Source organism: Perca fluviatilis, chromosome 3 (genome assembly GCF_010015445.1).
Source record: "Perca fluviatilis chromosome 3, GENO_Pfluv_1.0, whole genome shotgun sequence".
NCBI lineage: Eukaryota > Metazoa > Chordata > Actinopteri > Perciformes > Percidae > Perca > Perca fluviatilis.
The window spans coordinates 3611656-3755834 of record NC_053114.1 but is presented as its reverse complement, the minus strand read 5'-3'; the positions used below and the strand labels follow the sequence as shown (position 1 = coordinate 3755834).

The 144179-nt window shown below is 41.1% G+C and overlaps 1 protein-coding gene across 6 annotated transcripts; it reads right to left on the bottom strand.

The window, feature by feature from the left end:
• Positions 1 to 31691: 31691 nt before the first annotated feature.
• mtss1lb (MTSS I-BAR domain containing 2b) lies at positions 31692 to 132201 on the bottom strand. Of its 6 annotated transcripts, none has more exons than XM_039794595.1 (16): positions 131541 to 132201; positions 103523 to 103584; positions 103020 to 103093; positions 65966 to 66050; positions 64748 to 64839; positions 63043 to 63117; positions 61325 to 61333; positions 57100 to 57257; positions 54152 to 54259; positions 53602 to 53699; positions 52047 to 52332; positions 51118 to 51192; positions 44971 to 45120; positions 44283 to 44465; positions 43361 to 43526; positions 31692 to 40729 (listed from the first exon to the last, which is right to left on the bottom strand). In XM_039794595.1, the coding sequence occupies exons 1-16, from the start codon at positions 131625 to 131627 to the stop codon at positions 39852 to 39854; spliced, it is 2586 nt and encodes an 861-aa protein (XP_039650529.1). In that variant the 5' UTR covers positions 131628 to 132201; the 3' UTR covers positions 31692 to 39851. The 6 variants fall into 6 exon arrangements, with proteins under 6 accessions (XP_039650529.1, XP_039650531.1, XP_039650533.1 ...); XM_039794597.1 differs by having other exon boundaries at positions 52047 to 52194; XM_039794599.1 differs by lacking the exon at positions 44971 to 45120.
• Between the last annotated feature and the right edge of the window lie 11978 nt (positions 132202 to 144179).

Sequence of the window (144179 nt, the reverse complement as noted above, 5' to 3'; positions counted from 1 at the left end):
TAGAACTGGCCCACAAAATGGAACACTATAGGGGCGTCGATCATGCTAATGATCAATTCTCATGACACGCACCTATCCAGGAACAGATGGCATTCATCAAGCTGAAACGAGCAATTTACAACAGGCTTGTGCAGTTAAAGGAGAACTTTCATGAAAACCTAACGTTGTCAGTGCTTGCACACATACATTTGGGTATCTGGAGTACCTACCAACACACACACTGTGAAATAACACAACCCAGTGAGTTTTTTGTGGGCTGCCATGAGAAAATATGGGATTCAACAAGCAATTCAGATTTGGCTTCCCTTCCTATATCACATTCAGGTGCGCCATACTTTACTTTTTAAGGATTAGGATGAGTTTGTAATGCATTTAGACATGTTTTTTTTTTTAATCATACCAGCATGATAAAAATATTGACAAAAACTTTATAATTTACACTTCCCAATGTGTCCACTGCAATCATTTTAAATAGTGTGTATTTCATATATGCTAATTTATTTTGTTTATTAATTATTTCATTTTTGTTTTTCATTTTCTCCCTTTTTTTCTTATTATTCTAACTTGGGCTGTCTTTAAAGTTTCAAAGTGAGTGGAGCGTTTAGGTCTTTCTTTGATTGTGTCCACTGCCAAATACTGTAGTATGTGATTTCTAAAATAGCGCATATGAAAAAACCCTCCTTTAGGGGAAGCACGGTGAGAACGGCCACAGTAAACAAGATATTGCTTTTGAGGTAAACCTCTTTTGAAAGAGGCCACGCCGGTACAAGGAGGTGCTTCAGATGATTCTAATCAGCGACGACAATTTCAGCAGCTCATCAGAACCTGAGGACTTGTGAGGTTGCATTGAGCCGATCATTTTGAACGACTCAATCCTGCTGAAGATCAACTTGACTAAGTGTAAATATTTCTTAAAACCATATCGGAAGAAATAAGTGGTGTGCAAATTCTTCGTCTTCTTCTTAAGGAAATAAAACTGTAGTGTGTGTGTGCTCTGCAGCCAGACCGGCACTGCAGCGATGATATAACTGCTGTTTGTGATTGTGTTTTTTCAAAGTACCCTATGTTACCTTGTCCACATATTGGTCAGTTGTGTCCAAGAGAGAGAGCGAAAGAGATGAGCCTTTTGATTTTTTGTAAGTGTAAATGTTTCTTATTTCTTCATAGAAATGCAAGCTGTAGTGTCAATTCTTTGCATGCTTCTTGAGTATGCGTGTTTGTGTGTGTGTGTTGTGGTTGTATGTGTGCTTGGTTGTGTGTGTGTGTGTGTGTGTGTGTGTGTGTGTGTGTGTGTGTGTGTGTGTGTGTGTTGCGTGGAAAAGGGCCTTTCACTTGTTTGCTTTGTTTGCTTTCTTTCTTTTACTGAATATGCTACATTTCCTCAATAATTTGTGTCATATTTACAGAAATATAATACCACCAGTAAAAAGATAAGGCAAGGGTCACAGTGTTCAGGCAGCCCAGCCAGCCCAGCCAGCTCTGTCTTGGACTACAGAGAGATACAGATGTATAACCCCACCAGAGATGCAATTTCCTCATGCACGACTACCTGGAATCCAACTGAGGTCAGCAGACACCCATCGTTCTCTGTACTTGTCCACATTGATTTTCAATGGGATGCACCGGGCAGAGCCGTAGCTCGACCAGGGCGCTGTAAGATAATAATAATAATAATAATAATAACATAAATAATAATAATTCATACTTTATTGATCCCCAGGGCCCAGTTTTTCAAAAGTAATCCAGTGGGATTTCAGATCACGGATTGGACCAAATCTTGGAAATGGGTTTTTCAAAAGCAAAAGAGGGATTCTGAACTAAGATCAGACCATGTAATCCAATCTTACATTTGATCTGGATCAATCCTGTCTTTTGGGTTTATTCAAACCTTTGAACTTGGTTTGGGAGTTTGATCCAAAAAAACAGGATTATCCTGATCCCATCAGAAGGGTGGATTCAGTTGTGATTTTACAAACCAAATAAAATCAGAGTGTTTTTTTTTAAGTGAATGATCACAAAATCAATGTTTACTGATGATATATACATTTCTTCATATGTTAAGCATGTCACTTCTTATGAGATATGGTAAACAAGAAAAACAAAAAACATTATAAGAAAATAATGAATGTAAAATTGCTGTTCATTACAGTTTTTCTGTTTCTTAAAATTAAGACAAACAATGGCTATTTGTGGCCACCGGTATTTTGCCTACCTGTTCTTTGCTGAGCCAGTAGGCTACACTGTTGGTTCCACTTAAGGCTCTGGTAAACAGGATTTGGTAATCCTGAAATTTGGTATTTGGATCACAGTGATCCAATCCAATGTTCCTTTAAAAACTGGCATAAAAGTAAGATGGATCAGGTGATCCTGGACAGCAAAACATGAGATTTCCAAATCCGTATCAATTTGATTCAGATAAAAATTTTGAAAACCTGCGACTGCTGGACAGGATGCCCCGAGCAGTTGAGGGTTCAGTGCCTTGCACTCTGGCAGTGCCCAGGAGCTGAACTGGCACCTCTTCAGCTACCAGTCCATACTCTGTACTTTGGTCCATACGGGAACTTGATCCAGCGACCCTCTGGTTCCCAACCACTGAGCTACTGCCAACCCTAGATGATGTAGTATCAAGAGCGACAACGGAAGCGAGTAGTATGAAAGACCTATAATCAACACAGGACTGTAATCCAGGAGACGGGGTTCGTGTCCCTTTCTTATCACTTGTGTCACTGAAACGTACATTTTGTAACCCCACCCACGGGATTTTCCTAAACCTGTCCTGTTCTTATGCTGCATGTCATTTAAACGTACATCCCGACCCAGAGCGTCAAAAGGTGACGCCAAGAGCCCCGACTATGCACGTCTAAATATGACACTAAAGGAGACTTTTTGCGTCTGTAACAAATGCCAAAGGCACCTGACCAAGCGTCGCTTTTTGACGCACTGAGAATGAGAATGTGTTGTCAGAACACAAACAAACAGGTACTTACTTATACCTCATTTATCTGTAAATAGTCCTGACTGACAGTGTAGAATATAATCTAACATTATTATTGTTATGCCTTATGTGCACTACCTCTTGCTCAACAGATGTGCAATTTAAATAAATTTAAATACATTAAACTGCTATATACTGGGAATAATTTATTCAGCCATAGCAACATGCTGTATAGTTGCAACATACCTTAATTGTGCATACACACTTACCTACAGTATTCTAATTATTATTTCTGTGTATTTATTTCTGCATATTCAGTGGAAAGAGCCATGACCCCTGCCCACTGATTCCAAATTAGTTGTATAAAACAATGGAGCAGAACCAAATGAGAGTTTGTAACAATGGGTAAGGTAATGTAAACAAATTTTTACAACTTGTTTATTTACCAGTTATTTAAAAAAAAGGAAAATCAATAAATACATTATATCTACATATTATTGTAGATGAAGTTGTGCTGAATACAAAACAGTCATAGTACTTTATACAGTCATGGTACTTTTTATTGAATGCGTCACATGGGTTTGTTTTCTCCGGAAATTCAGAGCCAGACTGTCATGGCGGCTCGTTCAGAATACGATCTCATATTGTACTAAAATAGTTCACCGAAACATGTTTCTGAAAACATTTTAAACGAGAAATAGGCCGTGCAGTTGGTGAATCTGTCTTCATTTCAGATCAACAAAGGTCAGTTTAAAAGATTTTCATCAGATTTTGAGAGACTGTAGTCACCTCATTCCGCTCCCCATTTCCAGGTGAGTCCCGACTGCCCTGCCTCCGACCGAACAGGTCAGGTCGGCCAAAATGAACACCGACAGCCCCCCAGTCTGACGACGGCACGGGACACACCGAACAGACTCGAGTCACTGACCTCACCAGACTGTCCAACGGCCGATAATCGGCCCCGTGTGTCCCGGGCTTAAGAAGCAACTCTCCGTTGGCTTGCGAGCTGGTAAAACCAAACTCTAGCTGGGCCAATCACATCGTGTATACAGTTGGTGGGCGGGGCTTAACATAATGACGGCAGAGTTGCGACGGTTCCGCGTGAATTCCCCGCTACTTGAACACAAACGATGGCTGCTGCTGGCGAACAGCGGTCTTTGGAATCGGCTTTGGCTGCGACTCTGGAAGACTTGGAGTTCAGCTTTTCTTTGAGAAAAGAACAAAGAACGGCACTGAAGACATTCTTAAAAAAGGAAGATGTGTTCGGAGTTTTGCCGACCGGACATCGCAAAAGTTGAATCTATCAACTAGCGTTGCTCTGGTTGGTTGTAACGCTATCCTATTGTGTGCAGAGGGAATTTGAAAGACAACCGTTTATCCCGCCCCTCGGATTGAGCCCTGTCAATGGTGAGTTCCCAGACCCAACATCTTGATGTGGGTCTGGCTTGTCAAGCTAATGTTCTAGTAGAGTAGAACCTACACTTGAGCATAATGTGTCTCCTTAAGGAGAGTTTGGTGTGAATAACCTGAAATAAAAAACCAAAAGATGCAGGGACGAGAATAGGAAAATGTTCTTGCATGAGGCCCAGTAAAACTCTAGCGGGAATGTCAGCTCAGGCATTAATGGCGATGAGCCTGCTGCGAAAAAGGTTGGTCCCGGAGTTACTCTTGTTGTTCACCCTAATGCCTCAAATTGTGCATTTGTCTGTCTTAGCGCACGTGTGTGTGCGTACGCGTGCACTTTTTGGGGTGTTTGTGCATGTGTGCAGAACTTTAAGGATCTCAATGTTTCAGAATGCTGGGGATGTAAATTATAATCTCAAAAAGCTTCTTTTGAGGGCAATTGTCATGTTTGCATCAAAGCTTCTAATAGGACCTCTTACTTCAATTTGTGAATTTCCAACAAAGCTCCTGAAATGACGGTATTGGCTGTGGAGAGACATGGAGCTGGAATCAAAGGCAGTGATGAATTATCCACAGTTACTACAAGAACACAGCTTCAAAGGATACATATCAGATCACAATCTGTGAGGGTTATGCTTTCTCCACCTCCTCTCAGATTACACAAACGCACATACAGAGAGAGAGAGAGGGAGATGTAATTTTTACATTCTCGCATTTGCTATCACTGATGTCATCAGAGAAGGGGTACTTATTTGATTGATTAATCACGCTGATGAATATTGTCATTCATAACTGCAGACGAAGTATTAAAAGTGGTTCATTAGTTTATGAATTCTGACCCACTTACGGAGGAAGAGACAGAAGGAAACCGAAACAGAGAGGATGCTTCTATGCTGAAGCATCCTGGAAAACCCAAGCTAATGAACCTTGTGGAAGTGAAGACAAAACCATGGAAGACAGGAATGCGTACTTCTGTCTGTGATGGAAATGTGAACTTATTCAAAAAAGACAAGAAAAAAACAAAAAAATAAAATAAAAGAAGAGACATGAATTGGGCCTGAGCACTGAGGCGTCGCACTCTGGCTCTCGCTGTGATGCTCCGGTTTCAGAGGAGAATAAACGAGGCTGCGAAAAAGTGGGCCTCCAGATGTGACTCCTTGTTCTTACGCCCCCCTTGGCATCATCTTCTGACGGCTGGAATGTGTTCAATTATATTCATAAATATAGGATAGTCTCACAGCTGACAAATATAGACTGGATTTGTATTATTTAAATGCAACCTGGGAGGAAAATCACAGCGTGAATATGCAAATGGGTTAAGAAGATTAAAAAGATCAGCAAAAAGTGGGAGTGTATATGTGGCATGGCAAGGCTTTACAATAATGCGGAGAGGAGAGGAGAAGAAGAGAAAGTGGGATGAAAAAGGGAAATGAGAGCTGAAAACATGAGAGGTGGAGGGAGGAAAAAAGTAGAGAAAAGGAGAAGAGATAGAAGACAAGATTATGAGAGATCAGGAGAGATGGGAGGAGAGGTGGGGTCAGAGGAAAGGTGTCAGTAGGAGTGTTTGAGAACGGATCGGGATGGGACAAGAGAGGTTGAATGGAGTTGAAACAGGACGAAAGGAGGAGATAAAAAAAGAGCAGAGGTGTTATCTGTAAAGACGAGTAGGAGCATTATGTTCAAGGAATGATACATACAATGGGTCTGCAAAGCTCTTTTCTTGAAGAGCAGAGTGGGCCAGGGCATAAAGACCGATGCTGATCTTTATTGTCCCTCCCTTGGAAGTTGTCAGACTTTAACCACATTTCCTCCTCTGCACACACACTGGTTCACTCTGCTATCCCAGTTAAGTACAATTAATGTCACACTGTCTTTCTGAGAATAAAAATGAGGAATAAAAGGAAAAGGCTATTTGAAAAGTCCACTAAATAAATCATAGTATACGAGCAGGGCGCCGTCCCCTCTTCCATTGTTTTATGTTTTTGAAATGAATTTCCTAAAAAAACTATTTCTATCTCATACAGCTAATAGATATGTTGCCAAGGCAACGCTGCATCTACTTCTTCTCTAAGTGCGGCCCCTCATTATAATGGTGATAAACATTGCCGTGTCTTCTGGTCTTCATCACGAATACAGATCTTTTCCCAAAAAAATTGCGTGCGCTGATGGTGGCGGGTGGGGCGGGGTGGCAGCATAGCGTCGACTGAAGAACTGAGGGCAGACGGCGAGACAAAGGCTGTGGGGAGATGAAGCACACAATATGTAAGGCAAAGAGAGAAGCTATGATGTTCAAACTGGGGCGTTCAAAGCTTTAAACAGTTGCTATCGCTATCCAGATGTCATTCCATCAAGTCGTTTCATCTCAAATATGTTCAGCAGAATCTTCAATCTGCACTGTGGTTATTTTTTGGAAAATAAAGTTTGTGATATTTAATTAAAAATTGAAATTGCATTAAATATTAAACATTCTCCAGAGGACTAGATCAATGTTTAAAGTGAAAGAATTACTGTTTCACTGTGTTGCATGAGTTGATAACACAGAGATGCATCTTCCAAGCACGCTTGGTTCAATTGACCTTTTTCTCTACTTTATAGTATATTTATTTTTGCACTTGCAGTACTTTTAAAAATAACTTCCAAGCATTTGAAAAGAATTATAATAAGTAGTTTTTCTGTCTGAAATCTTGAATGAATCAGAAAATCTGACCATATGAAAGCAAAGATTAATTAAACAGAAACATATTCTTCAGGAGGAAGCCTTGTCATTTTCCTAAAAGTCCACTCAACCATACAAAAATATAGGTTATTTATTCCTACCATCTAACGTGACCCACGGGAGCGTTTCATAAATGCCCCCCAGTGGAGGCAGGAAATATGTACAAGCTGTCCTCATATCTAAGTCAGAGAATGTAATGTTTCTGGATTCAAACAGGTCATTGGCGTAGTGAAACAGTTGCAATTTGGTAATGTATAGACACCAAAACTACTGACTTAAAGCTACTGTGTGTAGTTCTGTTGGCGCATCCACATGATACAAGCCTTTCGTGATTGCGAACTGCCCCCCACCCCTCCTCTACAGAGTTGCTAGTAGCCAAGGAGGACACGGAGGATTAAAAAAACACAATGGACTCTTCAGAAGAGGTAACTATCTTCTGTATCTAATTATTCTTCTACTCGCAAAAGTCGCCGGGTGACACCAATTTCTAAACATAGTCATACTGAGAAATCCAGAGAGAGTTTTGTGGCGCTGATAGTCTTAATTAGCTTTGTAGCAACTCATTTGGCAATGGCTTGAATGTAACGGACGTTCATTAATATCAAAAAGTTACGCACTTAAAAGGTTAATATGGAGGATTTTCTTTTTCCGGGTGGATCATCAAGACTATTGGTCCTCCTAGTTGTCAATCATTCTGGTGATATGTTTACGTAAGGCCGTCGTACGTGCTCGTCCCTAGGTAGTTTTAAGCTTTCTCGCATCGCGCTTACAGGTGTATATGTGTTGCGAGCATAGGTAGTGAGCTACGGTTTCAGCCATTCATTGAAGCTCGCCGTTCTCACCGTGTTTTTTCAAAATGTCTGAGGGTCGCAAGAGAAAAAGTGTCTAGGAATTGTATGACAAGAAGAGAAAGGCCTCTGAAGAAAGAAACGAGACCAGAGTGTTTTTGGGAGAATATTTCACACGCTGGCATGCGCTAAAAGCACAGGTTGGGCTCTCCACTGATGCCTCAGTCGCGAAGTTTCTACTCGACAGGTGTGTGTACCGCGCACACACGGTAAACATCTCAATTTGTAAAAAAGTGCAAATCTTCTTTGGGAAAGTAGCTTGTATGAGCCATGCCGACAGCAACTTGTAAACAGTGCACTCTCATGCACACGTTTAATAGGCGTTCCCTCTCGGGAGCAGGTAGAGTGTTGCGCATGTGCATTTTTTCAAAAAGTGGAGAGGGCGGTTCTTTTCTAAAATTCATCATAATCCTCCACTATACCTTTAAGCTTTAAGTTTAGAATACATTGTAGTTTGGGGTTAAATCAGAGGTTATTTCACTTCCAGCTATGCACGCGACGCTTAACGTGACGTAGCTCCGTTTGTTCCATAAAGCTAAAAAAACCTTGCTGTTTAGATTTATTTCCAACGGGACACGAACCCCGGTCGTCCTGTGTTTCTTTGGCCCATCCACCATTCCAACCTGCCTCCTTACTTTGTAACATAACTTTCTGCTTTGCTCCTGTCATAATTACTATGGCCACTAGAGGGTGCGACCACTATAAATGTACATTTGAGACGTAATTGCTGCTTGAACAAACAACCAAGGGAGCCTGGGAGCGTTTTTTGTGGAATGACAGTCTCTTTTGTCAATACATTACAGGCTGAACTCCGGAGCTTTTTCTTTCTTTCAATGGTCATAATAAATCAAATTTTTTGCTTCTTTTAATAATGTCTCAGAAGACTATGTTAACCATAGAGTATGTACATCAACACAAAATACATCTATCCAGCAAATTAGAACGGTCACCTAACTCTCACAGATGTATGAAACAGAGCACTACTCTTAAAGCCTGTCTTCGTGCTGTGAAGATTGTTTTGAACACAATAAACTCTTTGGGGGGTTGCTGAAAGCATTCTTTTATAAATATCAAAAGGCTCAATCACTTTGCAGGCGGGTACTGAGGTTTCTAGCTTTCAGAAATCCAACCACACGACCGGTAATTAGTTTTGAAGAAAATCTCCCTGTGCATGGGAACGTCTACTTCTAATTCCCCCTCTCCAGCTGATTGTATTTTTTAGTGATTGAAGATGGCGAGACGGGCCATCAAGCCGGAGTCTAAACACATTTTAGCAACAAAAGTTAAAAACTGTTTTCATGGCAAAAACAGCAAATGACAAAAGCATTTAGTGTTTTGACAAATTATCTCTTCAGCATATATTTCTGTGGGATTTGAGCTCTAATTAGTTGGCTTATCGTTTCTTTCGTGAAGCTGTGACTGTATTATTTGTGTCAATTGCCGCTTCAGCTCGAGGTGAAAAGAGCAGTGTGTGTGATAGTGTGTGTGGGGAGTGTGTGGTGAAAGTTGTTGCCACAACTAAAAGTGAATAGAGGTCAATTGAGGTAATGTAAAGACAGCGGAAGGAGAAATAAATTAAAGTTTTAATCTTGTGTCCCTGAGTTAATAAGTAAGTTATCTCTGGGTTCATGCCAAATAACATTGTTCAGTGTTTTAATAACAAAAAGACCCTTTCTCGTCCTGTGAAATATTAAAATATGTGTGATGACTCCTTCTAAAATCAATGTAAACATTAATGTATCCAATCAATCATCATTTGGGTTGACTAACCCTACCCATCCAACTGTGCTATTCTCCTCTATAGAGAGCCAAAGATACACTGGAAATGCCAGGTTCTCATTCAAAATCACATTAACATTTGTAATAACGGAAATTACATAAGAAACCCGACCCGGAACAGTATCTTCTGTTGTTCACTCCGTATGTCGAAACAAATACCTGGTCACAACAGCATTTAAAAATTAATAAAACAGAAATTATATGGCAAAATCTACTTATTCCAGTGAAAATGACTGAATTTGGGGCAAGGCAAAGCCATGCAGATTTATTGTGATATATTGGCTTTGACTTTTGAGCTCTGCTGACCCTTAATGAAATAAAGTTTAAATGGAGGAAGGTATCAGAGCCTATTATTGGCAGTGTTCCACCGATCCGTCTCGCCAGAGGGTTTGTTACACAGAATCATCTGAGAAGCCGTCATTGGAAACTGTTTGGAAAAGGGCAGGAAATTTCCAGAAAATACCTGGCAGATGATTGGCTGAAGCAACTGTCCATCAACCTTTTGCCAAAGCCAGTCGGGAGAAGAGCGAGGAAGAGAGAGGAAGTAAGCCATTTGGCTAGATATTTCCTACCTGACAGAATGAGCTACCCTACATTTAAGTACATTCATAAAGGAAAAAGGCCATTCTTATAGATATTTCCTATCAACAGAATTGACTATCAATGTACCTTTTATTGATTATGGTTATTATAAAGTGGTAGCGAACAGTGCTTTGAAAGATGTGGATTCCATGGATATAGAGGATAACAAGATACCTTGGTGTAAGTTCCATCCTGCAACGCTTGAATAATTCATAATTGTTTCATTTGTTGAGATCATGAGGGATTGACCTTCTAATACATGGTGTAAATATTTCTTTATCATAGAATATGGGTAGTAAATGTCAGAAAGCTTCTTAGAACAACTAATTTGCTTTCGTTTCACTCAGGAATCGGTTACACTGTAGATTCTAACTGCTGTTTCCCTGTGACTTTAATGCCCTTTCTGTCTAGTATGTCCCACAGTATGCTCCTTTTCTTTCTTCCATATATAAATCCTCTCCTTTGATTTTCAGCGTAAACCAAAAAAACATGTCACAGACCCAAAATGACTCAATGTATTTAATAAACTGTAGTGGCAATACATCTTAATCTGTAATTTCAGGAAAATAGAACGAAGGAAAGTAAAAAGTTGATGTTCTATTATCTGCAAAAAACAGAAGCCAAGGTGTCACACTGGGCTTAAATAATCACAGTGTGGCTAAGGTTTAGCACAGCAGAATGTCTGAGAAATAAAACTGCCTCGCAGTGTTCAGGGCTTAATCTGTTAATGAAGGGTATAATTATGCAACATCATCAGGTAGAAAATTAACCAGTTTTTAATCCCACCCACCCATGCTTCCTCATTGAAAGAATCAGTGGAACTGATTGGGGGAGTACATTGTGGGTGAAAGAGCCAATTGAATTTTTCACCCCCTCCCTCCTCCCAAGAGACCACGCAACCCCCCCCCCCCTTTTAAATGTTATTGCATTTACAAATCCATTAAAATATGTCCTCATTTTTATCCTTTAAATCAGTAATTGGATATGCCAGCACTACACAGTGGCTTCTGCAGTAGCAGCTAGTTGATATAATTGCAATGTACGTGTGACTTGAGTATAATACCAATTAGCTGTGTTACCTCCTTGAAGAGCAAACTGTGTCCAAATAAACACATCTTAATTATGCCCTCAGGGAATAGGAGTTGGAGAACACACAATTAAAGTGGCTAATTAATTCAGTGTTTTATCTTTTTTCTTTTCTTTTTACCCTTCTTGCTATATGGCAAGAATTGTGCAACTAAAAGATTAATAAACCGTTCATCGCTCCACAGGACGTTGGGTCAGCCTTTGTAGCTCATTGTCCTGGCCATTAGCCATTAGCCTCTACGGGCAGAAGAAAAGGGGACCAGTGAAAAAGAAATAAACAAAGTGCCACTCTCACTGAATGTATCTGTTCTCACCAGACCAATCACACCACTCGGCTTCAATCCTCCCCCGGGCTTGAGGGACTCTATTCCCAAAAATCCTCTCAAACTTGAAAGAGTTTCATTTTGTTTGAGTTAAATCTATATGTCTTATCAATATATTTAATTATATTTAATATTTTACTCTATTCCTTTATTGCCTTCTGTTCTGCCTTCATACCACTACCAACTGAGTTTGAGGAGCCTTAAAAAACTAGTAGGGACATCTTTTCTTTAGCATTGAGCTTCTCCACAGCCGTTTGCTTACCCTCTACTGAATTATCAACAGATAACCTTGGCTCGTAACACAAAGGAACACGGCTACTAAAGGCCAGCCTAGCCGGTAACATGAATCCCCCATCTCGATTTCCCTGCACATTGCATTCAACTTGAGAATGAGACTGGTAAAGTGCATATATTTTCTACTTCAGAGGGGTTGCGCTGTGTTAAACTGACTCACCCAGCTGTTGTTTCATTTTGCGTCCTGAATCCAGTCCTGCGAACTCTGGTCTCTTTCGCCGTGACGACTTTTGCTCTGGGTTGGCTTTTCAGCGTCCCTCGTTGAGTTTTCTCCGCAGCTTGGTGTGTTGTAGTTCAGGTTTTAAAAGGTGTATTTACAAAAGGTGTGTTGTGGGAAAACATAATAGTCTCTCAGCGTCTTTGTCTTCAGTAGTGTTCTCCGTGTAGAAATGTGTGGATTACAGCCGTCAGCATGCAGCCTCTGTGACTCTCTCCCTCAGGACACAATCTCAATCTGAATATCATTTCCACACCTACCATTTGGCTAAATCAGATCAACCAACACGCCCCCCCCCCCCCTCATGTGACATGTCAGTCCATCCTTGTCAAGCAGCTAACCATGCCCACTTCTCTAAAGACACTAAAGTGATATCTTAAAAGGGGGGAATTACTTTTATCCTACAAGAGTCACTTGAGGTGTTACCTTAGAGTCACAGTGGTGACCTGTCCAGGTTGTACCCTGCCTCTCGCCAATGTCAGCTGGGATCAGCTCAAGCGCCCCTGGACCCTCAGGGATAAGTGGGTATAGTTAATCTGATGGATGGAGTCACTTTAGAGAAACCAATTTCAAACCAGCTAACCCTCTCTATTCTGCAATGTAACAACAACTCTGACTGGTTAATACAATATTAAGCACGACCTAATTTGATTGGATCAGTGAGATACATTGTACAGTAACTGAAACGAGAATATGTGAGATAATAACCTGAGCAGCAAATGTCTCTGCTACTACAGAAGTCTGTGAATAGGCTTACATCAGATCAGATACTCAATTCACAGTAGGCCGAGAGTCAACCGACGCAGTACAAACGCAGGTTCAAAGTGTCGGTCCCCAGGGTGTCAGCTGCGCTCTTGACATTAGGTTGTAAAGAGATGTGGATCACAGAGTGAGTCAATGAGTCTCCCTGGCTTTGTGAAATAGCGTAGTAAAAACGCTTGCATCAGAGTGACTGTATACTCACGCTGTGAAGCAACAATGGATGGAAGGAAGCAGACAAACGAAGGCTTTCTTTTTTTCTTTTTTCTTCTTGTTCTTACTGCTGTAATACTTAACGTAATACTGGTTTCTGTAAGTAATCTTCGATTGATAATGCTCATAATCAATCACTATAAATGCTTATATGTCGGTATTGTGTATTTAAGTTCTGAATAATGTAATCATTTTGACTGTGAAAACAGAGTGGGCAATGTGTTCAAACTAAATGTCAATTTTGAGTTTTTTAAGCTACATTCTTATGTAACGGTCCTTACGTAACGTTCTTAAATAACTAAAACACAGGACTTTCAACCAGAGGAGCGGTGTTTGCATCCCGTGTGAAACCAAATTTTAAGTTTAAGTTGCGTAGTCTACGTATTGTTCATAACTTACGCCACAAACATTAGTATTTTAACCCAAACTGTGATCTTAAGTTGTTTTATGGCATGAACCATAGTCTCGCATTTCCAGACCTTCCTCAACAGCGCTGCGGAGGAAGGTCTGGCGAGTCCACACAGTATTCGGGGATGGGAAAAGAATTTGCTCTGGTTTATTGGCATTTCTTTAAACCAATCACAAACATCTTGCACGGCATTTGGTCGAAATGAGCTGGAATTAATATTGGCTTTGTTATAAAGGCTACTGTAAAGTAGCCTTGCATGTCATAGTGATCTCCTGAAAGTATCCAACATCTCTTCCCTTGACCTGAGATGCTGGTTGATAAGTCTGTCAAGTCCACCTAATTTACATATATTAAGATTAGATTAAAAAAAAAATGGGCAGAATTAAGATATTGAGAAGGCTTATTAATGCCAGGTGTAGATGCAAATGTTTAGATGTCATTATCCATATCACCTAACTAAGCCTATGGCACTGCCCAAAAGATATACAATATCTCTATGAAACTAAAGACTTCATTATTGAATTACCATAGCGACAAGACAGGGATATAAGATAAGATATTCAGAGTATTTAAATATGGCTCAAAATGCATCAAGCTGCAATATGTAAGACAGAGATTAGAGAAGGTCATGGCATACATCACGTAACCTCACACTAACAGTAATCACAGTACCTAAAGGAATTTCACAGTAGGCTATTTGACTATGTTCAGGTGATTCTTTTAGCGATTTTAGAGATCACTGTTTGATACTTGATTATGTAACAGATTATTTTCTAATCAGTGTTCTGAGTGATCTGCATAATACAACCGATATGTTTGCCATTAAGTCTGCAACCCTTTTATAATGCTCCCCCCCTTGGAAATCAAAAATGAACTGAGAATTTCCAGACTAATTTACAATTTGGTCCGGCAATGTTGGGCTAAAGGACTCCTATGCTATACCCTGCTACATCCTGTGACACCCTGCAGTGCCCTGGTATGCCATGAACTACTACTATTACTATTTCTAGTCACTGATCAATTATCTTTATTGTGACTATTATTGCCACTGTTCATCACACCCCCAACCAGCACCGTCAGTGTAAAGTGTAAAGTGTCTTGAGATAACTCTTATGACTTGATACTATAAATAAAGAGAAAAACAAAAATAGAGGTTATTACAAAATGAAAAATAATGTTGAATGGCTATTGGTAATACCAATAGAAATAGTCCATCATTAGACCATAAATACTATGAAAACATTGGTTCCATTTCAAGATAATCTTAACGATTATAACTTTCATAGGAAAATATAGTTCATTGCCATTTTGTTTGCTCTGATCATCATTTTCAATTTCAATTTATGCCAACATGGTCCATTAGTCTGCATTTCCCTTTTCCTCCTCTGAGCAGACTGGCTCTGTGTGGGCGGCAATGGACACAGCATCACGGACAACTCAGCACACAGGCTGCAGACATAGTCGGGGCCTTTATGGATATGCTAATGCTATCGTTCATTAGCCGTCTTTAATTAGAGAGTGTGCTGCTGTGGGCTACTGGCTAACTGCAGTCCCCAACACCAGACCACGTAACAACAAGAGACACACAGCCGCTAAAACAGCCGAGAGAGAGAGAGAGAGAGAGAGAGAGAGAGATTGATGAATATGTTGATGAAAAGCCAAGGTGGAAGAGGAGGGCAAGGATCTGGGGGAAAAGATGACAGGAATATTGAAAAATTGGAAAGAATGAGGAGGGAATAAGAAAAACAGTGAATCATTTTATGAGGGAACGACAGGCTGAAACAATTCTCTTCAGTTAAAAGAAAACCCAACCACACAGCTTGATTGGTTGCAGAGCAAATTTATTTATTTTGAGCATATTAACCAGGGCCATGTTAGTTGATTTCCGAAACCTGTGGCTCTCGACCACACTCTGAAACATGGTTAGTATTTTGTACTGATTTATAACCTTTCCTTGCACTCATTAGGATTATTGACTGCCTGTCTAGTCTTATCAACCACATTTTGTAAATGTAAATAAGTGCAAAGGAATGGAAATGTTTTCCAGGTGCAGACAGGTGATTTGTAAGTTTTTGCTCTGACTTTGATCACAACCAGATTGACACAAGGGTGGAAAATCTGGGCACAGCCCAGCGGTGCACATTAGTGAATGCGAGTCAAGAAAGACAAATTGCCTCCACAAATGTTGACTACTGCAAAAACTCTAATAAGCTATAGTTGTAGCCACCACACCTTCGAACACCAAGGCTACAATAGATTCTTACCCAGAGTAAAAGTATACAGATAGTGATGCATAACCCAAACATGAGTTTCAAGAGTTTGGTGGTGATTTTAGGCGTGGCTGATATTATCATCAGGGGTCCCCAAGGCAAAAATTACTACTGGGGCCCCACTACAACCCAGTTTCCCCCCCTCTCTGTGTGTTGTATGTTGGTATGCAGGCTGCCCAACAACCTTCAAGGGCCCATTACACATAGCAAACAAAGCATGACCAGCTTCATTATATTTTGCATTGAGCAATGCCCGAATACCAAGCCCAGGTTTGCTGTGTGTTAAATTAGCAATTAATAATAATTTGATTAAACATACATTTAATGAGGTCTAGTCCCAGTAGATTTCCCTGCTTTGCCTGGTTGGCAATCCAGACTGGATTTTATGAAAGTTATACTATAGTTTAAAACTACAGCAAACACTCCTTAAGCAGCGTCTTTTTCTGTATTCCTTTACAGCAAAACAAACTCACATTGTTCTAATGAAGAAGTTTTTTTTTGCCTTTTTCTATCATGCCATAAGCAACAGTGATCTGATTTCAAGCTGCACATGTCACTAGTTTTTTTTCTCCATACAGTGGGAAGGCAGTAAAGTGGTTTATCTTTGTGGGGAGTTGGAAGTTTCATAACAGTGTGCAATTAATTCTGATCGCTGACAAAAATGGACTATGTCTTTGAAGACAAATTTTTGATGAACAGTTGCTGTCAACGTCAGTGACTGTGACAGCTTCACAATAAAAGCCTGTGTTTCAGCAGTTGAATGCTAGCAAAAGTAGGAAATGTTCGCTGTAGGAGAGTAAACAGTAAACAGTGAGGCTGTTAATGAAATATAATTTCAAACAGTAACGCTGGATTACATTATGCACAGTTTCGTGTGAACAAATCAAGGCAATTTGTATCTTGTGGTAAAATGGTGAACTCCTTGCCTGGCAACCAGACAAATCTGCAAGCTCATGTTTTATTTGCTCTGGCAGATGGGTCTGGTCCCCCTCTGTTTTGAACAGATTTCCAGCAGCCTGAGACGTGCCGGGCCACTCACAACTGTTTATCAAATATGGGACCTGTTTGAGCCGAAGACCGTAGAGGAGTGTCATTGAGGCATTATCGAAAAACAACCAAGATGGCTGCAGCTGATGTGGAACTTTCTGTTGGATCCGCTATTGTGTCAGTATTGAACAAACGGACGGTATATTCTCATAAAAGAAGAACAATCAACTACAATTAAAGGGGTGATAGAATGATTATATAGGGTATTTCAAACTAGGTCTCCTAATGGGGTATGTAACATTGGTTGGGCTGAAAATTGCCCAAATGCTATTTTATTGGGCCCTTAACTACCCTGTGAAATATGGCCCTGCTTGTAACAACAGCTTTGATGAGCTGGCGCATGATTGGTTTGAGCGAACCACATAGAAACACATTGGAGACGAGAAAGCAGGTCTCATATTTTAGACACTGCAAAGTTATACATTGTCTACTATTTCGTTATTAAATTCACTTCTGAGACTTTTTTATGTGAGAAATCAACTATATAAAGCTCAAATATGGGCCGTTTTACGAAAATTGATGGCTAATTGCAAATTTGGTAAGACTGTCGGACTTTAGGGGCTCCACACATTTTGACGAGAAAGCGGCAACCTCCATACCCAGTGAAAGTCACCCTTTCTCGGTTACTTACTACCGTGTGTATATCACAGCTCCTTAAGGTATTAACAAAGCTAATCTGTCCGATTTCAATTTAATGCATTTTTGTGAATTTTAGGTCTTCTTAGGAGGAGGCAAGCTAGCTAGCTCTCAATGATAGAGCTCCATCCAGCACACTCGCGGACAAGAGGCGTTTATTTCCCCGATCGTTGGTTTAAATAACTCAATACAGATATCCATTACAAGATTAACTGGAACCTGCGGTAAGAGATTGCAGGCATAACAAGCTCACTGACCGCACCCTCACTTACACAGAATGGCCATTTAGCAGGAAGAGGGGAGCTGCAGGCCCTGAAGCTCTGTCAGGGCAGCGGCGTTTGGTAGTCCACTAACCCAGAAATGGTGACTTTACGCAGGTATCGAGCACCGTGGGCTGCCAGCCGTGACAGAGCTCCATCTACCTCACAGCAGGCCGGTTTAGCCATAAATTTTCATAAAACTCTCATAAACTTATTTCTCGCATAAAAAAGTCTCAGAAGTGAATTTAGTGGATGAACAATTTCTGACATCTGCCCGACCTATTCAGAAGACTAACTGACCTCAGATCAGTTAGTGGCCTAGTATGTAAATTTTGGGGCGTTACAAAGATAGAAGGTAGAGCCAAATGAGGAGGATTTGAGAAGTTGACGTCAACTTTTAGCATTGTTCAGTTTTCAGAGGCAGTTTCAAATTGTGGGATTTGCAGAGGAAAGAGGTGTCAATGGGATTTTGAGGTTCTATGTATGTCCTATTTACCCTCCAAACTGTCGTTATTCAACTATGACAGTTGAATGAGAAGGTGTATGAGAAGAAAGATGTGTTTGTCATATGACAAAAGTTTGATATACCAACTCATGAAATACCAGCTCATCTCTACACGCTGTAGTCTGTGTACATTTTCCGTCACTCAGGTGTTATTTTTTCCCCACACACTTTGCACCAAGTCCCATCCTAATATGCTGTGATTGGTACTGTGCTTTGATTGGCCATCTACACCGGACGAACCTGGCCACTGGTGGTCGTTCAGCGCCACATTGCATGTTGATAACCCTTTGATAACACCCCTTGGAAATCGAATATGAACTGAGAGGTTCTAGACTAATTTGCATTTGTCATATGGTCTGGCTATGTAAGGCTAGGGGACTCTACCACTATCAATGAAAACTACCATAGAGAGGTGATTACAAAATGTAAATTCATTGAATGGCTATTGGTGAAAAAATTTGTAAATAGTATCCAACATGTGGTTCATTGGTAACATTGCTATATACAGTACAGTCAATCAATCAATCAAAATGTATTTATATAGCACTTTACAAAAACCAGCAGGTATCCAAAGTGCTTAACATCAGAAACACATGTCATACAATAGAAAGAATAAACATAGAAATCAGTAAAATCAGAAAAGGTTACACAGAAACAAAAGAATGAAATTGTCACACCACTGCTACGTATTAAAGGCCAGACGGAACAGATACGTTTTGAGTTTGGACCTAAAAAGACCTACATCTGTGATAGTGTGAATATCCGGGGGTAACTTGTTCCAGAGTCTCGGGGCAGCAACTGCAAAAGCCTGATCACCACAACGTTTATACCTTGACCTAGTACAGGCCAAAAGTTTGGACACACCTTCTTATTCAATGAGTTTCCTTTATTTTCATGACTATTTACATTGTAGATTCTCACTGAAGGCATCACAACTATGAATGAACACATATGGAATTATGTACTTAACAAAAAAGCATGAAAACATGTCTTATATTTTAGATTCCTCAAAGTAGCCACCCTTTGCTCTGATTACTGCTTTGCACACACTTGGCATTCTCTTGATGAGCTTCAAGAGGTAGTCACCTGAAATGGTTTTTGTCTTGGTCTTGAAGGAGTTCCCAGAGATGCTTAGCACTTGTTGGCCCTTTTGCCTTCACTCTGCGGTCCAGCGCACCCCAAACCATCTCGATTGGGTTCAGGTCCGGTGACTCTGGAGGCCAGGTCTTCTGGCGCAGCACTCCATCACTCTCCTTCTTGGTCAAATAGCCCTTACACAGCCTGGAGGTGTGTTTGGGTTCATTGTCCTGTTGAAAATTAAATGATGGTCCAACTAAACACAAACCGGATGGGATGGCATGTTGCTGCAGGATGCTGTGGTAGCCATGCTGGTTCAGTATGCCTTCAATTTTGAATAAATCCCCAACAGTGTCACCAGCAAAGCACCCCCACATCATCACACCTCCTCCTCCATGCTTCACGGTGGGAACCAGGAATCCATCCGTTCACCTTTTCTGCGTCGCACAAAGACTTTGCTTTGGACTCAACAGACCAAAGCACAGATTTGCACTGGTCTAATTTCCATTCCTTGTGTTTCTTGGCCCAAACAAATCTCTTCTGCTTGTTGCCTCTCCTTAGCAGTGGTTTCCTAGCAGCTATTTGACCATGAAGGCCTGATTCGCAGATCTCCTCTTAACAGTTGTTCTAGAGATGTGTCTGCTGCTAGAACTCTTTGTGGCATTCATCTGGTCTCTAATCTGAGCTGCTGTTAACTTACGATTTCTGAGGCTGGTGACTCGGATGAACTTATCCTCAGCAGCAGAGGTGACTCTTCGTCTTCCATCTGGGGCGGTCCTCATGGCGAGCCAGTTTCGTTGTAGCGCTTGATGGTTTTTGCGACTGCACTTGGGGACACATTCAAAGTTTACGCAATTTTCCGGACTGACTGACCTTCATTTGTTAAAGTAATGATGGCCACTCGTTTCTCTTTACTTAGCTAATTGGTTCTTGCCATAATATGAATTCTAACAGTTGTCCAATAGGGCTGTCGGCTGTGCATCAACCTGACTTCTGCACAACACAACTGATGGTCCCAACCCCATTAATAAGGGAAAAGATTCCACTAATTAACCCTGACAAGGCACACCTGTGAAGGGAAAACCATTTCAGGTGACTACCTCATGAAGCTCATTGAGAGAACACCAAGGGTTTGCAGCGCTATCAAAAAAGCAAAGGGTGGCTACTTTGAGGAATCTAAAACATAAGACAGGTTTTCAGTTATTTCACACTTTTTTGTTAAGCACATAATTCCATATGTGTTCATTCATAGTTTTGATGCCTTCAGTGATAATCTACAATGTAAATAGTCATGAAAATAAAGGAAACGCATTGAATGAGAAGGTGTGTCCAAACTTTTGGCCTGTACTGTAGGTCCTACAGGGTAAGAAACATTAGGGGTCATGTGATCAGACAGATTGTGAACAAACCCCTCCAAGAGATTCAAACTTATCTGGACGAGAAAACAAAGCAGGCTGTTCTCATGAACCATACGTACATATAGCTACGAAAAGTTAAGCACTGGAATTCGTAAGCATTCCATGTTTTTTTTGCTGTAGGCACTACAGTGACTGCTGCTGTATAAGAACGCTGTAGACCGTATAAGGAGGAGGTCGGGTGCATGGGGTGGGTCATAAAACACAGGGCTTTCAAGCCGGGGAGCGGAGTTTGCATCCCTGGGGAAAACAAAGGACTTTCACACGTGAAATGTGTGTTCCTTGGGATTGCTTTAATACCAAACTCCAATCTTTTTCCTAAACTTAGATAGTCGTTTTGGTGCCTAAACTCAACTATCGTTGCATCATAAGGCTTACTTTTTGTCGCCTAAACTTAAGCGTAATGTAGCTCAAGGTGCTCTGTACCCGGCTCAAAGCCTCCTAATCTTGGGTAACTCAACTACCAACTGCTGCTGATGCAACAAAGCTCTGGAGCCAGCATCCAGAGCTCTATGGCAGCTAAACACAGCTAGCAACTACCGCTAGGCTAGCATCTGCCGCTCGGCATCACGGAGCCTTGGTGCTGCCCTCTGTAGCCGGCGTCACGTGACCGGCCGGCGGCCTAGTTTTTGTACGATATCATGAACAAAGACATACATAAAACCTAAGTTTTAAATAAATCTTAAAAGGAAAACTAGAGTTTAAGTGCAACTGAACTAGACAAAGATATGTTGCTCTGACAGTTAAGGCTGATGAAAGTGGATGAAAGCTGACACTGAGATGTCCTTTCAGGGCCACTGTACATGGGACTCATAATTTGAAAGATTGTCAAATCTCCAAAATATTCAAGTTCTATGTGTATCAGTGAGCACTAGACCGTTTACATTCTGTAATAATTGATGCATGTTTCTGTTTGTTGTCATCTCTCAGTGTTACTTTTCACAGACGTACTTTCTCGTATTGTTTTTTGATTTGTCATTCACTCTGTTGTGGACATGCTGTGAGAGCATACAGCACATCATTTACAGAGACAGGTTTTCCTCCATCAAACTTCTCTTCTTTGTTCCTCCTCTCCTGTCCCCACTCTTCCTCAAGGCCACTCGGTATGCAGACGAGAGGCTCTTGATGGTTTTTGCGGTGAGCTGAGGTATTCTGTGATTCCTGATTTGGCTTTTAGCAGCTTCAGACAGAGGAGCTGCCATTCTCCCTGAAGCCTGACAGCCATGTTAGGATTTGATGGGAGCCACAAAATGCAGAGAAGTCCGAAATATTTCTGTCATCATCTAAGACGCCAAAACTCCAGACATCCTTTTCATCTCCAGCAACCTTGCTTTTTTTTTCTCTCCACTGATTCTTCCCTTTCTCTTCCTCCCACACACTCCCTCTATTCTCGATAATATATACATTTAAACATGAGATCTGCCTGATTCATTGTGAGGTCTCACAGTAGGCCACATATCAGCGTGAACATCAAAACATGTCACTCAGTAGCCTTGTCGCTCCATGATTAGAATTTCATGTATTTCACAAGCAGAACTATCACTCTTTATTTTCCACCTTTCTCTCCTTATATTAGCTTTACTCTCTTTGTCTGTCATCAATTCATCCTTATGGTGTGTCCACGTTTTTTAATAAAAGGTCTTGCATGGATGTATTAACAGTTGATATGCATCAAAGCATCTGCCAGTAAAATTAACATTATTATGATGATTGACACAGGACGGCAAGAAAGAATGGAAGGAAAAGGGGAAGAAAAAAGAAAACAACAGTTTCTGAAACCTGTGTAGATGGTATTGGATAAAGAGAAGTGTCTAGAAGCCAGATTCATACCCAGATCTATCAGATCACACAGTTGATAAAATATACATCTGCATGATCTCTTTTGTTACTATCTCATTTAAGGGCAATAATAAAGTTTATTTATACAGCACTGCAAACAGTGTTGCAAAAAAATTAAAAATAAATAAGAAAAGCTGCAGAATCTATTAGAATACAGGACTTAGACAGAAAATAGTGATACAAAGTTTAATTTAAGACCAGTAATGAACACATTAAAGGGCCAGTTGCTTATGTTCAGCCTGAAAACGGTTAAGGGTACTGTACTGGAGGTACTGTATTGTGTGTCGTGGTGATATGGCTAAAAGGTGCACTGACAAAATTTAATCTCTGCATCTGCACTGTCCTTCCAAGCTTCCCCAGTGCTGCCTCAGCCCCCAGCAGCACCAGGTAACATCACATTTTTGCTGTGAAAGCCCCATACCCCTTCCACACAGGTGTTTTCACTTATCTTTTCTGATTAGACTGCTTCCCACACAATTCCCAGCAAAGCTCCACCTAGCTTCCACCTGACTAGAGGTCTAATCAGCGGGTTAATGGAAAGCACCTGCGTGGGTGTGCAGGGCCTTTTACTTAATTACTTCACCTGGCATTGTTTAATACTGCTAATGAGCTACAAGTGTGTTCCCACTTTGATGTGGTTATTAGCAGTGGTGTAAACTAAGTAGCTTAATTCAAGTAATGTCCTTAAATGCAATTTTAAAGTAAGCCAACTTGTACTTTATTTGGGTATTTTGACTTGCTACTGCGTCTACTTGAGAAATGTTGACTTTTTACTCCTACATTTACTATGTATGTATTATGTACAATTAACATGGTTACTAGTTACTTTGCATGTTATGATTTTACATACACAATATTTAATTAGTTTTTAAAATACACATTGTTTTAGATCAAATTCCCTGGCAGTATATGAAGTGCTTATTACTCAGTATGACACGATGTGCCCTGCTTTGACATGAACTTCCACAGTGACCTTCGAAGTCACTGTTCCATTATCTTTAATTTGACTATTATTGCCACTGTTCATCACACCCCCAACCGGCCCCGTCAGACACCGCCTACCAAGAGTCTGGGTCTGCCGAGGTTTCTTCCTAAAATGGAGTTTTTCCTTGCCACTGTCGCAATAGCCACTGCTAATGCTTGCTCTTGAGGGAATTACTGTAATTGTTGGGGTTTTGGAATTTATAGAGTGTGGTCTAGACCTACTCTATCTGTAAAGTGTCTCAAGATAACTCTTGTTATGATTTGATACTATAAATAAAATTGAATTGAATAAAAAAATCTCCACCTTGACCAACTACAACATTAAAGTATGGTAACGCAGCAATACATCTGATCCAATAATATATTTAAATAATATTCACAGGGGCCATTCTGCTGTATAATGCGTACTTTATTTGACACTTTAAGTCCATTTTGTTAATAATACCCTGTACTTTTTTAAGTACAATTTTGAAGGCAATGCTTTTAGTTGTAATGAATTATTTTTTTATAGCATATAGTATATATTTTATAGTTTATACGTAAAAGTAGTATATATATTGCATATACAGTGTAAAGTAGTGAAGGTGTCCCAGGGGGGATGGGGGCGTGGGCTTTACCCCACTCTGGTCTATATATCCCGGCTTCTGCTGGATTAGTTTCCTCCCCAGTGTGGAACTCATTTATCCACTCCCTCATAGTTATTAATGCCACTTCACCAATAGACTATAGACCTTTTGAATTTGATAAATAAGTGTTTTGACAGAGCTGGCTGAGTAGCGCTATCCATGGTACTGAAAGCGGGATTCATACCTGGCATGTTAAACAGGATGACATTATAGTCATGGCCAAGACAACTTCTGGTAATGTCACTTTGATTAATGTCAAGTTGTCATAATCAAGAAAATCCAAACAATGTCAACTTGTCATGACAAAAACCGAATGACACTTAATGACAGAAGTCATGAAAGTTTATGACTTGTTTGTTTATGACACGTTCATGACAGTGTCATGTCATAGTTATGACAGTGTCATGTCACGATTATGTCGATACCTTCAAGTAAAGTGTTACACAAGCAGTGTTAAAGTTCCAACATTTTTCATTAAAATTTGCATTATTCCATCAACGCTACTTCAACAGCTGTAAGAAATAGCCCAACAGGCTTCTTAGTCTACACTGTGCTTTATGATTTATTTTCCTAAATGGTGTTCTGTAAATTGTGTCCACCTGTTGTACCTGTTGTGATTTTTACCTTGGTGTGCAATATGTCTTACAATTCCCATTCTCAAATCTACCAGTTTTGATGCTTTTACTTTAAGGGTGAGATTTCTAAGCCAGGAAAAAAAGTTAATTTGTTTCATGTCACATGTTCATTTTAAAAGACAGTAACCCCTATAGCATTATTCATGTGTCTTTTCTTTCAGTTTCTTCCTTGCTGTGTGTTGTGACAAACAAAGGGAACCCTTGAAACCATTTCTGATCTTCAAAGAGACTAAACGGACATCAAACGCCTACTGAACTGTTCTTGCCATTTATAGAACAATCAGGTGTGTGCGGAAGAAGCACGAGGCGTTTATTTACAGTATATTCATATTTGACAGACGGTGCCCTTCAAAGTGCAACATTAAAAACAGACGAAAATAATGTGAATAACTAAATGCCGAATAGAAGGAAAAGATAAAGAAATACAACCTACAGTACATTTACATACATTTGGTCTACATACTATGTACACGGTCTTTGGTACATATGGTCTATGTCCACGGTCATACACGGTTGGTCTGAATGAAATAAACCCAGAATTTTAACCATGACCTTGCTTCGTGCTTACTACTGGAAAATAAAATAAGTAAATAAATAGAATTCAGACTGTGGACTGAATATTTACACTGTATTTAAAGCCGTTTAAAAGGGTTTGTTCATAGACTGTATTACCATTTGTACAGTCTATGGTTTTGTTGCATGTCCTCAGTCTTACCCTACAAATGAAGCCGACACACACACACACACACACACACACACACACACACACTTTCCTTCGTAGCCTAAATGGCAGAGTATACATATATGAAAATACAAAGCTTTTTAACAACGTTGCTTATTTGTGACAATCACGTAGCGACAGTAATCATTTAATAATAATAATAATAATAATAATAATAATAATAATAATAATAATAATAGCAAGGAACCATGTTTCACTTACTTCTCAAACATACAAGACCTTTCCTCCTCTGGCTCCGTTTGTCAACAACCCGCTCACTTCCGTTGTCGCTTATGTATTTGTGTTGTCGCTTTTGTATTTGTGCTTAAGCTTTTGTGTTTGTGTTGAAGCGTCTCGGCCACCGTAGATAACAGAGGAAGTTCCCATTGTAAAAGCAACTGTGAGATGTATTTTTGCCCTAAACCAGAGGGTAAAGGAGCGGCACTATTTTTAAAATCAGTTCAGTGACGCACAGAGAGCACGACTGGAGGGTTGTGTTCAGCTTTCACGAGCTGTCGCTTTCTAACAGGCTTTTTTTTTGGAGGGGAGAAGAACTGAGAAGCAGAACAAGAAACTTTTTGGAGATAAAGGCATGAATATCTTTTGAAGGACTTATTTAAATGTTCATCCTTATCTCTATCAATCAAGTCGAGCCGTGCCTTTGCTTGATACGCTGCCAGTCTCTAGATATTGAAACTATAATTGTTTTAGAATGAGATATGTAATGTAGAAATTAATAGTATGGCTCTTTTATTTTTCTTTTGTTTGTTTTAGTTTTTGGACGATGAAAACTACTCATGTATCTCTACTCCCCCCCCATGTAAAACTACTCCCCCCGCCCCCCCCCTAGCACCCACGTTGACAGGTTGGAGGAGCCACACAGCTCACCTGAGCATCGTAGCTCGGCTGTGTGTCGGCTGCCGAACATCTTGACATTAGAGGTTTTTTCTCACAGCAAAAAGAGACCATGAAATTATCTTTTTATATTGACATCATAACAGCATTTGCACCACAGTTTAAATGTGCGTATATGTAGATTACATCACAGACATGAAAAAAATATAAATATCCATTATTTATCATTATTTATTCATATATACACTAACGGTCAAAAGAAATTTCCATTCCACTCCATTTGAACAGAATACCAGCTGAGATCAGTTGCATTGTTTTTTTTAAGCAGGGCAGCAGTTTTCAGATTACATTATGTGCTTACATAATTGCAGAAGGGTTCTCCAATGTTTTCTCAGTTAGCCTTTTAAAATGATAACAGATTAGTAAACAGAATGTACCTTTGGAACATTGGATGAATGGCTGCTGATAATGGGCAATGTAGATACTGCATTACAGGTCAGCCACTTCTTTCTACAACAGTGGAGAACCCTTTTGCTATTATGTAAGCACATAATTTTAAGTAATTTTAAGTTAAAAACAAACAATGCAACTGATCTCAGCTGGTATTCTGTCTGTAATGGAGTGGAATGGAAATTTATAAGTGACCCCAAACTTTTGACCGGTAGTGTATTTATTTATTACTCTGTTTCCGTTTTAAAGTTTTTTAAAAAAAGTTTGTTAGCGCGACAAATTCTTAACTTTTTCTGTCTCAAACAAATTAAAACAAAATAAACTACAGACCATTTTGCAATGGGATCATACCAGCCACAACGCCAAATTGGGCCATGTGTGTAAAAAGGGGGGGGGGACTATTCTTTACTTCTTAACCCTCTTCTTCTTACCCCCCTACTTCAAACCCCCTACTTTAAACTCTGACTTCAATTTGACGACAACTACACACCTGTAAAGTTCTGTGACTATCTTGCACGTGCGGTGACAAAATCTGTCCACAGACACCTGGAACGTACTCAAAACTGCCTCTGTGGTAGTTCCCGATACAGCAGGTGTCTCCAGGACCCCATGATGGCACACACACACACACACACACACACACACACACACACACACACACACACACAAGGTGAAAACAATACCAGCGTCACTGTCGCGGCTGGAAATTGACACATATAATGAAAACTGAAACATTGTCCATTATCATAGGCAAACTCAAATGTAGACTGGGAGACGAAGCTGTTTGCGTGGGAACCACAGTGTGCAAGCCGCAGCAGTTTCAGCGAGGTAGCCTTCACGCAATGCTTATGCGGGCAGTGTGGACCAGACATTAGTGTTATCAGGATAGGGACAGTATTCAACTTCACCCATTTGCAACACTTGTATCCACAAAAGTATGTAAAGTAAAGTATGTTAAATTAAAAGGGGTCCGGGAACTGCATATGCTTACATACACTTTGTCTGTGTGCTGCTTTTCCTTTAAAGGTCCAGTGTGTAACATGTTTAGTTGTTCATTATTAAAATCTGTGTTGCCCGTTCACAAACTTGTCCTTTTTCATGAATATTTACCACCACCATCAATTCCAAGTATTCCTTTTGGCTTGACATTTTTCATTTGCATTCACATGAACTGGGGTAGACGCTCCATATTCATGCTCCATCTTGAAATACGTTAGCCAGTAAGGAACATATACAGGACATACTGCTCCACCTTTCATGTTTTCGCTGTCACATGATAAACTCACAGGTGCTGCTAACGCTGCTAATGGGTATCGTAGCTTCCCGGCCCCCGGCAAGTTTGAACAAGGAAACATGGAGGACCACACGTATTCAAAATCCAAATTTCCAAATTCTTCTTCGCCCAGAAAAAGAAAAAAGGATATTGAAAAGAGCAAGAGATCGGCTTTTTGAAGCGTTTCATTACCATATCTGTAATACGTACTTTGAGCTGCGTGGTGAGAGAGAGCTGATTGCGATATATGAGCTCAACGCTAGATGGGAGAAATTCCCACACATTGGACCTTTAACAAACCACAACAATAAGTGAGTGCTTCCAGAATGACATTTAGCAGCTCGCTGCTAGTGCTGCTAATACTGAGCCACACCATTTAAACGTTTAATTAAAGTACCAACATGAGAAGGACAGAGAGGCAAAGACAGACTCCCACTCATTTCTCTGCACCGTTTCAGCAAAGCGCACACACACACACACACCCACACACACAAACGCACACAGAAGACATTACATCAGGCTTATAGTCTCAAGCTGCTGCGAGTTTGAATGAAGCGTGTCTCTCTCAGATTAATTGTGGCCCACTTATTTTTAATTAAAGTTTCTTTGTGTGGTTCAATACCGGTAACGTGGGAGTAAGTGTTAAGTAAAAGACGTCTGTCCTTGCTCAGTGTGGTTTAATCAAGACAGGCTGACATGATGCCGTTCAGTTAACCAATAGACTATTCACTGATTCTCACTACAGTACAGTATAAAAGAAAAATAATGACACGTTTTACTAATGGTACTATGCTGGAAAATAGAGTTATTGGCTCTTTAACTCCTTTTGTATTTATTTTTTTTTTGTACATTTACTCATCTAATTCTGTGTTCACACTGTAAGCTCACAAATAAATGAAAGTGTATCCTGGCCGCTTGTCTGACTCCTTCCTGAACAGCTCAGGGGTCTGACATGGAAATGGCCTGTAGGAATATAAGGAGCATGTATCATCTCCTTTAAGACTGGCTTCTGCATGCAAGGTAAAGGTCTTGGGCACCCCCTACCAGCACCCAATACAACACATGTAACTTTTGCTCACACGCTCCTTATTTCCACCTCCGTGAGTACTCTACAACTCTTTGTTATGGGCAATGACCTTGTAAAAAGTCAACTGCCCGGCACTGCACACTCAGCATTCACTTAGGGGATCTGTAACGCCCACAAAGGTGGGAGCAGGTTTCTCTATTCTTGTCATGCTAATCACTCTCTGTATAAATGGTTACTGCCAAAGAATAATTCAACTTTTAAGGCTTTTCCATCACTCTGTGTCTTATGACAATTCTCTGAGCGACACATGCAAGTTGGGGCAGTGCTTGGTCTATTTAAAAAAATAAAAAATAAAATGGCAGTATGCTAAAATATGTTTCTGAAAACATTTGATGTGAGAAATATGCATTATGGTACCTGAATCTTGATTCATATTTGATCAGCACTGCCACGTTTTACCGTTTGATCGCAGTTTCATGAGCCTGGTGTGTTGTGCTGCACGGCGAATGCTAGTTACGTCCAGTAATTACGTTCAAGCATGACGCTCCTCTGTCAGTCATGGTCTTAAACCAACCCTGTGTGAGATAAATGGTTGTGATTGGTTCGTCCAGGTTACTAACTACCAAAACAGCGTGTGAGAGTGTGACTTCATTCTCTGCCCATTACTCCACTATATTTTGACATAGAAAATACAGTAAGACTTTACTTGAAGGTATCGACATAATCGTGACATGACACTGTCATAACTATGACATGACACTGTCATGAACGTGTCATAAAAGTTATAAACAAGTCATAAACGTTTATGACTTCTGTCATTAAGTGTCATTCATTTTGTCATGACAAGTTGACATTGTTTGGGATGTCTTTGTAATGACAACTTGACATTAACCAGGATGACATTACTAGAGGATGTCTTTGTCATGACAACTTGACATAATGTCATCCTGTTTAATGTCAAGTTGTCTTAATAAGGACACTCCAAAGAAAATTTATGTTAAGTTGTCATGACAAATACATCTTCTGGTAATGTCATCCTGGTTAATGTCAAGTTGTCATTACAAAGACATCCCAAGCTAATTTAATGTCAATTATAAAGCGCGTTTAGTTAAAGCCCGTTATATGACGCGAAAGGAGACTTTTACCTCCAATAACAACGACAAAGGCACCTGACCAAGCGTCCGTATTTTACGAGATGGGAGTGACAACCTGTTGTTACATTACAGTGACCTTAAAGAGGTAAATCTATCCAGTTTTCCATGGTAAAAATATTTTTAGTGCAGAACTTTTTCCTCATATTTCCTATCTTGATGATCATCAGGTTTGGAGCCACTAGTCTACACTTTTACTCAGATTACGTCACCTGCAAACAAGAAAGCCAATTGTAATTGCCGTATTTTAATATCTTGTTGAGTTTCCAAAAATGAGTTGGTCCTCTATTAATGTATCAAGTTACATAGCTGAAAATACCTGCATTCAAATTGAGTTATGGATAGGTTAATCTGGCTAGATGTGTTTTTAAACTGTTGCATCAGTACAGTTAATTTTGTCAAACTTGGCGAACCCACAATGCAGACCATTGAGAGCTGCAGTGCTCACAGTTATGAATGATACCTTGTCAATATTTTTAATTCTGAAAGGAACTGATGGAATTCCCTCAGCTGGTGTCCAGTCCCTAAAAGGGGAACTATGCAGTTTTTTTTAGCTTAATTTACCTTAACTGAACAGCTACGGAGTCATTGGAATGGTTATATGACTTTTTTTTTGGTTGAATGGTGGTCGTCTCGCTACACATTATATACATTATTTGCTTTTTATTGATACATGGATATTCAAACTTTTCACCATTCAGGGGTTAAGATGGAAGATCGTATTTGTTAAAGAATATTCTGAAAAGATAGCTGCAATGTTCCCTGATGTATACATGGCCATTTAAATTTGTCTTATACACTTCTGTATCATCTAAATGTAAATAGTGTATTATTTATAATATAGTATAGGTGAGTAATGTGGAGAGGAGTTGTGTGATAAGTTTAATATGGATGGATGAATCGGATCTGATATGTCATACTAAATCAGTCACAGCAATTTTAATACACCAAATGCCTTTCTAAATATAGTATTGATTTATTTTACATTGGTGGTCATCACTGACTCAGAGTCATATTGTCTTTATTTACTGCTACAAAATTAAGCACATTGTGTAAAGTGTCTTGATGTATTTACAATATCTGATGTAAGATTATTATTGTTACAGCTATCCTGTTATATGTAATCTCTTCCTCACACATTTCATCACATTGTCCCGTTGTTAATAATTCTTAGGTTCATTGACAACAGTTAGCCTCTGTGAACCCTAGTGACCTTTAGAAGGCATAGGGACAATTCACTGACCCATATTCATTCACTTCTCTCAGCGCACAGTATCTAGTGAACTGTGCGGGTTGGCACAGGACCTTTCCCTCGTTTCTTTCTCTATTAATAAGACCCGCTTCACACAGCAGCGCACAGTTTAAGTACAACTTTTATTAATACTGGAATCATCACAGTGCATTTTGTTACATTAGCAGTGACTAAAGTTAACAAAAAAGGGTCAATTTTACAAAAAGGAAGACAGAAAAGAAAACCTTATCATCAGCGACAGAGGCTAAACAACCTTAGAAATCAACTCACAATAAATTAAAGAAGAAGAGCAGAAGAAAAAGGATAAGGAGAGAAAGACAAGACCACAGTGCCTGCGGGGCGACGCGGGAGGGGAAGAGAGGAGCAAAAGATCGGTTTGTACAGAAAACATAAAGCAGGTGTTGTCGCAATGTTATCCTTTGAACAAAACAATAGCCCCATAGAAATGATAGCAACGCCTCGATGGCGAGTTGTGCAGAGATTTCATTGTAGAGTTCATTTGGAGGCTGCAGAGGAAGAAGAGGCAGAGAGCGAGCGAGCGAGTGAGCGAGCGACACTACTGAGAGTATTGACAGTAAGACATTCAGTTCAGTCACAGCGGCGGTGGCACCAGGACGCCAATTTGGCCACTCTGTTCTGCATGGCTATATGACAGGAAGTTGTGACATGTTTCATCATTTCATCCCCTGGAGGACTTTAGCAGACCATCACATACCTTCCGAGAATCTACCTTAGTCATTCTTGCTTCAGATGAGTGTTAGTAAGTGTGTGTGTGTGTGTGTGTGCGTGTGTGTGTGTGTGTGTGTGGTAGGTTTCTTCAGTATTAAACAGCAGGAAGGATTGACAGATTGTGTGTGGGAAGTGGGAGGGAGGAACAGTTGGGTTCTTAACTAAGTGCCCTTGTGCAACACGCACATTCTTGCACACATACATAAAGCACGCATTCAATATAACCTGGGCAGATGGCTGAAGGAGTGGATTGTGCATACATGTACATACGTGCAAATTTACAATACATCGCATCATAAATACAACACCATCCAGCCTTTGAATGGTCCATCACAGGGTCACTCTGGATTCAGTCAGTCAGATAGATCTTCAGCATGTTCGTTTCAACTATTTCAAATGGGTGACATTTTTAAATCTTATTGAAGACATACAGTAAGTTTCCAATGTATACATATTTCAAGGGATCCAAAGTTATGAGGAGAAGCATTCCACACCCCAAATAAGGCTGTTCTCCACATGTCCTCATAGATTACGATGTGTGCATGCTGCGAGCAAATGCTCACAGTGGAAGTCGGCCAATTTCCTATAAATCTGAGTAACCAGGGAAACTCAGCTGAGGTGCAGACAGCAAAAACACATCTACTGACTGAGAGAAGTGCCATAGCTGAATGTTCATCAACCATCAACAGGAAGCTTGAGCTTCTGTTTTACCCTAATTTTAATTCCATCATGTCACATCTGGCAACGCGTTGACTGGGGCGGCTTAAACCCCTTTTTGATCTCTGTAACATGATTGTAAAATTCTACAGAAGGAATGGCTCAAACAGTGGTCGGAGAATGGCTGTTTACAGTAATGCGTGTTTTTACTGGCTGAGAACAGTGGAACAAAAATGGCAAAATGGCTACATGGGTTGTTAAGTTCCTGAAACTAGTTCCACGTTGAAAACTTACATTTTCAAAGTGATTTGGTAACGTATAGTTTTAAATTAAGACTTTGACATTATAATCTATTTAAAGTAAGACGATATAACATATTTCCCTCTTACTAATGAAAAGTTAAATACGTGGGCGATAAAACAAACCTTTGCTCAGTTCAATAAATGTTTTGCCATGACAGTACTGTTTTACTAATATCTTATGGCAGCTACATTTAGCAGTTTTAAATATATGTTGCTATTTTACTGACATTGTTAAGCCAGTTGTTTGACTTGACAGCATTATGCTATAATCGTTACTTGTAGCCATAGTGGCAGTTTTTCAACACAAATTGCCTAGTCTCCCTTTGAGTGGATTTTTACTTTAGCCAGTTTAGCTCAATTTAAAAGAAGTGGGCACAGTAATGCTCTATATCGATTAAGATACTAACCCTGTGCTTTACACACCAGCAGATTTTTTGCGAAAGAAATGTGGGTAAGAAAGTCCCAATGCATGTTGAATTACTGCCCACACTTGCCTCTTTAGTTTTCTTTGACAGAAGCTCACCAAGAAACTGGGAGATGATGCCAGGGAGATGTCTTAAAAAGCCTAACGAAAAAATTCATTAAAGTGTAATCCAGCACTAAGATGGAGTGTCAGACATCCAGCTGCTTGCCTTGAAACCAGCACATGTTACCATGTACAGCGGGGAGAAGTTTATCCTGGCTAATGCTTTCAGCCCTCCTTTGAACAACACACCCAAGGCCCATATTGATACCACTTGTTAGCCATTACCACACACACCACACACACACACACACACACACACACACACACACACACACACACACACACACTTGAACCGTGGCACACATGAATACCGACATACAGACACATACATGGGGAGGAAAGGGGAGGCGGACATAGAGGGAAACAGAGCTGAGCTCATATTAACTGTGGTGTAAATAATAATAAAGACTTCATCACAATTATTGTTCATTAGCTTTGATGGGCTGCGAGGTACAGAGAGACCGAGCACAGCCGATGGGACTCTTATCATGACAAGCGTTGTTTTCCAACTTGTCAGCTAGATGGCATCCCTGGGTGTACTGTCCAAGGGGATGGAGGTTAGAAAAGTGGAAGATCATAGAGAGGGAAAAGAAGAGAGGAATACATTGGTTTAAAAAAAATGCCTCCATATTGTACACCTCCAGGCTTTCCAGGCAACGGTGCTGTTGAGCGTTCACGTCTCAATCCCAGTGTACTGTGGTCCCACCATCTCAATAAACTAACCCCCAAGTTTTTAATTTAATGTTGAATTTAATGGAATTGCTCAACATTTTTGGAAAAATAAGCTTTTTATTTGATAGTCTGTTTTCTTTCTTCCTTCTGTCTTGTCAATGGGTGGTAGGCAAAAGAGCAGAGACTCCAGGAAGTCACTGCACATGGCCAATAAGTAATCCAGCAGATTACCCCTCATAACACCACAACCTACATTTCGGTTTCTGAGCGGGTTAAACAAATAAAATATTGTAATGTAATGTACATAAGTTAACTTTAAAAATGAATTATTTCACTTTGGACAAAGCCAGCCTAGTTGGTTCCCTGTGCTTCCACTTGTTATGCATAAGCTAAGCTAACCAGCTCCTGGCAGATATTTTCCAAAAATGCAAACAATTCCTTTAACATTTGACAGTCTGTGTGAACTCATATTAGTCATAGCTACCTACCTACTTCTCAACAGCGCCGTAGTCTGTCCAGCTAGCTATATGTAAAGAGACCCACAGACTTTTTCTGAGGTCATTCTTTTAAATTTGAATCAAGTGTGCATTCTGTATGTACCTGCCAGTAACATGAAAGAAATGTACCGAGCTCCATGTTTGTACTAATCTACATGTTGTCTAGCTCGCACGCTAGCCTTGCTAGGCAACAAGAGAGCTGAAAGCAAAAGCAATTGAAATGCAGTAATGCCACTGAAAGTTCACATGGGGTATTTTCAACCTTTTGACACAATATAATTATGAAATGGTTTTTAAAATGTTACATTTTACAGTGGTAGTTCCTTTTGGACATGCTGTACAGTAGCTAGCACTGTCTCGTTTTCTCAGTTGAGGAAGAAGGGATGGTTTTGTGTGTATATCTTATGATGACGTGTGTGTGTTTGTGTGTACGCACGCATGCCTGCACGCATGTAAATCTGTCTCTATATGTATTTTCCTACAGAGTGTCCTATTTTCATTGTAGCCCGTGCTTTGCCCACGTGCCGGTAGGCCTATTTCTACCCACATACACATACACTCAAAAAAGAAATGGGCATATTGACACATCTGTAGCAGAGTAGTTATTTCAGCTTCTTCAGACAGTTAGTTCAGTACACAGTTAATTCAGCATGTTAAAAAAAGACATTATTGTTTAGTTAGATAACTTGTTGTGCTGTTAACGGGGCATTTTAAAGGAAAATAGCAGTACTGTGTCTTTTCTCTTATCTCACACCCATCCTATTGCCAGTCTGTGCAGTTTGATTTGACTGTCTTGGTCTAATTCAATGTGAAAAACGCTACAATTTTAGCGTCCTGGTCTTGTCCTGAGTTGTTCTCCATCATTTGGAATTAAGCAGCATGTCTGTCCTGCAGGGCATTACAAACCCTTTAATCAAGCAACAGCTTCCTGTAGATAACTGGCAGTGAATTCAGTTGTTTCAATTTGCACTAGAATACAGCACATACAAAGCAGTGTCCTTGGACGTACTGTAAAGGGTCTCTTTCATTTTAGATGGGGAACACAAGTATCATAGAGTGGACAGAACAGTGGTATTTTCCTTTAATATACCCACACTGTAACATCATTGTGAATGTACGTACATGCACACTATCTCTGTATTGCTTTCCAACAGTTGTACAACAAGCACAAAGTTCTGACATTGCAATAGTTCAAGCAAGTCAAACATGTACAGTTCGATGTCCACCTTCACCTCGCGGTACATTCAGAATACGTACGCATATTCATGTACAGTGTGACCTCGACAGGCGGTCCTACACAAACTCTTCAGAATGAACATTTTCTCACCCAAAAAATGTAGTTTTTTTTTTTTGGGGGGTGGGTGGGGGGGATGGAGTCCAAGCCTGCTGCTCTCCCATTCCAACCTCTCACCCAGTCACTTTCAGCTGATACAACACACAGCATCCACATGTGACAACACATATACAGTAGTTCCCCCCCCAGACAAAAAAATAATAAAACATCCCACTTGCCGAAGCACTGTTTCAAAGTTCAACAAAAAAAAAAGTGTGCTGGCGGAGGGTGACGATGTTTCAAAAATTGCAAGCATTCTCCTCTCTATCTCTTTAAAATGAAATCATCTTAATTTTCTATTTAAAAAGCCACAAATATGTTTAAAACAGTGCTCAGAAATAAGTCAATAAAAAAAGGGCTTTTTAAGAGCGCCGATGTCACCAGCTATGTTCAGGTCACTGCTAGAAGAGCATACAGACATGTTGATGAAGAGTCCACCAGCCAAACAAGGACACACTCACTCTCGGCCCACACATCCCACATCTATATGTTACACAGCATAGTACTTTGTGTCCCAACCGGTGTTTTTATCTTGTTTTTTTACATTAATTAAAAGTAAGACTAAATATTCAAAAAATTCTGCAGAATGAAAAAAATAATACTGAAAACTGAATTTTCCATGTCATATTTTCTAACAAACCTTTATACCAAATCTGTGCGCCTAAATTCTCCTTTGCTATTACAGCACATACAGTACATAATAGTATGAACAGGCAGTGAAATGCTCATTCCACACGTATCTTCCACTCTCTGTTGGCTTCAAACGTCTAATTCTAAACCCTTCTTTGTCATCAGCGAGCACATCAAACAGGCTTCACCTTTTCTCATATCTTAATGTCCATAAATAATCCTTTCACACAGCCGTGTGTCCTGAGCTGAACTGGGTTACTTGCACTGAACTGAGCTGAACCATTCTGGGGGTAGTGTAGTGTTCACACAAAACTCAGTAAAAGAACCTGATTACTGTGACTGAATACATGCTGGTCTAAATGCTTAACGTTTCAGGTGACGCCGCTCATTAGTAACCAGCGTTGGGCAAGTTACTTGAAAAATGTCATCAATTACGCATTGCACATTCCTCAACAGCAATAGTAGTACATTACTCGTTTCTTTCAGAGAAGTCCTATTGTTTTTGTATGGTGTGTATTTGAAATGAAACTCGAGATTGTTGTGATTCATTTTGTAAAGGAGGAAGGTTTTAACTGGAGCCAATCTGAGGCTATGTTCAAGCTTTCCCATAATGCAAAAATATACCGTATTTATAAGTAAGAATATATTTGCGGATAAGATGGTGTGCTGATCTCTATTTGCACATGAACTTCAACATGAATACTACTTTGTAACATACATTATTTTAGACATTGGAAATACAGTCCCACAGCATCCAATGATGAAAACTCCACAATATGTATGCCACACAAATGTATATCCAATCAACATAATCTACATCTGCATATATATTCCATAAATCCACTGTTGTTGAAGTGTTTTTGACCCCAAATTACAAACAACCATATTTTCTCCCACGCTGTATCTCCACAATGGCTTGTTGATAGTTTTGGGTTTATCCATCCAGGTTTTCAAATTTCTGCCTTCACTGCAATACAATGGATGTGAATGGAATTTCATTTATCGTGCTCACAGTATTGAGAAATGGCATTTAAAAAAATCCAACACTAATGCATCCCTTTGGTAATCTATTAAATGTGCTGACAGTTTTTTGAGGGACTATCACTACCATAGAAGTAGTTCTAATTAATTCTAATTAGTTCTAATTACTATTTGCATGGCTAACCAACCAACCTTTTAAAGCCTATTTCCAAAAGTAGTCTGACCTATCTGTGCGGTGTATTTTTTGCATTATGTGTTCAGATACCAGTGCAACCACAACATAAAAAGCTTCAGCACTATTCCTAATCCACAGCAGGCGATGGCTTGTAAAACCCTGAAGAGCCCTGATGTCCTATCCATTCTCAGATATATATGTTGCTCTACTTTCTTATCCCATCTCATTTGACCAATCGCTCCAATTCCACCAGTCTTTATCACTTCCTCTTTGTCCCTCCCTGTCTTCTTCTTCTTCATCTTCCAATTAAATAATTTTCTCAGGACACAGCCTTATTGGCAACTATCTCTCTCACTTTCACTCTCCCTAACATACAGTATGACTACAGCAACACCTAGTGGCTATTGTACATACTCTACCACCTATCAAAGTGCTTACAGTTTTTTTTCTTCCATTTTTGTAATCCATTTCCTCCACCAGAGAGACAGGGACAGGGAGAGAGACACGCCAATGCGGGGCTAGGCATGAATTCACAGTCAATGTGTAATTTAGCATTCCTGATGATTGCCTGAATGTGACAAAGGAGAACCTACAATCCTCCTTCTTCTTGGAAACAAGAAAATAAAACACATTTATTGCTCCATTTCTGATTTAACATTTTTCTCTCTGGTTCTAGAAAATATATATGAATATATCTATAAGCCTGGATTACTTTCTCGTAACTTCTGGTACAGTTGTAACAAGGTAAATGACGTCACGATATAAACAAGATAATACACGTACAACACACAGGAGAAAAGCCCTGCCCTCATTGAGTAACCAGCTGTCCTGCAGCAGAGCTCTACCCACCCCCCTCGCACACACACACACAATCAATCACGTGCGCGCACACACACACACACACACAGACACACACACACACACACACACACACACAAAATCATATTTCACATTTGCCCACACACGTGAATGCACGCACACACTACACACACAGAGAGAGAGGGGAAGGGGGCATTAGCACGGTTCAATGCCAACACTATTTTTTTAAAGACTCTTTTACATTAGGATGAACCAGAGGAGCCCTCTGGCTTGTTAGCTCCCCGTGCTAATACCACATCTTCACTTCAGTGGGCTAATAAGTACAGTACGTTGCTGCTGAGACAGCCTGGGTTCTAATCCAGCGTCACATGGCACTCTGACCCCCCCTCTCTCTCCCTCCTTCAGTCATCAGTCTTTCCTCTGGATTTAGACAGTCGGGTTAGTTGGAGAAGAGGATGGGGAAGGGTGTAAGTTGAAAAACAGAACCCAGTCTTTCTCTCTTTCTTTGCCTTTTTTTTTTTTTTTAAATCGGATCTGTTTTTCCTGCGAGTCTTTTCGTCCCTGGGTGGAGGTGTACAGAAGACAAACATGCGTCCATCACACACTAGTTATAGTGGCCTGCTAGGAGCCTGTCAATAGTATCAGTATTCAGTATTTCACTTTTAATTGTCAGCATGAGTTAACATTATTGATGTTATTATTATTATTGTTATTATTATTATTATTATTATTATTGTTATTATTATTACATTATATATCATTTACTCTAATGGTGTCTTTAAACATATTTTTTCTGTATGTTTTCATTCATCTTCTGTTATATTAGAGCTTTCCCTACATAGTTAAATGTTTGTGTATGTACTAGGCGGTTGGGTTGCACCACACCAACACCTGACTCCCTATTGGCTGACAAGTATCATCCTCTTCCTGCTTCTTCTCCCATCACAAGATGCGCGGCGCAGAGCGGTCATTGGAGACGGTCTTGCGAAGGCGGACTCCTCTCCTGATGGTGGTCAACATGTCACCGGACCCTTCTGCCTCCTCTGTGCCTGTCTGCGTGTCGGTGGGGCCAGTTTGCGGCAGGGCCGGGTCATCGGGGAGGGCAGGGAAAGGAAACTGCCCCTCTCCGAGAGCGTGCGCACTGGCTACCAACTCACCGATCTTCTCCACTAGGCTGTGTCGATTTGCTGCGATCATCTGATCCTCCTCGGATCCGGCCCCTGAGCCTGTTCCCATTGCGAGGCCCCCGTGCTGCTGGGCGTAGACCTCTAACGCCGCCCCTGATCCCCAGGCGGTGTTAGGCAGGCTGAGGCGCTTCGGCGATGCCTTCACGTAATCGAGCGCTCCCTGTGCATCCTCGACTGCAGTGAAGAAGACGCACTCCTCGCTGCCCACACGCACAGGCACGCCACCCGAGTGCCCTCCGCCTGCGAATCCACCGCCAGCCGCGCCAGGTGAATGTGAGTCTCCGGGAATAGTGGGTGTCTTGACAGGTACAATGGGAGGTCGGATGGGGATAGGCCCCGCGCTGGACAGTGTGCGCCTCACGCCTGGTTTGGTAGACGGGGTTCGACGGATGGTGGCAGTGCCCGGAGTACCTCCACCTCCACCAGCTCCTCCGGGTTGAATTCCATGGCCCCCGGGACCAAGAACCCCACTGGGTAGGCCGGCTGTGCTGGCTGGCCTCTTGGTCTGGATCATTCGCCGGTAGTTCTGGGCGATGTTAGAGTGGCGAGGAATGGTGGAGGACTTGTCAAACTCTGTCTGACCATCTGTACCTTCAGCATCACCATTCACTGAGTAGCAGTCATAATCTGAACCTAATGTGGGTAGAAAAGGGGAGAAGTGATTGAGGAGAGAATTGCCATCAAAACGGAAAGCAATGTACCGTGGTCACATTATTGGATTAACCAATGAATCAAGTCGTTGAAGATGGACCTCGTATTTTGAAATGTCTTATTTGTCTGCTCAGTGGACTTCAATCTCAAACCACACTGGCATCTCAAGTTATGCACAACCCACCGACCAACAGTGCCGCTCAGTCCACACACACACACACACACACACACACACACACACACACACACACACACACACACACACACACACACACACACACACACACACACACACACAGGCAGGACCCTGCATAGCAATCATTATTACTGCAAGATGGCCAGTGGAAAAGATGCATGATAAGATGACTCGGTGTGACGAGATTGGGTGCTTCATGCTTCAAAATGACGCTGGAAGGGTAGCAATGCATTTACAATGTCTGTGCAAGATCAAGTTATCGTAACACTTCATATCACAGAGCATGGCTAGCAAGATAATCTCATATTGGATTGACAAACTGAAGGAAGTTTTGTGACCTCTAATTATTTGGCTCCCAAAAGAAACATTTGGGCAACCATGCCTGAAGCATTTGAGAAGAACTTTCCTCGTACAACATGTATTATACAGACTGCAGTGAGAGCTTTTTACAAAAAAAAAACTTGATTCAAGAGGAGAATCATATATTCATAACACAGTGCGATACCTGGTAGCTGTTGCCCTATGTGGACTAATCATTTAATCATATTCATCTCTGATGCATATTAAGCGATGCAGTGACAAATTCATAACCATGGACTCAGGAGTGTTAGACTACTGAATGCCTGGGGATTAGGTCATTGCAGATTGAGGCTATACCATAAAAGATATGCAGTTTGAGAGAAAGGTTTAATTGGTAATGGCCTCTTCCACAAAAAAAAAAAAACATCGACAGCTGAGGAACAGGGGACATGCACTAGACCAATTGCACATTTACGAATTTATGTTGAAAGAGCAATTAGACATTTGGAACTTTACAAAACATTAAGGTTTCAGGGATGTCATTCTGATTCTCATATTGTATGGCACACATTTATGGCCGTGCCCCACGTGCAGATGTGCACTAAACCTTGCCCATTATCTCAATGTGTCTTTCATTTAGATTAAAAAGCACTCCCTCACAAACGCCTCATCCTACTGCAAGTTGTACTCACATGTAAACCATCTAATGGTTTGATATCACTGCGTTTCTGAGTAAACTGGCCCGTGAAGCTCTATATGCACACCTGAGTCAATGACCCCATCAGGACTTGCAGAGAGCCATGGTTCTTGGACACTTAACACTAGTGCTATTGTGGATAATCTTCTTGCCCTGTTTTTCGGTTGGTGGCAAGCTCTTACTTAATTTTCTTTACCATAAGTGCATTGTTGCCACAAAGAGAGTGGTATATATGCTCCCATACTGTAGAAACGTTTCACTTTTTGGGGCTGCAAGTACAGGAACCTTTTTTTTGCAGAGCTTGCTGTAAGTCTGATTTTCCTACAAAGGGTGCCACAAATCAGATGCACTTTGCTCTCTTGTTTCCAATTCTAGTTGAGCTGCTTGTGCATCACAAACTTTCGATATACGCCTGGTAGAATGTGTTGCATGAGTTACAGCTGAGATCGCAACTGTCAGTCTGGCTTAGTTAAAAAATGTTGTCATCATTCTAACACTGTTCTAGTAAGGTGTTGAGGACAAAGAGTGGTTGAATGGGGGCTTTGTACACACTGTATATAAAGTCTTTGTGTGACAGATGATGTGGTGTGTTTGAGAGTAATTGAGTCTCTACTCTACAGTCCGACAATTGACGATGTATTGTTGAAGTTGAAGTTAATCTGACTCAGCTGGTTAGGCTCAAAGATCTTAGATGTCCCTGCATTGCTCCTGCACTGCTCATCTGTACATGCAATCCCTGTTTTTCCACTGGCCACAATATTCTGCACCTACAATGATGGCATCAATAGTATCTTCATAAATTCTCCTTACTCGCTTACTATTGGCATTACTATTTAGCTATTTACTATTTTTCTGGCAATAAAAGCACAATAAATTAGTGTATTTGTGAGAGAGAAGATCTTTGGGGTTTTGAATACCTTGCACAGAATAGCTGCCGTATGACTAATTGACTTCCCAAACCCGGCAATGCATGAGCAGCCGACTGTCTCCACGACTCCACTCTCCCTCAGCAGTACCCACGCCATATGTTTCCCTTGATTGACACCCTGGCTCGACATTGCTGCTGCCATCAGAAACATAAATCCTAAACAGGACTTCACTTATTTTATTACTATGCAGGTAAGCGTATGCTTCTGTGCTTCTGTAATGTGGTAATGCTTTGCCAACAACCCCTTCAGAAAACACAAGGTAATTAACAATTTAGATGTAGCTAACATCGGGCAACTGCTTCATGTCATCTACCCACTCCATGAGAAGTGACTGGTGAGGCCCTGTTACAGAACTGTCTTTTTAAAACATCCGTACTGTGTATCCACCCCAGATTTGTACTAAAAGACTTTAGTTTTTAAACGCAGATAAAACCCGGCGTCTGCTATGAATCAAGGGTAAACTGGCGAAGTATAGCGGTTAAGAGTTTCACCTTGTGAAGGAATTGTGTCCTCGGAGCAGGATGGTGTTGTGGTCTCTGTGCTGTAGCCACTGGAGTACTGCAGGGAGTCTCTGTTGCTTTTCTGCTGTTCCATGCTCAGCCCTCTGGTCAGCACCATGGCCAGGTCACTGGCTGCGGGAGAGACCTCCTCTCCATGCTGAGGACATACAGACAGACGCCACATTGGAATAATGTTTAAAAACATAATTCAAATTCGGGAGAATTATTACAGTCCCTTGTTGATCAAATGTGGGATATGTAAGAAATGTTGTGAGCTTCAATGAGCATTGATGACTATATCAGCACAGGCAATACATGTGCCAGTTAAAACAGTAGTAGATGGCTCTCTGTTCAACGAAGGGTTGAAAGCACACTGAAGTGCCATTCCTTGAGCCTTTTTCTTTAAACCAAGAGCGCCATCTAGTTGGGTCAACAAATACAACTAATGGTTCATGAAGCTTCATTTGGACATCACTACTATGTAGTGATCATATTCATTTATTTGGACCAGGAGAAACATATGTTTATTGCTCCAACACTGAGACAGAAACCAAAACTGAATTTCTTAATATTTGGCTTCTATCACAGCTCCAATGACCAGTGAACACCAGAAGCACACGTTTGTATTCTTTGTATTAACTTATTATTATTTGGCAGATCAGACTTGGCAAGTCTTCAGCTTATCACACTTATTATACAGTTATTGGAAGATGCACTGCTGTTGCAGCCGATTGACCACAATGACTAACTGGCTTATTATAGGCCATACTTTACATATTCATACACTGCTGTACACATTTGCAAATATCCTTCCACACATTTAGTCTAACCTATTTCCTTTGTTTATACTGGTTTATATGAACTATAATTCTCCTTTGTCTCCAGGCTGCTTGTCGGCATCATTCAGCGTTACCTTGGCAGCGATGGTAGCAGGGGTCATCCTGTGTCTCTGTGCGTCATCAGGGTGCGATGGTCCAGTGTATCCATGGGAGCTGGGCGACATCTCGTTCTCCCTAAGCCTATCGAGGGGTTCCTTTCTCCTCTGAACTGATGCTGCTGCAACCGGCTGCTCATACTGACCTGCTTTGGACCAATCCTGAAGAGGGTGAGTCAAATTAATAAACAGGAAGTAGCAGGTAGAATTAGCACGAGAGACTTGTCCACTATCCAGCAGTTTGAAGCCCTTCATCTGAGTGCAGAGAAAGGGGGCCTTTACGGGTGGATCGTGTGTGGGTGCTTGGAAGAGTGTTTGCGCGTGGGTGTGTGTGTGGGCAGGGGCCTTTTTGAGCATTTGAATGTATTTATGTTGATGAGTTTGATTGGTCAGCTCTCCGCACCCTGCTTAGTTTTGGCCAATCTCCAGTCGGTAGATTGCAAAACCACTGAGTGAGACAGGGGAGGCCAAAAAAACAATATGCATGCACACGCAGCAAGTAGGGATGAACACTTTAAAGAAGCAAAGCAAATGTGGTTATGAATGAGTTAATCAGGTGATGAAAATGAAAAGAATATAAACCCCATGCAATAACTGAAATGTATGCTGTAAACCAAAACAGAAGAAAAGGTGCAACTGAAGAAATGGAAGCGAATGGAGAACAAACCTTCCACATAGGAACCTTTGATGTGGGAGAGGAGGAGCTGGATCCAGGGGGGCAGTTATAGGGTGGGGACGCAGGAAGAATGACAGAGAGAGGCCTGGTGGAGCCAGAGTGAGAGAGAGCAGGGCGGAAGGTAGCGAAGGACGTGCCAAACTGCGGGATGAGAGACATAGTCATGTCATCAGAGAAAGACAGAATCAGAAACCAAGAGAGAGACAGAGGCAGCCAGCAGTGGTAGAGGATCACTGGGCCGAACACATGACAGTAAAAGCAACACATGTATACACACACCTAGTGTACAATAGACACTCACACACACCAAGTCGTCAGTGACACACAAGAGCAGGATCGGTTTAGCAGTAGATTTAGAATAGAAAAGGCCTTTTAAAGACAATTAGTGGCTGCTATCCATGCATCGAATGACTACAACAGCTAAGTCAGTGGTGCCTACAAAGGCTACATGTTTCCAGCTACGTTATATAATTGTTAGAAAGACCATGGGATGTGTAAAAGCAGCATGCATTTAAAATTGAATTTTATTCGACAGTTACTACTTCAGTGCAGTAATTCTGCAACACTGTAGCACAGAGTATATCCAATGATTACTTGAGAACAACCTTGTTTCAAATGTGCTGTTACAGTTTCAGATCCAAAGTGTAGAAGACAGTCTTGAATGGTCCCTATATAGAAAAGCTGAGAAAAGGAAGCAGCTGTGTGCTGCTGTCTATCAGAGGTGGGAAAGATGACCAGGCGTGCGTTTGCAAAACCAAGCAGTTATCCCTCATCCTTTACGTATTTTCTCTTGTAAAACCTTAGTTATAAAACTGTCTGAAAACTCTTTCGATTAAGCATACATTTCCAACAAGTCCTCCAAACCATTTGAAAATATAGGTTGTTTATTCCTACTCTCTAATACGACCAACATGAGTGCTTCGGAAATTAGCGCCCCTGGCAGTGGCAGGAAATACGACCCACAACAGACGTTACTTTACTTCTGGTCAAGCACGTGATGCAGAACGTGACGTGCTCCGTATGTTCCGTTTGTTGCGTAAAGTAAAAATAAATAAATTGACTTTTTATTTTCAATGGGACATAAAACCCAGTCTCCAGGGTGACAAAGTATAAGAGCACCGAGCAAACACAGGACTTTCACTTTATTACCTGTGTTGATTAGGCCTGGCAAACTCGATTCCTTTTAAGGATTTGGGTTATTCTGAGTCACTCACTAAACTGATCCGGGTTGTGCGAGTCACTTGAGTCAGTATTGCTAGCTCGCAATGTTTTGGACTCTCTGCTCGACCTAATTGCATTTACACATACTAAATTTATACACCAAAATAGGGCTGTCAAACGAGTAATTTTTTTTAATCGCGATTAATCGCTGAATTTGTACAGTTAATTGCGATTAATTGCATGTTTTATCACATGATTAAAATTCTATTATTTTGCATTTCAGAACTGTTTAAAGTATTTATTAACAATGGAAAGCAATTATTACCACGGTATCTTGATTGGGAATCAAATGAATGCAAAGAAAGTTACTTTATGAACTTGACTTTAAGATTTGTATTTGTTTTATTATTTATTTACTGTAAAAAAAGAAGAAAAAAGAAAAAAAAGAAGGCTACTAAACAACAATCAGCCACTTGTTTATTGTTAAGGCCATATGGTAAAAATTAAAGATTTAATAATAATGTAATAACTATAACAATAACTTATTGTTTGTTTGTTTTGTTTGTTTGTTTATTTTATTGTTATTTCACCAGTAAATTGCTGTTGAACGACAAAAACAATCACCAGATGGGAAAAGGGGATTTTACAATTACTGTGAACGCACCACGAGGCTACCTGTTTGAAGTGAACGCACCATCTGTGTTGTTTAATTCCGACAATGGCAGCTGCTGTGCTGCAGAGCAGACTGTTACGTCCCACTTTACACTGTTTAACGTTAGCTGTCAGCATTTTAACCGTGTTTAATCAAGCTGCTAGCTAAAGATAGGCTAACGTTACCTGCTGTCAGGTATAGTGTAAAGTCAGGCACCGAAAGTTTCGTTCTTATTCGGTCTTGTTACTACCGTTTAGGTCGGCATGTTTCGGTACCCAACCCTACTTACCAGAGTCAATATAGTGTGCAGTAACTTCTAAATAATTTTGATAACTCACTGACGTCCAGTGATCACCGGTTGATGAGACAGCGTTTGCACACTGGTTTCAACAACAGGTTGGTGAGTAGCACTCTCCAAAATAGTGCTTCAACCTGAGTCACGTTAACTAGATTATGCTTAGCTCGTAGCTGGTAGCACTAGCATCAACCTGAGTCACGTTAACTGGACTATGCTTAGCTCGTAGCTGGTAGCTCAAGCTTGACGTGCTTCGGTGATATTTTAATTCGGCTTTACACAATGTGCCTTTGGCTTTCAACTTGTCTACGAGCCGTCCGGGAGTTTTGGAAAATAAAAAGCGCCATTCAGAATTGTGTTGCTGCTATCTTTCTCCATCATGCCTGCAGCAGGAGGATGTGTTAGGAGGAAGTATGACAGCTTCATGTTAAGGAAAGGTGCGGCAAAGGTTCAAAATAGTAGCCTGTTAGGCACTACATGAAGCTGAGTGAAGTGAAAATAAATTAATAAATGGCGGCATGCGATTAAAAAAAAATAGCGCGTTATGCTCGGCCCTTAATCGCGTCGCGATTAACGCGTTAATGCTGACAGCCCTACACCAAAACCTACAGTAGGCCTAGCTAGGCTACACGCAGAACATTGCATGTTATTTCAGAAGTGAAAGAATGGCTTTTGTTGTGGATTTGCTTTACCCTGAGCTCAAGGAGAGACTTCACTCGCTTGTCTGAATCAGATCCACTCATAGCCGGCTGATTCGCGCGATTGACTGACTCACGTGAGAACTCATGAGTCATCGACAACTCGTGAGTTCTCGAGTTAGTCCCATGGTCTGCGAGCTTGCAATGTTTCCGGCTCTGAGTCTGTGGATCGGGAAGTTCCTATAACCTGTCTCGGACTGTCTCTCTGCTCACTCAGTCGCTTGAGTTGACTTGTGGAGTTGTCGTTGCCTACGAAATTGTACGTTATTAAGCTTTGGGCAGCTAAGATGACTAGGACTAGTAGTAGCTAATGTTGCAAGAGGTTTGTGTGTGGCACTGTTATCATTTTAGATTGAATTGTGGTAGGACTCAACTGATCCGAGTTAATGATACTAGAGACTCGCGATTCATGAGTCCATTTAAAGACTCGGGTGAGTCACGACTCAAACAGGTTTATTGTTGATCCCGTCACAATTACTACAGCCATTAGAGGGTGCCGCCATTATGAAACCTAACCTAAGTGCTGCTTGAACAAACGACTTATGTGGGCGTTTCTCGGGATAGGACAGTTTCACCTTCGTGTCCAAGTAAGTTCGGCTGCGCAAAGCAGTATGGGACTCATTACTGCCCCGTGAGGCAGGAGTATGGACCCACTGCAACTACAGTTGGCGAGAGCTGCAGTCCGATTGAGGGTATGTTTTATCATCAGAGTATTGTTGCTCTTCAATGAGATGCACTGCCCCTTCACGTAGTAGATGAGACAGTCCCAAACAGGTTAGTAGTGTTGGTGCTGGGAACAGGGTCAGCAATACCCAGATATAATCAACAAGGTTGACGTAGAAAAGAACAGAAGTTTGTGGGATTATTTTGCCTCATGGTAGCTGTGCAAGTTTTAATCAAGGTAACCAGTAGATGTGGTTTGCGCAATCCATCTTGACAATGCGTGTCACTCAAGTGGAGATGTGTCACACACTGGCTGCCATCAGATGGTTGTAAAGGGTGTTAATCAACTGAAAGGGGAAGCAGTCATATATGCAAGCTGTTGTGGAGGACAGATGCTGCTTAGAATCCGACATGAATATTTACTTTGCCTTGCGAGCATCATTGGAATTGTATTTATGTTACAAACAGATGTGCGTACTGGTCAAAGGATGTTTAATGAAAGGGAAAGAGACAAGCTCTCAAGCATAAATTAAAGGAATGCGATTTTGGAGAGGTTTATGTGAGTGCGCCTGCACCAACTAAAGTGTTGAAAACAGTACAGAATACAAGCGTTCCATGCATACTTTGCTGTTGACCTGATCTACGTTTGTGAGTGGGAAACAATGCAAAACCAAACCAACATTGGAATTGTCATACAAATTCCCAGTGATACTCTGCGCCTCTCCAACCACTGAAGCGAGCCACCAAAATACAAAACATAAGTAGGTAAGGAAAATATACCCTTTGTGCTTAGGAGGATACCACTTTGCACTATTGTTTATCTAAAAAGCATGGCAATACATTTATTCAACAAAAACCTCACATCTGAGTTGCAATTGTAGTCATTGTTCTCTCGTAGGTCGATGGTGTTTGATTTGATGTTGCTTGATATTGTATTACCAAAAAGCATTCTCTGCTGGAGAGCCCATTTAGCACCCAGAGAGCTGCTACTGTCTGTTCTGTTGCAGGTGCACCTGACTATCCAGGTAACAATCCCCTACTGTTTTTTTTCAAAATGTATTAAACTCTTAAAATAAAACTGCTGCTACCTTGGTGAATGTAACCTATCATTTTAAACAGCATGTGAGGTATAATCCGGTTTGATAATGACTTTATACCACCACAATTATCAATGTTTTTACAATAGTCTCATTTTACAAGAAATGAAAGTTTGTATTTGTTCATCACTCCTACCAGAAACCAGTATTAGAAAAATGAAGTTACAATAAAAAACTTTCATAAATTGGAGAACAATCTGCAATCTGCAAGCTGTTTTAATGGAATGCTGAAACCACTGAGGGACCAATTTGGGTCGATGAGTTCTTTCTACAGAACGGCTGGCAGCATCCTCTGACCGAGGCAAATACATCAGAAGGTTTAGACTTTCTATGGACACTGATGGGATGGACGCATACAAAACTAAACAGGCACTAAGCTTTGGGTCACAAAGTGGACCTGCAACAGAGCGGATTGTCTCATCACAACGCATTCATTTATTTTTGTAACCCAAATTAAATGTGTTAAGTGTTAAGATGTTTAGGAGGCACTACATTTAGCGATAGCAGGACTGATCAATGTTTTGTTTTCTCTCTAAACTCTTTGCTTTACAGCATCAGTACCAGCTGATAAATATGTATCGTAGTTTCCTGAAGTCACTTCTGGTGAATTTCTGGCTATTGAAGTCTTAAAATTCAGTTATCTCCTTCTCTTGCTGATGGGATTAATAAAATGTCCTCATGTATTTTTAAATAAAGACACCCAGACTGTTTTAATGTACAAAAGATCTATTTATATAAAGAAAAAGTTGATCAAATAATAATTTTAAGAATGTTGTTAAAGGTCCTATGACATGCTGCTCTTTGGATGCTTTTATATAGACCTTAGTGGTCCCGTAATACTGTATCTGAAGTCTCTTTTATATAGGCCTTAGTGGTCCCACTATACTGTATCTGAAGTCTCTTTTATAATATATATATATATATATATATATATATATATATATATATATATATATATATAAATATATATATATATATATATGAATATATAATAATATATAAATTCTGCCTTGGTGCAGAATTACAGTCACTAGAGCCAGTCCCACAATGAGCTTTCCTTAGTATGTGCCATTTCTGTGTCTGTAGCTATTGAGGAGGAGAGAGGGTGGGCAAGGTGGAGGGTGGGGGTGTGGCCTTGACCAACTGCCATGCTTCGCTTGTTTTCAATTCATGATGCCTCTCTTTCTCATGGGTGGGCCAAATTCTCTGGGCGGGCAAAGGAGAGAAAGGAGAGGTAACCTTGCTCCTTATGACCTCATAAAATTCCAGATCGGCCCATCTGAGCTTTCATTTTCTCAAAGGCAGAGCAGGATACCCAGGGCTCGGTTTACACCTATCACCATTTCTAGCCACTGGGGGACCATAGGCAGGCTGGGGGAACTCATAATAATGTTAAAATACCTCATAAAAGTGAGCCTTTGTTATGAAATAAACCGATGAGATAAACTGATAACACAATGTACCTGTTTTTTCCTATTTGGGCCAAACTTTAATTGCTTTTAACGTGTTATTTGCTTTGAGTGTTAAACTGTTAAGGACTCCACGCTGTACAGGATTAATAAGAGTACTTACAGTGGTGGGGGAGCTGCATTCACTGACTGACTGGCATGTTTCTGAGGCCTCTGACGATGCTGAGCTGGAGGACTTCTACAGCAGACAAACACAAAACAACAAAGCTATGTCATATCAACTGCTTTGCCAAGAAAGATCAAGAGTCCATATGTTGGTGTGAGCATTGTGTGTTTGAAGCTTAAAAGGTACACTGTGTAGGAATTTCTCCCATCTAGCGGTGAAATTGTACTTTGCATTCAAACAAATAGTGCTCTCTAGCGCCTTGCTTTTTCATATGCGTGTTGGAACTACGGTAGCCGTTATGTACCAAGAAGCTATGACAACATGTCTTCCAATTTTCTTTTTTTGGGCGACGAGGATTCCTTCTCCTGTGGCTCGGCATAAGTATGATCCTCCATTATGAACTAAAGGGAAGTGCAGGCTTTCAAATTTGCCGGGGCAGTGACAAGCGCCCTCTCACTGATCTCCTCCGTTTCAGCTGGTTTCAGTCACGTGACATGGCTCTGAACGAAAATGCGTTGTGGATTAGCTAGACAGGTCGGCTAGTGCTCTATGTCCCTCTCAGCCATTATAGTTTTTCAAAATGGCAGAACGACATGGAAGCCACCTTGGACTTGCCCGTCCAATGTAAATACGGATAAGAAATTCTTCGCTTACGAGGATAAGTCAGATCATTGGCAGAGGTCATTTTACACCAATGAGGACATATATATGAATTAAGACATTGATTTTAGCTAATAAAATACTTAAAACACTACACAGTGTAACTTTTAAATATCTTTCCAAAAAGAAGCTACACATGCCAGAGAGGGTCGATCATTCAGGTTGCTTTCCAAAGTAAATCAACTTGAAAATGAAATGTTGATGTTTTTATGCTCGTTATATCACCGACTGGATGTGTATTTCACTGTGTGTGTATTTCGGCGTACCTGGCTAGTGATGTCCGAGGGCATGGGCGAGGGGGGCTTGGAGTAGATGTTTGCGTCCTGGGACACAAAGCCCGAATCGTGGGAGGAAACGCTGCTGAGGCGGTGGGCAGCGATGCCCCCCGGCGGCGGAGGCTGATGCGGCAGGCTGCTGCGGTAGCGATAGGAGGAGGAGGAGGAAGATGAGGTGGGGGAGTGGGGCTGGGAGCCTCCACCCCCTCCACCAATACCACCACTACCGCCTCCCCCTGACGAACGGGAGGCACTACTGTGGGCGCTGTTGACGCTGCTGCAGGGGGGTGGGAAGGAAAGGTGCAGAGGAGCAGGGGGAGGGGTGGAGGGATGGGAGGGTGAGGAGTGTGAGGGGAGGATGAAGGTGATGGTTGCCAATGTGGAGTAAGGACAGTATTGGGGGGGAGGGGACATGATTACAGGGATGTGTCAAAAGTGAAGGTTCGATTCAGGAAGAGGATGTTCAAACAAAATGTGAGGGGTTGGTTATTGGCGATGATGAGAAATTGATGATTGGACGATGCATTGGAGGGTTTTGTGATTGGTTTACGTGATGGGGAAAGTTCAGGAGTAGTTCACAGAAAGTTGTCATTTTTTAAAATTTTTTTTTAGGTTAGTTGTAACCCCGCGATGATGCATTAAAGTCCCACACCAGTCACAGTTTAAACCAGAGACCACGAAAAAGAAAGGAAACCAGGTAACCAAGGAAACCGAGAGAAAGAGGGCAAATCATGTGAGCGCACACAAACAAAACAGAGAAAAATAGAAGACAGAGGAGTGGGGAAGAAGACACACAAGTACAAAAGAAATTGTTATTTATGGTGAGGGAAAGGGGGGGGGAGAAAAGGGCAGGGGGGGGAGGAGGGGGTAGACAGAGAGTGTGTAAGCTTATGAGGATCCGGGGTGCACGCACACACACACACACACACACACACACACACACACACACACACACACACTAAACACTGCAGGCAGGAGGCTGTGATCTTGCATGCTTTAGAGCTTTGCCTTGAGCGTGACTGCTGCTACATGCATACACTGACAGAGACTGAATCACACACATACACCAAATGATGTTTTTTCAGACAAAGAAATACACTTTTAGTTTAAAGTACTCTTCTTGTAGTATTCACTTTGTTTTTCGAATACTCTGAATTCTAGTATTGTATGCGTTTACACCCAAAGGAAGCAGAAAACTGTATTTGCTGATCTTATCTACTATGCAAACATTTAACAATTTTTCATCATTTTATAATCTTTTTACAAAAGGAAATCCATATACTAATCCATATAATGTTTCTCTGTCTGAAGACTGTGGTTCATTTATCTGGAGAGCCCACTCAACTGACGATGACTGGACGAACAGTAATCATGGACTGACAGACACAGACAGACGGGACCGACAGTCACAGTGAAACATAAATCAGTGAAGGCTCCTCTTTCTTAAATCACTGTAAAGAACACTGCAGAGCGGGTAGAAGGTGCTGGTCATGTCTGTGTTTGCATACATGTGTGTATTTGTGTGTGTGTGTGTGTGTGTGTGTACCTGCACATGCTGCTCTTGCGGGAGCCAGAGCTGCTGGGGGATGAAGGAGGAGTCTGATAGGACCAGCTGTAATCTGAGCCCTTCAGATCCTTAATCACCTGAGAGAGACACACACAAAGAGAGAGAGAGAGAGAGAGAGAGAGAGAGAGAGAGAGAGAGAGAGAGTGAGTTTGTATCCTATTAGTTTCTTTCTCTCATATTTTGCATGTGTGTGTGTGTGTCTGTGTGTGTGTGTGTCTGTGTGTTCTTGTTTAACTATATTCGTGGGGTCCAAAAACAATATACGGTACTTGTGGGGTCCGGACAGCTTTGTGGAGCCAAAATGCTGGACCCCACAAGTTTAAAGGGCTGTTTGAGGGTTAAGACTTGGTTTTTGGATTAGGGTTAGAATTAGATTATGGTTACGGTGAGGGTTATGTTTAAGGTTAGTCATTTAGTTGTGATTGTTAAGGTTAGGATAAGGGGCTAGGGAATTCATTACGTCAATGATGGGTCCCCACAAAGATAGTGCCACGCACTATGTGTGTGTGTGTGTGTGTGTGTGACTTACCTGTTCACTTGCTGGGGGCAGTTTGTGAGGATCGGTTGTCAGCACAGTGAGGTCATCAATGATGGCCTGGAGGTGGGTGATCTCTCCCAGCATAGCGATCTCTCCGTTCTAAAAAAAAACAAACAAAAAAAACAAGATAGAAACTCAAATTTCCTGCTGACCACCTTGTCCTCCAATCAGATTTCTCTAAGGTCCAGAACACGTCAGGGGCAAGTTCAGTCTCAAAACGGTGTGCACCGCTTTGCTACGGTTTCCGCGTTGAACGACGTGTTTCCTGTGTGCAATGTCTTTGAGATTTCTATCATTTGGTGGGTGTGTCTCGGGTTTATTTATTTTATTGTATTGGTTTATTTGATAGGGACCATGCCTACTTATGAACATTGTTGTATAAAAACACCTTGTAAATATGCCAGAATTAGTAATGAGGTCATAAGAAGCAAGTTTACCTCCCCTTTCTCTGCTTTGCCCGCCCAGAGAATTTGGCCCACCCATGGGAGAGAGACATCATGGCTTTCAAATGAACAAAGTGGCAGTTGGTCAAGGCCACCAACATGCTCTTTGGACCAAGCATCCAAAGAGCACCATGTCATAGGACCTTTAAAGGTGTAGGACCCTCTCTTATTGGGAGGGGCAAGCTATTCCAGAGTTTACCTCCTATTATTGACAATACGTTTTGTCCAGAAGTGGTGCGTCTAAATGGTATCACACAGTCCCCTTTTATTGGCTGTGTCACAGGTAATACCCAATCAGCAAAGATATGTATGTAAACTCGTGGTAAAAAAAAAAGGCACAGTGCTTGCGCACAAAACATGGTGTCCAATACACCCCCGTTTCAGATTTAAAAAATGTGTTGCTATGTTTTGCGGAACGTGGCCCAGATTTGTGCAGTGTCATGTCAGGTGACAAGGCCTACAGCTCCTGTAGCGCACGTCAGACAAAAAGTGGCAAAAAGTGAATATAGGGTGCTGTACTATAGTTAGCTGTACTAATATAGAGTGTTTTATCTGTGTTTTTTCTGTCATTTGTGGAGATATTTCTATACATCAACCATATGTTTCTCCTGGTTTCCTGTGACAGTGCAGAGGAGAACTACATGCTGTCACCAAACAAGACTTAACACTATGGTAGCTGGGATGTGTCAATTAAGAGTGAATCCTGAAATCTCAAAATGATTTGTGCTTGCCTCTGTTATGTTGCATTATCAGAAAAAAGGGCAGTAGTGTTGTTGTGTACATTTGCATAGAAAAGAATAGCACTTATCATAGCCCAATTGCATTTTTATTTTGTGAAGAGCTTTTTCCTGATGTAATTCAATACATGATTTATTTTTCCTAAATGTCCCATATCATGATATACACTGATATAATATAAATGGTATCAATAATATTGTGATATTCATTAAATGATTAATGAATTAGAATAAATAACTTTAGTGTTGGCCGCTACTTTTGTTTGATAAAAACCAAGGCAAATTGTATTATGTTTCTTCCTTAATATTAGTATTTCAGGAAACCTTATGCAATATCATTATAATGTACTGTGGTATGTTTGGCCACAACAATCGTAGCATCACATTTGATACTGTTACATCTCTTGTTACCATGGGAGACTAATGCTGCGTTCCGTAACTCGTGTTTTCACAACCTTCTACCCGTGAAAGCGCCCTGGAACGGCAGTCAAACCCATAACTTACTACTGGTGGACTGGTACCAGATCGTTGTACTCCCAGTTACAGTTTTTGACGTCTCACACACACATAAACAACAACGGCGCCCCCTGTTGATGCTGTACAGACGCCGGTGATTAACGGTGAGAAATAGACATAAATAGACATAAATAGGCAACGTAAAGTAATTCTGCACATTCTAATCAAAACTATACACATACGATTGTGTACTACTACAGGTTATGTTTATTAAATGAAGCCCAAAATACGTCACCGACTACAAATCGCTAGTATCAGCTAGCGCTAGCTAACGTCAACGTTAGGTAACCGGTAGCTAACGCTAGCTAGAAGGGTTTGTGGTTACTTTGCTTGGAACGCTACCAAGTCGCGAGTCGTGACTTGAAGTTGTAACTTACGGGATAAAAATTGTGTCTGGAACGCAGCATATCACACACCTATGTCAGATAAAATGTAGTATGTCGCCTCCCAGTGGAAATCAAGTGCAGTGATATTTGTCACTTTTTGTATTTTAAGAACACACAACCAACAGCCCTTAAGTCACTTTGAGCGACGCACCCTTGAGTGTCACCCGTTTAACTCTCGGGGACGTTGGCACCTGCTAACCGCATTCATTATTTGGGAGAGAATAGGAGCGTTTCTTCACTTGCTTCCTCGCGTTTTAGTCCTTCCCACGGAGGAAGCATGGGAAAGACAAGGAAGTGTGTTTTAAGAGGGATGAGATGTCATGTGAATTCGCCAGCTCTACGGGTGGAGTTAGCAACGGCTTTCAGCTGCATGGCTTCCCGGAAGGCTGCTCTCGTGTCGAGATCCCTTCTCGCTCCTCGGTGCTCAGGGCAGAAATGAGAGCTTTGAGATGGCCTTCACCAAGGGCCAGAATGACTTCCGGTTCAACCGAGGAGCTATCAAAAAGGGGAAGTGAGATTCAGCCCTCGTTTCACCTCATACCTTTCCTGTAACTTCCTGAAGAAGACTGGTTGCCGAAACGCGTTGGAGTGATGTTTTTTTAACCTCATTCTAGTTAGAATGTGAGAGATGTTTTTTTCTAAAGACAAGTACCATGGATGTTTTCTTGATGCACCCTTGAGTCACTTTGAGCAAGGCAATGAACTCTAATCTACAGTAGTGGAGTGGAGCTGTTCAGCAACAACAGAAGACTATGGTCCCACTGTGCAGCAGGTCACAGCGTGTTTACTCCACCGCCCATCTTTCCCTCCTCCCTTCCTGTCACTCTGCCACCACCCCTCCTCCTCTATCTCCTCACCACGACAGGCTGAAGGAAGCCGATGAACGTGCAGAAGCGACCCCTCTCCTCCACCAGGGCCCGACGCACTGCCTGCTTCTCCGTCTCCTCCATCAGCAGACACAGGTCAGTCACATCCTGCATGGCGCTGTCCAGCTGAGGCTGCAGGTCCACTCGCCCTGGGGTGGGGAGGGTACAGTGGTGGTGAGAGAAAACACATATGAGATAGAAGAGAGTGAGACAGGCAGTGTCAGGGAGAAGATGATGGTCGACATGTATGATGGAAAGAAGAGAGGTTTACACCAGAGGAGGTGGGTGCAAAGGAATGAGAAAGGTGGAAGTGCCAATAGTGTAAGTGAAAAGGAGGAAAAAGTGTGTGTAGAAAAGAAAAAACATTAACACAATGTGGGCCTGATGAGCAGTTTGTGCCTTAAAAAATCACTACTTGCTGTAATTGCACAGCAATCATGTGATGTCAAAAGGTGCATAACTATGGTGTAGAAAATCTCAGTCCTATCTACTGTTAACAGAAGAAAAAAAACATGAAATGGAAAAGCAAGACACGGAATAACTCTTTGTAGTGTTACAGCATGCAAGAAAAGTCAGCCGAGTTGTCTGCAGTAAGAGAGATTGAATGACAGAGAGGACAAGAGAGGAGGGGTAGCATGAGAGCAGAATGGAAGCCTGCGGTGTTTCTACAAAGCTAGTAGCAGCTACAGAAGTCATGCAGGAGTCAAGGAAGACAAAGTTACATCATGCATTGTCGGGGGTGAAACTGCACGACTCCAACTTCTCATACAACTACTAAACTTTAAAAGTTGAACTCTAATCTGTCACCAGGAAACAAAACCCACAAGTGAAGATTCTTCAGGAACTGCAGTGTAACAACTGCTTCTCTAAAAAGTACTTTAGTACTGTCAGTGATAATGAGACCCAAAAATGGTGCATAAAATATAGAGCTCAGTACGGTGGCCGACAGGGGCAGACGCTCTGCAACTTAATGAGACACACGCAAATGGACAAAACACAAGCACATTCTTCACAAGAAAACATCTTCATTAATTTGACAACACATGCGCAGCATTTAGCAAACGTGCTGCAAATACACACAACACAACCAAATACATAAACGCACTGCAAATACAGAAACGATGCAAAAAGAAAAGCACACAATCCCCGAAAAAACAAATGCAACAAAAAATAAAACGCTGAATCCAGATTACACAACGGAAGTTCTCCAGGCCTCTAGGGGGAGCGCTGAGTGGAACATCTGGATTTTCAACCCCAAGGGGGGAGAGAGAGAGAGAGAGAGAGAGAGAGAGCCTGGGCACATTCAATCTCAGAACGGTGTGTACCGTTGTGAAACTGCTTTCAGATCATAGACTGTAAATATTAAGTCTGTTTTCTCTCGGTTGGTGGGTATGTCTCTAGTTTATTGGCTCAGGTCACAGGTGATAACCAATCAGCAGAGATGTGTCTGTAAACTCATGGTAATAAAAAGGCAGAGCGCTCTCTCCCCGTGGGGTCGAAAATCAAGCTGTTCCACTGAGCGCTCCCCCTAGAGGCCTGGAGAACTTCCGTTGCGTAATCTGGATGCAGCGGGGTTTTTTGTTGCATTTGTTTTCGGAGTTTGTGTGCTTTTCTTTTTGCATGGTTTCTGTTTTCGGAGTTTGTGTGCTTTTCTTTTTGCATGGTTTCTGTTTTCGGAGTTTGTGTGCTTTTCTTTTTGCATGGTTTCTGTATTTGCAGCGCGTTTGTGTATTTGGTTGTGTTGTGTGTATTTGCAGCGTGTTTGCTGAATGCTGCGCATGTGTTGTCAAATTAATGAAGATGTTTTCTTAATTTGCTTGTGTTTTGTCTATTTGCATGTGTCTCATTAAGTTGCAGTGTGTCTGCCCCTGTCCCCCACCGTAGGCTCAGGGGTGTAGAAGGCTCCAGGTTCAACATGTGGCAATTAGTTTGTGGTAATATAATTAATGGCAAATTAATTTCTTAAAATTGAATGCACACAAAAGCACATTTCAACCCTTAAATGTCAAATTATAATAAACCCTAAAACATTCCTACGCTGTCGGTCTTTAGAGACCCATTCCTTATTGTAAATTACACAGATGGAGCTAAACTAATGTAACATTACTTGTACACTTTTCAACACACAGTATATGTTTGCCCTTATATGTTTGACTTTCATTCACAGATTTCAAAAGTTTTTTGATTTACGTCAGAAAAGTAATCACAAATCACAATCACTGTTGCTTGGTCGTTACAACATGGCTGCAGTCCACAAGCACATGTCCTCAGAGCTATTATCATCATACTCGTGCTTTTATACTTCAGAAAGAGCTAACTGATCACTTTGCCCAAAATTATAATCCTTATCATCAGCTGCTTCAGGCATGTCTTTATTTTCTGTCATCAAAAACCCTCCAGTATCAAAGAAAGTGCTGCTCTGCAGTGAACCCATATCAAAGGCAGGGATGGTAATGTTGGAAAAAGTAGCATCTTCTCGGGGCTCGGTCTAGCCCCTCCCCCTGGCCTCGGGGCTCCGCCCACGCACAGATGTGCAAGAGCGTCTGTCACTACCCAAAGTGAGTAGAGTGCAGATTTGAGTAGCGCATGCTCAGATTTAAACGGTTTACGGCATAACGTGTCATACCCGATGTTAGCCGAGTCAGACCGGCTCTGGTCGAGTGCAAATGTGAGTTGTGCATGCTCAGATTTAAACTGTTTACGGCATAACGTGTCTTACTGAAATTTGTGAAATCTGTAAAATAATAAACTTTTCTCTTTACATACAGTAACAGAAGATGGAAATCATTTCTACAACGTTTTAGCTATCTATGATTGTTTGGTTGCTAACGTTAGCTCAAAACGCCATTCAAGTGACAGCCTTTGTTGTGTCTGATTGCTAACTTGTAGCTAGCAGTCATTTCAAAAACGTTATAGCTCTCTATGATTGTTAGATTGCTAACGTTAGCTCAAAACGCCATTCAAGTGACAGCCAATGTTGTGTTTGATTGCTAACTTGTAGCTAGCAGTCATTTCAAAAACGTTTTAGCTATCTATGATTGTTTGATTGCTAACGTAAGCTAAAAACGCCATTAGCATCTAGTAGGCTACTTGATTGCTAATGTTAGCTCAAAACGCCGTTAGCATCTAGTAGGCTACTTGTCGCAAAGTGACGCATGCGCAACTCAAATCTGCACTCTACTCACTTTGGGTAGTGACAGCGTCGAGCACAGCTCTTCAGAGCAAGGACCGCAGTTTTACTTCCTGTAAGCCAACACCTAAAATTAATCATAGTCAATGTTTAAAACAAACATGACTACTGTTAGCAATGGGGAGACGACGCGCATTGTACTCAGGCTTGTACACGGGAGGGGTAGAGTACACGCAGCGGGGCAAGGAGACTTTTCATTGGTTGTTTCCAAGCGGACCGCAAGGCAGTGATTGGTGGGTGTTTTTACAGGATTACAGCAGCTACAGTTTTACCTATAGACTTTTAAGGACCTTAGTTCGTGATGCAAGGATGTCCGTGACATCCCATAATATTATATTAGTACCGGTGGTTTTTACATGAATCACTTTAAGCCAATCCCTGATGTTTTTACTTAGCCTAACTGAGGAGTTGTGTTGTCTAAACTAGTTCTGTTTCACATTTGTTTAAAACTGCGCACTGGTCACATGATTAAGGTCACATGATTAAACCGCCACAATAGTATGTATGTGTCATTTTGGGAGTCTCCAGGAAATCGACCTATAATATTATTTAGATATGAGGATGTGTTGCCCAGGATGTGTGTTTAAGGGTTAAACTAAAACGTCAGGGGACTTGCAACTGCATTGTTACCTGATGGGGATGCCCAATTTACGGGCCCTGAAATAAAATCTAGATTTAAGGCATTTGTTATTCTGGTTCATATTGTGCTTATGTAGTAAGTAATTTCACCAAATAAATGTATGCTTAATCAAGTTACCACAGACTACTTGCTGATTTCTTTGGGGGCCCCTGGTAGGTTAATCCAGCCCCAACTACAAGGCTTTGCTGGCCTAAAGTCAACTTTCATGAGTATTCAATACTCCCTAATATACACAGAAAAGTTCCCATGACTACTGGGAACCCTCGTCTCACAAATACCTCACATTCCGTACACACATGCTTGTAATGTGCAGGAGAAAGTTGGGAATGTGAGTTAAAAAGGAGGTGATGCGGCAGAGCTGTAGCGAACGATAGGCTGATACTTACCCTGGATCTCTATTAGAGGGGGACAAATACCACAGGGAGGGAGAGACGTAGCAGTGAGAAGGGGAGGTCGCAAAAAGGAAGCAAAATAAGAAAAGAGAAAGGCAGAACTTATTGTTAAGGTTAGTACGAGGAAGCCATCACACGTCTGCCACAGTTTAGAGCAAAATAACACGGCTGCAACCAAAAACCAGAAATAATAACACAACCAAGCATCAGCACGGCTAACCAGACACTCGCAAACATAACAGCAATGGACACTGAACGCTTTCACCAAATGTTGTATTACTTTGTTGTATTATTATGTTTTTCTGTTGTTAAAACTGCTTTTTACTTTAATTATTATTTCATTGAATGTACTGTATGTATCACATTTAATGTATTACTAATGTTTCATATAAAACAATAACAACTCTAAGTAGATAAGGAGTGTTAGTGATGTCTAAATGAAGCTTCGTGAAGGATTTTCTTTATCGACTGAGCCCAATAGAGGGCGCTCTCTGTTTAAAAAAGAATTTGAAAGCACACTGAATTGCCATTCCTTGAGCCTTTTTCTTACAGCAATAACGCCATATACAGTAGTTGGGTCAACATTAGTCTATATCCTTGGCGTTTCACTTCCGGGAGCTTCCTTTGTGTTGGAATTCTAAACTCCTGTGGATTTGTGAGGACTATGGTTAACTGCTCCTCAGATCTCTGCAGGGTAACTCCAGACAGCTAGCTAGACCATCTGTCCAATCTGAGTCTTCTCTTGCACGACTATTTTAAAGCGGCTCTGTGCGGAGCTTGGCATCGCCCATGACGATTGTGATTGGTTTAAAGAAATGCCAATAAACCAGAGCATGTTTTTCTCCCATCCCAGAATGCTATGTGGAGTAGCCACACCCTCCTCCGCTCCGCAGCGTGTGGATAGTCTGGCAAAGCGAGACTAGGTCAACGTATACAACGAATGGTTCATGAAGCTTTATTTGGACATCATTACATAACATATTTTCAGAGTTACAGTTCTCTTTAGGCCTCTTTAACAAAAGACAGAATATATTTAAAAGAAATGTCATTTTGGAAATTTGCTTTTCCAACATTTTTCTATTATGTATTCATCTGCCTGGCAAGTGAATGGAAGCTTCTCCGGAAAGAAAGCACTTATTAGCGGTTGCTGCAACGCTGAGTGAAGTGAAGTTTCAGGACAAATGAGAAACGACAAGCAGTACTGTTGAGCACCACCAGATGGCAATATATACCCAAAATTGTTTTGACCTAGACTGTATGAAGTCTATAGTTCTTGACCTCGGTGAATGACTCAATTCTCTGTGTGTGTGTGTGTGTGTGTGTGTGTGTGTGTGTGTGTGTGTGTGTGTGTGTGTGTTGGCACTCAATGCAATCACTGTATGTTGAGTCTGTTTGGTTGCTTTTATCATGCATCCAAACCATAAATTGACATTTGATTCAGTTTTGGCCGAGGAACTATTGTTGTTGGGGTTGAACCACTATTTACTACCACTAATAGCGCCAATGACGAGATCATCATGAGATAATAGAGGTAACGATGAACCGAAGGTGCAAATATGGACACCTAGAGCACGTAGTCTACACAGAAACACCATAGATACCAGTCAAATCGATTTTGTGAACTTGCGAAACACTATTTGATGTCTACAACGTGACTTTCTGTCTGTTCTGTCAAATGTGAGACGAGCCTGAGCTCGGCGGCTGACTGTTACCTTTACGAGCCTTCTTCTGTAGTTTCATGGTGTCAGATGACTTCTTCTTGATCTCGTGGCGTGACCTCTTGTACTCTTGAAACAAGATAAACAGAGACGCTTTAGTAACAGGAATGTAAAAGCCCTCGGTATGAACTCACACTATCTCGCATTTCCAATATTAACTTGAATAGAAACGCTTCCAGAAGCTACGAAACCAAGAGCTTGCTGACAAAGACTTTACATTCATTAGGGGTAAACACTGATCGGCAGTGATTACAGTCAGCATTCATCAATATCTTTAAATCAGTCAGCCCCAGCTAATGTAACAGTAAATCTGAAACCAGTAAGATTAATATAAAAGCACAAGAAACTATCATGAAAGCAATGTATATATTTGTGATCTTACTATATACAGTTGTATGCGTGACAGAGGGGATTTTCCCTGATCAAGCATGTATTTTAGCAGTTCCTCACTAAACAGCTCTTGGTTGGTTTTTGTTAAGTCAGTGTGAACATGGAATGGACTAAAACAACAACAAAAATTCTTATTCTGGCGTGCAAACACCCTCAGGCTGTGAATAGACTGATAACAGCACTGCATTAAAAACTGTTTTTTTGATTCATTTCGGCCACTAGGTTGGTATATGGAAGACACAAAGCGCTCCACCCAAAAACCCTGGCTCAGTGTCATGGTTGTGGTTTGATTCCATTTGTGCTTTGTGCTCGCTTCCTGTTTCCCTGTTATGTTTCTGTCTCTTCTCACCCTGTCTCTGTATTCACGTTCCTTGTCCATGGTTATGTTTCATTTGCCTGTGTTCTTTTCTTCCGTCTTATTTGTTTGGTTTTCCTAGATCTGCTCTTTGTGTACGTTCGCATCCTTTACTTCCTGTATTATTTTGTGACGTTCGGTTCAATGTGTCTTTGTCTAGCTTCGTTTCCTGTTGAGTCTGATTGGTCCCTGATGTGTTTCACCTGTTCCTCGTCAGCCCTCACGTCACCTGTCCCTCGTTACCGCCCTCCTCTCCTTGTGTATATTAGTCTGTTCTTTTGTCCAGTGTCAGATTGTCTGCGTTCATCCCTTTCTGTGTATTCCTAATGTGTAGTTTCCTCCAGTTAGTTCTCTTTCTAGTGTTTCTGGATTTTGCTTTGTTCTATTTTTGGATCTAGCTTGTGTATTAAACCTCACCTTTTGTCCAATCCATTTGCCTACTTGTCTCCTGCTTTTGCGTCTTCCTTTTGAATGTGCTAATAACTGTGACATTTTTGCAACATCATCCGGGAATGTCTTGCTTTTATATATTGAATGATTGCAAGCGCACGTTCATGGTAGATTACCTTGTAATGTCACTCGTGAAAGGCAACAGTCTACCTTGGGATTGTTAAGACAATAACCTTCGACAATCGTGAGTCCTCTCTCATCATACTTTACAATCGGCTGTGCATGGTTTTTTCTGCTGATAAGCAGTCAAACTCATGAAAATATTAATCAAACTGGACTTTAAGGATAATATTTCATTGTCTCATTGCTTCTTGAAGCAACATGCAATGCTTTTTTGGTTCAAACAGTGCAAAAATCTTTACAGTGGTCAATAAGCTACAAAGCAGAACCTCACAAGGCAGTAGGTACTTTTTTTGAAGCTATGCAGCAGGGAAGATATGGGGCTAGAACGTAGTAATACATTGGTTTCATGAATTAGCATAAAAACCTGCAATGTTTGTGTACCTTTGGCATGATCCTTATCCAGCTGGTTGGCTGTCTTCTTCCAGTCCTCAATCTTGTCTTGGAGAGGAGTGATCAGACTCTCCATCAAAGCACTGTGGGAGAGATTTAAGAGGAACGTACAGAATTAGGAGACAGCGTAGACACAGCGCCAATAAGTGCTGCCTTGTTTCACTCAAAATAAATTTGAGGACAAATATTTTTGGCAAGAGACTGACTTAAGCAGGATGTATGCTTCTGTGGTTGGCTCCACGCAGAGGTTTCGCCGTAGCCTACGTAAGTGGCCTGAAGTTTATACTTGCGTTGGTGTGTGCGCTGATCTCTTTGAGAGAATAGCACGGTCGGCATGTGTGTGTGCGTGGGGAGTGTGTGGTAGAGCGAGTGAGAGAGTGACGGTGATTAGCTTCGGAGCGAGTAGCGACTGTAGAGTCATAGTGAGAGAAACAAAGTGTCTCCCCTGTTCTTTCTGACCACGGTGGGAAATCTGTACCAGGAAAAGTTAACCCTCTCCTTGATTTCATGTTTTTTATGGAGAAGGAGAACCAGGAAATGAGTAGGGGGAAATGCGACGCTACGAAGCCACGGCCAAACGGACCAATCACAAAAATTTTTTTCCGGTTTTAGTCATATTTTTTGAGAGGTGCACGTACCACGGCATTGATTTAATGCAGAAGCATAAATCGGCCTTTAGTGTGCCAAGCCCCACTGAAAATTAGACGTTTCAGGAATGAGATCCTTACACATAATTCCCTCCACGACACACAATAGCTTTTTAGATTGACTCAGTCTTCAAAGGGACCCGTGTCATTACCATGGCTATACAGTAGATCATCATCATTATACTCACCATTATTGTAATAGCTTGTGCCGTGGAAAAGTCATTAGACAGTAGAGTATGAAGGAAAAGCCAAAACAATGGTTGGAAACAGACTGGGTGAAAGTTCCAGAGTGGTCTGTGTTGTGTGCCAATTTACAGTCATTTCAATATGTGTAGACAGAGCAATGTTCCTAATGGAATCCATACAGCTGACAAGCTGACAACACTTCACCATCACTTGTCCCATCATAGCACTAAACCTAGGTCAGCTTTAGATGAAAACATATGAAAGATCCTGATGGGCGACAGAGTAAGCTCAACAAAGGAAGGAAAGGAAGCAAAGGAAGGAGGTTAAGAAGGACAGAAATGGTGAAGATGAAAGAAAGGAAAGACATGTATCTTACTTGGTGAACTGGCGAAGTTTGGCCTCAATGCTGCGATGCCTCATGCACATCCTGGTCAGAGCTGAACCGATATCTCTGGTTGCCCCTGGAAACACAAAACGGCCAGGTTCATATGACGAAACACACAGACATAAAATCACATACATATGCTATAGGAGTCCCATTGCACATTTACCACTGAAGGCCCTTTTCTGTTCCACAAAAACCAAACACAAAGCTGTGATCAATATTTAGATTACAGCTATTAGCGTGCTGTGTAATGTAAATGCTGGCAAAAGCATTGTATTCTTCAAACAGATGAACGACTACCAAGCTTTTGTACCCTTTTCCATTCAACCAGTATTTACACAAGAGCCTGATCTACCTCTCGTGGATACCACACACACACACACACACACACACACACACACACACGGCTTCGTCCAAATAAAGTGTCTTGTGAGTGTGTGTTTGTGTGAGAGCCAAGCGCTCAGGGACCCAGTTCCGTGAGCAGCTAACCTGCAACTGTAAACACCAATCTATTTTAAGGCACAGTAGGTCCATGTGGAAAACGCTGACCCTGGAGTTAAAGTCAGTTTAACTGATGGCAGACACTACCAACTTCCAAACAAGGCGCTTAGAGCTGTACAGGTGGAAAGCCCACAAGTAAAACTTCACTCTCATGCTATCTACAGACTTTCCAGCAGAGGTATGGCTTATATAGTATTTGGTGCCTCGAGAATAACATAATCACTGCTGCCATTGAAATGTACACACTGGAAAATTCAGATTAAACAGCAGCCAAATGGGATTTCCTTCGAGAGACACTATTTATCATCAGGGCTTATACAGGCTTACACAGTTAAATGCAGGGAGTGCAGAAGGAGGAAGGTTGTTATTCTAAATGGTTATGCACCAGATTAATATTTTCATCCATATTTGTATTTGAACAGATTAGGGGGATGGGAAATTTCAATCAATAATTTCAGAATGAATATGATATAACTTTTTCAGTTACACCAACAGGTGCAGTGAGCATATTGTTAAGGAACTGAATCAGCAACTCTGTTGTTTAACTTAGCTGCCAACATTCTTTATGTACTCTTAAACGTCCCATGGAATGAACATTTCACTCTATGAGGTTTTTTAACATTAATATGAGTTCCCCCAGCCTGCCTATGGTCCCCCAGTGGCTAGAAATGGTGATAGGTGTAAACCGAGCCCTGGGTATCCTGCTCTGCCTTTGAGAAAATGAAAGCTCAGATGGGCCAATCTGGAATCTTCTCCTTTACATCAACATTAACTAACATGAAGCAGTTCATATGCAGTTGTTAAAATTGCATTATCTCCTACGTTAGATTTTTGTAATACTCAGCTCTAAAGTGAGATTTCTTCTGGTTGTACTTTACACATGTGTGTCCCCATGCTGGCCTTGGTCTGACCATCCATAATGCCTTGCTCCTGAGCATCTTAATTTCATTTCCTCACCAGCCAGTATGTAGATTCAAACCAGAAGCCTTTTGATTAAAACAATCAAATACTCACATGTTACCACATACCGACACTTACAAATGCCAAACCTCAAACACACACACATACACACACATACACACACACAAACAGAGAGAGAGAGAGAACACTTGCACTGTGTGTTGTTCACATCCAGAGAGAAGTGCTCCATTCATAATTAACAAATTCCTCCCTCACGTCTCCTGTTCTACCCGGCAACCATTCATTAAAGCAGAACCACCCTCCCCACGCACGCACGCGCGCGCGCACAACACACACACACACACACACACACAACACACACACACAGTTTACACCATGCATGCCGATCAGTTGTACAACTGAAAAAGTATTTTGAACTGTGTGTTGACAGTGTGATCCAATCCCAAATCAATATGTAGATATTAAAACTGCAGTGGGTAGAGAGTGAAGAAAAGTCAAAACTAATGAAGAGAGTGTGTGACATTTTGTGTCGAAGGAAAAAGTAATATTGGGAAAGGAATGGGAGAGGAAGAGATGGAGGAAAGATGAGAGAGCATGAAGACGAAAGGGGTCGCATTGCACATTTTAATGAGTTCACTGCTGGCGAGAGAAACATGGGACTTGAGTTACAGCCAAGTGTTTGTGTGTGTGTGTGTGTGTGTGTGTGTGTGTGTGTGTGTGTGTGTGTTTGATCTCCACATTTATGATGGTCCTCTTCCTGTTTGCCTGTTATTACCATGCCTTTCAGACTCCACAGGAGATCAACAACGTCACAAAACACACACTGTTCACATCTGGAATACAGCTACTGTGTGTGTGTGTGTGTGTGTGTGTGTGTGTGTGTGTAAGTCTGTGTTCATTTGCTTCCAAAGCAAATCACCATGTTTCATCACCTTATTTGAACTAAAAGAGGCCTAACAATGGCTGGGACCACGCTACGCCTGGCTTGTTGTTAATGCAAGATTACCAAAACAGGTTAAAAATGCATTTTTTAATGTTGATTCAATTCTGTTTTAGATTAGCGCCGCCTGCTGTTATGGAGACGTATTACGTCTCGTCTCTTCGGTGTGTTCCGAGGTACTTTTTTGACCAACTGCCTTTTCTGCCGAGGGTCGGCCGTCTGGTCGGTGTGTCTGGGCCTTTAGGCTGTGTCTCAAACCGCCTACTTGCACACTTCAAACACTTAGTTTTAAGTATATAGCGGAGAAAACGCAAAAAGTCAGTGTACTGAATGTACCAGGATGACCCCCTAAAAACGGTCAAAAAGTTCAGTGTGGAACGATGGACCCTACTCGCACTAAACAGGCGCCATCTTGACTACAAAGCCTTGACTGGCAGCTGATTGGACGAACGCGTCACGTGGGTCTGGCTGCTCGAGAATTTCAAACTGAACTGTCACGGCGTCTCGTTCTGAATACGATCTCATATTGTACTAAAATAGTTCGTCACGCTCGTAAGTGTTCATTTGGGACAATACTAACCATCCAAAGTGGCCACTACGGCAGTTAAGTGGTCAGTACACATTAGCAGTGTACTGACGGAAGTATGCCGAATGAGACACAGCCTTAGTCTGGCAAAGTAAAGTAAAAATGATTCCTCGTTACCTAGCAACTGACAGGTTTGTTGCGGTTTCCATGAGATCTTGGCCCGTTGCTAAGGTGAAAATCAGAATGTTTGGTGCTGAGGTCAAATTGTCTGCTGCTTCGAAAACAAATGTCTGAACTTCAGTGCAAGAAAGAGACTGAAGGACAGAGAGGGAATACCACACACACACAAAGGGGCGTTTCACTATCTTTGTGGGGACCCGTCATTGACATAATGCATTCCCTAGCCCCTTACCCTAACCTTAACCATCACAACTAAATGCCTAAACTTAACCTTTACCCTCACACTAACCATCACCTAATTCTAACCCTAACCCTAAAACCAAGTCTTAACCCTCAAACAGCCCTTTAAAGTTGTGGGGTCCAGCATTTTGGCCCCACAAAGCTGTCCAGACTCCACAAGTATAGTGTATTCCCGGTTTTTGGACCCCACGAATGTAGTTAAACGAGAACACACACACACACACACACACACACACATGCACGCACAAACACACAAAAACTAACCTCACTGTGAAAACCGGAAGAGGGCTTAGAGCAGAGAGAGTGGGAACAGGAGCACATAAACCAACACACACAACACACACACACACACACACACACACACACACACACACACACATTTTAACAGTTGTATTATAGTACATGTACAATGACACTGTTATGCAGCTAGCAGCCATTCAACTGTGGATTACAAAATACGCTCTAGACGTTCTAGAAACATTCCAAATAGCCTTTTTTTATTTTATTTTAAAATTTCAAAGCTTTTGGAGAGATTTTACCATCAAACTAATACTCTTCAAACACTCTGTCCCTTCAGCACGGAAGCAGGACTGCCCAGAGCCCACCAGCTACACCTCAGCTTGTTAATATCCTGGAGAGATTACAGTTCCTCTATGATTACAGTTACAGTTACAAACACACACATATATGCTGTTGTATACTGTTGCTTTCCCAGAGAATAGCAATGAGTCTCTGTAAACAGTCTGCACTCTAATGATAACATGCTCTCTCTCTCTCTCTCTCTCTCTCTCTCTCTCTCTCTCTCTCTCTCTCTCTCTCTTTCTCTCTCTCTCTCTCTGTGTCTTTGCCTGGGGCATCTGTGGCCTTCCCACCCGTGCATCTCCATGGCAACTATTATCTATAATCTTGCAGAGGGATTCGTCAGCCTCTGTCTTTCCATTTGCTGTGCAATGCAGGCAAACATGCCACTGCAAAAGTGAACGGTAGTGATGACCAGATGCACATTTGACTTGGCCAAAATGTATCCAGCATGTGTGTGTGTGTGTGTGTGTGTGTGTGTGTTTGTCTTATGTCTCACCAGGTGATGGGAAAAAAGTCAAAAATAGTCATGTTTTCTAGATTAGATCTACTGGGACAGCTCACAATTAGATTGACACACACGGGGACACACATGTAGAGAAACACACACACACACACACACACACACACACTATTCTTATTACTCAAAGTTTGAGTAATAAGAATACAGTCTACAGAATTGAGTCTCAAACTTTAACTTTATGTAAGAGATAATGTAGAGCGAGCCGGTCATTATTGGAAAATACTTACACAGCCTTGTTGAATACTTGATTCTGATTGGTCAATCATGCAAGTAAGCATAACAGACCGCTGCTAAGTATAACAGACCATTGCCATGGACACAGTTTTGATCATAGAATAGGGCGGGCTATTTTCAAATCAATATGCATGCTCATATAGAGCTAATAGTGCTGATCCCAAAGGGAGAGAGAGGGTGGGGAAAATGCGGACCGCTAACAGAGCTAATGGCAACAATGCAAACAGAGCCTTAGTTTAGCTTAATGGTTAGCTCACTCAACGGGGTCCCGACCGCGACGCAGGCGTTATCAGCGGGTAACCTCTGTATGAGTACCGCGTAATAAGCCGGATAATGGTAAGAGGGAGCCGGTCATTATTGCGAATTAGAATCCAGACAGGGCGATGCAAGTCCTGCAATATAATATGTTGCCAATATGTCGGAATGTACCACACATACACACACACACACACACACACACACACACACACACACACACACACACACACACAGATGTGGCTTTTTTTTTCACGTTAACGTAAATGGCAGATAATACAGTTTGGACATCTGCTTTGTTACGCTGTTACACTAACGTTATGGTGGTCCCCCTAGCACCAGTCTCTAAATATTCAGTGTGTCATCTCTTTACATCGGTTAAACCCTGTATGACTGATACATAAAAAAATGCGCTTCCCATTTAGACACAAGCCTCTGGCTCAGTGTTCACATTAAATTGTGAAATTGCCCAGTCAACCAATAGAAAAAGTGATTTGAAAATTGTGTTTGGAAATGGAAATCATTTTTGGAGCAGTGTGTCATAGGCCTAATCTCTTTCTACAATATTACACATATCAGACCAGACCGCAGCATCACTCTTATACACTCAAGACTTTGCTCTGCACTCTGGACAATTTTCTGACGAGAAGGCTAATGTGCTCACAAGGCATCGTCCATGTCCATCTGCCCATGTGTGCAAAGACACAGCAGAACCTTTAAAGTACTTCTTTTCATGAAGATCCTTGACATCTGCAGACCTGTCACCACCAACTTGTGGACTACGGTAATACCTGACCTATACTGGATTTGTGAGGACCAATACTGATACACTAACCCCTGACCCTAACCCCTAACCCTTTTTTGAAACATAGGTACATAAAAAAAAAACATTCTTGACATGGATCCGTTATATTCATTTTTGTTTTGTTTTTCTTTACAAACTAAGTAGAAAATTCTTCAGTTGGAAGATCAGGTTGTCAGTGATCTCCGTTTGACGGCAGTAGGTCAGTCAATGGGGACCTGGCTTAAGAACCAGAGGGTGGCAGGTTCTAGTCCCGCTTTGGGCCAAGTATGGAGTGTGGCCGAGCTGGGTAGGTGCCAGTTCACCTCCAGGGCACTGCTCAGGTGCCCTTGAGCAAGGCACCAACACCCAACTACTGTGCCCCCTTGCTCTGACATATCTCCATTTAATTAATGAGTGCCTGTGTGTGTGTGTGTGTGTGTGTGTGTGTGTGTGTGTGTGTGTGTGTGTGTGTGTGTGTGTGTGTGTAATGTGTATATAAACAGAGTGAACATTTTGTATGTCCCCCTTGTGGATTAAAATGTATTCTTTTAAAAAAAAACTATCTGGTTACACTGTTTCTAAATTGCTTCAAACCTAGTTTGGCATTTAGTACTGCAACCTTTTGTTAGTTATTGTCCGACATATACACCAATAGTGATATACTTTGTACATGTATCTGCAGTAAGCTAATACTGTATCTTGCTGGCTTATTTATTGGTCCAGCCCAAAAGTGGACATAACCTAGACCGTTACATATAAACACAAGCAGTGTGCACACATATCAAAGCAGTGAGACCGAGTCAGCTTAAAGCATGTACGTGTTACCTTAATGAGCAGCAGCTCCTCCAAATTTCAGTCAATCAGCACAGCCCACTTCCAAAAACAAACACCTGTCTGCTGCTCTCATTAACTGAGACAGCATCTGTTCTTTTTGCTGTAAGCTTTGAAAACCCAAATGTTTATGCGTTCTCTCAGATGAATAGGCATACAGTATGACCACATGTCCTTAACAAGCACGTCAACAAGCCATTCAGAATAATGAACAGGATTCCGTTACAGTTTTGTATGGGTGATTCATGCATTGAGGGATGAACCTATTATGTATGGGATAATGTAATGTATTGCGACTTGAACCCCTTCAGGCTGATTCAAGACCTCCTGCATCACCCTGTCGGGGTTCTAATTCGTAATAATGGCCGGCTCGCTCTACATTATCCCGCTTATTACACAGCTACTTAAACAGAGGTTACCTGCCTGCGTCCCGGACGGGACGGTTAACTTTAGCGCTCATGAGCACGGCTCTCCGGCAGAAGCCAGGTAATGCTCAGTTGCACTGTTGCCATTAGCTCTGTTAGCGGTCTCCGTTTCCTCCACCCTCTCTCTCCCTCTGTTATCCACTGATCAGTGCTATGGGCTCCGTACAAGCAGAAATATTGACTTTAAAAACAGTTTTATTGATTTAAAAATAGTCCTTCAGAGTCTATGACCAGAACTGCGTCCATTGGAACGATCTGTTATACTTAGCAACGGTCTGGTATAATAAGAAAATACCAGACCGTAGAACGCTGTTGTAATCAGCTAGGAGCCTTGTTGCATTAGCAGATGTTAATATTTAGTGTCAAAACACACAGACACACACACACACACACACACAGACAAACACACACACACACACACAAATGACAATGGACTTTTTTCACAGCAGACATGTTGACTTGTCATAGTAGGAAAAGCACAGCTGAAATTGATAACCTTAACGATGGCTCAGTTCCATCAAGTGTCCCAGTAAGATATTTCAGTGAGTCAGCATGAACAATACCAGGGCCTCTCCTAAGTGGAATGCAGCCATCAGTAATGGTTTTGAACACACCTGTGCTTTTCCTGCTATGACATGTCAACATGTCTGCCATGAAAAAGGCCTATAAGGCAGTGTTGAAAAGCAGGTGGAAGAGAAAAGTAGGAATGGGAGGAGGAAGAGACTATCAGAAAGAGGAAGAGATAAAGGATGTAGTAGGTGATATAAGGAGCTGGAGGAGGAACGTGGAGTTGGGGATGACGGTGCTTTTGTGTCTCGGGTGGCATAACAAGGAGGGAGAGCTAATGCCAGAGCAGGTGAGGCTGCGGTTGCCAAGGTTACAGACGTCTGCAGCAAGCGCCCATCCGTTCCCCTGACACCAGCATCTCTGCGGTGACACAGCAACAACAAAATGGAAGAGGGTTAGACCAAAAGAAAGAAGGAAAGACAGACAGACAGACAGACAGGCAGGGAGAGACAAAGAAGGAGGTGAATGATGAGGAGACAGATTAAAGAGGGGAAGGCAGACAGAGGCAGCGGGGAGACTGCAGTAGTGCTGTAGCAGCGCCAGATAAAGCAGAATAATTCATGAGGCCTAGATTCTCTTTTCACTACGAAACCAAGTCAAAGATCGCTTTCCAAGACAACCAGACAGCCAGTCACCCCGGCCAAAACAAGCCACACGTCTCTAAAACAACAGCACCTACACAAACTCAAGTGTATTCCAGGCTAAATACTGCACAGCAAACCTCAAATACCGCATGCTGGAGGAATGCATTACAACATGAAACATTATCCTTAAGCAATACTGTAAGCCACAAGAGGCCGTCGTTTGGAAGGATTGTAACTGAGGAGAAAACGAGTGGTCACAGTGTAAAGGCTCATTTGGTTTACTAATCAATAACGCAGCTTAACAATGTGGCAAGCGAGTCATATTGTGAGGGATGATAGTCGGTAGTGACCTAATGATGTGATGAAACATAAGGGGATATATTGAGCTTTGTCCGATCAAAACTCAGAAAAATGAGCATTGTATAATTTGTCGTGTCCAGTTTACACAGCTGACCTGAACCCTGTTGCAACAAGCACCTTCACAAGACATAAAGCTGTGGACTTGTGTGTTGTTACAGCCAGTGCATCAATTTTAAATGAGATCATGGCGATTCTGTTTCCTTGTCTGCTGTCTGCTTAGATCAGAGGCAGGAGGAGTAAAGGTTTTCACAAGGAATAAGGGCAGGGCACGCTCAAAACAAATGTCCCCTCTGTTGTTCTCTATCAGCAACTAGAACTGTAGGAACGACTCTCACAAGATTAACCCAAACCGTACAGTATACTGTGTATTGTGGCGATATTATCCTATATGTCAGTAAAACATTGCATCACAATTAGCACAACTCTTCTCCAGTACACCACACTTCATTAAAATTCATTAAAAAATAAAGGTACGTAAGTGCTGAGCTAAACACAACAGTACATGTAACCTGGTTTGACCTCCAAAAGGTTTTGGACTACTGTGATTAAGTACACATTTGAGGTACTTGTACTTTAATAGAGTATTTCCATTTTATTCTACCTTATACTTCTACTCCACTACATCTTAGAGGTAAATACTAGTGCTGTCAGTTAAGCGCAATTTTAAGGGCGTCAATTTTTTTTGTGCGAGATTAACGTTGCTTTTTGGCCTAGCAAACTTTGTAGTTTTTTTCACATGCTGTTGCAACAACTAGTAACGTTAGAAAAACTACAACACCACACCAGATCTAGCTAGACCGGAACCTAGAACAGGCACGCTGCACACACTTGTTTGGGCTTGGAGCCGGCCAAAGAGTAGCAGGCTAACGTTATGTTTTGAGTGGATGGCGAGCGCGAGACGCCGAAATGGATGGTAATAAGATTCTGAATGGAATTTATTTTTTAAAAGTTGCCAAATGGTTCCATTGACAAGACCAAAGTGATCTGTGTGTTTTGTCGTTGGGAACTGAGCTATCATCGCAGCATGTCCAGTCTGAAATACCACCTGATGGCCGAGCACACAGCTGATGGCCAAACACACAGCTGATGGCCAAACACACAGCTGATGGCCGAGCACACAGCTGATGGCCAAGCACACAGCTGATGCGAATTCTCCGCCCCCTCGTCAAAGCCAGGCGACAAAAGCACAAAGCAAGTCGATCCACTTTTCCATGTTGATAAGAGCATTAAAATTAGAAAAAATAATGGGACAAAAAGAAATCAAGGGATATTTAGAATAGATAAAAATGTGTGATTAATTGCGAGTTAACTATGACATTAATGCGATTAATCGCAATAAAATATATTAATTGTCTGACAGCACTAGTAAATATTGTACGTTTTACTGCACTACATTTGTCTGACAGCTTTAGTTCGTCTCCTTCCTGTCCCATGTATCTCTTTGGATGGTGTTGATTTGGAATGTTTGTAATGAACTGAAGGATGAACTGTTTCTTAATGCGTTGAGAAAATTCTGTCACTTCTTAATGCTGCATTGTCACAAAGCTGAAAACGGACACCATGACAAGTTGACTTACGACAGCAACGCGACACGATGATGATCTTATTGAATATGATGCATTTCTGTAGATTAAACTACCCAACATTATATAAATGAATGAAAATGAGCACAACCTTAAACATCTAATCATGAATTAATCCAGAAACATCAGATATAATAGGAAAACATTGACAGGGAACACTTTACTGCACAGTGAGTACTTTTACTTTCAATGCTTTAAGTGCATTTTGCTAATAATACTTACTGAAGTAATTGTTTAATAATAATAATAATAATAATACATTTTATTTGTAAAGCACTTTTCATAAAAGAATCTCAAAGTGCTACAGAAACCACATTAAAACGCATTACAATAAAAACAAAAATAACAGCTAAAAGAGCAGTGTAGTGCAAAAAAAAAATAATATCTGCAAAGCCTAAGGACAACTTAAGAACGCCTGCCTGAACAAAACAGTTTTAAGCTCCTTTTTAAAGGTGTCCACAGACTGGGGTTTCAATGCAAGGCTTTTACTTGTATTGGAGTATTAATACAGTGTGATATTAGTACTTTTACTTAAGTAGAGATCTGAATACTTCTTTCACCAACATATTTTGTGAACCAAAATTCTGAAAATAACACAAGCTTTAACAGGAGTGGAACTACAAGTTGTCCTGTCAGTCAGACATTCTTCCACATGACAGAAATGTACACACACAATTGCACACACGCACTCACGCACAAACGGACGGACGCACGCACGCACGCACACACGCAGCACACAACATGCCAGCTTTGACCTTTGACCCCCCTCCCTGGACCCATGACAAGTCATGGCGAGGTTACTTCCTGTCAAAACACATCTCTCCACCCCAACTGCTGTTGCTATGGTGACAGGAGGATAAGATTGCCAATGACAGATAAACTGACAAACGTTCTCAGGGCTAAAAAGGTGACAACACAAATTAGCTGTCCCCCTTGAACTGTTGCTTCTTTTTCATTCACATATTTCACGCACCATTTCTGAATATTCTCAATGTTGAAAATGAGTGTAACTGTTTGCCCCACTTTTCTGTTGAATTTTTGTTAAATCTCCCTCCAGTTAGTACATCATTTTTCAAATATTTTGAAGGAAAAACAGTGGTAAATTATTGGCAAAAAACCCTGCTGCTGTTTATCAGAAACTGTCCTCTGCGACCTATCACGCTGGATACTGTCTGCTGTGATGAACCTGAATAATCGCTGTTCTGGTCCAGTCTGGCTGATTTCCACGGCCAGTCAGATCTGTCCCCAGTCGCCTCAAACAGCACTCAGCATTACAGCAATAAATCATTATGACGTGGTGTGGCCACAACAACAACAAATTTCTTCATCTGTCCAATCTACTTTCATTCATGGGGCAAAATAATTAAGTTCACTGTATGTTCAACTTACGGGGATCGCCTGCTGCTTTCACAAAACAGACAGAAAATGTACAAGATTTACAGTATGACATAGGGACTTGTTGATTTCGCACATTTTCAAAAATTCACATTTCTCTCTTGGTGATGTCGTCTAATGTCTGGAATGACATACTGAACAGGCCAGAACTAAAGGTGTTTACAGAGAATCTAACTCTTATTGTGAGAAGAAATCTAGTCACATGCTTGCTGATTCACAAAATTTTTATCTTGAATATTAAAATGTGTGTAATATAAAAGATGTCACAGTTTAACTTATCGGTCTGATAACAGCTGATGTAAAGTGCCCAGTCAGTCTCAGTACTGAACAACTGTAAACTGTGGAGTGATTATAGCTTATTCAGCCCTAATTATCTACTATTAATGCCTCAGAGTACTCAAATTACCCTTTACGGTAATTAGCACACACAAGCTTTTTCTGCATGTAATCTGTAATTAGGTACTTCTAAGAATGATAATACTTTCTTTCATTTAGTTTTTGATTTGAGGAAAAAAGGTATTTTTTACTGAGATATTGGTTCACTGTTTTAAGCAGATCAACTTGATTGATTTAGTCCTGGTAGCACAAAAGAAATCCTGTTAGGATTATTGTGATAAAAACAATTTCTCGTCATAAGCTGATATTGGCCTTTCACACTTTAAACCAGGGATGATACATGTACTGATGATCACAGAGATTGCCTGAAATAAATGACACATAACATCGATCCAAATTGGAAAATGAATCAAAATGACGTTTCGATTATCGAAATCAAAAGCAGAATCGGCGATTCCCCCAGTATATTTTTCTCTCTCCACCCCCGCCTACTTGCACAAAAAACACACACACACACACAGCGTAGCTTGTCACATAACCAGTAGCCTGCAGCTGCACTTTTCCGGACACCGTGGTCAGAGTCAAGGATGACCCTGAAACCCTGAAGTCGGCAGGGATCTCTCGGCAACATTTAGCTTTCTGTGTGAGGTATGTAAATGAACAACCAACGATATATCGTGTGGACTCTATTTTATGGTGCATTCAGATCCCCCTCGTTAAATTCATGGTGCATTCAATTGCACCTTGTAAACTGAGAAACTCAAACTGTTGTTGTAAAGTACCTTTCTGCCATCTAGAGGCACTTGTTGTGGCATTGCCGTCACTGCTGAAAAAGAAAAAGTTTAAATTTAAAATTGAATCGAATTGTGGTGGATTTGGAGCATTGTGACATTGGAGCACTGCTACTGATTAAGCACAGTTGGCTTTAAAGGAATCCGCCACCGTTTGTTGAAATAGGGCTTATCACGGTCTACCCTGGCTGTTTATAGGTGGGCCAACGCATTTTTTGTCTCAGTGCAAGTAATTAGATTGTTTTTTTGTCTTTTGTTGGCTCACTTTTACTCACGACATGCTAACCGGCAACATAGGATTCCATTCACTACGCTAAGCTAACTAGCGACAGTGCTGCCGGTGTCGCACCGGACTAAAACAATGCATGCACAAAAAATGCGTTGGCCCACCTATCTACAGCTAGGGGAGACCGTGATAAGATCTATTTCAACAAACGGTGGCGTATCCCTTTAAGTGCTATTAGAAGTCACATCACCAGGAATGGTAAATCCATCCAGCCAGTGAGAGCTCAAACTGAATTACAACTAGACAGACAATTAAAACAATGCAGAATCTCTCTCAGGAAAAGTCTGCTTGGCAGCAGCTGAGAAACCTGTTCTGGACTGACAGCACAAAACAAGACAACGGGGGATATGGATCCACAGGAGGTAGACAAAATCATCTGAACAACAGTGCAACGCAATCCAATGCAATAGTCCTGCAACAAATTGTACCTTTATGCTATAATGTTTCATTTTTCTTGTCATGGTGTCAGAGAGATGTTTACTGATCTGGGAAAAAAAAGACTAATATACATACTATGAGATGATTTTTCCATATCCTGTACTTATGGGAGTGGTAGGAAGAAGAGAACTGAGAAGTAGGATGATAACCACAGTGAAGAGAAGAAAGAGGTCAAAGGTCAAAGCCAGAAGCTTCAGCTTAAAATGTATTGGAGAACAGACTGCATGTGTGTATGAGCATTGTTGTTTTAGTGATAACATCATGTTAAACTGTCTACTCTATGTCTTAGTTTTCTATCTTAGTCTTGCTCCCTCCCTTCCTCTCTGTCTCTCTTTTATTCTCACAGATTCCGCTCTAAGGGAGAGATGTCTTGCTTTCCTGTCATATGGGAATAACCATCCAAACAACTTGACAGCCCATAGCGCTGACTTTAAAGTGTAGAAGCCATAAAACCGCATAATAGGAGTTTTCTGTATATTCTGTCTGCACAGAATTTCTCTTCTTTCTCACATACAGCTCAACTCACATCCATTTACTATGCGATGCACTGCACATTCTGTATTTCACATCACAAATACCAACGGTCACCTCAACGTCAGCCACAAGCACAAATCCAGAGTATTTGTTTCCTGCCCTGACATCTTTGTTGGGGGCATTCAAATAAGGGCCCATCATCAAACCCACAGATCACGATAATCTGCTGTGAATTAGAGCCAGGCGATATGGAGAAAATCAAATATCACGATATTTTGGACCAAATAAACAGATATTGATATTGCGGCGATATTGTAGGGTTGACAATTGCTGCTTTCACAAAATATTAACACAATGAGATTTTAGATAGCATCAGTAATGTGGATATAATGACTAAGTGGGTAAAGGCAAATAATAGAACGGCCAGTAAGTCTAGCAAGTTCAGAAAATGACATCACTTTACTGTAATGTAGCCTTTAAAACCAGGAAAAGACAACACTTGTGTCATATCACGATATTACGATGTCCAAAATTCAAGACGATATCTAGCCTCATATATCGATAATAATATCAATCTATTGCCCAGTCCTAATGTGAATGAGGTCAACAGTGTGGTTCTGGAGGTGAAAATCCTATTTATTCATTTTTTAGATGTCATGGAGAAGAACTACAATACCCACAATCCTAAGCATAACAGTGACGTCTCTGATTGGTGGAGCTCGCTGTTACCATGGAAATGTTTACCCCACCTGCGAACCCGCGAACAGCTAGAACGAGTTGCTACCATTGAAGTCTATGGTCGTTTCTGCGCACAGTCTTGTACCTATGCCATTTTTGCCATTTTCAAAATGATCTTTTGCACCAAATCAAATGTTTTATGTTCACAAATCATCTTAACGCTGGTTGGCTTGGTTCCAGGCTTTAAATTATTTATATAAACAGTTTCTGAAACGTCAATGGCGATACTAAATGGGGAAAATCACTTCCGGAACAAGAGCCGTTCAAAAAGTAAGTAACTAGTTAGAAACTAACTGCAAGAAAACATCAATGATCCAGGGTTACAGAGACCAGTTGGCAAATAACCCTTAACATCATAGACGAAGCCCACTGCCAGACAACTTATTTACCCGCCAAACCCACGTGCACAGATGTACACACACATACTGAGCGCCTTGGACCCGTTAAGAAGCAGGATACTGTAGAACAGTGAGTGTGCTGGTGTAATGGTTCAGAGTGGAGTCAGCTGGGCCTGGGAAAGCAGGCACTTTCTCTGGGTTTGATTACAGAGGCTTTAAATCTCTTTTACACACAACCACGCACACAATGACACACTCAAATATACACACTGAAATGCACATTCCCTCTTTCCCCAGAGACCAAGGCAGGGCTAAACTATAGGCCTCCAGACAGGGCATAGTTACTCAAAAAATGGGGTTGTTGGCCAAGGACAGTTTCTGCTGCTAAAAATAGCAACTCAGAAAGTGAAACCAGCCAGGCCAGATTGCACTGACATTACACAAGAGCTGTGGAAAAACCAGTAAGGAGTCAACGGAGTGTTGTAAAGTAAAAGGTTGATAGATATAGGAGTGCTATCTAAACAATGTTAGCCTGATCTTACCTGTTGTAGCTTTAACCATGAGCACAAATCATAGGCTACTGTGCCAATGAAAGACGAGCTAGCTGGGAGGTTGGCCACTTTGCTCTTCCAAAGTGAAACTGGATTCTTGGATGGAGGAGCTGTAGTAGTTTTTTCTTCTTCTTTTCTACCATAAATTTAGCAGAATGCTATAAACCCACAAAAAAAAAAAGTAGTAAAAGTTTTTTAGACAGGTCAAAAACAAATATCTGAATATGGGCGCCTGGGTAGCTCACCTGGTAGAGTCTCAGCGTTCAAGCCCGACCTGCGGCCATTTGCTGCATGTCTTCCCCCTCTCTCTCACACCTGTCCTGTCTATTAAAGGCTAAAATGCCCCAAAAATGATCTTGAAAAAAATAATAAATAAATAAATATCTCAATACTTCAAAATAATCTGTGGCGTTTTAAACAAAGAGTGAGGCAACAGCTATTTTGGAGAGATGCAAATCCAGAAAAGTTACACACTTTTACATGTTGACATAATGGGCTATTTCACACACAGTTGAACTTGTTTTCCTCAATATGCCGTCATACTGCTCAAGAATCCTATAGTAAAGGCAGAGCTGGCTAAGTAGATTAAACATACTGTATTTGAGTACAGATTTAAGGTACTTAACTTGAGTATTTCCATGTTGTGCTACTTTATACATCTACTCCACTACAATTCAGTGGGCAACTTTTTACTCCATTACATCTTACAGCTTTAGTTACTTTTCAGACCAGAATTTTACATACAAAACAGATGATGAATTTATAAAACATGACAACAATAAATCATGTTTTGTATGTAAAATATATTAAACTCCCAGCCATATATATATATATATATATATATATATATATATATATATATATATATATATATATACTGTATATATATATAAAATAGTTCAAATCAGCCCCAACTCGACCAGGTCCAACGGTGAAATGGTAATTACACACAAATGTTAATTTTTTCTGCATGATGAAGACTTTTGATACTTTAAGTTTGTTTTGCTAATATGTATACTAATAATATTTTCAGTGCAGGACTTTTACTTGTAGTGGAGTATTTTCAATCTTGTATTGCTACTTTTACTTAAGTAAAGGATCGGAGTACTTCTGCCAGCACTGTGTAAAGGGAGGCTGTTGTCAGGTGTAGGGTTGTGAGCAAGCAGCCCCCCCCCACCCCGGTGAAGTGTTCTTGAGCAAGAAACTGAATCCCTACCAGCTCCATATGTGATGACCTCACTAATGCATTTCAAAATGTCCTAGCCTTTATAATGGAAAAGCAATATCACAAAACCATCATACAGTACACTGCGGTTTCAAATCCCCTTCACTCTGATCCAGCAACATGACACCGAACTAGAATCAATGAAAGGGAAAAATCTATTGAAAATACATTTGTGCACCTTAGCAGCCCGATATTGATCGGACATCTTTCCTTTTATTGATACACATGTTGACGTTTGAATTTCAGTCTAGGTCCAATATTATTCCACTACATCCTTTTATAGTGATACATCCTGTTATGAAACAATCCGTTCATTAGAGCCAAACAGATAAAGGATACAAATATTTGGTGATCTAAAAATCCAATATTCCCATATATCGGCCGATATAAATAAAAAAAAAAAATCCAGAAATGCGTAACAAAACATAAACAGGTTTCCTTAACATTAGTTATTTGTAGTTATTTATGAGTCCTCACTAAAATAATACGATAATGCAGTTTAACAATAGTTTGTTTTATTGTCTCAACAGGACAGAGGAACATCAAAATATATTAAAGTTCTGATAAATAAAATGTATAAAATACAAACGTAAGATATGAAACTTAAAGTCCTTTGAACAAAAAAACAATATAACAAAAAAATCTAAGAATGTTGCCAACACGGACGTTGTACAGCGCCGTCTGGTGGACAAACTATGCAACGCCAACACTAATAACATGGTTGAAGGGTATTTTCTCCATTTTTATTTAATTTTTTTTTAACATTCAATTATCAGAATCATTTGTCCTTTGTCATTATAAATTATTCTGATGAATGAATTTTATTTTTTTTTTATCATCCATTATAAATGCCGATACCAATATATTGGAAAATGCCTAATATCAGCCGATAACATAGACGATATATCGGTCGGGCTCTACCATTGATGATTATTTTATGGTCCGTATCCTATCATCTACTGGCTTGACCTCTGTGAGTTGATTCTGAAAGCAGTTATGAGATCTATAAAGCGACACAAAGCAGGGTTCAGTGCACAATGTTCTAATGGTTAAATGAGACACACAAGAATATATACATTTTCTAATATTTACTTGTATGACATAAGAGTAAAACGATAAGAAAGAGGCTTCATATGAAAGGAGGATTGGTTCAAGGTAGGTTCATGCACATATATATTCAGGAAGTTAGGAAAACAGTGTAACAATTCATGATACACATATATAATACCAATACAAACTGATAAAAAAACAAAAACATAATGGAATCAATGTAACATATTCACAACACATCCAGACCTAAACCCTGTATTCCTTGATTGTAATGGTACGAATGCTGAACAGCAAATAAAGCCACTGCAGACAAAGAGGAGGAAGCTCTGCTGGGTCTTTGTTGTATCGTGTTCACTAAAGTCCAGTTCAGACCAAAGATTTGCGGAGAGACTAAACCGTTTCAGAACGTCGCAGGGAAAAGTTTCAGCGTTCTGAACTGGCACGTCTTACCCTACAGTCACATTAGCTACAAAAGACAGCAACACGCACTCGCTTGATGGGCGTGCCTAGCCTGCTCCTAGTTGCTTGGCAAAAGTAAACAGAAATTCTCTACGGTGCTACTGTATCTGAAGTCTCTTTTATATAGGCCTTAGTGGTCCCCTAATACTGTATCTGAAGTCTCTTTTATATAGACCTTAGTGGTCTCCTAATACTGTATCTGAAGTCTCTTTTATATAGACCTTAGTGGTCCCCTAATACTGTATCTGAAGTCTCTTTTATATAGACCTTAGTGGTCCCCTAATACTGTATCTGAAGTCTCTTTTATATAGACCTTAGTGGTCCCTAATACTGTATCTGAAGTCTCTTTTATATAGGCCTTAGTGGTCCCCTAATACTGTATCTGAAGTCTCTTTTATATAGACCTTAGTGGTCCCCTAATACTGTATCTGAAGTCTCTTTTATATAGACCTTAGTGGTCCCCTAATACTGTATCTGAAGTCTCTTTTATATAGACCTTAGTGGTCCCCTAATACTGTATCTGAAGTCTCTTTTATATAGACCTTAGTGGTCCTAAACGTACCTACTTTTATATCTGAAGTCTCTTTATATAGACCTTAGTGGTCCCCTAATACTGTATCTGAAGTCTCTTTTATATAGACCTTAGTGGTCCCCTAATACTGTATCTGAAGTCTCTTTTATATAGACCTTAGTGGTCCCCTAATACTGTATCTGAAGTCTCTTTTTATATAGGCCTTAAGTGGGCCCCTAATACTGTATCTGAAGTCTTTTTTATATAGACCTTAGTGGTCCCCTAATACTGTATCTGAAGTCTCTTTTATATAGGCCTTAGTGGTCCCCTAATACTGTATCTGAAGTCTCTTTTATATGAACCTTAGTGGTCCCCTAATACTGTATCTGAAGTCTCTTTTATATAGACCTTAGTGGTCCCCTAATACTGTATCTGAAGTCTCTTTTATATAGACCTTAGTGGTCCCCTAATACTGTATCTGAAGTCTCTTTTATATAGGCCTTAGTGGTCCCTAATACTGTATCTGAAGTCTCTTTTATATAGACCTTAGTGGTCCCCTAATACTGTATCTGAAGTCTCTTTTATATAGACCTTAGTGGTCCCCTAATACTGTATCTGAAGTCTCTTTTATATAGACCTTAGTGGTCCCCTAATACTGTATCTGAACTTGTTTTCAATGAGAGTTTCAATGCAATCTTTCTGTCTGAACTGGGTATTACAGGTGCTATTTGGATATTCCAGGTTGTTCTTTGTTTATTTCATCTCGTGAAGGGCTCATTGCATAGGTGGAAACTGGCCTCAATTTAAAAAAATGTAATTTGTCTCCTTCAAAAACAATCCAAGGCACTCCATAGGACTTGTGCAAAATTAAAATGCCTTTATTCTTAAATTAAGACCAGTTTCCACCCATACAATGAGCCTTTCACAGGAAATAAGCAAACAAGCCACTGTTTGATGCCAGTGTACTGTAGGTGACAGCTCTTCTCTGAGTACCCGCTGATTTTCAGCGCTGTGTGGACTTCCTAACCTCTCAAGGCAACCTGACACACGATCTTAAAGAGCTCTCACCGTCTGGCAAATACTCTGTGTTACATTCAAGTGAAATCTGATCTCCGTAACATATTTTTGTCACTCTGTTTGTGTGTGTGTGTGTGTGTGTGTGTGTGTGTGTGTGTGTGTGTGTGTGTGTGTGTGTGTGTGTGTGTGTTCCGGTATCACATCCTGGGATGGTCAGCTGAACAATTTTGTAGCCTCTGGGCAATTTTCTCACTTTAAACTTGCAACAGTTCAATGAAGAGTAAACATTCATGCAGAAAGAACAGAGGGTTATCACCACAGACAAGTCAAGTATTCTTATCCATACACTGTGAAAATATCTGTCAACAGAGTCATGCAATCTAGTCCAGAAAATTGTTTTCTTTCCTTAAAATAACAGACAAAAAGTTTTGCCAGGAGGGTAAGATAAATTGGCTTGTTCTTGGTGTACAGTTTTACTGTGGAAAATCCCCCCAAATATGGTCTTGGAACATGGAATGTAACTGTATTTGTATCAAGATTAAATCCTTCTATGCGCCACATGTTTTCAAGAAAATCACATGAAAGCAATACTTAGTTAGATGAGATGATACTATACCAAATGTACCAATCTCATAGTGTACTGTACGATAATATGTAGATCAGAGATATTCAACAGGAGGTCCGTGACCCCTAGGGGGTCCTGAGAGTTGGTGCAGGGGGGCCACCAAATTATGTTTAAACCCTTGGCCTAAAAAACATTGAAAACCCCTGATATACATAGCTAGACACGGCCTGAAATAGGCTTTTATTATTAACAGTATTATTAATAGGCTGATCTTTATACAGAAATAAGCTATACATCATGATTTATTGGGAGAAACCAAGCAATTCTATGTCAAATCAGACAATCACCACTACACGTATAGCCCAAATAGAATAATCCTTTGTTTCATCAGCACATTTCCAGACACTGCAACGATTCTACTGTGAGACTGATAGTCGAATCAGGCTCCTTAGATCGAATCATCGACTATTCGGGGTCACCCCCACTAGGTATACGTACGAATAATCATATATCCAAGACACATGCAATGATCATGTCATTCAACTGCTGAGTTAGAGTACTGGCACCTTTTTTGGTCCAATTCAGGCTCTGTTGAGCCAGCAGCTGGAACTATAAAACATTTTGGTCCCAAGAATGATGCAAGCATCCTTTAGGTTGATCACCAACCAGCTAATAAGTCCCTCCCTGGTGCGACAGTTATGACCTATTAAATTTAAGATTTTGGACCTGCAATGATGCGTTCTTGTCAGGCGATGTTTTATCGAGCAAAACAAGTAATAGAGGTCGGGGGTCAGGAAATCAATCCTGGAGAGGTAAAGTGGAATCAGTGTCTTGTCCAAGAACACTTGCAAGGTTGGTACTCGCCACAATGAGGGCTTTGATCAGACTGTTTGAACAAACCAAGAGATTTTGTTCTTATTTATTTTTATGATACTGTATTTGTCTGACAGTGATGAGTAGGGATGTAGCGATGCATCGTGAATCCGTTAAATATGTAAAGAAAACAACCGGTTGAGATAAAAAATTTAAAAAAAAGAATTGTGATGCAATTTTCAAACGGCCAAGGGCATAATTTACTTTTGATTTCATCTGTTTGACTTCAGACGTCACTATGTCTACATGGTTTATTTATTTGAAGTTTTTTGTTTATTATAAACAAATTTTTGATGAAATTCAATTTGAATTGCACTTTTGTTAAAAGGACACATCTGTTGTTTTGCACAGTTCACAGGATTGTTTTATTACAGTCATTTGTCTGCAGCTCATTCCTCATCTGTTAAAAAATTTTGAAAATCATATCTTGAACTTAAAATCGCAAAGAGGGAATGATAAAGCTTCAGTCAAGTCAACTGGTATTTCTTAACACGCATTCAGAGCAACTGAGAAACTCTCTCCCACGCACACGTTACACAGAGCCCCCAGAATGCCTGCTATATACATACAGAGGCTTGGAAACATGCTACCATACATGATCATGCACCTGCAAGTGTTTGGTATTCACTGCTCATCCACACTTCATGTCACTAATCGCACACTAATCACTGCCGCACAGAGCACACACGCTCCCTACGTACCTTCTGAAACACAGCTTAACATATGCTTCTGTGCATGTACAGAACAAACACGCATTCTCACACAGTCTTAATAGCACTCACACGTCAATATGCACAATGGTAGCCATGCGTTCTACAGATGGTGTCCGCTGTAACATGCAGCATGCCATCTGCATGGACGCATCATATGAGCAGCCTAAGGACAAGAGAGGTTGTCTGTGCGTCTCATTGTGTCAGGAAGATAGCAGAAAGAGGATTATACACACACACACACACACACACACACACACATGCTTATGAATGGATATTAACCCCTACTGTAATTATGATGCCTGTTTAATCTCAGACTAATACATCCCTCAGTGTCTGACAAACCTATAAGCATACGATTTTGATTTACCCGTGGATAGGAACCCCTGAATGCCACTGATCAAGACCCAAACGGAATTTGCAGATTATTTTTACAGTTTTCATTGGTGATCCATAATGAAAATCTGCTGAATTTGCTGAAAAGTTTTTCTGCTTTGTGTGGAGATGTGTCAACATTCTGAGTTTTCTCTGTGATAAGCAAAGGCAACTGGACTTGCTAGAAAGTACATGTGGAAGAAGAAGAAAGAAATTCTTTAGGAAATTCATTAAGAAATTCTTCCAGTTGCCTTTTGCTTATCACAAAGAACTGCCATGAACTGGATGACTTTTTTTTTTTTTTTTTTTTTTTTTTAAATCCTCGGAAAATCTGCCGGAAAATCTGCATTTGCAGATTCCGTGTGAGCATGTGTTTCTGTATTCTGGTACGATCTTGATTTTTATCATGTGGCTTCCAGCAATCATGCTTGTTATGATGCTGCTTTTGTGGCCCAGTCTTTCTGAAAAGAAATACAAGTTAAATAATCATGTAGCTGTACATATAGTGTTGCAGCATAACAAGTAAGAGTTAGGCTCAGCTGTGCTGAGTCACACACTGCAGTGGGCTAAATATAGCATTTTGGGTAATGTAGTCTGGACATCATGCATGCTCCGCTGCATCACTTGACTCCCACAGATAAAAGCATCACAGAAAACCAAATTGGAGGAAAATTAGCAGAATGAGAGAACGATTGGGTCACGACCCCTAGAGTAACACAGATAGTTTAACATATAACACACACACACACACACGCACACAACCACACACACACGGTCAGGAGGTGACAGCGTGTCCCTGAGAACACTTTAGTTCTGAGCAGGCTGGCTGGCAGGAGGTCAGGTAGCTGTGGGAAACACTGTTCTGCTGTTGCTGCTAATGAGTCTCTCTCCCCCTATGATGCAGCTTCCAGTGACTGTCAAGAGAACTGTTGACATAGCACAACAAATACCGAGTAACTTAGAAGCGTTCCCATCGGCTGGTTGAAGTGCAGGCTTCTTGTGCAGAGACTAAGGCTGTCAGAGACTACTAGGGCTGGGTATCGTTCAAAAAATGTCAACATCGGTACCGATACCAGTGGACCTTTCTCACAGCAGACATTTTGACTGGTGATAGTAGGAAAAGCACAGCTGAAATTGATAACCTTAACGATGGCTCAGTTCCATCAAGTGTCCCAGTAAGATATTTCAGTGAGTCAGCATGCACAATACCAGGACCTCTCCTAAGTGGAATGCAGCCATCAGTAATGGTTTAATACCAGGGCCTCTCCTAAGTGGAATGCAGCCATCAGTAATGGTTTAATACCAGGGCCTCTCCTACGTGGAATGCAGCCATCATTAATGGTTTAATACCAGGGCCTCTCCTAAGTGGAATGCAGCCATCAGTAATGGTTTAATACCAGGACCTCTCCTAAGTGGAATGCAGCCATCAGTAATGGTTTTGAATACACCTGTGCTTTTCCTACCATGACATGTCAACATGTCTGCCGTGAAAAAGGCCTATACTGTGAATTTGATACCGGTTCCTGAAAGATACTTTTTCCGATACCAATTTTATAATCCATTTTAACAAAAAGAAATTACAACATAACACATTATGGCACAAATCTTTTTATTTATTTTTCAGCTCCTACTAACGTGAGCCCCGTCTCTGTGTGTAACGTAGAGTTTTCCCTGCGTGCCTCTACGACGTGTAACGTTAGACAGCCAATCAGCAGCATGATTAGATCTTGGTAGAAGCATGCTGCATCTTTATTGGCTCACTGACTCTGATGAGATTTACTCCTTAAAGTGATGGTTCGGAGTAATTTCACCCTAGGGTCCTTTGCACCATGACCTCGAGCCAAACACCCCCCCAGAAGCTTTTTTCACCTGGGTCTAACATTGGGAGAGTTAGCATAGAGTAGCGTTAGCCGCTGAATAGCTTAGCGCAGAGGCTAATGGATCCGAAGTGTCTCTTAACATTACCCCACTAATAATGCCCGAAATGATACCAAAGGTCTACACTAGTATATATAGGTTATGCACTCATAAAACGATGGATTGTAAAGTTTGTAAGTACACCAGAAGGTTATGTAAATAACACTTGCCTGCTCTCTTCAGCTCTCTGTTGTTGTTGTTGCTGCTGTAAGACGGAATTGCTTAGGGACATCTACAAATTACAACACCGAAAGAGATGCAACAAAAATATTTTTTAATTTAACTTGTTTTTTAAAGTAAGTGCTGTAGTAATAACTAGCAGGAGACAAGTAATAATTGAGGTAAGTTTGGAGACATTACCTTATTTAATCATTAAATTAATACATATACATATTTTGTTGCATCTCTTTTCGTGTTTGTAATTTGTAGATGTCCCTAAGCACTCTTACTGCCCGGTAGTAACAGCAGCAGCAGCAGCAGAGAGCAGAAGCCAGCAGGCAAGTGTTATTTACATAAACTTCTGGTGTACTTACAAATTTTACAATCCATTGTTTTATGAGTACAAACCTATTTGTACTACTGTAGACGTTTGGTATCCGTTTGGGCATTATTAGTGGGGTAATGTTAAGAGACACTTCGATCCATTAGCCTCGGCTAACCTATCGCTATTCAACCTGATAACGCTACTTACGCAACGCGCAACCTCCCAGGTTCAGAAAAAGCTTCGTGGGGTGTTTGCTCGAAGATCATGGTTCAAAACAGGTGTGAAATTACTCCAACCATTACTTGAATATTTGGTATTTAATGACAATGGCATTTTTCAATACTCAATACTTTAGAGCCAATTCGGTCGGTACCCTGCCCTACACAGAAATACACAGCATCTATATTACAACTGTGCGATCAAACCATAGCTTTCAACTGCATCACACAAGGTGAGATTGAGCTGAGACTCTTTTGTCACACAAGGTCAAGAATCACCTTCCATGTCCAAAGATATTACAATTGTTAATGTAATAGAATATGGAATATAAAAAAGTGTGTGTAGGAATGCCTCACCCAAGAGAGACCCAAAAACCTAACACACTGCCATCTGTGTGTGTGTGCCACTGTTGCCATGGTAATGCACCCCAGTGGCAGAGCTGCAGCAAATGGAAGGGGTGAAGGGTAGAGAAAACAGTGAATGGATGAAGATGAAGTACACACGCACTACCTGTACTTAAATAGACACATGCGCATTACGAAAGACAAATGGAAGCACATACGTAACAAACATGACGAAAGCAGGAAGGAATATGTTGTAAACATGCCAGAATATAACGATTCCACTCTGTAGCTTCAGGGCTTTTGAGGAGGAACACAGAGGCAGTGTTGTGCTATCATGACAATAGATTTGTTAAATCATTATATCTTTGTAAATTGAAGGTCTTTGGTTTTGGACTCTTGGTCGGACCAAATAAGATATTTAAAGATGTTACCTTAGCCCTGAAAACAGGTTTTATAATCTTTTTTGACATTTCAAAGACAACAAAACAAAATGCAGGGTTGTCTGACATTGCTGTGGCCAATCAAATACGTGTAAGAACACATTTCTGGTAATTACTGTATAATGTGAACTGGTATTTACCTCGCGATATGTTACAACTAAAGATAAAATGACTGATGCAGTGATAACTTTCCAGAGCAATGGGTCTTTTGGGCCTTTAAGGTTAGAGAAAAGGCTGAGATTAGGCGTGTAGTTCTGATCATTGTGGTCAGGGTATACTGAATTATGTTGTCAGAAGGATAGCAGTACAAGGGTGTGTGCATGTGTGTGTGTGTGTGTGTGTGTGTGTGTGTGTGTGTGTGTGTGTGTGTGTGTGTGTGTGTGTGTGTGTGTGTGTACAGCTGAGCCAGCATCAGCCACACCAGTTATCACGCCTGGCTGATGGTTGTTAATGCTGCGGATTAACACCTAACTCTCACTAACTCTGAGCACACACACACACACACACACACACACACACACACACACTCTCTCTCTCTCTCTCTCTCTCTCTCTCTCTCTCTCTCTCTCTCTCTCTCTCTCTCTCTTACATTCATTGCACTCCTCACTCCAGCCTCTTGTCTCATTAAACAGGACTTGGCCTTGGAGCAGCAAGACTCACTGAGCTCAGCTTCCCATGCTTACTGAGGGAGTGCACTGCATATGTACTTTGTGTGTGCGTGTGTGTGTGTGTGTGTGTGTGTGTGTGTGTGTGTGTGTGTGTGTGTGTGTGTGTGTGTGTGTGTGTGTGCGTGCGCGCGCACAACCGAGCATGTCTTGTGTTGTTGACCTCTGGGACAATACTGCACTGTGACATCAGGAATATCTTATCAAGAAAGATGGAAAGGGGAGGAGAAAGTGAGAAGTAATGGATGAAGGTAAAATAAAGGGAGAAAGGAGTTGGAGATTTGTGAGAGATAAAAAAGCAAAAGAATTGATAAATTAAAGAGAAGACAAAAATGTTGGCTGTGCACAACACAGCCCCTCCGTCATAGCCGGTCCTCGACAAAATAGAGAGGGCAAAAAGGTAATTTTTGAAAAAAAAACTCTTAAAAAAAAAAAGCCCTTTCACAAAAAACATTAAAGAGGGGGGAAAAAAATATTTTAAGAATCACTGATGCCCAAATTAGTCGATAGACACAAAATGAATTGCTGATTGTTTTGATAAACGATTAACAGTTGTTTTCATTTTTCGAGCAAAAATGCTTCTTAAATGTCGGGACCATTAGTTGATTATAAGACAAGCTATCTTACTGAGCTCATCTTTGGCTGTGGACAGCATTTTTGACTATTTTCTGACAAAACGATTGATCGATTCATAAAGCTCCAGGATATGCGTACGTTAGGATGTTTGTTTTTCATTCTAATAATATAATAATAATAAGGATATAATAATAAGAGTAATACAACTGTTGAAAAGTCTATGCGCACAGTAAGGAGAGAGAGAGAGAGAGAGAGAGAGAGAGAGAGAGAGAGAGATATTATGTTGCTGATTTATGTAAGTACACTTTATTAATAGCCTATACAGAGTTTAAATGTGACACCCTGTAAATTGGGATTGATTTTGATTGGCTGTCAGTGTTCCTATCGTTCATCAAATCGCCCTGAAAGTGATCCTATCGATATCGTTCACCACTGTCCTCGTCATAGTTGTAGTGTGGACGGCCCTTTACTGCCCAACAATGGCACCCACTTTCTCCAAATAATAACATGGTTTGGATAATCCAGTTAAACTGTTGCCTTATTGGCTGATTCTCTGACTGCCCTGCTGGACATTGGAAAGAGACAAACATGGAGAAAGGCAGACAATTCAATTATACATTTAGATTATATAGGTCATAATGTCTTCAGTGGGGTTGTGGTAAGGTCAGTTAGCTGACTAATCCTCATGCTAACCCAGTTATGTATGGCAGCCTACATTCCCCAGTTCAACCACTTTGGTTGCATGATCTTACTGTATCAGATCAAGTGCCTCTTCAGTTGACCGTGAACGGCACGCTACTGTTTTCTGTGAAATGCAATTAAGCCATCTTGCTCAGATTTCTCCTCTCCTCTTGGCAACAACATGGCTATTTTTTTCTCTGCCACCACTTCCCTCTCTTTCTCACACACTCACTCTCTCTTCTCTCTCTCTCTCTCTCTCTCTGCTTGTTGCCTGGCAACCATGCTCGTAAATGTGATCCCACTTGTCTGTGATTGGCTGAAGGGGACGGCAGATCCATGTCACAGTCACAGCAAGAAAAGGGGGAGACACGCATGCATCACAGTCATTTATAACTTAAAAATATCGCACAGCTGAAATTAGTATAAATCTTACGCATGATCTTCTAGGGCAATACCCACTGCCTATTGTTCCAATTGCATGTCATTTTAACAGGCTGAACCATGCATGTATGTGCATGTGTGTGGTCACAATTGCTTTTGCAGTGGTTATACACGTTTACACACACATATGCTTGTGAGCTAATATGCATGCATGACAGAAGTGCGTGTGTGTGTGTGTGTGTGTGTGTGGGAGTGTCTCTGTGTGTGGGAGTAGTGGTATTAACTAGCAGGTGGTCTTTGCAGGGGGGTGCCATGCAAGCTGAATAAGGGAAACCACTCTTGCTGAGTTGCATCCGTGCATGTGTGTTTGTGTCTGTGTGTGTAGCTGTATTAACTTAAGTGGCCTCACATCTGAGTGTTACCTCTCTTCCTCCCACCCAGGGAGTCATCAGTGCATGCCAGCATGGATTGCCCTGCCAGGCAGCCAGCTAGTTAATGAGGGAGTGTTGAATAGGCTTTTTATTATACTGAATGAACACACACAGACAAACACACACAGAGACACACACACACACACACACACACACACACACACACACACACACACACACACACACACACACACAAAGGCAAAGGCAAAATTCCAGCAACTTTTGTTTCTTTTATTGTGTTTACTTATTAATAAGTCTTATTGTGATACATTGTATCAAATAGTTAGCCAAAAGTAGCTAATGGTTTGTTGTTGAAATAGTTAGCTAAAAGTAATGGAGACCTAGTTGAAATACTTAGCTAAAAGTAGCTAATGGATACATGGTTGAAATAGTTCAAAGTAATGGATACATGGTTGAAATAGTTAGCTAAACATATCTAAGGTTGACCCAGTTAGCTAAAAGAAATGGATACATAGTTGAAATAGTTAGCTAAAAGTAGCTATGGTTGACACAGATAGCTAAAAGTAATATACACATAGTTTAAATAGTTAGCTAAAAGTAGCTAATGCATACATGGTTGAAATAGTTAGCTAAACATATCTAAGGTTGACCCAGTTAGCTAAAAGAAATGGATACATAGTTGAAATAGTTAGCTAAAAGTAGCTATGGTTGACACAGATAGCTAAAAGTAATATACACATAGTTTAAATAGTTAGCTAAAAGTAGCTAATAGATACATGATTGAAACATCTAGCTCAGGGATGGGCAACATTGATTATAGAGAGGGTCACAAAAATGTTATCCTGAGGGCCAGATTGGTACTGTGTACTTTGACCAGTAGGATACCGTAACCTGTATCATTCAATTAGCCAAGTATAGCTACTAAATTAATGAAAATAACAAAATATATCCCGGCAACTAAAGTTTATTTAACTAGCATCTCTATTTTTCATATTCAAATGCATTTAGTAATGATTCTACTCATTTAATGAACTTAACACAGAAACAAAAATCCACATTCCTAAGTGATATCCAATTATTTCAGTGCAATGACAAAAACCATCATTCAATAATGGTACAACTATTTTCTGATTTTGTTTCCAGGCACATTAAGCACATAGGTTTGCCTTTGAATTCGGTAAAAAGATAATCTGTTTCCCATCTTGCCTGGAAGACACAATTCTCTTGGTCCAGTTTTCTTTTTTGGCCGTTTATGTCTCTCTTCGCGCTGTGTGTCGTTGCGGATGAGGTTAGCCGGTCAAGACCTGATGAGGCGGCAGTTACTTGGCAACAAAGCTCTTGCCTTTTGAGGCAGTGGCCTCTAACTCTGGACAGTATAATTCCGACTGGAATGTAACAGGCCGCTTGCTCCCAGTACCTGTGAAACCAACAATTTGATATTTGGGAATTGATTCGCGGGCAGCACTGAGTGAGGATGCGGGCTGCATGCGGCCCGGGGGCCGCCAGATGCCCATCCGCGATCTAGCTTCTGCCACAAGTAGGCTAGTAACAGAATGCAAACTTGACCAAACCCACTAAACATTAACAGTTTAACTGTATGAAAAATGTGTCCACTGTATGAAGTTAACAGTGTTTACAGTAACAACCCCCAGCACAAAATGAATGGTGTTGATGAAACTGACAAGGCTGGGGGGATGCATCTGAAGAAAAGGTTGGGAACCACTATCCCAGTGACTTAGCTGATGCTCGTATCCACAGTGACGGCACAGGCCTGCTGTTGAAGACTTCCTCACAATTCCCCACAACAGTCCTCTTCTGTCCATTTTCTGTCTTTATTGCTTGCTACACTCAATGCTCTCTCGAGCACAAACCTCTGTCTTTTCATAAAGTCATCACTCCATTCCTCGGAGGTCTTGAACAATCCTCGACTGTTGCTCTGCATCATTTCACTACCATTTAAACACATTATTCTCCACACCGCGCCACTGTGCCTCAAATCTGAAGTTCTCTATTTACGTGAAATCAATGTGTTATTCCTCTTTTTGTCAAGTTTTAAATGTGTGTGTAGCAGTTTAAAACACTAATAAACTGTTCTCAAATTAAAATTCCTACCTTGGTAAAATGACTGGAAACGCATGAGACCAGGGTCAGGATCACTGGCAGCCTCTATGTCACACCAGTGGTATTACTAGTGGTAATGTTTCTCAAAATCCAGACCACATTTCCTATAAACTTCATTGCTTCCTGTCCCCCAGCTCCCTTCCTTTGGCTTCACTGAAGAAGATAAACATGTTGGAAATGAGTTTTCCAGCCTATTTTCTCCGCTTTCCTTTTCACCATCTGCATTTAAGTGTCCTGTTTCTGCCCAGTTCTTGTTTACTATGAAAACAATCACTCTTGTTCTTTTAATGTACAGTATTATGAACATCATTCACATTATCAAGTGTATAGCGTGTAATAGAGAAAGCATGAAGTGTGTGTGTTGGCATCATTAGCCAGAAGAATATAAATCTATGGAGCAGTGTGGCTACATGTAGTCCAATTCAGAACTCTTAGATTTGGGCTTCCTTCCAAAAATTGTGTTTTTCTAAAACGCTCTCAATACTGGATGAAATGCTTGAAAGGCAATTTAGTCAATCGCACAACACAGGTGTTGTCATTGACTGTACGTAGATGTATTTAGTCAGATGTCTCTCCTAACATGTAGTATTACTAAACCACAATCAAGTCGTTATTTTAAACATAGTCGCACTCTGATAACGAAAGAGATGGAGGAACAAGATATTTAGTAGTTTTCCTATTGTTTTGGCATTTGAGGCTGGACTTAGAACAGTTTTAACTCAGTTAAGCCCTAATGAAGGATGAAACACGTTATGTTTTAATATACATGTTTGAACGTTCGAAATACGTCTATTTTCATACATAAAGGGAGTATAAATTAGCCTTAAGCTAAATTTAACATACATGAAATGGAGTAAGCATTTGGTTTCTGCATTTCATGAAAGTGTTAAGAAGACATCCTGAGAAACACCCATAAACAGTGTTGTCATATTTACTCGCTTTGGGGTGGCCATGACCTTGAGCTGAAAAAAACGTGTATTCTCATTTCGTCTTTAAAAACGCAGTCAATGTCAGTTGCCATTGTGTTAGAGATAAAACAATGGAGGTTAGAGGGTCTCCAGATTGAAGGGCGACTGTCTGTGTATATGTAGGAGCGTGTGTGTGTGTGTGTGTGTGTGTGTTGTGTGTGTGGTGTGTGTGTGTGTGTGTGTGTGTGAGAATAAGATTTATGATATTCATTATGAAACCTTGCATTCAGATGCAGCCAAGAAGCCTGGCAATAAACGCTAGCTATTCTGTACCATCAGATCATCATCCTCATCACCACACACACACACACACACACACACACACACACACACACACACACACACACACACACACACACACACACTTTACAGCTGTCCCTTGTTCCAAGAGGGAATAGTGAGAGTCCTGGGATTGACCCAGGTTTTACTGCTGCAGCTACTGCAGAGAGTGTGTGTGGAGACGAAAAGAGAGAGAGAAAGGGGGTGAGGGATATAACGAGGTTTATCATCATCATCATCATCATCATAAACAACAATGTTATTGTCCCCATGGTAATAAAGAGAGAGGAGTTGATGAGTAAAACAGTAAAAACAGAAGTGTTTTTCTACGGACATTCATTTTTCAAATGTTTCCCTGACCAGCACTTAATACCCACACACACACACACACACACACACACACACAGACAGCTCCAAGCATTGGCTATCCATGGTGCTGACTTAACTTTACATATTTAAAGCTGAAACCTATCTTTATCTTTATATATGAAAAGAGGAGGTTTTTTTTTATATAAAAAAAAAAAAAAAAAAAAAAAAAAAAAAAAAAAAAAAAAAAAAAATTTAAAATTTTTTAAAAAAAAAAAAAAAAAAAGACCTCTGTCAGCAACTACAAATTCACTACCAAAGAAGAAATATGATGCACCTGCTGTAGCAACACAAACATATTGATCAGACAAACACTGAGCAATGATATACATTTAAAAAAAAAATGGCCTCACTGCCATTAGTGCGATGAGATGAATTAGAGTCACAAGACGTCTACCTCAAAGGTGTAAGGGTACTGGGACACATAAGGATAAACAAAGTTCATGAGGATGTTGCCAAATATCCAATAGCTTACAAGTCATTGAATTGTCATCAAGTCCACGCCGTGAATGATATGCTGGCTATCACTGCAATGGCTGAAGAGAAAGAGGGTGATGACAGAAAGTGGCAAATATAATCAGCCAATAAATGCACAATATATGGCTGGTTTGGCACAAATGAACAATTTTATAAAGATTTCCTTCAACTGTTTTACCAACTCTCTCAGGATGGTGTTTTAAGCCCCCAACGTCTCCTTCCAGGCAGCGCTGCGACCGTTGACTTCAAGGCACCTAACCCTAACCTTAACCCTAACCCTAACTGTTAGAATAATCAAAGGATAGACGGAACCACTGAAGTTATATCAAAGTTTGTTTATTTGCAGTAAAGTAGAGTAGAGTAGAATCAAATTCAAGCACTCACAGCAAAGCACAAAATATGACTGACGAATAAGCTTTCTACAACAGCTTTTGTAATACAACGTAGAATGTGATAAAACTCTATAGTCATAATAAAGAGTCAATGTCGTCAGTTATCTCAGTAAAGGAGCGCCTGTTCTTTCCTCAGCATCACACCGTGCTCCAGACAAGGACAAGACAGGCAGTGCTGCCTGGAAGGAGACGTTGGGGGCTTAAAACACCGATAAACTTTCCTTTCTCCATATATTTGCCTATGCAGGCCTGATCAAAGAAATGTCTTAAGGCATTTTTAACCACATAGTACGAGCAGTGTGTGGTTCCTGCGTATGTCACGTTGTCATATCGAACACAGCTCTGGGGTTGGTGAGCAAACTGAGAAAAGCCACTCAAACGAGAAATGGTCAAACAAACTGTAACCCAAGTTAGAATGTCTTTATTTTCATTATGAATGTGCCTGTTCCAGATTTATGTAAATAGGATCATCTGACCAGAGAGACGCAACAGAGTCTGTGGTCAAACTCAATCATCGCTCATCAAAAAGGCCAGTAAGGCCAATAAATACTGGCTAACTACTGATGTAACAGCAGCTCTTTGATGTGGTTTCAGCTTTTTAATAGACATTTCTCAAACTGTTTCCATAAAGGAATAAAGGCATAAAGGAAAGTGACAAGAAACCACTTATGTTTAAAATGCTTAAAGTGAAACAGAATGTTGGAACAAACAAATAACGCTGTAGTTCTATTCCTCGTGTCTGTGTGCGTGTCTGTGTGCGTCTTTTCACTTGTTAAATAGTTCCATTAATGGGGCTCTTGGTTAGCTCAGTCCTTGTTGCAGCGGCCGCGGGTTGGGTTCAGACCTGCGGCCCTTTGCTGCATGTCATCCCCATCTCTCTACCACTTCCCTTACTTAATCTGTCCTGTCAATAAAGGCAATAAAAGCCAAAAAAGAATCTTAAAAAAAATAGTGCCATTAAACATGGTATTTAACATAGGAAACATCACACTGACACATATGCACCCATGCATATGTGCACAAACACACACACACATGCGGCCAGTTCGCCCTGGAGAAAGTGAATGTTTGGGCTATAAGAGTGGAGAACACATCTGAAAGTGCACTCACCAGGGAATTCACAAACACAAAGCACATTTCCTCCTGCTGGATTTCACCCACTTGCTAAAATCTCTCTCTCACACACACACACACACACACACACACACACACACACACACACACACACATATACACACACAACACCATCCCAAATACACAAGAAAAACTGTGTCTCTCACCCTCCATGGCTCCGTTCTTTAACTTCATCAGCTTGAGAGGACAACTGAATGTTATCTGGTGTCTAAACATTAGGGACCCAGCAGAAAACAAGGCATGGCCCTGATCCAGCAGAGCAAAAACCCACTGACAGAGTATGTGATGCAGTATACAGCCTTGTTCGATATGTGTGCTATCACTTTGCACATCATTTTAAATAATCATACAGAAAAGAGTTTAAATAATTACTATGAGACACATAATCGTAGGCCTGCAGTCCAGGATTTTCTGTATATCCCCTATATTTTTCTTCTATCTGAAAGTTGCTGGTGTTCATATCAGTGTACGGTCATGCTAGCAGCCCACTGATGCTGTGCTTAGTACAGTAGAGGCTCATGGGAATGTCCTTAGTTTCTCAGGTATTTGGTCATAAACTAAAATATTGAGCAAATACAGTGGACTGTAAGAATCTGGAAAACTCTAACCCTAACTCCAAGGAATATTACCTGTTCAAGGAGACAGTTTTTATTATTTCCATTCAGCTGATGAAAACACTTTGGTTTACATAAAATTCCGTTGTCACACTGAATGGAGCAGCCCACGGAGGCTCATCAATGGGACTGTCGGTACAAGAGCGGAGCACAGGATCATCAGTACCCGTTGGGCTTGTTTCACACACACATACACACACGCGGTAAGAAGTGGCACATTGATATAGAAAATGGCAGGAAGACAGAGAGCATCATTATTGGCGCCGTCTATTGCCTCCATCCATTTAACAAATCCATTAGAGAACATCACACACTGAGAAAGAGCAGCGATTGTACAGCATTTTGACAAATGGACTCCAGCAGGAATGACTCATCAGTACAGAAAGTACAAAGAGCCTCTGATGCACGGTCTTCATCTTCGTGCCAACATCATTTATGTTATATTTTTGCCTCTGTGTGTGTGTGTGTGTGTGTGTGTGTGTGTGTGTGTGTGTGTGTGTGTGTGTGTGTGTGGCAGTGGTAGCGGCATGTGTAATGAGCTGACAGAGCTTGGTGATTTCCTGTCTGGCCTGTAAAAGCAGCACAAGCCGCTTCCCTGTATCCTCCTCTGTAGGATGCCACCTGGGGCCGCACAAACACACACATCCGCATCACACACTGTCTGGCAGCTGCACCTATTAAGTCACAACAGGAGGAGAAATTCCCTGTGTTACAGCCACGGTAGCCTTCCTCGTTTCCCTCTCTCTCTTCCCTCAGTGGTACGATAGTATTCAGATGGCCTTTGGTGGGCGGTGAATGTTTGTCTGACCCTCTCAGCTCTCAGCCCACACTCGATTTAAAACTAGGGCCTAAGCCTACGCAGGGAATATCAAGAGTGTCAAGCCAAAAACACTAGATACAAACCATTGACTATAATTGTGTAAAGTTCAGTGAGTTTGTTTGGCTGAGTGTAGCTCAGAGAACACCGTGTTGAGCTTTGCATTCAAATGATCAAACAATCCAGGATGTGCAATGTTGCTAAAAAAAAATAGTCAAACGATTGTTTTAAAAAGGTACATTTGTACACCACCCTTGTGCATGTTCCACACTTTTTAAAGGGCTGTCGCGGTCAAGGAATTTCCCCGTGTTGATTTAGTGTGGCTCAACAGAGCTATATGCAGTATTAGTGCATATCTATGCGGTATGTAGATTGATGCATGTAATGCAGAGCCACATTTCACAAGCGTGAGTTCCACCTGGAATCTTTTAGCTGTCCGCTATTAGCAACAGGTGCTGACGTTAGCACAACCAGCTGATTGGAGTGCGAGTCAGTGACGCTATGGCGAGCGTGAATGAAACGCCAGAGCTGGGTGACCAGCCTGCAGCTACAACAGCAACAGAGACAGAGTGTCGTATAAGACGACGACAGTGTGCTGGTGTTGCTCCGCAGTTGTAGGCCTAGGGGATGTGAATGGAAACACATCCAGCATGCTCCATCCAAGGCACATTCAACCGCATCACCCAATGTGTCAATCACTGGGACGAGGAAAATGAAAAACCGGAGCCCAACTAAATGCCCAATTTTAAAAGAGAAATACAATCTTAACTCTTGTTTTCATTTATGGATTCATTTAAAATGCATCCATAGAAGTGTAAAAAAGAAGGGCCTTGCCTCGTGAAAACATGTGAACATAGCAGTTGTGGCGGTTGCTTGCCATCCCCTGTGGTTGACTTGTCAATAACACGGTATTGCATGCCTATTGCGTGCCTTGCTCTGGCTAGCTAACATGAAACATGGAATTACAGTGAGAAAAAGCCGCAAATATAATGCTAACCGAGACAACCACGGATTAAAAGCACAGAAGCCTGACAATATTAAACCTATGATGGAAAGAGAGAATTGAGGATTCCTCTGCTCTATTTTATGAATAGTCAAATTGAAAGATATGACAGACTGCCATAAACTATCAAAAAACATGGGTATCTGCCTCCAAAAGACATGTTGTTTACAACTATCTGTAGAATGGAAAACTTATCATCCTATTGCATTGGGAAGTCTAACAAAATATATCCTGCTGCAGAAAGAGCTTTTATTGACCTCTACGAGATACCGCCATCATTTCTTTTGTCTCTGTAAACAATGCAGTGCAATTGCTTTGAAGTTTTGGTACAAAGTGTACCTTTAGGCTGTTGGAAAGACTTTCATCAGTAAAAGGAGAATTTAGCAGGCTGCATGGTTGATAATATCTCAACAACATAATGAGATTTCTAATAGTGCTGCCATGTGGAGGGAGCTTCCAAACAGCAAAACACAACACAGCATTTGCAAAGGGTAACAGTGCACAGGGCTTATTGTCTTCTGAGCTGGGAACTGGTTCTCTCTTTGGCATACACACACACACACACACACACACACACACACACACACACACACACACGCTGTTATCCTACCTCTGGTGTTGGTAGCCATGTCTGCCACCTTCTGAAAGGCATCCAGAAAGGCCACGGCAGCCAGAACAGTGGTTCTAGATGAACACAAAACACTAATTACTTTAGATAAAATGTTATTATAATTAGAAATTGCATATTCTATGGTCAGGTTTTGCACTGGTAATGTAGCGATGGCATATTTGATTTGGTCCATTTTAAAAACAAATAGTAGATTTTATGTATTAGCATGTTGCTACATCCAGTTGCTATCAGTGTTATCCACCAAAATCACGAAAATCTATGGAAATCACAGAATTCTTGCCAATTTAAGGAATAGAAACTTTGGTTAAAGAAATACTGGCATCAGTATCAAAACACAATACAGTGTCTGACGTCAGATTTTCTTTTCCCAAAGTTCTTTCATCCAATGCAGCATCCTGTTATTTTTGCTCAATAGTGAAAACAGTGTTACAGTTTGAAAAGACTATTCATGGATTTATTGTTTTGTTGTTAAAGAAACTTACCGGAGCTGGGAATGCAGCTTGGTGGCCTTGGCGCTGAAGTCCTCCCACACAGGATAGGAGCACTGGCAACACACAGACAACAACGCACATTAATATAGACAGATATTACATATTGATAAGCAACGAATCTGGCATGCCCAAACCTCAATCCACTCTTTGCCAGGAGGGAGATACTTCAAATATAAATACATGTGGGTTAAATTTTCAGGAAGGAACTAAAATGACACTGGTTTGGAATTAAAGGGACAATTTGGCGATTTTCAACCTTCTCTCTATCTATCTGAATGAGGGATACGTAAAAGAAGCATGCAGTTCTTTCCAATGGTCTCTGTGTCTCTGGGGCTCAGCCGGCCGCAGCTGCGAAATCTGCCCTACTTCCGTCCTCCAGTGACGGGACTGGAGGACTTTGGTAGCTGGGGGGGGCAGTGCCATTAACAAACGTCCTTGCTCTCTTCCCTCGTATTGCAAACTAGCCACGTTTCCATCCGCGAGGGAATGTTATGGATGAGAATCCTATACAGTGTTAAAAGCTAAGAGAGCTTAGTAAAGTTCGTGCTCATGTGCAATGCATCCTGGGATATGTAGGCACAGCTGCCACGGCTCTGCAAGCAGGAGAAGTCGCTTTCTCTGTCAATATAGCACACACTGGGAGATTAATTTCTTCAATGGACTACATATACCATCAATACTGATGGGACATCCACAGTAAAGTTGCTGGGTACATTTACTCAAGTACTGTACTTAAGTACAATTGAAGTACTTAGTTATTACATAATTAGTTGCAGCCCTTAAAATGTGCTCTGTCCCATCCAGTTGTAAATGCTGCTTACATGTTAGGGCATCAGTAATAAAAGAAACAATATTATAATATATGACAAAATAACAGTACGAAGAGACTATTCTAAATCGTGACTGGTTTTATTTATTTTTTATGCTTTCAGTAGACTTTGCTGATATTTGTGTACTTTTTGAATTGCACTGGATAACAGTTAATGGCTCAGTATCAAATGACATAAATAACAATATAGAGTTATTTAGATGAGGAAACAATCTTTTTTTTTATTTTCAAATTAAAATGCCTCAATACAGACATTTCAGCAGATCACACTCTTTGTTATCCTCCTGTACCTCTGCAGGTTGAAATGTGCCTTTTTTCAGTTCCGTCATCAATCCAATTCCCTATTGTCTTTCCTCAAAAGCACACACACATACCCCTACCCCACTCTCTGCTACATCAGCACCCTACACCTCCCCCTTTTTTCACCCTCTCACCACCTTTTCCTTCATCCCTAAAATCAGCAGCCACCCCTCCTCTCCTCCTTATGCAGCCATCTAATCCTTCTACCAAAACACACACACACACACACACACACACACACAAACACACATTAAGATCACTTGACAGCCACTGGCATCGCGCAGCATCAAAGGGTCTGACTAGAGCAGCCAGGATTGCTAACACAATGCAAAGCTGCTGTGTCTCTAATGGATGCTGCACCCCCATCTTCTCCCCCCTTTCTGTAGACTGGATGACTGCTCTATCACACACACCCAGACTCAGCACATATTACATTATACTTGATCCAGGTTAACCTATAACCCTGTTAAATGCCTGTAAATTGTGTGCATAAGGGTGGTGGTCGGGGGGGAGGGGGATGGATGGGGGTGGGGGTGTATTTATATCAGTATGAAGTCCATGTATCTTCACAGGAACAGAAAGATACAGGCCAGTATGACAAAAGAAACTTCAGGAAATGCAGAGAACAATGAAAAACCAAAACGAAGGAGGACAGTAGGAAGGAAATGTGTGTGTTTGTGTGTGTGTGTGTGTGTGTGTGTGTGTGTGTGTGTGTGTGTGTGTGTGTGTGTGTGCGGGTGCTGGGGGGTGGGGCATCCTGTCCACGTCAGACTGGCACAGACTGTAAGGGGCTGTATACTCTTTGATCTGGCCTGTTTGATGTGGCTTAATTTGGTCTGAAATCACAGTCCTATTTCCCCTTGGTACCAAAAGCTACCCCCTCCACAATCCACACACACACACACACACACACACACACAGTTGTTTGAAGTGCCCTACGTCCTCCTCCTTGCACAGACAGACACACACTCATACATACACAGTGTAGCAGCCCTGCATCTCATTAGCATATTTCGGGTATTTCAATCCTGTAAAGAGCCTGGTGACCAAGTGATAATGATGTATGTGTGTGTTATGGCTTCCTGTTCCTTTACATGGCTTCCCCCCACACACACACACACACAAACACACACACACTGTGTTAGTGTGCTGCTGCGAGGTACTGTACTCTAATGGATGATTATACCTGAAACGTTTCACTTTAACCCTAACCCAAGTTACTGTAACAGTCACCTGCTAAACTCACTCATGTCGTTGCAGGGGGTACTGTATGTTGTAATGTGTAAATGTTAATAATATTGAATTTACATATGTTATTTCTAGTGTGCATGTTAGCAATGCATATTAAAAAGATCCCACAGCGATCTTACTCTATAGTCAGTAAGAAATTAGAATGGCACTCGGCAGCACAGACCTCCACGAAGGCCAAACACCCTATCTTGCATTGTTAACGAAAAGTTTACGAAAGTGAAAATAATTTGTGTATCCGCCCCATAATTCGGATCCCCTCCAAAATGTAATGGGTTCTTCCTTGGCACACTAAATTTCATGAAAATCGGGCCTGTGTGTGGCTGTGTGTGTGTGTGTGTGTGTGTGTGTGTGTGTGTGTGTGTGTGTGTGTGTGTGTGTGTGTGTGTCTTTGTCTGTATTTGTGTTCTGGTCAGATTTGACTTGTCTAAGCATTAAGACTGTTTTTTTTAAGCGTGACTGTTTTTGCTCAACATTTTGACACTAAACAGGGTACTTATGATTCTTTTTACTACTCAGACACATACCAAGGACCTTTATTGAAAATAATGAAATTAAATTCACAAATGAAATCACAAAATAAATTCTAATATAAAGTGCTGCAGTAGATGGATTATAGATGGTAAACACCAGGAAACCTTTGACTTTCTCATACGAGTGATGAAAGAATTGAAATGTATTGAGAGATTGCATCTAGATGCAGATGCCAGTGGAACAGAGGAAACCCTGGAAATGGCATCAGGATTTTGGCTGTCTATGGAATCATTATAAACTAACATGAACACAGAACTTGCTGTAAATGTTCACCTCTGGTGTTTTATATAGGGATGCACTGAATCCAGATTTTTGGGGTTCGGCCAATACCGAATCCACTGGTTAAGATTCTGCCGAACCCGAAACCAAATACCGAATCCTCCTCCCATCCTCAGTCCATGAACACAGTAAACACATGAATGAAGTAAACAGTGACTGTCCTTCCTTTGCCGTACCTGAAGTTGCTGCATTTTGGCTGCTGTCTGTAGATTCCTTCATGCACAACTCGTATTCTTTCCGATGTTTCATACAAAATGTTGTAACAGCGGCCATGTTGTGTATTGTTTAGGGTCCTCGCCACCACCGGACAAATCAGTATTGCAAATTGAACATGTAGCTGGACTTGAATGGCCTTCTTTAGACTGAAAGTACCGCCAAACAACAACTTTTTCTGCTCACGAGTTCCATTTTCACTTTCTCACAACCTACTGCATTGAACGCTCCACCTACGTAAACACCTTCCCGTAATCAACGGCGCCGTCATTACGTCGACCAGCGTAGCTCGCGTAGGTGCAAGCGTAGGGTTCGGTTCGGTGGAAAGAAATTCTAAGGTTCGGCAGAAACCGAACCCCGTCAAAAAGCCCAATATTCGGCCAAATCTGAACCCGAATCCTGGATTTAGTGCATCCCTAGTTTAGTAAGTGTTTAGTAAGTGTCACGTTCTTTAATTATTATACATGTGGTACTTCTCCTTTCAGTACCCCTTTGATGAATTTTTAAAGGTCTGTGTGTGGTGAAATTGGGGAATAATCTTACAGACAGTTGACTTGTCTGTCCCAGGTCAAAGATCTGATTTGTGAATTCCTCTGAAATCAGTTTTGCATTCAAGAAGGTTACAAAGCTCTCAGCCTGCAAACTCCTCACTCCATTAATGTGTGTGTGTGGGTGTGTGTTTGTCTCCACCAGAGAGCTCAAAGACCGCAACCATAACCACTGCGCTCACATGATTGTAGGACTGGGAATATCACGGTGGCCGAGGGGCAAATACATCAGTGTGTGAGAGACAGAGCAGGAGACAGTGAGTGTGAGAAAAAGCTTTTGGATTGTATAATATTACATCATCACTTCCTGTGTCACCAAAAAAAAAAAAAACACAGGGCATGCATGATTACCTCTTAAGCACATACACACACACACACACACACACACACACACACGCGCATGCAGACACAATTACAATGTTTTTGTTATACATTCATGGTTATAAAGATTTACAGCTTTGCATACTTCACCTTTCCTTCTTCCTTTATACCCTCCCTTCCTTCCACTCATAGACTGTATATTAATGTACAGCGCATGTGTTCAAGCATGCATCAAAGATATAAAATCATGGATGACCTACAATTTTCTGATGTAAAACTCAGACAAAACTGAAGTGATTGTGCTAGGCCCTAAACACCTCCGAACCTCATTATCCAAAGATATAATTACTCTGGATGGTATTGCCCTGGCCTCCAGCACTACTGTCAGAAATTTAGGAGTTATTTTTGATCAGGATATATCCTTTAACGCCCACTTAAAACAAACCTCAACAACCGCCTTTTTTCACCTTCGAAACATTGCAAAAATTAGGAACATCCTGTCTCAGAGCGATGCTGAAAAACTAGTCCATGCATTTGTTTCCAGGCTGGACTATTGTAATTTCTTATTATCAGGATGCTCAAATAAGTCCCTTAAGACTCTCCAGCTGATCCAGAATGCTGCAGCGTGTGTTCTGACAAGAACTAAGAAAAGGGACCATATTTCTCCTGTATTAGCTTCTCTGCATTGGCTTCCTGTAAAATCCAAGATTGAATTTAAAATCCTTCTCCTGACCTACAAAGCTCTAAATGGTCAAGCACCATCCTATCTAGAAGAGCTCTTAGTACCTTATTGCCCCACTAGAGCACTGCGCTCCCAGAACTCAGAGCTACTTGTGGTTCCTAGAGTCTCTAAAAGTAGAATGGGAGCCAGAGTCTTCAGCTACCAGGCTCCTCTCCTGTGGAACCAGCTCCCAGTCTGAGTTCCGGGGGCAGACAAACTTAAAACTCTCCTCTTCAATAAAGTCTATAGTTAGGGAGTGAGGAGTTGCAGCGTCCACCTAGCCCGGCCCACATGCTTCTCGTCATAGTCGTTAGATTCATCTATCATATAATCAATGATATAATCAAAGTAGAGGGACACAGGCCAGTACAGCCCCATCTGGTTGGGGAGAATTCTAGCCCGACCAGGCTCCTCTCCTTAACCTGTCTCTCTAAATTATGCTGTTATAGTTTTAGACTGCCGGGGGACTTCCTTTGACACATTGAGCTTCTCTCTCCTCTTTCTTTCCATCTGTGTGCATACATGTCCCAGAAATGCTTGTTATTGACCTAGCTCTGGGGAGCTTATTCCCCGGAGTCCTCATGTTTTATTTTTTCGGCCAGCATGTTTCCTTGGATTAGGGTGGCACCAAAATCATGGTTGCAGCTGTCGCCGTGGTCCTGCTGCACACCCTGCTATGCCCTGTTACACCCTGCTACGCTCTGCGGTGCCCTGCAGTGTCCTGCTACATTCTGCTATGCCCTGCTATGCCCTGCTATGCTCTGCTGTCCCCTGCTACGTCCTGTAACACCCTGCAGTGCCCTGCTATGCCATGAACTACTACAACTACTATTTCTAGTCACTGTTCCATTATCTTTATTGTGAATGTTATTGCCACCGTCAGACACCGCCTACCAAGAGCCTGGGTCTGTCCCAGGTTTCTTCCTAAAAAGAGTTTTTCCTCACCACTGAATGCTTGCTCTTGGGGGAATTACTAGAATTGTTGGGTCCTTGTATATTATAGAGTGTGGTCTAGACCTACTCTATCTGTAAACTGTCTTGAAATAACTCTTGTTATGATTTGATACTATAAATAAAATTGAACTGAATTGAATGTGTGACGTCACCCATTGGTTTGTGGAGATCTGCTATGAGTCATCGAGTTTGCCGTTACGGGCGCAGCCATCCTGGTTTAGGATGTGACAATTTTAGACGAGAGGGAGGAGTGAGGGAGGGGCTGCTTATACTCTAAGTTACGTTACACACTTTCACTGGCAATCACATCATAGCCACGCCCTAAAACAACCCCTGATTTATTGACGATTTTAAAATCAACGAGACCATAATTCAAAAAATGATCATTCTGTGTTGCAGAAGACTAGCGATTAGAAAACTAGCGATTGAGACCATAAACTCATTATAAAAATGTTTACTGAGGTAATAAATCAAGTGAGAAGCGGGTCACTTTCTCATAGACTTCTACAGAAACCGACCTCCTTTTGCAACCGCACGTGTCGCCCCCTGCTGGAATTCAGATAGAATGCAGCTTTAAGGCACTTCCGCACTTGCAGCACTTCGCCGAACCGGATGCATTTTCCATTAATATTATACAGTCCACTACTTTATTGCTGCTTCTGTCAGGAGAAAGCCACACTGAATGAGGCAAGCTGGAGACAGTTGAAATCATATATTTGAGCTTCTATTTGACTCATACACCTAAAACTTAAACAGCCATAAAGGCAAGCGGCAAACTGCATTCGGACAGAAGGTTGAACGTGGGAGGCGCCTGGCAGCATATACACTTTTGGTCTGGTTGTGTTCTGTTCTAACCGTAGAAAAAGTTTTTTTTCTTCCTCCTTCCTTCCTTCCAGTTACAGTCCCACTATCTTTGATTGATAGCTTTTATTTCCTCTCCACCATCCCTCTTTTACCCCACCATCACTGTTTTGTTCCGCTATCCCTGCCTCTCTCCACCCTTAGTAGTGTTAAATAAGGTTTAAAAGCTCTGACCCCCCGCTGATGATCCCTGGCAATCAGCAATTGAACCCTTTGACTGTTTTGCTTGCTTTGTACTCCAATTATTTACAGACTGATAACCTAGTCACAACATGACTTAGCAGTGACTACCATTGTACATTTCAGAATAAGTTGTCTGTGCTACTAGATCTAGTCCAGTTCTAACAGAAAAACATTACTTGGGTTGGTGTTTTGCCAATTTGTCCACATGTTTTCAACACAATAAATATCTGTATATGAAAAGATAGATCTGTGTCAGTGTTCCAGGCATATATAGTAAGAACCATCTTAATGGGACAGGCGCAAGCGCCTCGGTCCTAGCCGCATCACTGTCATGACAATAATGACGTTAAATCAAACCCTCTTGTGTAATATTGCTTAGTTGTATCAAATGGGTTCAAACTTGTTCTTTTGTGTGTGTATAAAAACAAAAAGTAGGTAAACTATGCTTTACCCTCCACTTGATCCCTGCCTTAAATCCCACTGTGTACAGGGACCCCGCCATCTTATCCTATCCCTTCAATAATTATCCCTCATCCCTGAGACTGAGCAATACATTGACTGTTTTTGTCCCTTTTCCCCTTACAATCTATCTTCCAGTAATCCTCCGTTTCATCTGGTCCCGACTCCGGACTCTGGGGTGCTGTCAACAGTCCTCTGGCCTAGTTCTCAGAGCACCACCAGTCCACCCAGTCTGCCCAGCACTCCATTGAGAGCTCCACTCCACCACTCACTACAGAGGATGAGAAGCTTACTGTCTCCTCTCGCTCTTTTGTTCCCTTTGTTTCCCCCACAGCAAGACAGAAAAACAGAGGAAATCCAGCAATGAAGGCAGAGGGAGAGAGAGGACGGGTGGAGGCAGGCAGAGAGGGACGTGAGGATTAGCTCGATTTTTTTTGTTGTATAATCGAGCCAATTCACACGTTAAAAGAAAACACAAGAACCAAACAAAAGGGGCTAATTTCACAGTGCTTCATATGCATAATCGACTGGCTGGGAGTTTTCAATAAAGAGGATCAAACTAATTTTTATCAAAGTTGGGGATGGATGTATATCCCACAGAGAAAAATACTATATTATCTATCTCAATGTCTCCCAGAAAGAATGGTGCCATCTTTTGTCTGCTCTGTAGTCAACCGCACCATTACAGTGATTCAGATACATTTACTGTACATAGGAAGAGCTTACAGCCATCCTTTCAAATACTCAAAGGAATTGAATACTGCCGTGTTAAACTTGGCCTGTATACACTCCCACTTTGCTTATACTATATCTGACTTTTTCCAACTTGGTCTTGTCTAAGTAATTCATTCTTCGTACAGGGCTACCAGACGATGATAATTTGCTGTTAAACTCAAAGACAACAATCCTGTTATCATGAACCTGGGTTTGCTTTAGTTTCCTGTTTTATTTTGTAAAGCTACTTCTCATGTGTCCATGTCTGGCTTGACTTCCTGCCTTGTGTTTTCCCACCTTTGGGACTGCCTGATGTGTTTCACCTGTTCCTCATCAGCCCCCCCAGTCATCAAATATGTGACACATATGTGGTTACATAACACCTTGTTTTGTATTACATGATTAGAATTTTAGCAGAGTTGGCCCATCTCTGCTATTGATCACTTTGGGAAACTGTCCCCCTACCAACAGTCAACACTGGTTTCTTCCAACAAGTCCTCCAAACCATACGATACGGTAAATAAATAAATTATGCCCCTAGCACTAGCAGGTAATACGACCCACAGGATCGTTTTCCATACTTTCCATACATAAACCAGAGAATGTAACGATTGCAGATCTAAACAATATTTAACGTTTTCAAACATTCACAGTTTGGTTAGATTTAGGCACAAAAACTACTTAGTTATGTTTAGAAAAAAGATTGTGGTTTGGGTTAAAATTACGTTAGGCCTTTTTCACCCTGGCTACATGGCGTGAGCGTGGCGTTTCTGTTGCGTGTCAGTTGTGCGGCGGCTGCGTGGCGTTTTTTGTCTTTTCACACCAGAAACGTGTGACACGGCGCTGCTGCTGCTAGCCTTGTCTGTACACATGTATGTTTCCCATTGATAAAATGAAATAATAGCGTGCTATTCAACCCTATATACTGATTTGATTACAGAAAAGACAACGTTGGCAGTATTGACGGCAAAATAGGCTACAGAATATTTCGTTCTGTATTGACAGGTGCAATATTTAAAAATATAAGAATAATAAGAGAATAATTTTTTTAAATTACATTTATATCTGCATTTATGTCAAAACCTAGAGACTTTCAAACATCAAAATGTCATTTATTAAATGTATTTGTGTCAAAATGACATATAAACATCTTTTTGTATTCTATTTTGCCTGGAAACGCTTCCAACACGCTTGCTTGTCGCGTGAAAAATAGGCGTCGGTTCTATTTCTAGCATGCACGCGTTTGCTGAGACGTGCGTGTCACGCAGGCAGTGTGAAAGCTCCAACCTGGTAACATGGGAGCCGAAATAAATATCAGTATCAATATCAATTTGATATCGGAGTATAACTTAATCTTACTTGAAAAAAGCATTATGCATTATGTAATATAAGCGGAGTCATGATTTCCTCCACCATGCTGAGTAAAACTCTTAATCGTCACATCGGCTGGCACTTTGTTTCAAAGGGGAAAGGATCAGCATGCAGATGAGGAGACAGAGGCTGCCTCGCTGCATAATTAATGAAATGCAGCAGCTAATTCCAATCTAAACCTAATGATGAGGGGGAAAAGAAAACCATCTGTGTGTTGTTGTGTCTCTGCACAGCAAGGCCAGAGATCCTAGATGCCCTATCAGTGAAACATCTGCCCAATGGGATGTCAGGATCATGTTATCAGCTAAACAGTACTTATGAATGTCATGTAATATGGCAGAATGGGTAGCCATGAATGTACACATTTAATTTGTTGCTACGTGTCATGCTACTGTATCACAGCAGGAATGAAAGATGAAAGATGAGAAGGAAAGGATACCAGCATTTTTTTCAGACACAGCTACAACCATTTGGATTTTGACCCATCCAAACTGAACTGTGACAGAATATTGGTTTATGGGAAAGCGGACTCCAGAAATTTAGCTTCCGTGAGTTTGCAACTTTGCAAAAAGGTCAAAGTCAAAGCAGCAGAGGCTGAGATAACCTCATTTTGGTCCCTTGTATATGTTAAGCTCCAAAACACTGGATACTACACTTCCCATAATGCTGCCTGCATGGTAAACTATCCATGCCTTCAATTGCAACACAGACTTTAGAAAGCTTCCAGTGGCACAGACAACATCATACAATTAAACATTACGCCGTTTTTACAACCTGAGTAGTGCTAACCATTAGAGTTTGGCCAGTGTAAAAATGTTTAAACCAGTTTGATATTAAGTCAAACAACTGACCGTACCAGTATACCACATTTTACCATTAGGTGGTAGAGTGGTCGTCTACCAATCAGAAGGTTGGTGGTGCGGTGAATTCTTTTTTCCTGCAGTGTTTACTCATTGCGTTGTCTCTTTCAGTGGCATAGGCACAGTTTCAGTTTTGTCATGTCTCGTCTTGTCACCCCAAAAAGCACACAAACTTTCTAGTAAACAAACACAACGTGCGCCGTTCTCGCCTCGCACCTCTACTGAAATTTGATACCCTTTATGGCGCCTTTCTCAGCTCAGAGTCAACAATAAATTGCGTTTAGCCTGTCAGACAATAGCAGCATTGTTAATGTTGCTGATTACCAGTGTTGGGCAACTCGGAAAGTGTAGTGAGCTAAGCTACCAGTTACTTTACATTAAATGAAGCTTCACCACACTAAAGCTGACATTACCTCCCAAAGAAATGTAACAAGCTACAGCAACATGACAAAAGTAGTCACGAAGCTATTGTTTTATGCATCAATGTACACCAATTTCACGTCCGTTAACGGCGGTGGCATCAGTGATACTCAACAGTTTTATTTCATGCTGCAGCAGAAAGCTCCGCTGCGCTTGAGCTTCACAAATGCTTGAGGACTCTGTATCTGCAGATATCGGGATCACGGGGCCAAAAAAACAGCTAATTGGGACATCCCTAAAACATACCTGCAAACTAGTCGCTTTTCAGCGGAAATCGCCGTTTTGAATGGGAAAATGTCATCCACGTGAATCGTGTGGATCTGAAGAGTTTTTATTTTGGGGGGGGGGGGGTCCACACAAGATTCAGAAAACATTCAGAAAACCAACAACGCAACACTGAGAAATGTACTGTAGTTAAACTAGTAATGCCTCTGTAGCGCCTTACTGCCCAACACTGCTTATCACTAATGTGACGCCTTCGTCGGCACAGGTTACTGATGTAGCCTAACGTTAGGCTATTTAATTGGCTAGAACACGTCATAAGGACGAATGCCGGTTCAGCCCGTTGCATGAAAGCACACCGGCTTAAGCTCGTACACCCTGTCGGCAAACAGGGAAACTGATACTGATGTGGCGTTCCCCTTTCAGCTCTATGAAGCTTTCAGGCCAACGCTGTGTTTTATACATAAATGTAACTATTCAGTCATGAATCATGTAATGTAGAGAGAGATTTACACACTGGACAGACAGCACACTGATAAAAGACAAGACCGAGGTGGGGCCATCTACATTACCTGTCATTGGACGGTATGTTCACAAGCAGGCATCAATCATCCAGGCTTTTATAGGTATAAAGATGTCACTTAGCTTTTCTTTCCTCTCCTTTGTTGAGCTGAAAGTCATTATTATCTGCACTGCTCCAATCGTGTGAAAGGGCTGTTGATGCATGCTGAAGGTGCGTCCATCAGATCTCTTAGTGTAAGTGACGGCGACTGTTACTGTGACCCTCAGCACTCAGAGAGATATGTATGCAGAGATAAGGAGCAGAGGAACTTGACTTTGATGGCTAAGCCTGATGAAAGTGAGACTGAGTGTGCCCTAAAAACACTGAGAAAATTTGATTCAAGTTAAAGACAGATGAGGAAGTGCATCATTATATGAGCCTAATTTAGTAACAGTTGCAACGATGTGTGGCTTTAAAGGAGTTATTGTTACTGTTGACCTCCAGAATTAGTCTGTGTTGTGGAAAAAAGGAAAGGATAAAAATCGGACATTGAAGCTGAACTTGCTAATATTGGTATATAACCAATGGATCAAATGTGCAATGCGTATGTGGTCGATCGCAGTGACTAACCTAGACAACTGTCGAGACTGACTTTGTGGAGCAGTTTGGCATCTTTCAGCCTATCGTTTGGCTTAACTGTTTTGGCTCACCTCTTTTAGTTAAGCTAATGGCTAGCTGGTAAACATAGTACAGCATTTAGCTGTTAGGTGGAGATCAAAACTGAGCAAAAGGGAGAGTGAATATTGGACTTACATTCATCTTATGGCCAGAAACAGGCTCTATATCTGCTGAATGAGGAACTAGGTTAGCCATAACAACAAGAAGTTAAGATATTATCTAGTTGGTGCGGTTTGAGGTCGGTCGGAAAACGAACCGCTGTTGGATTGAAAGAGTACCGAGACCACCTCATTACGGAGGTCTCGCTACGCTTGTTTGGTCCACTTTTGGTGCGCACCCGAAAATACATTGCTGCATTCACACCTGTCCAAACCAAGGGGGAAAATAAACTCTAGAGAGATTCAACCAAACTAAATGGTGCAGGTGTGAAAGCCCCCTATGACTATGGCACGACATCACAGCTTATATTTATTTTATTACATAAACACATAAGTCAACAACCTAAAACAACATTTTGATAAGGTTTTGTTAAGCATTGTGACCAAGATATGTACTGATTGGGATATTTTCCACTCGAAAAATAAACTTGTCATTGAGTCATGGCTCTCTGGTGGGCAAACTATTTGAAAACAGCAAGTTTTTTTAAAAATCACAAACATTTGTTTGGCCTCAAACATTTATCAAACATATACATACCTATACATCTGCAATGTGCTTTTGGCCAATGTATCAGCCTTGCTTATCAGTATGGCTATAATTTAGACAAACATATCTTTCTGCTGTCTGTTTCCAGATGATGATTTCATAAAAACGTACTGTTGCATAATGTCATCATTTTGTTGGGTTGTCCTTGGCCACCGGTCAATATTACGGAGGATGTTGTAATGTAAAGCTATATACACACATGACAGGAAGCAAGGCAGGGCTGCATAGCACTACAGTATGTTGTGAGCTGAAGAGGCTGTCAGTGCTGATGGAGAGGAGGGGGCGGAGATTCTTTATGGATGAATGCAGATGCTGCATTGTAATTTTTCTTCTCTGAATTCCTCTACAGCTGTACCATTCTATTCGCTTCTGCAGCTTGTGACATTAAAGACGAAACAATCATTGAATTCCATATACTGACACATTAGCTCTCACTCAGTCTGAAGTCTGATGCCACAGTCATGCAAGCCCCCCCCCCCACACACACACACATGTAAGCACATACAGAGTTAAATCCAACAGATCTCTCCAACATTAATATGAGATATATAGAGCATGAAGAGAACTTTCTGTTCATCCAGTAGTTTCTTTTTGAAATGAACAAGGGAATATGGATTTGCCACATTCATTGTTATTCTGTGTCTCTGGCCTGTTCATAATGATCAGTGGGTTTTACAGTGAACAGCTGAGTGTGATGAGAAGGCTTTGACAGGCCTGACAAAGGGTTCAGTGAGAGAGGGTGTCTTGGCTGGCTCCCAGCAGCCTCCACGCTCCCATGGCCAGACCTCGCCATTCATCTCCAGCGGCCCTAACGAGCCCCGGGGCCTAACGACCGCAGAGATTTTAACGAGTTCTAACGAGGGAGATGCTCCTGGGATTCGGCTGCCACCTTTTACTCATGACACTCAACTGAATGTTTTGACATGGTTGTTTTTGCAAAGAAAAAAACGTTTCAATGTCATCTGAATCACTTTAAAACAAAACCATGCATGTTAATGAGGTAATTTCCCCTAAGCTGCAAGACACACCAAACCTGCCATCAAATCACTTTTTCTTTTGTCACTCTTAAAATGTATCAGCTCCGCTACAAACTAGATTCCTTCTTGACCTTGCCTTATGCCTTTTTTTAATCAAACTTTTGCCTTCAAAATGTATTTCCTGAAGAAATTCTTGAGATACAAGCATGTCAGAGTCGAAATATCCCAAAACTGTAGCATTCATGGTAGCGAAAAGTCTGACCAAAATCAATAAATTCCAATGGATGTTGCTGTGATAAGTAAAGCAAATGTTTGCATTAAGTAAACTTCTGGTTAAATTTGACTATTAAATTTGTGCGGCTGTCCATTGCAAACTGTCGTAGACATATCACATACCACAAAGGTTTATATAACCCTGCTTAGCTAGAGGAATGTTACAAACCGCTCTACAAAAGAGCCATGGTTTGCATGGAAGACAGTTTAACATGTCACAATAAAAAATGAATGACGTCTGAATTCTATTTTGCTGCTTTGGTTTCTGGTGTTGTGCATGCACCCTCACTGTCACAACAGTGATATATTCATTCTGCAGAATGGCGAGCGCCGCTGGTAAAATTTCAAACAATCATTAATATCCTCTCGTGTTTCTCCGAGTGCAGGGACGGCCAAAATACATTGGCACAGTCGCAGTGGACACGTCTGCCACAGCTTGCCTTCGGCAGAGCGCGTCCGTTATATCAACTGACACCTTTTCCTAGCATACAGCGAGCAAGTGTACTGTGGCAGATGGAACGCAAACATTTTTTTCACATAATATGAGTGATTGCGCACTGCGAATGATATATACTGTACGATGTGATATTAAGCCAACACTGCTCTTTTTCAGTCAACTACAATCCGTGAACATTGCCTTTCACTGCTGTGTGTTCTTCTGAAACTCAGCTAGGTAGGCACTTTACCATTGTTCTGCTAGTAAGCAGCTAACATTTGTCTTTTGTCAGCCTTGTTTCTATATTGACCAACTGCCACTTTGCTCGTTTGAAAGCCATGATGTCTCCTTTTTATCATGGGCGGACCAAATTCTCTGGGCGGGCAAAGCAGAGAAAGGGGAGGTAACCTTGCTCCTTATGACCTCATAAGATTCCAGATCGGCCCATCTGAGCTTTCATTTTCTCAAAGGCAGAGCAGGATACCCAGGGCTCGGTTTACACCTATCACCATTTCTAGCCACTGGGGGACCATAGGCAGGCTGGGGGAACTCATATTAATGTTAAAAAACCTCACGAAGTGAAATTTTCATGCCAATGGCACCTTTAAGAAACACTCAAACAATAAACGATAATCGCTCATTTGTGTTGTGTCCAGTTAGGAAGAGGTGTAAAAGCTGCTACACTGACCAAGAAAGCTGCACTAACCCGCGCAGGCATCATGCTGCATACTTGGAATAGACGAGAGACAGCTGAAATGCAGCTAAGGTTGTGACCGTTTGTGACCGCCACCTGCCCGGTATGAAGGACACATGCTGACGGTGCTTTAGATAAATGCTGCGCAGCGGATGAAATGTATGCCGATGTGCAGAGAGCGGTTCATGTGGATTTCAAAGTAGCCTAACTGATAAATATTCTAAAGTTGCTTTAAATTATTTAAGTGGTAGAATGGGCCCTCACCCTGCCCCAAAGCAGTGAACCTAGTAGAAATACTGCACACTTTTGTGGCTTACTGGGCAAAACATTCTCACTCTCAGCGCGTCGAAAAGCGACGCTTGGTCAGGTGCCTTTGGCGTTTGTTTCTGATGCAAAAAGTCTCCTTTGGCGTCTAGCCTTTTGCCGTTAAATTTAGACGCACTTGGTCAAGACTTTTAGCGTCCCTTTTTGACGCTCTGGGTTTAACTGACATGCGGCACAAGAAAGGGACAGTTAGGTTTAGGAAGAGATGGTGGGTGGGGTTACAAAATGTACGTTTCAGTGACAAGCGGCACAAGAACGGGACATGAACCCCGGTCTGCTGGGTGAAAGTCCTGTGTTGTTTGACCCATCCACCGCCCCAACCAACCTCCTTATGCAGACTTTTAGTCTTTCATACTACTCACTGTCGTCATCGCTCTTAATTCTCTATCATCTTACAGCGCCGCCGTCGAGCTGCTCCTCTGCCCGGTGCGTCCCGGACAGATGCTAAAGGGTGATGTTTGGGTTGGTATAAGACGTTGAGAGCCACTGACCAAGAGTCAGTGTTTTAGAAGTTGGGAATGAGCATGGGTTGTACTGGGACACTTGAATAAAACGGCGTCATGGTCAGTGTTATTAGCAACACCTGTACTCTTCCTATTATGACAATTCAAAATGTCTGCTGTGAAATAGGGCTACTGGTCTAATGGAACTAAGGCTACAATAACATACAGTAGCCACGGCGTTGAGAGAGCAGTCTCTGTCTTTTTCCTCCTTCTATCCATTGACACGCAACACAGGCCTGTTTTACGACAGCGCTGTGTTGGGAAGTCCCCTGGACCACACAGACACAAACACACCACAGATTGGACTAATGATAAGCTTCCACAGAGCATCTTCAGTTCTGCAGCATGGCCCAGAGTCATAGGACATAATTGTCACAGGTTTTTAAAAGGCTGGACAACAATGGGCCGACTCTGTGAGAATACTGACCAGTTTACTTCCACTTCTCCTGGTTTGTTGATGTTGTTGCTTTTCCAGCTTACCACTTTAATGAGGAGGCAGACAGGCCTCAGACACTGTGGCCACTGAACCCAAGTAGTGATGGGATTTTGAAAAACAATTACTAAATGAAGGCTTCCAATGCACTATACAGTGATTGAGTGTTGTTTTCTACATGCTTTTTTGATACCTTAAATGTAAATTACTTCATTTTGTCATACTCTGAGGGCATCATGATTCAGGATTTCTCTGTTAAGACAAAATGTGACCTTTATGGCCTGAATGCCAGGTACAGTACTACTGTCCTACCCTGGAAATCCAGAGTTGTCGCGAGAGCACAATTTGAATTTGCTCAGCTAGTCACTCTGGCATTGAGTAATGATGCTCATTAACTATGCCCTTGTAGCCGAGCTGCACCAATCACATCGGTGTATCTGATATAGGCGGGCCAGAGGCGAGCTAAACAGATGACGATAGCTTAATCTACCAGTTAGTTCCGCTGGTAGCTAAGCGTATGGGGCTCTGGCTACGTTAGCCCGTGTATTGTTGTGATTGGTTGTAGTGTTATCCAATTGAGTGCAGTGAGATTTTCAAATGCATGCTTGGTGCCGCCCCTCGAGTTGGGCCATTTTCATTACTCAATGCCAGACCCTTAATCTTTCGGATTTGGGTCTGGATTTCCAGGCTACTGCTGTCCAGCCAATGTATAGAAATGCCAGATATAACAATCCAAGAGAGAGACCTTTAGATGGCAAGGCAATAAAGAGGTGAATTGATTAGTTGATTAATCAATGTCGATTGACAGAGAATTAATTGGCAATCGTTTTCATAATCAATTAGTTGCATCATATTTTAAAATGCCAAAACAATATCTGGCTATGAATATTTGCTGGATGTTTTGAACCTTCTATGATACTCAACTTTGGACCGATTTTGTAGACCAGTTTACAAAATAAATTAATTGATGAAATAATAGTCAAGGTTGAGAGAATCTGCTAGGAAAAAGGAGAAGATTCTCCACCAACACAAAGTGGTGGAGGCACACCTGAAGCGCAAACTATATTTTACCATTTTACATTTTAATCAGACTGTAGGCATTGACCAAAATGCCAACTGCACGTATGAACACATCTGCCTGCAGACACCTGAAGCAGTAAAAACAGAACCACATGCACATCTATTGGAGAATATCCAGCCCTAAACAAAGCTTAAACGAAGTTCCCTGCCAGTGGGGTTTCTGATTTGAATGTACAATGTATGTAAGTGAACTTTTTAGAAAATGTTTATTGGCATTTTACCTTTATTAGAGAGCTAGTTGAAATAGACATGAAATGATGGGAGAGAGGGGTATGACATTCAACAAAGGTCCCCTGCTAGAATCGAAGCAGGGACATCCCAGGCATATAAAAGTCTTCCACCAGGACAACCCAGCACCAACGTTTAAATGGCAGTATTTGTTTTTTTTTATCTTTTATTCTGTTCAATTCCTTTTTAGAAATGAGTTAGAATTGAGTTAGAATTTGTCGTATACAGTAATTGTAAGCCAACAATTAGCGTGAGTCATACCTCAGGGAAGTCATCTACATGAAAGCACTAGGGCTGGGTATCATTCAAAAATATTTCATAATGGTTCCTAAACAATACTTTTTTGATACCAATTTTATAAAACAAAAAGTAATTACAACATTACGCAAAACTTTCTATTTATTTTTCAGCTCCTACTACGTGAGCCCCTGCTCTGTGTAACGTAGAGTTTTTCCTGCATGTCTCTACGACGTGTAACATTAGACAGCCAATCAGCAGCATTATTAGACTGAAACTAATGAGATTTACTCCTTAGGTATTGAAATTGGGTATTGAATGCTGCCTAAAAAGTCATGAATTCGGTACCCAGCCCTAGAAAGCACTGCTACAAGACTGTAGGGACACTAACCCACGACTACACACATGGCGGTGTGAAGCATGGTCATGGCCAAAGAATATAAGCAACACGTGGCTGGCCAACACAAGCCACAGTCTCTTCCCGGTTCCCACCGTTACTGAGCTGAGGACTTCACTCTGAGGAGGCATCTCTGCGACCTCACGACCGAAGAAAAAAAGTCTCAAGGCTCTTATGGCTGACATGTGTTTATGGAATTATTGACATCCTTATATAACTATATCCCATAGTTATAATGAATACAACAAATAATGTCTCCTTATTAAGTGTGTACACCAATCAAATTCAAATGGATCAATTTACACTTATATGAAATGAATAGCATAACTTAGCACCACTTAGCATAATGATAGCACAACTATTCTGCATACCTCTAATATAGGCTACAATATGTAGGAAAAGATATACTGTCTGTAAGAATACAGGTGTAGACACGCTTACAATATCTAGTAGAGGCACTGTGCACATGCATGTAGTATCCTAAAAGCCTTTAAATGCAGTGCCAGCTGTAGTTTAACTACATATAATCAGTATAATATAACATGTGTTTCAGATTTTGACTCATACTGCGTGTATCAATGTATGCCTGTATGTGAGTATATACTGTATAAGTGGGATTTTTTTGGAAAATAAGTGGTTACCTACATACCTGCAATATAACAGATTTGTTTGTGTACTGGATTTTTAAGGTCAATACTAATGATGTTGTTCACAACACATCCTCATACCTAAGCGACAGAAAACTTCAAAGACTCTACTATTTACTGCCACAGGATTGTGGTTTAATAATGTACAGTAGTCTATATCGACAATGTTTCACTTCTGGGAGGTTCAGGTCCAGAGGTTTTTCAGGTAAAATTCTGCCGGATGTCCCTTACCTTCCTCTTAAGTTGTGTTGGCATTCTAAACACCAGTGGATTTGTGAGGACTATGGTTAACTGCTCTCAGATCTCTGCAGGGTAAATCCAGACAGCTAGCTAGACTATCTGTCCAATCTGTGTTTTCTGCTGCACGACTAAAACAATTTTTGAACGTACACATGTTCCACCAAAACAAGTTCCTTCCGTAGGCTATTTTGCAGAGGCACCGTGGCTGCGTACGGGACTTAGCACCGCCCAAGACGATTGCAACTTGTTTAAAGAAATGCCAATAAACCAGAGCACGTTTATAATTCCAAAACTACAGTTGACTTTTGGTTTCACATAAAGCCTGGTTTCCTGAGTGAAAGTCCTGTTTGTTTGACCCATCCACCACCCTAACCTGCCCTTGCTTCACTGCCTCATTTGCTCTTGCGATAATTACTACAGCCACGAGACGTCACTGCCTAACAAGAAACGTAATTGTAATTGTGGGTTGTACAATCGACCCATACGATCGTTTCTGGTTGAGGACGGGCTGGATGTTCGATATATGTAAATTTAAAAAAAATAAGTAAATTGTTTACTTCTAATTGTTTAAAACGTTAACACCTAACATAAACATGTAACATGCAAAAGCATAGCATATTTTATGTGATTCTATTAACCACATCCTTTTTTTATATTTTACACAGCATTTTAGGACTAAGCACAAATGCATGAGCTAAAAACTAACAAGGTGAAAAAGGCCTTTTAAAACCTTTCTATATATTCAAATCATATTCTTCTTCATTCCATCCTACTGCGACTGTCAACAAAATATTCCATATACCCAGTAACCACTGGTCCATATAGCCAGCTGACCGTGAACTGACCTCTGTGTCTCATCATATTACCCCTCTGTAACCTGTGTGTGTGTGTGTGTGTAATTCACTAGAAAGTTGCGAGACATAGCCTCCAGGGATAAACATTGGCAGTCAACAACATAATGCACGCACACCAACACACATAATTTACTGAATGAGCATATGGGAAGGTCTGATACTGTACGTATATTTAAATACCAAACACCCTAATCATTAAACCCAGAAGGAACAATCACAACCACTAAACTGCAACAATTATCTTATGACTGTTTTCTCATCATGAGCTTCTTGGCAGCTCCCACTGTTCACAATTATTCATTTACAGTTATCAGGTCTATATATATAGCACAAAAGAGACCAAGGCCAATTTACATATATCATGCACGCACAGATCATACACATGAAGCAGACAGAGAAGAGTGACTGGTTGCTTTTGGTGGAGGATCTGCTGAGGAGAGAAAGAGGAAGGGAGGACCCGGGGAGGAGCAGGAGGAGGAAGAGGAAGGTGATGGGTAAAGAGGAAAGAGGAAGAAAAAGTGCTTTCTAAACAGCATAGATTTACTCTGCTGACATTGGCAGACAGCAGCATTTAGCTTGGCTCTGGTTGTGAACATGACCATGACATGATGCCTAAATCCACCAAGTATAGTCTCAGGTCTAGTAGTAAGTAAAGATGTAACCAAATACTCGGGATGGCAGGATGGCATTCTGGCTGCAGAGGTTGTCCACAAACTCAGGGCAAAGGTTAGCCTGGCTCCGCCCTCCTACGTACTTCCGCTCAATTTTCATTTCCCTTCAGTACTCAGTCTTGGGTTTTCTCCGACCAAACATTTGGCGGTACAATCAGGGAACAGAGGGAGTGGCTGAGAACGATGACGTTAGGACGTGCGCGAAAAAGATGCGAGCAAAGCCATTCGGTCCGTTGTGGCAGCAACGCTGCAGAATATCCAGAAGTTAAAGCCCGAGCAAGAACAATATTTGCTGAGTCGTGTTGGTGGCCATGATGTTGTGGCCCTCCTCCCCACGGGGTTTGGGAAAAGTTAGATTTTCCAGCTCGCTCCGTTAGTGGTGAAGGAGTTGGCTAAGGCTAACGCTAGCGATGCTAATGCTAAATATAAGCCAATAGTTGTCGATCTCCCCTCTTGTTGCACATGCGCATGACATAAGTCACAACCAAATGTTAGCAATTGGTTATGGCAGATCCAGAGTGGCTCTGGGCAGATCCGATAGTTTTAAACTTCAACAGAGTACCCGCCTTCAAGGAAGTTAGCACTTGTCAATGGAGAGTGGCCAGACTCTCTGTACTAATGAAATGGACCAGGTATGACAAGGTATGACTCCAACCAAAATGTGTATGGTATCATTGAGTTAGATAGGTCACTTCTAAATGCTGCCAGGATGTTGCACTAGCAACAGCAACACTATCAAAAAAGGGTTTTGATGAGTATATTGATAATTCCTGCTGGGATGTGTCTTTTGTGTCTTCAGAGGGATCTGCGCAAAATCTCACAAATTGCCTAAAGTGATGTCACTTGAGTCATTAAAGGTGCCCTGCCATACAAAACCGTTTTTACTTGCATTTTTTTTAAATACGTTATGTCCATATGTGTTTGTGTTATGTGGTGAATGTGAAAATGAACTGCTACCTCCTCTGTCAGCTCTAGCCACTGGAAAGAAATAAGCAGAGAAATCAGGCCAATTACAAAAGCTGGTCAGTCTGACATCATATTGCCTGAGCTCATTACTATTCATTAGCTCGCCCAGTTGGGCTGGGTAAAGGATTCTGACAGCCAGGCTCTCATTGGCTAGCTGTTAGCCAATCAGACTCAAACAGCTTAGCTTGTTGAATATTAATGAGAACTGGCAGAAATCGAGCTCAGTCTTTCTGCAGGCTTTCTATACCACGCTAGAATGGCTTAAAACAAGGTAACCTAGGCATTTTTTCCACCAAAAAAGTTACAGAGTCCATGGTAGAACTTCAGACATTACCACAAAGTAATGAAATATGTGTGGCAGGGCACCTTCAATAGTTGGGCCGAAAGACTACAAATTTGAACATGAAAAAGATCTGGGGGTGTGGAGTTAGAAGGTTTATCATCTCATCCCATCAATACTCTCCTCATTTCTGCTTTAGTGGCTCAAGACTTCATTAGCCAATACACAAAAAAAAAAATTTTTTTTTTTTTTTACCTTTTAAAAAAAAAAAAAAAACTTTTTTTTTTTTTTTTTTTTTTTTTTAAAAACCACCCCTTTTTAATTTTCCCTTAAAAAAAAAAAAAAATTTTTTTTTTTTTTTTTTTTTTTTTTTTTTTAAAAAAAAAAAAAAAAAAAAAAAAATTATTTATTTTTTTTAATTTATTTATTTAATAAACAAAATTTTTTTTTTTTTTTTTTTTATTTTTTTATCTCAATATATTATTTTTAAATTTATATTTTTTTTTAATTTTAAATTTAAAAAAAAAAACAATTTTTATTTTCTTCCTCCACACCCACACAAACAAATTCTCCCCCCCGCTTCTCCCCTTTTTTTTTTTTTTCTCCCCCCTTTCCTCCCCCCCTCCCTTCCTCTCTTTTTTTTTTTCTTTTCCCACCATTTTTTTTTTTTTAAAAAAAAATTAAAAAAAAAAAAAAAAATAAAAAAAAAATTTAAAAAAAAAAAAAAATTTTTAAAAAAAAAAAAAAAAAATATTTAATAAAAAAAATTAAATAAAAAAATAAATAAATAAAATAATATTATATTTATTATTATTTTTTTTTTTTTTTTTTTTATATATAAAATTATAATAAAAAAAAAAAATAAAATTTATAAAAAAAAAAAAAAAATAATAAAATTTTTTTTTTTTTATTTTTTTTTTTTTTTTTTTATTTTTTTTTTTTTTAATATAATATTATATTATAATATTTTTTTTTTTTATTTTTTTATAAATTATTTTAATTTTATAATATTTAAATTTAAATTTTTTTTTTAAAAAATTTTTTTTTTTTTTTTTTATTATTTTTAATTATTTTAAAATAATTATTTTAATTATTATTTTATTATTTTTTATTTTTTTTTATAATAAATTAATATATAATATTTTAAATTTTAAAAAAAATATAAAATATATAAAAAAAAATATTTATTAATTAATTAAAAAAAAAAAATTTTTATTTAAAAATAAAATTATTTTAAAAAAAAAATTAATATAAAAAAAATTTATACTAGCATTATTTGAACAGAAACATTATTAGTTGGCTGAACTATTGGTTTGCAAGTTGCTGTGGGAGTTTGAGTTGGCCGTCAAAACAAAAACTAGTGCAATGTATGTTGTTCAGAAATATTGTATATCAGACAACATTTTCGTTTTACCGTGTTGTTGTTTTTGTTGGGGTCTCTTAATGATGTTCTTGACTTTGCCTTCACAGCTAAGAGGACCAAATCTACTTTGACCAGGAAGTGCAAGTAATCTAATAAAAAACAAGATAATACAAGCAACTGTGCAGCCAGTAAAACTAGTCAAGGCAAGCCATTTGATAAATTTAGAATGTTTAGAAAGTATATAAAAATAGTACATAATGCAGATTAAAATTTCCCAAATCGAAAATGACTTCTTGAAATCTTGCTGTTTTGTCCGACCAAATATTCAGTTAACTTTCATACATGACAAAGAACAGCAGCAAATGATCCCATGTGAACAGCTGGACCCAGAGAATGTTGCAAGCAAATGACTAATCAAATTGATTAATTGATTATCAAAATAGTTGCCAATACATGTTCTGTCAATTGACTTATCAGTTAATCACTTGTTCCAACTGTATTTACTTTGCTTCCAAAGCATGTCAATTCCTAGCTTACTACTAAATATCAACATTGCACTAATTTGCACTTAATTTACATTGAAATGAAACTTATTTTAATAAATCTTGCAACTATATGGAAACTCAAACTATGACCTGCAGTCACATGACAAATGTGTCATTGGTATACATCAACCAATCAATTCCACATGCCCTGCATTCCTTTTGTGGCCTTTTGAGTGTACGTATTGCATTTGAACATGGATCATGTGGAACAGTTGGGGTACAAACCGCACATTTTAATGTGTCATTGCCCAAGTCTTGCATCCACTTAATAACCAAGGCTGTCAAAACCAGCCTGTTTCCAAGAACCAATGATGAAAAACTATTAATCCATTTGTTCCATCTGACAAATGGCTTCTTCTTTGTTGAGCTATAAACATTGATTAAAGCCACATTGTTTCCTGTTGAGTCAAAGTAAGTTTGAGGGCTGATGACTCAATGTTCACGTCATCACATCCACTCACTGATGTTCATTCAGTGCCTCCTTGGGGATTCAGGAATTTAGACCAGGCAGTAGTGTTTCTGGCCCAGGTTGTAGTGACCCATATATACCGTATCAGAGTGAGCTGAATAGCATAAACAAGAGAACCATTAGAAACCATATGAATAATAGATTTAAAAAACAGAGACAGTGTAAGAGAAGCAGGGAGATGCCTTTAAAGTGGTATTCCTTGAACATTGATTACCCAATTTTATTCTGCATTGTGTGTGTTTGTGTTTGAGCATCAGAGCCTGAGAGAGCAAGATAAGTACAAGATATATATATAAAGACTAAAGGGTGACATCAGAATTAAAGCTTTGGTGATATTGTTCTCATTGTGTTTGTCTGTGAAATGTATTAAAATGAGCAGACGTATTTTAAAAAGGCCTTGCCATAACTATGCTAATTCTGGGAAAGTGTCAGCTGCTTTCTTTAAATTGACAATTCCTTTCTTACCCCTAGACTCCACCATGCATGTCTGCGTTGCTTGTGATTCCACCAGCCGCGACGCAGCGCGTTGTTATGCGGGGAAATTACGTGTTATTCTTTTTATTTCTGTATTTTTTTAATGTGCTATGTTCTAAATACAGATTTGTGATTGTATTCTTTCACTTTATACAAAAATGAGCCTTGACCCAATTATGTTACTGTACAATAATCTTTGGCTCAGTTTTACACCATGCTGCTCTGTAGATAAGGGGGCAATTCAGCCATGTCTCCATGCAGAACACTACTACTGCTAACACCATTACCGTAGAGTATGGGGTAATTTGACAAAAAGCAACTGAGTTGTAACTTCCTGTCCCAATAGACATTTTTCACGGCAGACGTGTTGACATGTCATAGTAGGAAAGGCACAGGTGTATTCAAAACCATTACTGATGGCTGCATTCCACCTAGCAGAGGCTCTGGTATTGTGCATGCTGACTCACCGAAATAGCTTACTGGGACACTTGATGGAATTGAGCCATCGATAAGGTGATAAATTTTAGCTGTGCTTTTCCTACTATGACGAGTCAAAATGTCTGCTGTGAAAAAGGTCCATAGAAACATGTTAAAAAAAAAACTTTGACATCTCGCTGTACTGCAATACCTCTCACTTTACACCTACGCCCTGTACTCTAAGGAGCAGTACAGATGTGTCATACAGTAGGTGCTGATGTTGCTATGCAACCAATTTGAATGGTTTTAGCAGGATGAGCATTAATACAAGTCTGTTATCATCTCAAAGTGGATGTATTTGGCAGAATAATGATTTCCCATTAGTTGGAACCCTTGAAACGGCCTTGATTTATGGTCTGCATGGTTGGTGCATCCCATTATACAGCTCTCAGAATCTGCTCCAAAGTACAGATGAATGCCCTGCGTAGCTAGAACTGCTACTGTCCTATCGCAGGACAAGCAATGCTAAATAGGTTCACCGCTGCCATGTCTGCAGTCCAGGCATTGTGGACAATAAGCGTGACCCCCATGCTACAGAGCCTGTCAATCCTTTAGACTTTATTTAGACATTTTAATTTGTTGTTATGCCCAAATAAATGATACAGTCTAACAAAAATTTTTTATTGGGGTACATTATGGGAAATGTAGGATCCATTGTTTTTTTGGAGCTCGACCCGCACTAGGGACTAAGAGGTAGTCTGCTGCTTCAGTTTTGACTATTCTTTTTAGAAAATCTTGCTCTAGTCAGTCGTTACACTTTATAGTAAATCACTGGAATACCGCTATAAATTGCCCACATTAAATCTATTTTTTATTCAGTCATTTTACCATACACTTGTGTAATGTAAAATGCTGAATTAAGTTGAACTGAATTGAAATGAGTCTTTATATTTCTTTCTATATTTACTATTGCAAACGATCTTTGAAACAAGCATCATGTGTTGGATGAGTATCGATCCAGGAACATACTTGTGTATCACTTTCTCCTCCTCCCCACGTCTCACTGCACAACACGAAGCCAATAATCTCTTCTTACGGCACATGACCTCTACCATTTGGGGTCATAATGCAGATGGCAATACAGTGAGCAGAGTTTGGAAGAGAACAGGCTTATCTTTGATATTCAGAATGAGTGAGACAAAGAGAGAGAGGGAAGACAGGGGATGACAGGCAGACAGCAGAGCTGCATGGGCGTCTGACAGGCAGACATATTGACGGAGACTGTATCGTGAACCATTTGATGGACGCTTTCATCCAGAGCATCGTACAGCAGCAGCAGCACGAGTGGACCAGTGCATTTAGCATGGGTGTGTACTGAGCCACTAAAGCCTGGCAGTATGCTGTTAGTGCCATGCTGGAGCCATCAAGCTGCAGAACCACTGACAGACTGACTGACTGACAGATCGATCATACATACAGACAGACAGACAGGCAGACAGTAAGGGAGGCAGGCAGACAGACAGTCAGGGAGGCAGGCAGAATGACAGACAGATGGACAGACAGACAGACAGACAGGCAGGCAGACAGGGAGACAGACAGACAGGGAGACAGACAGGCAGACAGGCAGACAGGGAGGCTGGGTGACTGACGGCTGCACGGCTTCTCACGCCTTCATGTGCTCCTGCCTGATCAGCCTGACAGAAAATCAATGACGCTGCACTCTCATGGAGACGCACAGTAACCAGTGGAACACGCAGAGAGAACGACACAGCGAGGCTGAACATGCGCTGGTCACGTCTGTATCTTGATCTCGTACAGCGGCTTGAGGAAAAACAAGACGACGGTCATTGTGATGGTGATGATGAAGCATCTCAAGTAAATACCCAGCCAGCAGCTCCACATGCGTAAGGCCTATGTGACGGAATGTGTCCAAGCTGTAGCCATAACCGACTGTACAATGTCTTGGGTCTGTTATTGGACACATATCTAAAGGCCTCTCTAATGTGCCAATTTGCTCCACGAACATATCGAGATGAATGGAGTGCCAGGTTCATTTAGGCACAGGACACGCGGAGCTTGTATAGGAGCCCCAGCGCTCTTATGCAGGCTATTCAAACACAACCCACATTTTGTGGTATCATGTGGGGCGGGGGATTGCCAGACGCATTGAGAAACCCTTGTGAAACTGTTTTGTGAGTGGGCCACTGCTGATTTTGCAGGGACAAGAGGTGAGCATCACGCTAAGCATGTCCGATAACGGATGCATTGACGTTTGCATGCGCAGCCAATATTCTAGGGACGGAGGAGAGGAGGAGGAGGAGGAGGGCCGGTGGTTTCGCACCAACAACCCAGCGGGCAGCCGCATCACTCTCAGTATAATGGTGCCAGCCCTCCGTCTTAATAATAAATACAATCCAAACCAGCATCAGTTTATCAGTAGAGGTGCGTGTTCAGGTATTAGAAACCGAGACACCAGCTCCATTATGATTAGGCTGAATGATTATTCTCATGGAGGAATCACATGTGTTTAACCACGATCACAGATCTAGCGAAACGTAAAAAAGCAAGCTTTTATTTACCTTCATGTCGTTGACAATCGCCTGGAACAGACCCCCGAGGGCCCCGCATTCCTTCTCCACAGTCTCCATGTTTGCCAAATCCACCATTCACCGGAATTTACGAAAGCGCGCACCAACTGCGCGCTACCAACACTCAGCAGGAAAAAAAAAATGCGAAAAATGTATTTCCACAAAAGCACTCCTGGGCTCTCCGGTTTCTCCTTTAAACCGGGAGACCGACAATAACGGAGGGATGCAGTAAGAACAGCAGGAGGGGGGTGAAAAAAAGAAAAGATGCGAGTGAGAAACGGCTAGCGCTGCGGTCTCTTCCGAGCGAACGGAAGATGGGTTGTGAGAGAGGAAAGATGGTCTCTCTCTCTCTCTCTCTCTCTCTCTCTCTCTCTCTCTCTCTCTCTCTCCCCCCCGGCTCTGGGTCAGTCAGGCGGTGAGACGCTCAGATCATGGTACCGGGACAACCGCTCATCTTGGCGCAGCCAGCGCTACGCGGAGTCGGTGGGGACGCATGTGAACCGGAGCGATGGATCGCCGTGTATGTGTGTGTCAGGGTCTGTGTCTGTGCACGCATGTGCGCGTATGTAAAGGCAGGTTGTGATTGGCGCAGAGGTGGTGGGCTCAGCGGTGCGGGGAGAGCAGCCAGTAATACGATCCATGGAACTGCAAAGGAGTCCAAAAAAAGGAGGCTGGACAACTCTGGACGGCCTGTCACATGGACACGCACACACATACAAGCACACTCACACACGCACGCACACACCCACACACAGAAATACACGCACACAGACGCACACACACACACACACACACACACAAATACACACACACACCGTAGATCACCAGAAAAAGATTGAGCAGGGGTTACATGTCAAATAGATTTAGTTAGCAAAAGAGTGTGTGCATGTGTGTAGGAATGTGTCCTGATGACCCTAATTAATCCCTTTGTTTTAAATATCACCTTCATAAACTTTCAGTGACCTATAAGAAATTTTATGTGAGACCTATTAAAGGATTTTTATTTTTTTATGTGGTGGTATTATTTTCATATTAGGCACTTCTATTTAGCTTATCAATATGGAAAATGAGTTTGAACGTATCCATCTGGATGGCAGTTAGTTAAAATGCAACATAGCAAACTGAAGAGTTGCATTTCTGGTGTTGGTGAGGTGAGAACTTCACTAATCTCATTCTACGTAGAGTAAATGTAACTCTGGTTTGACGGAAATCTGTCCGACTCAACTCCCTGCATAACTTTTGAACCATGTTGGTATGAAATACCAAGTTTCTCTTCACTCTCTTTGTAGCCTCTTGTCTCTTGGTAACTATTTCCAATATACAGTTTTTTTTATATATTGTTTAAATAGTCTTTACACCCTGACAGCAATAAATAACTTACGGGCTCTGAAAAAGGAGCGAAATAGAGCCATCACCTGTAGCTGCTGTAATCCTGAGAAAACGCCCACCAATCACTGCCTCGCGGTCCTCTTGGAAACAACCAATTAAAATGCCTCCTTGCCCCCCTGCCCCCACTGTACCCTTCCCATGTACGAGCCTGAGCTCAATGCGCGTCGTCTCCGCGTTGCTAACGGTAGACGTGTTTGTTTGAAGCACAACAAATATTACCGTCCCCCTTTGCAACTCTCAAGGCTTCTGCGTCAACTCCACGCCGTAGCTACGCCGTCGTGACCCTTTCGGAGTTCGCATCGCGGTGCATTTCACCGCCATAACGCTAGGGGGCTGTAACCAGAAAATAAGTCTGAGGTTATTTGCGAGGTGTCTGCCAGCCAGTTTATGTTATGTCAGCAAGCAAACTTTAGCACAACTCCCCACCAAGTACTGCCTGCTGGGGAAGTGCTAATTTCAAAACGTAACTGACATATAGACCCTTTACAAACGGTTAACCCCGTCATTGTAACCAAAACATGTCTGAGTTTATTTGCAAAGCCTATGTCAGTGAACTAGCATGTTGTTACCCCCCCCCCACAGTAGGCTGCTTGAAACACAGACTATCAACACACAGGACCACCAGTTGACCAATCACAGTCCTTGCGGTCTGCGTCGCCTCGACGCAAAGTTACACATTTCTGGAGGTGCACGTCGAGCTACGGCTCGCAGGGGTACGCCGTCGATTCGACGCAGAAGCATAAAACAGCCTTTAGGGTCAGTTCTTTCTTGTTAGACAGCTAATTAGCTCATGCCGGCTTTTTCACGATTTCCTGTCTCATTGTGAGAAGAAAGCTAACTACCCTCAAATTGCCTCTGATGCAAACAGGGTTCTAGCAGAAGTTGTGTTCGGGGGACTGCAGAATGCTGAAGTTCCACAGAGTAAATTCAACAGACAAGATGTGTCTAACATGACAGAGTTGTGTCACATCACCCGCGATGTACTCCACTGAAAGTAAGCAGGAAGCAGTGAGCTGAAACTCGCTATGAAGCGCTGAAAAGCAGAGGCGAGCTGCAGGCTCAGCTGGTTCTCCGTAGGTTCGTCAGTATGATAACACATGTCACATTATCATTTGAGAAAATCTGCATGTCTATGCTGTGACAAATTAAGGCGGTTACACACCAACCAGACCAGACAGCCAACCATCGGCAGAAAAGCCAGTCGGACTGATCAGTCTCCCCGTGTTGGTCCAAAAAGTGCCTCGGAACACACCGAAGAGACGAGACGTAATACGTCTCCATAACAGCAGGCGGCGCTAATCTGTATTGTTGCCCAAAAAAATGAAAACCGGCAGCTGATTGGACGAACGCGTCATGTGGGGTCTGGTTTCTCTGGAAATTCAAAGCCAGACTGTCATGGCGGCCGTTCAGAATACGATCTCACTAAAATAGTTCACCGAAACATGTTTCTGAAAACATTTGAAGAGAGAAACAGGCCGTGCAGTTCCTGAATCTGTCTTCATTTCAGCTCAACAAAGGTCAGTTTAGAAGATTTTCGTCAGATTTTGAGAGTCTAGTCACGCTCATTCCGCTCGCTCATTTCATTTCGTCAGGTCGGCCAAAATGAACGCCGAGGGCCCCTCGGACGGACGACTGCACGGGACACACGGAACAGACTCGAGTCACCGACCTCGCCAGACTGTCAGACGGCCGATTATCGGGTTAGCGTGTCAGCGCCTTTAAAGTTTTGAAGATTATGTATGTGCTGCACGTGTTGTAAAGCAAAAATAACATTCTCTTTCTTTTACCATACTGATTTTGCCATGAAGAGTTTTGTGGATGACCCTGCAACTTTTTTATTAAGATGACTGCGGTCATAAGTTATATAATAACCTGTGCTAATATCACCATGCCTGTGGTGTAGAAAGTTATGTAATTCTGTGTAAAAGCCACAACTGCAAACATGTTTCCCAAGGCGATTCTAGTGTCCTTCCTCCTGAACAAAGCTCCTGCTTTAAACATCATAGTTAGGTCATATTTGGTTTGGTTGAAACTATGATAAAATAGTGAAGAATAGGAAATACACAGTTGTGCATAAATCTGGAGTAAAAGAGCAGATATTTTGTGTCTGTACTTCCAGAATGTACTGCACTGTACTTAGAAAATGTCCGGTACTGTACTTACAAAGCATTTGAGTAACATGATACTGTAAGAAACTAGAATGATGGTTCAAAGTTCAAAGGTCCCAGTGCCGTGGATATTCCTGTGACTGCAGATACATCATGTCAGGGAGAAATGCTCGTAAGTTGGACAGCAATGCAGAGTGTGGTATCGGATTCAGACAGTAAGACGTTGTTTTCACATGATAACCTCATGATGATTTTCAGAACGTGGTGTCTGAATATTATATTTGTCTTGGAACAGCCTTTGCGCCGAGTTGAAAGAACCCCAGAAGTCATGAACCCTACGTAGAAAAATTCCACAAATGCAATTCCAACTTGAAAATCATATATTTTTTTTAACTTTAATATTCCTACAAAAACAGAGACATTTATAACCACATTAGGAGGCCTTGTAGCTAAAGAGAGCAGGCGACGACAGACCGAGGCTTATAAAGGTTTGACTTTTCAAGAAGTTTTAGTTTGATTTTAGTTTTGACTTTTCAATTACATTTTAGTTTTAGTTAGTTTTCAGAGTGTGTTTGCTAGTTTAAGTTAAGTTTCAGTTTTTCTAAAAGACGGTTTAAGGTTAAACTGTTAAATCTGTTGAAGGCGTAAGGTTTAGTTTTAGTTCTTATATATTTGGTTTTATTTTTACAGTAGTTTTAATTACTTTTTGTTAAGGACAGGTATAATGTCTTAAACGTATGTAGCTGAATGTACAGTAGCCTACATACAAAATACACGGTTGGAGAATGACCAATGTATGTTTAATGTTTAATCTTACTCCTAATTTCCACCGGTTGCGAAACGGCTCTGGAACAGCAGCGGAGTCATTAGGTTTCCATTAAAGTCAGTGTGTGTATAATGTGTGTATAATGTGTGTATTTCCACTGACTGCAGAACGGCTGCGGTCCGACTGCGTCCCAGCTCCGGCGGTCCGCAGCCCTCCGGAGCAGATACACAGAGCTTCTATTTTTGCCGGATGCCGGAGAGCTCCGCAGCAATTCAGCACAGGGCAGATAGTGCGGGACAGGAAGTCGAGCACAGAAACAAAATAAAACATCCGGATAATTTTCAAAATAAAGTCCACCGTGCTCACAGCGGATCATATCTCCCTGCACTACACCTTGAAAACACAGCACAGAACTGTTCCCCCTCTACTCCTCTGGATGGAAACTAACTTGTTGGTTTTGTGGTTCTATTCTACGTGAATTTGCGAGATCTCGTGGGTCCTCGTGACTTCGGCTGTCAGTCATGGCCGCAGCCGTTCAGCAAAAAATCTGGACCTGGTGGGTGTTGACGGACGGCGGAGCACGGAGCCGTTTCGCAGCCATTCCGCAACCGGTGGAAATGAGGAGTAATGGTGCGTTCTTTTTGTCTTGTAATCGCGACTAGTAGCTCGAGCGTGACGTCACATCCGTGTCGAAAAACGAATAACCACGGGTCGTTGCGTTCTTTTTGTCACACAATACTACGAGTCGGCGAAACGATGGATTTTTGTAACATTTTTAGTAACATTTAGGATTCTATTCACCCAGTTATTGACATATTACACACATATATTTCACAGTTTGATACATGAAAATTACGTTTTGATTAACGTTAACGTTAGGCTGCTGCTCTGCTTTCTGCTCAAGACTCGGCTTAAAGCCGTTGTTGTCATATAGCAACCGAGCGTCTCTAGCCAATTTCAGCTGCACGAGCTACAAAATAACTAATCAGGCGGTATTTAACTCCTAATAAGACTGTAGCGACATGCCTATAGGTAGCAGTATACAGCGCTATGTGTACGACATCCTTCATTTGGTTACAACAACGACAAAAGTGCTTAAAATTGTAGATAACCACAATGTTTACTACGTGTGATGCACCGACGTAGCCATCTTTGAAAGTGAGCTCGGGGTCCTCTGAGTTCAGACGACTTGACGAAGTCGCAAATACGACCTCGGGCGCGTTTTTGCAACTTCCGGTCGTAACTCCGGAAAACAACTCGTAAAACGACTTCGGTGGACAAAAAGAACGCACCATTAGTGCTACTTTAGTGTCCGATGTGAAGCGATTACAGAGAGCGCCATCTCATCTCAACTCCGTTCAATGTCTGTGGCTCAGTGTCACGAGAGATGGAAATGCATGCTCAGATCCTTTTAGTGATATATTATAGCTAAAAAAAACAAAAACGGAAAAGATTCATTGATATTTTATTTTTAGTATTTTTTTAACCTGGCAATATAGATTCAGTTTAGTATTAGTGTTTCTTGAAGGTTTTAGTTTGAATTTAGTTTCAGTTTACTATTTTTCACTGCTTTTTTCATTTTAGTTTACTATAATAACCCTGCAACAGACATGATACATGATGCACTGTGTTATGTACTGTATATGACCAAGCTCATGTACACGCACACACACACGCACACACACACACACACACACACACACACACACACACACACACAAACACAAACACACTGGTTATCTCTATACTCATGCCAAATTTTCAGCAGCTTGAGGGAGACATCATATGGATACAGGAGAGAACACTCCCATGTGAGCATCTTCAGTCCATTGTTTGTGTGTGTGTGTGTGTGTGTGTGTGTGTGTGTATACCATTCATGTAGCTGCGATGGTCCTCTATGATGACCTGGACAGAAGGAAGGATGTATTAGATATCACTGTGCTTTTTTTGTTTAGGCCTAACCCTTCCTGTGTGTCTCAGTGTGTCCTGTATACAGTTGGTTCACACACTCTCTGGCCACCGTAACACCCAGCAGATTTATCGCTTCCCATGGACTTAGCAGAAAACTGAGGAGCACGTGTTCAGTCCAAGAAATAACCTCCTTTGGCTCTCATTATCTCCCACGAGTAGAAAGTAACCATATTTCAAAGAGTCATGAAAACAGTGTGGGTGCATTAACAGCTGTGTATGGTAAACTGACAGATTCCAGGCAGGTTAAATCAATTTGACAAGGTTTAACTGCATTTCCAAATATGGACATGGTTTCTATTTAAAGGTGTCTCACGCACAGCTGCTGGAGGGACCACACATTCCTGTTTGTTTCTAAATGAAAAACATGTTATCCTCTCGATATCAGACCTAGAAATCTACCAATTCTAAGATAAAATCTACCTCCCATTGTCCATTTTGTCTTGGTCACTGTCGTGGATAAGTCTCCAAACAATGAACATTAATTTCAGATATCTGTGACCAATTTATACTTGCATGATAGGCATGTCATTTTCTACACAATTTATTTATCATGTACATTTTAATTTCTTCTTTTTTATACCCGTGCAAGTAATTGTAACATAGGTGAGACACCAAAGAAGAGTGTTGGGAGAGGTGTCATAGGTCTACAAAAAGTAGGAACATGAAAACAGCTGATTTGAAAACATTTTATTGAGCTATTTACCTTTCGACAAAGTTGGATGAAATTGCCTCATCACCGTTTGAACATTTGTAAAACCCACAGACAGACTTAAATGACTTAAAGTGACCAATAACATTGATTTATGATTATTCATTTTTTAAATGACGAAATATGGAGAAACAAGGTTTCTGCCTGACAGCGACAGTATGTATATTCTCACTATTTAGATATTTCAATCAGGAGACTTTGTTGCAGATATGCAAACATTTATTTGTAAGTTACAAGTGCAAAGTAAGAAGGTACATAACTTTGGAGATTAGACTCCACCGTAAAAAGGTATAAATATATATATTTTTGAGGTTTAGAAAAAAAACATATCCCCCGATGGAGCCTAGACACTGGTGGTGGCGACTAAAAACCCGAAGACCGGACGAAAAAAAGCCAACAGGGAACCGTCAGCCGGAAGAAGACCGGGAACACCGTGGTTGAAGATGCACTCACGTCTGAAAATACAACTGACAGAAGCAGGGGAGAGCACAGATTTAAAACATGGTTGTCATACTGTGATTGGCTTGAACATACGTGCCCCATTCTGATTGGTTTACACAAACGTCATTCCCACAAACCACTGATCAGTTTAAGAGGAGAGTGTAAACGTTAATGAAGTCTCCCTGACAGAATTTGCGCTGAGCTACATAAAGCAATCTGCTGGAAACCAATAACACAGCTGTCTATAGGTACATTTGTATGTGGCACTCTTCCTATTGCATTTCCAAAATGGTTCAACTGCACACCACACACTGATAAGTCTGTCAGCTCTAGCTGGCTAACATGTTGAACATGACACATGCAACAGCAACAGTAACACCAAGTTAGCTCTTGAAGTTAGATATTCAGATAACGGATATCCGGGCCATGAGTTCCTCTTCTGTGCACCGGTCATTGTTTACAGTCCGATTAGCAATTTGAGACGCGAGAATGGAGTTGGAGTTGAGCGACAACGTCTCTTAAAAGATATCTGCATATGCAGATAAATAAATAAAAACTGATAAAAAGCTAAATCGCGTGAGATTTCTGCAGGGTAAATCCAGACAGCTAGCTAGACTATCTGTCCAATCTGAGTTTTCTCTCGCACGACTATTTTGCATCAGCCGCTAGCGCCACCCATGACGATTGTGATTGGTTCAAAGAAATGCCAATAAACCAGAGCACGTTTTTCAGCCATCCCAGAATGCTGTGTGGCGTAACCAGACCCTCCTCTGCTCCGCAGCCTGTGGATGGTCTGGCAAAGCGAGACTATTCTCATGTATAAAGAAGCTCCTATTTGATGCTTATTTGAGTGCTCTTGTTGGCCATAGCTCTGCCGTTCCTGCTTAATTCACCAAGTGTGTCACAAATGATCAGTCACGAACGATGAGCTCAGCTCCTTTGTTGATGTAGTGATTCCCCATCATCCAGCTTCAACTGCATCTGTTGTTCTTCTTGGGCTAAAAGAAAAGAAACGTTCTTACATTACACCAAGTGCACTTTTTTTTAGATTGCCAAATTTACAGCCTCACAAAGATTGTCAGAGAATGCAGAGTCTGAACGTTTCTATTCTACGTTTTCATCATTGTGGCATCAAAATGGTTTCCTGTTTCTGTCTTCGCCGTTTTGTACTTTTATTGCGTTGAGCAGAGAAACTGGAACATTGCACCTGCTGATAGTTAATCTGGAGGATTGAATGTAAGTATGAGTATGAGAAATACAATTAGAAAAAGGCTCCTCAACATATATACCGTGTTTGAAATGCTTGTGGTGAAATCACGCCAGAAGATAAGTCAGTGGGTTTTTAAAAAGGTATTTTTACATGCCCTAAAAACAGTTTGCATAGAAGATGATTCAGATGTTGTTATCACATATGAGCAAGCTCAGCCTATACAGAGTCAGTGTAGGATGAACATATTTTGGTTTTATGATACAGATGTCTAATGAAGGAGGCTGAGTCACATCCAGCACATAGGAAAGCTTCAGCCTACCTCCTGCCTTCATTTTGAACTACAGACTGCAGTTTCCTCACATCATTTAGTGTACAAATAGTCTCGCATTGCCAGACCTTCCTCCACAGAGCTGCGTAGGAGGGTCTGGCTAGTCCACACAGCATTCTGGGATGGGAGATAAACGTGCTCTGGTTTATTGCCATTTCCTTAAACCAATCACAATCCTCTTGGGCGGTGCTAAGCGCCGGACGGAGCCACGGTGCCACTGAAAAATACGTAGCCTCGGGAAAGAAGTTGTTTTGGTGGAACGTGTGTACGTTCAAAAGTAGTTTTGGTCGTGCAACAGAAAACTCAGATTGGACAGATAGTCTAGCTAGCTGTCTGGATTTACCCTGCAGAGATCTGAGGAGCAGTGAACCATAGTCCTCACAAATCCACCAGAGGTTAGAACGCCAACACAAAGAAGACGAAAGGTAACGGACATCCGGCCGAAAATGAAAGACATGAACAATCCCGGAAGTGGAACGCCGTGAATATAGAATAGTGTACAAATATATTCAATTGTTGTTGTGACAAAGGGTTACAGCTCACACCGAATCCATTGTCTTCACTGATATAATCTTCATGAATATTTAGGTGATTAAATGTTTTTTTTTAATATATTCTGGCGGATGACTCACGTCATAATCTTTCCATCACTTGTGTTTTCACGAGACCTTGCAGTCAATTAAAGGTACACTACTGTTCAAAATTTTGGCAGTTCGGAAACATTAATAATTAGTAACAAACCTAAAGATTTCGCTAATACTTTTGATGCGAACAAACCACGGGGAATCCATAGATCTAGTTCTCGGTTCTTATTTAGAACTCAGGTCATAACTCAGTGGATTTTGGAGTGAAAGCGGGTTCAAGCCCTGTGTTGTGTTGGACTCAGACCAATGTCCCTGGACGGGGTCAGGGGTCAGATGTCAGCTGACCGTGAAACCTGCTGACTAGGCATTTCTTTTGAGAGGAAGCGGCAGAACTTGAGCAACTCATGTTGCCTACTGAAAGCAGATGTGAGCAGTGTGCAGCAGTATGGGAACTTGGGTCAGTGAGTTGCTAATTCATCATCATTTTGAAGTTCTTAGCAAAAAATGGATTTTAGTTTTGTTTTGTCCAAAGAGGAACTAAAACCGGCAGTGACCCTTGCTTCTGCAGCATTTCGTCACAATTGAATAAAGAAAAAAAAAAAAAAAAAAAAGAAAACAAGTGAATGATATGACGTGGTGATACCATTGACAAATATAAACTGGACCACCAGATCCCGTGTCTCTGGACGGAGACCAGTGAAGGATATTAGAAGCACTTTTCCCGGAGCGCTGAGCGTAGATGTGACGTGAGCAACCTGTCTGAAAGTTGTAAGTCTTCTGGTAGCTGTGCCAAGAGAAATCTCAATCATTCCAAATCTTGCGACGGAGGGCATTGGTATATGTAAGGAGATGACATAGGCACATGCTAATTATTGCTAACTAAAATGCTAGTTAACATTAGTAATTAAACTTAAACAGCTAATGTAAGTCAAAACTGCCTGCAAGCTTCTCCTGTACTATACGGTAATTCCTCTACTATGCGACAGTAAGTCTCGTGGTTATGACCCAATCGTTAGCCTATTTTTACAAAAGCGTCTGCTACGGAGCCATAACGTGAGGTACAAGGTAATGGAGCCTTTTATACATTGTCGTGTTTCTTTAGAAATAGACAATGGACAAATAGAGTCTTTAAACGCTTCACTTGTAAAGATATTCGCTGTCAAAGTGACGTCAAAATGAATGGCAGTCAATGTGATGCTAACGGGAGGTGATCGCTTTGTAGCATCAAAATGGCGCCATAGGAGGTTCGAGTTCTTACCCCCTTGGGTGATACAGGCGGTGGACACAACAGGAAACAAGTACAGTCCCAAATGTTTTGTTGTTAAAAGAAATAAAAAGAAGTGGCTGGCGATCCTATTCACAGCTCAGTATCCTACTGTACAGTAGGAACCGCCCAACAGTTCGTATGATATCCTACGAAATTATGGCGACCGTTGCAATTGAGTTTAGCCAACAAAAGTTTACTGTCACGTGGCCCCGACAGTCAAGTTAAAGCAACACTAGAGAACTTTTCCCACTTCGGTCCCCCTACAGGTTGGAAGCGGAATTGTCCATTTCATTACATTATGCAAGTTTGCCAGATTAGGTAGCGGATCTGTAGTTCGAATGAGACAACCTGTAGGGGGACCGAAGCAGGAACAGTTCTCTAGTGTTGCTTTAAGGCACCAAAGCGAAGTAAAGATTAGAAAAAAGACTGTGGTTTGGGTTAGAACACCGCTCCGCTGTGTTTTAGGTCCCATCCGTTCGCCCTCCCTATGCAGATCTTCACACTCTCATAAAGTGGCTGTCTGTGTGATTCATACATACAGTAATAAATATGTGGAATACATACAAATTACACTGCATTACTTTTCATAGATGTACGAATGGTTCCTGAGAACAGCCTGTCCAGCGGCATCATTCATTGATGTGAGGCGACAGACTCTGCTGGTTCATGTCCCCGTACGGACCAAAGTATGGTGGTGGATTGGTAGCTGGAGAGGTGCCGGTTCACCTCCTGGGCACTGCCAAGGTGCGCTTGAGCAAGGCACCGAACCCCCAACTGCTCGGGGCGGCCCCCTCACTCTGACATCTCTCCATTAGTGCATGTAGAGGTACCGAGCATGTGTGTGTAAATCAGGCCTGTGTGTAATGTGTATAATAATAACAACAGAGTGAAAACATTTTTCAATTTCCCTTGCGGGATTAATAAAGTATAAATTATTATTATTTTCATTATTATTAGAGTCAGGATGTGGAGGTTGGAAGGTGGGTGGCTGTGTAAGTCTGACCTTCTTGAAAGAGACCTGTGTTTGCATCCTGTCACAGACCTGAAGTTATGTTTTTTTCTTTTTACTTACATAACCACAATCTTTCTCTAGCGTTAACTGAGTGTTTTATTTGCCTAACCTCACCGTACCTTAACCATTTACCATTCGCTATCAACGGCTTCAACAGTTTTCAGGATGAGGGCCCCTTAGCTGAAAGAGAGACGGACCAGGGTCCCCCCACTACATATATATTGTATATATATATAATATATATATACACATATATTTATAATTGTATAAAATTGAGTTGCATATTAAACTGGGCCTACAATAACGTGTAGGGCGGCCTATTGCCATACCTTTTATTCAAATAATAATTATTGATATATTTATACATCATGTTTTAATGTTAAACATACATGGGGCACAGTGAATCCTTGAAGCTTAACTGTATTGGCTACCTAGATGGCTACCTCAGTGGCTACCTTAACTGCTGTAAGCCTGTCATCAATATTGTGTGAATTAATAAATACTGAAATTCAATGAATTAATTAAATTAAATATGTTGGACTTATGTTTATGTGTATTGTCAGACATTTTTACTTTTGAAAACTGATAAATGTAAATAATAAAACCATCACTTGTGTCAGCAGCTTCAAGGACTGCAGCACACCGTGACTGAGTTTGTGGTGAAACTAATAAGTTCCCCAAAATTACACAACAATATTGTTCTTTGGGACCACCAGAGCAACACGTGACGCCCTATCGGCTGTCCCTCTTCCTTAATTACAAATCACTGTTCAAAAATAAAAGTGATTTGTGATCTGACGCCACTATGGTTAAGGTCTGGTTAGGTTAGGTAACAAACTAAACAC

What these genes read in the sequence shown, in the direction of transcription:
- mtss1lb (XM_039794595.1), bottom strand. Translation starts at nt 131,627, where the DNA reads ATGGTGGATTTGGCAAACATGGAGACTGTGGAGAAGGAATGCGGGGCC. An exon ending in AAACTTCGCCAGTTCACCAA is followed by an intron (nt 64,840 to 65,965) that starts GTAAGATACATG and finishes TCTCTCCCACAG; the next exon opens with TGCTTTGATGGAGAGTCTGA. An exon ending in GGACACAATTCCTTCACAAG is followed by an intron (nt 40,730 to 43,360) that starts GTGAAACTCTTA and finishes TACCCACATTAG; the next exon opens with GTTCAGATTATGACTGCTAC.